Below are 144,179 nucleotides of genomic sequence, written 5' to 3'. Positions count from 1 at the left end.
ATACAAGTAACGCAACATGCACTACAAAAACAGGTCCACCCAATAAAATTACACGTCTTAGCACACTTAAAAAACACAATACTCCTTTTTCTCAGAAACAACTCACTCGTATTCAACCGAAACGCAACAACCTTAAAAGCACTACAGGCTCACAAAATACTGTAATGCCTCCACCAATAACCCAAGCAACCTCACAAATACAACCTCAAGAACAAAGAAACACCATAAATATAAGTAACGCAACATGCACTATAAAGACAGGTCCACCCAATAAAGTTACACGCCCTAGCACAGTTAAAAAACACATAACTCCTTCTTCACAGAAACACACCACATTATCACAAGCCACTCGTATTCGCAACGCAAAAACCTTAACAGAACTACATGCTCACAACATACTATATTATCTCCACCAAAAACCCAAGCAACCTCACAAATACGACCTCAGGAACAAATAAACACCATAAATACAATTAAAAAACACAAAACTCCTTCTTCACAGAAACACACCACGTTATCACAACCCACTCGTATTCAACCCAAACGCAAAGCCAAAGAAAAACTTACACAATAAACTCCATTTAATAAAATTACAGGAATTATTATAATGATTTTTTTTGTTTTGTTTTGTTTTCCTCTTTCCTGATAGCGTTGGCTATTGTGCCCATCAATAGGTATGTTGGTAAGTACGAATTACATACTATCCCTAGATGTCCAATGTACGTGTGTGATTTTTTCTTTTAAGGACCCTACATAACTTCACCAGACAGACACAGACACTAATCGTTACTTGATTTTAATCCGTGCGATTAGTTAACCAGGCTAGACCTGAGTTCTCACAAGAAACACCGACCATAATAATAATAATGTTTATTAGACCATTAGACCATGTAACATGATATTGATCAAGTCAGTGACATAGGTTGTGTAAAATATCACTAAATAATTTAAATAAAATTTAAATATAATATCTTTTTATCTTTGATTGATGTGGTTAAATGACAGTGCGGGTTTTCACATACTATAGATAACTGTATGGCTAAATGGCATTGTAACCACTAAAGAGTTTCGGAGGGTGGAGAAAACGCTCGCTTCGTCCACTTATTTTTGTAGCTCAATCTCTGATGGTACCAGTCCGCATGGAATTTCGTATTGAAGTTGACGCAATATTCCCTAGGGTTCTCAAAATCTCAATATGCCCATTTTTCGGCAGCAATTCCACCGCCCAAAATTTTATAAAAAAATTCCTGTTAAATAAATCCCATTAAAATACTAAACGGGCGAATATTACGCGATATAGAAAGCCCCCCTTACTCTCTTACGAGGTAAAACTATAAACACTACATTATTTATTGCCCTCATAAACTATAGCATTCTCGATCAAATACCTGTAAAAAAGGTAAGTAGTTTAATTGTTTAAATCGGTATCCATGCATCCCCTCTACCGATACATGTTACACTCTGATTAATACTTATTATTAATGCATACAATGCCATGCATCTTAATATGCAATTGCGTAAAACATTTGCAATAAACAAACTGATTAAGATATTTGTGCACTATTAATAGTTTATAACATAAATAAGTTATCATGACGGTAGTGGTTTAAATATTTATATTCAACTTGACTATTTTGTTATGACTAGTTTTACTTTGAAAACGTTAGCATATTAAAAGGGATTCCGGGCAAAATTTCGTCTGCGTCGCTAGATTGGTTTACGGCGAATCTCTTTCTCCCAAATTATTATTTATAATTGAACAATCGCTCCGAATCTTTAAATGTTCAATGTTGCTCTGCGTTATTAAATTAATCGATGGCGATGGACCCTGATCTAGGTCTCCATCCCTAATTTTCCACGCCTTCTAATATTCTAGTTTGTTGCATATAATGTCAGATTATGTAGCTTCATCGTGGTTCTACATACAGTGAGTTTGCGATAAATGTTGAGGGACCATTTGTTGGTAACTGTTAAAAAAGTATAGGTGAATGTTAATGTAAAAACAGCACAGTTGGAGAGCTCCATATGATATGCTTATATGGGTAGACTATCATGTAAATAATTTTGGAGGTCTTCGGCGTTATTGTGCCCTTCCAACATATTTGGGGTACAGTTGAACTCGGTTGGTATTACGCCAGATAAGGTAAAAATTTTGAAAGATGCAACTGTGAACATAAGTTTGTGTAGGACGTTTGACTATAGATGAAGACATCGATACACCATTTTAGACCCATGCGCAAAAAAATGGTTAGTATCTGTACCCATATTTTCCTCATTATGTACAGATATTTATAGTTGGACGAGGTACCAAATTCCACTTTGAGTAAAAGAGCTTCAAACTTGCGAACGGTGTGGGTAATATAGTGGCAAAAAGACGCTTCTATCTGCCCGCGAAGTGCAAATCAAAGACCGATATTTTTTCTTCCAAAAGAGAGTGACACTGGACCCAATTTTGAATTTGGGAATTCCCAGTTATGTTATTAACAATTCAATTCAATGTAATTCTTCCTGGAGAGCTTTAATGATATTATAATAGGTAATAATTCAATGAGCGGAATAACAAATTTATGTTGATTTCAGATTAAGCAGTTCAGGTGAGTATTTAGCCGGATAATGAATAAACAATTGAATCATAATGTTTTTTTTAAGTCGCACATATTTGGGAAAAACAGTAGAGCATTAGAAATCTTTTGGGAACATATTGGACCCCATAAGAGTTTTTCCAATGCGGAGGTTACAGCAAATCTGTTTTGTTCATTGATTGTTTATTTTTAAGAGCCTACAAGGAACGCCATAACTGATCGTAAACGTGCAACTCCTTCTGGTTTTGAAGTTAGTGATTTTTACAGATATTTTGCCATTTCATTTCCAAAATTCTCGCGAATTTTCGACGGAATCACCACTCGTGACCCCCATAAGTTATGGGCCATAACACACAATTTCTGTGTTTTCTCCCAAAATCCGTAAGAGCGGTTTGTTGTCCGTCACGATATCGAACTGTCGCCCATAGCAGAAATTATGAAATTTTCTTATTCCCACCAGGATCGCCACCGCTTCTTTGTCCAACTGACCTTAACGGCGTTCCCTTTGATTTAATGTTTTTGAATGGAAAGCAATCCTGTTCATCTATTTGACGGCAAATTGGGACGCGTCACAGGTAAGTACTAACTTTTTGTTGGCGTCATAATGTACTAAGAGTTGATCTGACGTTTTTCTACAAATTGGCATTTTAACTGGTTTTTTTTAGGAAATTTTCTTCTTCCACGCAATTCCCTCGGTGATATATTCTTCATACAAATTTTCAATTCTGTATTCATACATATTTTTAAAAGGAAAAATTAGAAATAAGAATTGCCAAGTGTTGAGAAATGAACGACCACGGGCATACCCAATGCAAATTTGAGAGGTGCGAATTATCCGGTAACGAAAGGGTGCGTAATATCCTGGGAGGCGCCAATTATATCCGCACCCATTCTATGGGATTTCTGCCCAAAAAAGAAGTAATTTATTCTCAAGTTTGCGGTGCCGTGACGTTCGTGGCCCATAAAAGTTTTGCAACAACTTCGTCACTATTAGCGCACCAAACTGAATTTACAAAGACTCATAATTGCACATAGATATCCCGCACAGATTGATTGGTCCGTGAAGAATAGACTCTTACTTCCTATGGGGACGTAAAATTGTATTTTAGTAGTCTGTAATTAGTGCCTAATTACGTATAAGAAACGTTAATTTATACAGTTCACAGCCCTGTCGATGGGAGTATTGTAATAATAATTTACCTAAATTTCATTTTAACTGTGCCTAATTATACCGGATGTTTGTTCATTCGCAGGAATCGGACACCTCTGTTTTAAATCGTGTCATTATTGGAAGCATTGCAGATGATTTCCACGTGCTCGCCCTGTTTCCTGATGTCATTTTAAACGTGGGTTTATTGAGCACGGAAAACGTTTCCAGGCAAAAACTATAGGTAATTAAGGTATTTTGTAACACTCGACTAAAAGTTCTTTTTGTACCAATTAGGCTAATTAGAGAGGCACTACTCGAATTTCCATGAAAGCACGTCGTTCAGTCTTTGTATCTATTTCATAAACAATCCGACCAATGGTATGGTATTATTTATAATTTTCCATTACCTGCCAAAACATAACATACTGCGTTGTTATTTTGCGGAGTTTTAGACTCTCTCATATATGCGGAATAGACATTGAACCGTAAATAGACGAAAGCCTTAAATTAGCAACGTTGTGGTCGTATTAATTATAATTAGCAGATAGCGTTGATTGAATCCGAAATAATTCTCGTTTGAAGATCAGCGTCATTACCTTAATTATTGTTTGTGGCTTCGCCCCCTTACAAAATTACGTTGATTAATTGCGACCCTTTATCTAAATTCGCACCACTCTGACCTTAGAGAAATCTGTTTCATTTAATTTTTGAACATTAATTACGCGCCATTGTCAATTTTCGATGTTGCTTTACGAAGTGGCGTTTATTTTACTACAGCGCATGAATGACATTTTAAAATAAATAAATAAGTTGAGTTCAACGACATCCGTTCCTTCTAAATGCCCGCATGGGACACTTTCTTAATAAGAGTCGATTATGAAATGAATGTGTGTCTCCAAGCTACATTTTAAATTCGAGATCAAATTATACTCCAAGCGCAAGGGTAAGAAGTATACAATTAGAGTTACACATTTTGTTGCTGAATGAGAAATTTGCAACGCGAAACTCCACTCCCCCTTTCCCACACACAAAGAAGATGGAGAACCGAGTCTCCATCAAACATGCATTTTTTAAATTTTGAGTGCTTTTTATTTTTTTATTAGCCAATTACTTATCATAGTGGGGGGGGGGGAGTTTTCTCTAAATTAACTGTAACTGATACATGTGTACCCACTTTTCGAATAGTGTAAAAAATTCAAAGGGCACATCCCTGATAAAAGATGTCATGTTTGTTGAGGTCGAAATGTTCAGTTGATGCTATACGGAGGGAAAAATCCTAATGGTCTCTCATACACAGCTGTGAGGGTGATCCCAAGCTCAGCTGCGTATCTGACTATCCGTAGTCTGAGTGTTTCCGGCCGGATGCCAACTCGAATGCTAAGTTCTTGAAAGTACGAGAATGGGCAGGATTATCCGGCGTTGAAGCATACTTTAGGCAGAGTTCTTTCCTTCTGATAGCTCCTACCTGTACTAGTGAGGTTTTAACTGGACTCGTTCTGTATGCTTCACAACCGTCCAGGAGTGGTTTATTCGCAGTATTATATATATAATAGCCAATATAATAGAATCATAATCAAGCTTGAACCGAAATAGACTGCAATATTTTCTTAATAATTTGGTGATACTTCCCCACTGCTTGTTGGCAAGAACTTTCAAAATACGCAATCGTTCCCGGCACTTCTTTTTCTGTTGTTCACTATGTATTCTCCATATGAGCTTCCCGTCAAACTTAAGTTCGGTGATTTTAATCGACTCCAGTTTCACTAGCGGTTATCTTTTTAAATATAGCTGGAGATTATTTTAGTCCACATTTGGCTGCCCAAGTTTGCGGGTCAGTCACAGCCTTCTGAACAATAGGGAAGGTGTACTCGGTATCCTCCCTCTTCTCGCAGAGGGGTTTTCAGAGTTTTGAGAACATGGTTGATAGTTACGATGAACCGAATGGTGCTGAGAACAGATCCCTGGGGTAGCCAATAGTACGGACAAGCTTCCATTGTTTCTCACTTCCATAAGTAGGCGGTTGAGGAAGTTCGCGATCATGATCTTGATTACTTTAGTGGTCCAGGTTGTTTCGTAGGCCGTTTCTATATCCAGAGAGACCAAGAAGAGGTGCGCGTGGTTAGCAAGGGCACTAATCACATCGGCTTCTATGTCGGTTAGGTAGATAGTTGTTGATGTGAAGCTGCGAGAACGGAATTGGTGGGTTGCTATTAGACCTTCCTTTTCTAGAGACTATCAGAGGCCCGGCAAACTATTTTTTTCCCAAACCTTACACGGATTACACGTAAGTGAGATTGAACGATTGCTTGAAGGTCGTGCTTGATCTTTATTCGGATCGGAATTACGGTGGTTGAATATTCTCAGTAAATATTCGAGGTACGAGTGGGGTAGATTCGTGATTAATGCATTCGGAATGCCATCGGGACCTGGACCGATGTTGCGGCCTTTAGAGATGGCGTGTAGCGGTTCCACAAAGGCGAAATAATCGTTGATAGTGGTTGATGCTGATCCTGGTGCTCCGTACGTGGATCAGTTTCGCTGTTAGGTTGATTCCGATGATCGCTAAAGCCACTTGAGTTTAAGGCAAATGTTTCTGTCAAACGGTCTTACTTTCTGGGTATTATCTATCAAATTGCCGGGCTGATCTTTTATGCTAGGTGAGGAAGACTAGGGGAAGACGTTTTCCGGATATGGGTCGGATTTTGTTCCAGACAGTGGCCGACGGCGTCATCTCATTGATTGTAAAAGTAAAGTTATTCCAACCGTCCCTCTTACTTTTTTTAACCGCACGACGAGCTACAGCTCTATTGGTTTAAGAGGATCTTATTTTCTTGACTAGGCTTTTTTTCGTAATCCCAGAATGCTTTTTTGGCGTCCTTAATAGCTGTTTTACACTCCGGGTTCCACCATGGTACGCATTTGCGTATCACCTTTCCAGAAGATTGGGGACTGATTCGTGGGCTGCTGCTGTGGTAACGTTAGAGAATCCCTCTCTAATATCATTAAGAGTCTGTTCCCGTTTGCAAGGGAGCTCCGGTATTTTTCCCAGTCCGCGTTCTTTATTATTCATTTTGGGGGGTAATTTGGTCTTTGTTCGTTAGCCTTTGTGTAGCTGAAAACTATGGGGTACTGTGGATCACAGCCGAAGTTTTCGTCGAAAACTGACCACATGAGTTCAATGGCAATGTTAGATGATGCAAAAGTGAGGTCGATGGAGCTTTACCGGTCTGATTTATCATCGAAGTGGGTGATTTGGTCTTGGTCGTTGTACCACTTTTCAACAAATTTTCCGCGTTGATCGCTGAAACAGGCCCCCATAACATATTATGGGCGCTAAAGTCACCACAGAGACTGAATGGTACAGGAAGCTGGTTTCTAATCTCGTCAAGGTCCTTTTCACGAAGTGGTTTGCTATTTAGGAGATATAGTCACCGGTTTGGCTGTTTGCACTCTTAGGGCCGCGACTTTTAAGGGCGTATTGAGGTTTATTTATTTTATGATCCATTTATCCTTGACTGCTACTCCTCCAGTAGCTCTGAGTGCATTCTGCCGGTTTTTGTATACTGCTTGGTACCCTCGGATTTTGGCACATATTCTTCTTTAAAATTTGTCTCGCAGTTTCCAGAAACTCTTTTTTGGCATAAAACCCGTTGATATTCCATTGTAGTGCATGTGTTATCCGGCGAATAATCCTAACTTAAAGGTACTGGAACAATTGTGGCAAAGTGTTCAACGTAAAATTCTTGTGTTTTCGTCGAGTTTAGGTCAGATATGAACTCTTCTAACGCCCTGTGGTCATTTGAGGTGTAGAACATTGGGAAGACTTGTCACTCAGAGCGTTTCCTGATTCGAGTAAACTGGTGCTTTTGTCTTCGGGTCTCCAGGTGGGTGTATAGGCTTCTGCGTCTCGGATGCACCTAGTTTGTGTTTAGGCTAGGGCTTCATCAATTTCTTCCATTGTAGCGTTCAAGCTTCTTGAACAAGCATGGGAATTCTTTAGGTGAACTGTTTATTACTTGTTCGATTGTACTAGGTAGGTCTTTGCGTCAGGTTTAGCTTTTTTTTGTCTTATCCGATCTACATTGGAGGATTTTGCAAAAAGTGTCTCTTGGGTCGGTAAAGAAGCTTGTGAGGATCCCTCTGATCGCGGTTGTTTATTGGAATAAGGGGGCGGACCGTTTAATGACTACTGGCTGGTAATCTAAATCGTTGCTATAACTGGTGTGCCTGGGTAGTGGGAGAAACGCAGGTTTTGTAACATTGCAAACGTACCTAGTCGTTTTTCTTATGTATAGAAGTGAGGTCGGAGAAGTGCATTTTTGGGGTGGTTGGACCTCAAATATATCAAATATTGTGATTGATATTAAAAATCGACACATATCAACCTTTAAATGACGCTAATACAAATAGGCTTTATTTGTTTGGACATGATTTTCAAATTTAGTCGTTTTCCATAAATGTACGACGTGTGGACGGACAAGACTAATTTAAGGGTCTTTTGACACTGAATATTTTAAATTTTGCAATTGATATTAAATCTATACTTATCATTCCTTAAATACTGCAAATAAATTGTAGTCATATTCTTAGGTATACAAAGGGGGAGCGCCAGTGCAATTTTTCGGTATTTAGACACTAATTATTTTAAACGTTGGAATTTGATATTATGTTATATCTATACATAGCAACCCTTAAATTTCGCCAATATAATTTATACACATAGGCTTCGTTTATGTAATTTCCAAGTTTAATAATTGTTCGTCTTAATTGAGTGTGGTAGAGAGGAGAGAAGAGATTGATATCTCGACACTGCATGTAGTTGCTTCTGCAGGTTATTTAAAGTATGTATCATGTTCATGTAAATGTTGATATGTAATATCGAGTACATATTTTCGTTAGAGAATAACCAGAATTACTTATTTTTATTTATATTTGAAATATTTGGTATGTTTGTTATTTTTCACACAGAAAAATAAGAATTAATAGTAGCTAAATATGTTTTTTTATTGTTATAAATGAAAATGAAGTCTACATTGGATTTATCTGTATATATGCATGTTTTTTCGTATTTTTTGAACTTCAATTGAAATATGCAGAATCTATGGGGGGCTGAATATTGCTAACTTCACACGAGTGTGTAGAACTATGATGGGTGTAAATAATTTCGATTTTGGATTATGGCGTGGTATTCATAATTCACCGCCATGTGACAGTCGAAAACTGTTAGTACCAAACACTTTCCGATATTAAAGATAATTGATTATTTCAAAATCCAGGTGTTGATACGCACTCAGTTCTTAAAATGTGACGATTCGGCATTTCTATCATGTAGACACCCACGAAGAGACTAAGTGGTTATTAATGTTATTAAATGTATAAATTTATGACCTCCAAAAAGTGTAAGTAATCCCCTGCACTGCCAATGTTTGCAATTCAGATTGCCAGCAACTGGTTAAGATGATCAGTGAATCCTCAAATTCCTCTTGGCCACCGAGTTGCTTTAGTGAAATACCTCGATGGCAAGTATTGATTTCCCAATGGTTGTATATAATTTGCGGAATAGAATTCCGGAAATCCTGGTAAAAACGATATTGTTTATTTTCCTAACGTAATTGATGCACACCTTTTGGATAACTAAGAGCAAGTTGATCTTGACATTCACAAATCTTCCGATTCGAAAGATTGCCCATCAAAATAATTTTTTTGTTAAATTGGGGTTTCTTTTCTTAGTAACGAAAACTGAACTGGCGTCGCGTTATCGGCGGACAGACAGACGTGGGATCCGCTAAAAAGCACGACATATATTGAATTTTCATCATAATTTGAGAGTTAGTTCATTTAAAATTCTCGCTCACAAATTCGTTATTCATAGATTTAGAAATTTTTATACTATGTTAAGGTTAATGTTTAATGATAGTGATATACATTTTTTGTTAAGGAAGCGCACGCGCTTTTAAATAGTATATAACTTCATTGTGTTTGGTGCTGTTTGTACAGTAGTGTTTCTGTTTAACACGTGTTATCTACCATTCAAGTGTCATATGGCGCCTTTCCTTTCATTCAGTACTACGTCAATTTCGATTACTCACGCCAGTGTTTACGTATCGTGTCAGACTACTAAACTTGTTAAATTTGAACTTCATTTCTAAGGGTAAGTGCTTCTGTATTTACAAGGGAAGAGGCGTCGAGTTCCTTTGGAACCTCACCCTTGGTCATTTGGAACGGAGATTTCGGCAATTCAAGACATAAGTTTAAGTGGCTCTTGGGCAGGACCATGCCAATTTTCCGACTAAGGTGCAATGAAAAACATGTTTACTTGCATACCAATGGTTAGGAGAAAAAATCACGTCCAAGTATTTTATAATTTATGTCCCCTTCCTGATCGTGTTAAAATTATTATGTACGTCGTTAATAAATTGCCAATTGCCGTAGCAATTAAAGCTAATAAGATATTGTTTTCCTCGTTATTTTTCGCTGTGGCTCAAGTGTCAACTCGATTATCGAGCCTATTAATTGAAGCTTCGAATTATTGTTGCATGACCTAGTAACATACTTACCTTTAAAATATTCGGAGACGAACGATATAAGTATTTGATGAACTGGTTGCCCTATGCCCTCCTAATAAGTTAAACATTCGAATTGAATGTTCTTTTTTCGTCTTATTCCTGATACGCCTTTGGACCGTAGGTACTTGCTCGCATGTTGATGGCATTGATAACTTGTACCATGTACCTACAGAAAATTTAATTATTTTTACATAATTTTTAAGTTGAAAAAATTGACAAAAATTCTGACGATAGTTTCTTCCTTTGTACTCCAGAAATCTGGTGCCATATCCTGTACTATCGAATTTTGCCATTTGTGGTGGAGCGCGTTATTTTGTTAATTTCAAATTAACGACAAGTTGCCTTCCTTGTGGAATGGGATGCGGTGCTATAAATCATGTTGCTAAGCCAAAGCCAAATATCTACTTGAAAAGTTGTCGCGCAGATGGTAAGATTTTTTTGAATAAATTACTCGTAAACCGCATGTTAAGCATTTCGTTACTCCAAAGTCGATGACAATTTTTTTAATTTTTTTAAATAGGTGATTGCATAATATAACAAAAATACGTACGCGTAGGTATAGTAACATAAATTGAGAGGTTCAATTTAGACAAAGATAAAAAAGTTTTGGATTCAAAGCAAAGCTCCGCCATTAGGGATAGGGGCGGATTATTATTTTTTTATATCGTTACCGTTGGGTAAATTAAGGGATTTTTCTATTAGACTAAGTTTCATGGAAATTGAACTGCAACCCTACGAATACCACAATATGTAGCAGGAGTGTATGCTCCTACAGTTTGGTCTAAAAATCAAATGGAGGAACAAGTGACCTGTCGGATATGATAACAGGCATGTATAAGCAATAACTACATTATATTAGTTTGGAGATCTAAATTCACGAGTGCAACATAACCAGATACGAAGAATCGAACACCCGGGTCAAACCAGTCCAGGATAAAAACCCCCAGACAAATTACTCCCGGTCAAAAACCCCTATCCATTAACACCTCCACAAAAATTACCGGCTGTTGTCCTGTACCCGAGCCTGTACCGGGTTTAAACATAAGGACATCATCATTGTACCTGGGAAAGGTATAACAATGAAGACAGAACCTGAGAATGGGCATGCAGCAACTAGCTGTCTAATATTTTTAATTTATTGTACATACAGTGTGTCCCCGGATGGACTGAACAAGAGGGAAAAAATGTTTAATTTTAACTTTACGCAAAAATGTCATTCTTTATAAAAATGTTTGCTTGCCTCAAAACCACCTATTCTGAAACAAAAATCTAGATATTCCTTTTAGCAGCTGAGAAAATTACAAAAAACGCAAAATCTAGAGCGGAAATTTTTCTAAGTTGCATGTTTTTGATTAGATCAGACTATCATTGTATCTTCCATTTTAGCATAATATTTTTGAACATTAAAGGTTGCCAATTGAACTTCTGCACAAACTCACAACATTTATGGGTTCGAATTTAATATCAAATAGTGATATTACAAAAATTCTGGATTATTTTTGCATTTCTATCGTAAAATTTTGCATAATATTTGTAAAGTATTACTTTAGATAGGAAAAATGATTCGCAAAATTAATGACAAAGAGGTTGTGTAACCGACAGTATTATTATGAGTAAGTTCCTATACCAAACAATCACACACCGAAGACTTGCAAGAAATTTGCAAGACAAGACAAGAAGTTGCAAGAAAGAAGACAAGACAAGAAAGGGCCATTTCTTGTCTTGTTTTGTCTTACGAGAATCACTACTTGAACCTGACGTGTAAAATACTCACATATAAGGTATTATTATTATAGTCGGTGTTTCTTGTGAAAACTCAGGTCTAGCCTGGTTAACTAATCGCACGGATTAAAATCAAGTAACGATTAGTGTTTGTGTCTGTACATGGTCTGTACGTCGCTCGTCTGGTGAAGTTATGTTTGGTCCTAAAAAAAAAAAATAATAAATAAATAAATAAACACACGCACATTGGAAATCTAGGGATCGTATGTAATTCATACTTATCAACATAGCTATTGATGGGCACAATAGCCAACGCTATCAGGAAAGAGGACAACAACAAAAATAATTATAATAATTCCTGTAAGATTAGCAATTTTATTAAATGGAGTTTATTGTGTAAGTGTTTCTTTGGCTTTGCGTTTGGATTGAATACGAGTGGGTTGTGATAACCTGGTGTGTTTCTGTGAAGAAGGAGTTTTGTGTTTTTTAACTGTGCTAGGCCGTGTAACTTTATTGGGTGGGCCTGTTTTTGTAGTGTCTTTATGTATTTGTTTTTTATAGTTGCGTGTATTAATGTAACATGAAACCCTCAGTCTCCGGGAAAATATCACATTCAGAAAACCAAGTGTGCGTTGCTATAAAATCAACACAATATTATTATTATTATTTGATACTGTAAATCAAACAATCTTGATCGAATGCTTGGAAAAAATCGGCATTATAAACAGGCAGTTGGATTGGTTTAAAAGTTATTTAAACAATTGAAAGTGTATAGTGAAAGTTGGCAACGTATTTAGTGAAGAACATACCGTCAAGTGTGGAGTACCACAAGGAAGCAACCTTGGCCCTATATTATTTTTAATCTACGTCAATGGCATTTTTAAAAACGTTAAATTAACTGAACTGTTTATGTATGCTGACGATGCCATATTAATGTACTCGCATTGCGACGCTAATACCTGCCAACGTGTGATACAGGAAGAATTAAATAAAGTCTGCAAATGGATGCATAATTATAAACTCTTCACCAATCCAGAAAAAACTAAAGCGATGTTATTCCACACTTCACATTTGCAAAAAGTAAGCAAACCAAGAATTATTATGCATACTTGTCATTGCAATTTCGGTCACAGCAAAGGTATGTTGTTGCAGTACCATAGAAATCGTGAACGATATTAAATATTTGGGACTAATAATTGACTCACCACTTACATACGATAAGCATATACAATATCTACACCCAAAGATAAAGAAAATATCAGGAAGCTTTTATTTATTGAGCAGATTTGCCAATAAAAAAACCATGGAAATAGTTTACAAAGCACTAATTGAATCACTTCTCAGATACGCAATATGCGTATGGGGATGTGCAGATCCATCCTACGTAAAAAAAACTCATCTCGCTCCAATTACGACTGCTTAAGATGATTCCTGGTAATAATCACATGCAAACACATGATTTGCTGCAATATACAAATACGTTAACATCAACCGGATTTTACATGTACCTTAATTTACTGAAGCACTTTGATGTCAACGAATTCAAAATACCCTTACCGCATTCGTAAGGAATCAGAAGAACCATGTACGCAGTGCCCTATTGCTACAACAAATATGGGAAAAGGACATTAGAATTTACCATACCAAGACTGTATAATTTCTTACCTAGAGATATCCTCAACGTTCAACAAATTGGAACCTTCAAAAAAGAAGTTAGAAAATGGCTCATACAAGGGACCTGAAATCAAATATAACCTATTCTTTGCTTTGATTACACTAAATGTTAATGTGTGAGACAAATATCTTTTGATCAATATTTTTGTGTAACATTCAATAATGTAAAAAAATGTATACTTACCTTACTATAAGGAACCAACCGATAAGTTTATCCTAAACTTGGTTGGACCTTTAACATTGGGAATTAATCATGAATAAACATTTCAAACAAACATTATTATTATTATTATTATTTGATTTTCTCGGTCTTGCCGGTTCTAATCCTAGTCAAACGGACTATTGTCAAGTCTGGCTAGTTATTTCTGAGGAAAGTTCTCGTGATGCTGCAGGTTCTGAGTATTATATGGTCGGTGTTTCTTGTGAGAACTCAGGTCTAGCCTGGTTAACTAATCGCACGGATTAAAATCAAGTAACGATTAGTGTCTGTGTCTGGTGAAGTTATGTAGGGTCCTTAAAAAAAAAACAAAAAATCACACACGTACATTGGACATCTAGGGATAGTATGTAATTCGTACTTACCAACATACCTATTGATGGGCACAATAGCCAACGCTATCGGGAAAGAGGAAAACAAAACAAAACAAAAAAAAATCATTATAATAATTCCTGTAATTTTATTAAATGGAGTTTATTGTGTAAGTGTTTCTTTGGCTTTGCGTTTGGGTTGAATACGAGTGGGTTGTGAAAATGTGGTGTGTTTCTGAGAAGAAAGAGTATTGTGTTTTTTAGCTGTGCTAGGCCGTGTGGGTGAGGGCGTCTTTGTAGTGCGTGTTGCGTTACTTGTATTTATTGCGTTTGTTTGTTCAGGAAGTTGTGTTTGTGTGGTTAGTTGAGTTAAGGGTGGAAATATTACAGTATGTTGTGTGTCATGTTGTGAGTCTAAAGTGCTGTTTAGGCTTTTGCGTTTGGGTTGAATACTAATGGGTCGTGATAATGTGGTTTGCTTCAGAGGTGAATCTCTGAATGTAGTATATGTTGTATCATTTGTTGTACTTGTTTGTTCGGTAAGTTGTATTTGTGTGTTTGTTTGGGTTAGAGGTGGAGATATTACATTATGTGGTGTACCGTGTTGTGAGCGAGTACTGTTGTTTACATGTATACGTTGTAGATCATTTGTGTATGTAGTATCTTGTGTTATGTTTAGAGATTTACGAACAATATGGCATGTGTTGATAATGACTGCTTTTTGTAAATGTTTGTATGTGTTTTTGTCTAAACCTAATAGTTGTAAATTGTGGTGTATTGTCTTTGGTATAACTCCAGTAGCACTAAGAATAATGGGAACTATAACAGTAGATTTCATTCTCCATTGCGTCTTAAGCTCGATAGCTATATCGGTGTATTTGCGGTGGTTTTCTGCATGTGTTTTAGTTAAGTTGTTAGTGTTGGGGATGGCAATGTCTATAATACAAATGGATTTTTGTGTTTTATCTATAAGTGTAATGTCTGGTCTATTGTTGTGGATAGTTTTGTCTGTGAGTAGTGTCCTGTCCCAATATAATTTGTATGTGTTGTTTTCGAGTATGATCTGTGGCGTGTATTTGTAGTATGGTGTCGTATCTGTTATGAGATTGTGTTTAAGTGCTAATTTTTGATGTATGATTTTAGCTACCTGATCGTGTCGATGTTTGTATTCAGTTTGTGCAAGTCGTGTGCATGCCGATATTATATGTTGGATTGTTTCTGATGTTTGTGAACAGAGTTATTATTATTATTATTATTATTATTATGGTCGGTGTTTCTTGTGAGAACTCAGGTCTAGCCTGGTTAACTAATCGCACGGATTAAAATCAAGTAACGATTAGTATCTGTGTCTGTGTCTGGTGCAGTGTTATGTAGGGTCCTTAAAAAAAAACACATTATTATTATTATTATCAACCTAGTGAAATATTGGAATAAAAGAAGCGCAAAAGCGGCCAATTAGCAACACACCTAAGACCACTGGTAATATTTTCTGATGATGCTTCACTAAGTCGATGTGCATTTAGAGAGACATTATAATTTTCCAATTTAGTCAGTTGACAAAGACGGCATTTTTGATTGCAAAGACGTCGCTAGGAAACTTCTGATAGCTGTGCGATTTGACTACTAGGGCAGCCTGCTCTAAAAAAATATGGGTAGTACTAAGTGGATCGAAAATCTTAGTTCATTAGTTACACCGTTAATTTTTACACACTGTCGTTTACTAGAAAGCGATTGAATTTAGCTAAATGGATTTTTGAATAATTTTTTTCCCTTTCCTCCTTTACCCTTTGTCGATCTATTTCAGTTTGCTACTGTACTGCACACCTCTGCTTCCATTTGATGGTGCTACATAGTAATCATTTTTGGCATAGTTTTTAGTTGTACAATATTTCATCTCATTCATTTCGGTGCCAAGACCTTGTCCCCTGCGTTTTCCTCTCACGCATCGGGAGGCAACGCACCCGCTAAGGCACATCGAGCGGCTGTTCCTCGAATCTATTGGACAATGGACGAACAGGGCATTGTTAAAAACATGGTTAAGTGAAGAAATGGGCTTCGACAACTTCCTCGAGATTGCATTTGGTACATGATCCAGTGTCCTTTTGGAGAAGCACACAAGTCGTCGACCTCTTACATTGGTAAAAAACGGTTATAGAGATTTTTGCTAGTGATCTTGGTGTTGGCATTGGATTTGACTTTGGTAAGTATATAGAGAGCAATGGTCAAATATATAAGACTGCCAACTGTACGGCATTTGTTCTGATCACGTGGGCGATTTTATTTGAAGACGCGGTCATTCTTCAAACAACGTAGTGAAAAAAATTCGGTTTTTCCTGAACCAATTTCTCGTATGCTGCACTCGTTCCCAAAATTCTCCGTATGCCTTTGGTTGGTTGCAGTTTAATAAAAGCAGCCGAATACGACCAAACACGTGGACGTGTGGTTTACGTGAAAAAATATTAAATTACCGAAGGTAATCGGATTGAATTTCTAATTTCAGTAAGGACAAAGCATTTATTTTCAGGTGTTTCTGCCTACACCCAACGTGTCAATTAACATGTTTTTTTCTTTATTCAAAGTTAAACAAAAAAATTGGATCATGTTCAACAATATATTTTTTTAATTTTCCCACGCAAGGAATTCGGCAAAAATGACAGATAAAGTTATATAATGTTAAAGCTGACAGCCAATAGCACGGTTTTACGCAACTTTCATTATTTAGGCGTGTAAAATTAACACAGTCATTTTAAACGAATTCAAGGCCAATTTTGCATGAATACAACGCCTAGTAGAAAAAATAAGCACCTCCGAATAACTCGTGCCCCGAAATTGCGAAGATAATGGTTTTACTTAAAGTGAAACAAAAATAGTTCAACAACCAACATGTTAGGGGCCCCTTTATATTTCGTTTTGCCTCGCGGCTTAAAATTCTAACTATGCGTCACTGACCCAGACTGATCTCTCATGTTCTAAAGAGTAAGAAAAAAACCTTACCATTAGACTGCTTTATTTATTTTACGTCACTTTTTTTGGCGTAATTAATCTTTCCCTTGTAGTAATTAGCGTTAGAGATAGAATTATTTTTTACAGAATTAAGTGAAGAATGTCACTACGTAAAAAGATGCCACGCCACGTTCCTTACTTGTCATAAATTATATAATCAATCTGCTAATTACATTTTTTGCTTCGATCGCTTCTAAAATATCAAGTCTTCTTATCTTACACGCCAGGTACACGTTCTTCGCTGTTTTAGTTTTACCAACAGAAGATGTTTTTTGAAAAATCATTTGGGCGACACACAGTTTGGAAAACCACGACGTTGTTAGGGGTACCCCAAGGCAAGGCCCTTGGTCCAAGTTTAATTCATATCTAGTACTTATATTCAAACTTCAGGATCTGTTACTAATACTTTCATAGTGAGTCATATGAAGGTGAGTGACTGGTGGGGTGAGCCCAGAGATTTGTGGGGTTTTTTTTAGTCATAAGGGGATTTTGTTTTGAAATTGAGTACTTATTTTCACAATATTGTAACAGTTCAGAAATGATCTATACAGGGTGGTGACTTGCGTAACGCATCATAGGGATTTCAATGTAAAATTCATAACATGCGATTATTGGCTCCCCAAATTATTTTAGAATAAAAATGTATTAAGGTTTTTTGTAGGAAAAATTTTTTTACGTCAATCAACCCTATTAGTTTTCAATTTTTTGCATAATAAAGGCGGAAAATTGGAAAATAAAACCCCCATATTTTTCGATAATCTGCGATGCCATGGAATTTTCTAAAACAAAAAAATATCCAGTTATCAATTAGCAGCAGTTCGAAATGGCTTTTATGATCGACTTGGTTACTGTATTGCAGTTAATGGTGACTTATTCGAACATTTATTGTAAATTGTTATATTAGGAAACCGTTTTTAGTAATTTGGTCTTTCTTTATGTGGAATTCGCTGTTCTAAATATAATACTTTTTGATAGAATTTGATTTGTTTAATAGCAGACATTCCATGGCATGACGGATATTGACGTAGTTTTTGTATGATAAAATTCCATGGCATCACCGATTATTGAAAAAGATGGGGGTTTTATTTTCCAATTTTCCGTCTTTATTATACAAAAAATTGAAAACTAATAGGGTTGATTGACGTAAAAAATTTTTTCCTACAAAAAACCTTAATACATTTTTGCTCTAAAATAATTTGGGGAGCCAATAATCGCATGTTATGAATTTTACATTGAAATCCCTTTGATGCGTTACGCAAGTCACCACCCTGTATATATCTAACACTTCAATAGTAGCTACTTATGCATCATTTGGTTATTCAAGATGCAAGTGTATGTTGCACAGCGTGCGTGAAGGTAGTAGCTGAACAATTGCCAGTAGTGTAGATGTTTTTTCTTTTTAATAATAATATCATTTATTAAGTTGTAAAGTAATACAAAATAATACAAAATTTTATACACACCGTGTTTATTTTTTTAGAAATAATTTTCAAACTTGGTCGTGTGAAGATAGTGGGGAAGGAATAAATCCAAATGAAGGATGTTTGGTCACCGATTCAGTCAAGTATTGCAATTGATATAAAGTATTATAAAAATAACAGCCCCTTCAATTTATAAGCCAACATTTTTTTTCATTTGTTTGGTGGATGGGCTTAGAATGCCATTTTGAAAGGTGACCTTAATGAAACCTGTGCGAGGATATAGAATACCAAATATTTTCGTTTTGTTACAGAGCCACGTTGTGTCGTAGGTAGGCTTTGTGTTCAGAGATTTCTTCCACTACACCTTTTCCACTTTTATTCGAGAAACTATAAAGTTAATTTGAGAAAGTATCAATTGTATTTGAGAATAGTAAAATGTATTTGAGAAAACAACAAATGTAGTTCAGAATAGTGATTTGTATTTGACAAGGCATCAAATGAATTTGAGAGTAGTAAATTGTATTCAAGAAATGGTAAAATGTATTTGAGAAGATATCAATTGAAAATGAGAAAAACAAAATCACATGCATAACATAGCCTGATGCTGCTGCTGCTGTAGCGGGACTACATACATACAGTAGCGGGATTATAAAAATTTGATTCTTAATATTACATTCTGAATTCTGAAATACAATTAACGACTTCTTAAAATTAAATGATACTTTCTCAAATCCAACTGACTATTCTCATCTACTTTGATGTTTTCTCAAATACAAGTAACAATTCTCAAATACAATTTACAACTTCTCGAATAAAAGTGGAAAAGGTGTAGATTGAACGAGTTAAGCAGTATTTAACATGTTGAACTTCCGATAGATTTATTTTTGTTGCATAGGTAATTTAAAAGAAATTTATAGAAAATAGAGAAAAAACTCTTAAGCCAGGCATTTAAACTTGTGTAAGCATTTCCACGTATTGTCGTCAGCAATACCTTCCATTTATGCAAATAATTGGCCATATGATTTTCCATAAAAAAATTTCATCGTTTAGGAGTAATAGTATTACTGACGATATTTCGGAACTGCACGCACACATTTAATGCCTGCCCCGCGAACTAATTTTAAATGGCCCGCACGCATATTCGTAAATTACAGACGAGTTACCCCTCCGGAAAACTCCGCAGTCCGCAGTATTTTTGGTACAACTGTAGTTTTCAAAAAAATGGAGAAGACAAAGAATCGAACCCGAGCCGCCCGGTTGCAAGCCGAGTTTCCTTGCTACTGGACCATTATGGCACATATTCAATCGTTATTAAAGTGAGTTCGCATTTCTAATTAGTTGCGGAGAAGGGTCCATTTCCGCACGTAGGCGGACGCGTGAAAAAGTTCTGCTTGCCGCGGAAAGTAAATACCTTGCGCGTGGTCACCTAATCGACTCCCCTGCCCCCACCGCGCTCATCGTTCGTTTTGTGACGCCGAGGAAAAAGACTCTGTTTCTCGAAGCCTATTGAATAGAGATTGCGTTTTAAAGTCCTAAAAGTACCTCAATAAAATAAGAATCGCAGTCATTGCCCCCCCCCCCCCGCCGAAAATGTCTAAAACTGCCGTTTGGCCTGGAGCAGCCCTGATCTAGGTCTGAGTCTAGGAGAAGATGAGTGGTATAATAATCAATGTATATCTCTGTCTCATACTACAAATTTGAAAACTAAACCATAGGCGTGTACAGGGTGTAGGGTTACAGCTTAGGTTGACACGAGGGGTGTAAATATTCCGACCAAAATCGACCTGTTTTTGAGTCTTTTCTAAAAACTATTTCTTTACGAGTGATTCAGTCTGCTTCGTTTTTGTTGTGCCACTCTCTATGTTACATCCTACAGAAGACAAAAGGTACGTTTTTCTGTTTGCAAAGATTGCAACACAAACAAAACAATGAAATGGAATATAAATGTCACGATGTAAAAATAAAGAAAGAGGTGCTCTTAATTGGTAAATATTGAATGCGATACAAGGGAAAAGAGTGACGTGTAACAAGAGCAAACTGAAAATGCATCGAAAAATATAGATAGAGGTTGAAACCCTGCAAAACATAACTGAGAATGAAAACATAGAAGCAAACTGAAAAAGTATATAGAAATCAATAAAGGAGTGTATGACTGATCGGGGCCACAAGAAAAAGTGCATGTACTGGTTCCGTGGGTAGTGCAGAAGAGCTATTGAAACGAGGAACAAAGCAAGGATTTAGATGATAACTAGAAATACCCAAGAAAATAAAAGAAGATATGAAGGCCGCAGCAAAGAAACAAAAAAGATCTGCAGAGAAAAAAGAGGAAGAGATTGGAAGATGAAACACAAAATTTGGAGGAAATCTTCATCAATAAGGACATTAGAAATTTTCATCAAGAAGCAAAAAAATGTAAAATAATCAAAAAGGCTAAACCTTTATACTGCAGAGACAAAGAATGCATCTGGTGAGCGACACAGAAGGAAGTCCGAGCAGAAGGGTGGAACACTTTAGAGAAATCCTAGGGAACAAACAACAATGAGGAAACAGGCATGGCCGAATACAAACGAGAAGGAATAGAAGATCAGGAAGAAGGCCGGATACAAGCACCCACAGAAGAGGAAATGAAGAATGAAATAAACTACTTGAAGAACACTAAGAGCTCAGGAGGGAACGGAGTGGTAGCAGAATTGCTGAAGCTTGGAGGCGACACTGCAGAAAAAGTTTTACAAATTAATAGAAAGGATACGGGATGCTAAGCAAATGCCAAAAAACGGGTCACAAGCAATACTGTGCCCAATGCATAAGAAAGGAGACGTAACTAGATGCGAGAATTATCGAGGAATCGCATTGCAACTGGTAGCTTACAAAGTGTTCGGTAACTGCGTACGAAGAAAACTTAATAGGGGCTGCAGTGTGGGTTCCGGATAAGCAGATCTGCAAGCGACCAAACTTTTGTGATCAATTAGCTAATAGCAAATAGCTAACATTTTCCCTTGCTTGTGATTATCTCTGGCCGTTCTTTTTTCAAAGTCAAAATCAAAAATCCATCATTTAGGGATTATTATTAAAACAAAGAGAAGCAGAAACAAAAACAAGGAACACCTCGTGGTCATTGTTCTTTTCGTAATTAGTCATGGGCAAATACGCCTTATCGTACCCGAGAAGTGTTTTGTTTTTAATTTTTAAGGGAAGTATACCATCCGGGGGAGAGATCGGATTACGCGAACAACGCGTTAGGCCGAATGTAAAATTTCTCTTAGTAAAGCAATTTATTTTCTAAATTAGAGCAGTTTAACGATGGCCGTCTTATCTAACTTGTTTATACGAAGCACGTGCTGACCAAGCAATACCAAGAAAGGTGCGTAATCACCGTCGTTGTGGAATTTATTGAATAAAAGAAATCAGTAGATGATAAGGCGTAAATTTGAATGTATTTGTCATAAGTTGAGCTGCGACCGCGTTAGTGGGTGGATTTTTTCGATTTTAGATAATTTTCGCGTTATTAATTAACCGTGAATTTAACTATCAATATTGTGCTTGGATTCGGTAGAAAAAGGTATGAAACTTTTACTTTTTGGAAATTTGAGGCAAATATTCGGGTTGACGTGGTACCTAGGTAAACCTAGCAAGCAAATTGTTTCGCATATGTACCTTTACATATTTTTAATTCATAATTAACAGACGCGTAGCGAAATTTATTAGTTGTCTATTCGCTAAACGTTGATCTGGAAACACAAAGAAATATTTTCAAAGGAAAAATTGTATGCGAGGTTAGTTGCACATCCAGAATGGTTTTGTAATTAGAATTTCCAAAGTGTTTGCTACAATTTTCTATTAGTGCATATTCACGTCTTAAATGGCTGCTGATTGGATTTCAATAAATAATACTTTAGACATTACATTGCATTACACATGTTTTCTATGACTCAACTTTCACATTATTATGAGAAAACAAAATTTGCAACAAACCTAAAACTTTTTTGATTCTATTTTGACGTGAGTGCATACTTTTTTGTCACTCTGTGCAAGTACTTTACACCAAGATTATGAAACCAAAGTTCATAGTTTCCGATTGAGTGCAAAATACAAAATCTGATTCTTTTATAATTTAACATTTTTTAAAATGTACGGGAGAGGTGTAATTTCTATAGTACTTCACATAGTTTCTTTAATTTTTGTTGGCAATTCTGGAAATGCGAATAAAAATGTAACTGCTCTACTTTTGAAACAACTAATTTTTTGATTTTTTAGCTGTTTCTGTTTGCGCATTTTAAGCAAATTTGAAAAAAATGAGCTCCTTGTTCGTCTTTCCGCCGACCCTTTACGACCACGTACCATCGACGACCACCTCTTACGATGGCAGAGAAACCAAATAGTCCTACTACTTTCAAATTCCTTTTCGGAAGAGCTACGTCCCAAATTACCTACCCCAAAATTCTTAACCCTGAAGGAGATTATGAAAAAGCCGAGGAAAAAACATTCTGATCTCAAAGAAATCTGGTATCTTTGGGTCTTTAAATATTAAAACAACGAATATAAAAAATGTCAACTGTAATTCTTGTCACAACCAAAAAATCGTAAGATTTATTCCTATATGTAGCCGTTTATGCTAAAATCTGTTTTCGAGCGTTAGTAGCTAGTTTAAGAAAATATATACTAAATAATTGTTTATCGAGGCAATGATCGAACGCGGTTTTTGAATTTTCTTTGGTCGCGGCTTTTTACTAATTTCACTGCAGAACAACTCATTTTTACCATGCGGCGTGGATCACACCCCCTTAGACCGTCGTACTATAGTCGTTTGTTTTTTAATAATAACTACTATCCTACGCATATATTTCACCCACTTTGATCACCGTGTGAGTACTTTTTTGTTTTCGAATAATTACTACATTTAAGTTTAAACCTCGATTTCATCCCCTTAGAGTCCTTACACCGTCGTGCGAGCCCGGGGGGGGGGGCACATGACTAACTTTTAATGAGAAAGAGCGATATTAATTCGTAAAAAAACAAGAAACTACGTACGTACATTACCCAAGACAAAATTTTCAAGGCCTAAAAAAAGATAGTTTAACAATATTAAAAAAAATGTGACGTTTACATTTTTGAAATAAAAAAAAATTCTCTATCAAATGACAAAAAGAAAAAATTCATTTCATAAGAAAAAACAAAGTTGAGGATATTAAAAACATCTTGTAGAAGGAAAAAAGTGGCTAGAATGTCATTTATTGCAAAAAAATTTTTTCACAACTTCAGTAAAAAATAAAAACGAGTTTGCAAAATTCCGGATATCTCCGAAAGTAGTCCGAATTTTTTCAGTTTCAAAACTGCATTTTGTTAGACATCAACTTGCCAAAATTAAACTACCTTCATATCTGTTACAGATCCCGAGATCCCCATGGTGGCCCTCGAATGTGAATCAGCCTGTATAAGAAAGAGCTTTACAGATTTTTATTTTATGCCCGTGTATATAATAATTTAGAGGTACTTTTAGCAGAGCGGTGCAGCAGCCGCGCTCGGGAAATCGTACCTTCTAGCGTGTCTACCGAGACCTTAGCAACATCACGCGACCAATTTTTTTTGGTTTCTTATGGCATCAACTTTTTCAATCAAAAATTTCATCTTTGTAGAAATAAGTTCAATAGAATAATTTTACGTGGGTGGTAGACTGGTGATAGCAACGCTTCCAGCTCTGTAGACTATTACCATACTACCGACGCGGTAGACTGCCGTTTTGTTTACTTGTACTATCAAAACAATAAAATGGCAGAATATCAGCCTTATAGAAATGAGTGCATAAAAAATGTCGCTGCCTCTCCGACTAAATGTTTGCTTCAAGATTTACCTTTAGTAGTGATTTGTGATCTGTCTTAACTAAAAATTGATGTCTCACCAGGTGAAATGGGCAAATTTGTGTGATCTCTATGACCTAAATTACAATGTAATATGTTCAATCTTTGGGGTAGTAATGCACAAAGGATTAATTACACAATTTCCTTCATTGAAAAAGTGGCGTATAAAATTTGTTGCTTGGGCTTTAAAAAAATGGAGTGAACACTTGTGGTCCCTCAAGCGAAACACCATAAACAGTTTTAGTGGTATTTGGTGTTTGTTGCAATGTTTTACTATTACGCTGGAAGATTAAAAATCCTGCGTTAATGGCGTAATTTCGACTGGTACCAATCGAGATTAACAGTAAAGATATTAAAGGGATCAATTTCGCTCTAAATGTTCTTATGAGATTGGAATTTTTATGCCGTTCAAGTGAGCGCATATATTGATCTTTAATGGTGCATGTGAAGAAAGCTTTGTTTTTTATGTTGCGTATCGGCAGATAGCTCTGCTCGAATACTAAACCGTTTAACGTATTTTATTATGGGGACGGTAGTAAAATTGTCCTTGGCAGTTACCTAAACTTTGATATAAAACTGACAAACGAACTTATATGTCAACAGAAACACTTTTAGTGTTACTGTGGCAGGTGTCCTCCTGCAGTTGTGTGAACGTTACAAGTCTGGATCGGGTGTCATTCAATTAGTATTGGTTGCTGGGAAAATCATCTACAAAAAGACCAGAACACATCACATCTTCAATCTTCGAAAAAGACAATTCTGTTTTCTTCAAAAAGTGGTACTTTCATTCGTTGCAGGTGAGTAGATAACCTTTATTTTTCGGCTTTTGAGATTGCGATATTCCATCGTATCAAAAAGTAATTTTGGGATCGGCGGTCATATTCAGAAGCTTCTTTAGTATTTAAGAGCAGATCATTCGTGACTTATTTGTTTTCAAGATGTTATTTTCTCCGCCATTTTGCCAGTTCCGAGAACGAAAAAATTTTTTTGTTAAATTTTTTTTTCTTCGGGCATAATTATGTCTCTCTTTTCTTTGTACGTTGCCAAAAATTAACAAAAATTGGTGTAGCCACGCAATGTTTTGCTCAGTTTCATAAAAGAAACGTGAAAAGAAAATTAAAGTTGGCGTTTGGGAATGGGATTGGTTCCGATGCAAAAGTATTAAAGTTTTTCGATTTTTAAAACGGTCCAAAGTATTTCGTTTGGCAGTTACCGACGCAGCTACGTTTCAAAAAGTATCACATTTGCGTGTCTTGTAGTTTTTTTCAAGCAACCATAATACATCGGAGGCATTGATTTGTTAGATTCGTAATTTAATTCTTGGGAATTAAATTTAAATAATTTTAAAAAAAATGCTATGCAGAAGGAAAGTTAGGTTAGAACAATTTGATAAGTAATAGCGGGGAAGGTGCAAATATGAATTAAACTATTCTCTAAATGAATTGTGAATTTCAATAAAGTACTAGATCGGTACGGAACTCGCTTTTCGCTCGTTCCGGCCGATCACGGCGTTTAATTAACAATCGCCGTTTTGTGTGGTTCACCGTTTGTCAATTTTTTGTTTTTTGCTTGATTGTTTTGATAATGTAGTTTGAACCGTGTTCTGTGTGGTTAGAATATTGTAAAAGGCGAAAAAAGCAGAAAGAAACTTGATACGGCTCAAAATGAACTAATATATTGATACTCTCTTTTTTAGTCAATCTCATCCTATAGGTTGGTAAAAATGCTTTGCATTTTAAATCTCCGCTAGAGTGAGTTTATTTCTCACAAATACCGCCGAAAATAAGAATGTTGCGTTTTGCGCACAACACGACTTTTTGCGTATGCGTTTTATTTGCTTTTATTTGATGGACTTACCATCCATTTCGCTCAAATTGCTTCATAAATAAGACAGTTGCGCTCTCCGCATGCGCAATACGAGTTTTGAAAAGCGCATTTCATTTGTTTTTGTTAGGACCCACAGAGTTGTACTCGTATATAGTAAATAGAGGAGCTGTACACAGGACCTGCGCGTTGCAAAATTAACTCCAACTACAGTGGTCACATACTTATATAGTTTTAAACGGCTAAGGCGTTGTGGCGCATTCGCGGTGCGTGAAATGCGTTTGTTTTGCTCGCACCTACGTTGTTTATTGGTCACTATATCTCCATCCGGTTAGTGCGCACCCTCGTCAACGGCCTGCGCAAGATCCAATTGGAGTGAATTTTATGCAACAACACTGTCTCTCTATTTATTATATACAACTCTGTGGAAGGACCTAACACCAAAGTTTCGTGCAAATTGCTCCGTAAATAAGTAAGTTGCGTTCTGCGCAACATACATGAAACCCTAATTTAGATGCTAAACAGTTTCACGCTTATATACAACCGTTCACACATTGCACGGCTTCGCTCCGCACATTGACACACAAAAGAAGACATCGCTCGACTTCGGCGGCTGCGCCGCCTCGCCTCACGCATGTACCCAAGTTGCCGTGGAATCTAAAATATGAACGAACACTTTAGGAGACCAATGTAAAAAATTTGCTGTGGCCAGCACAGATAACACCCGCACACCTGCACATGCGCGTTTCTGCCCGAAATCTTTTCAGATTTTCCTTTTAGGTCTAGGAATATGTGTACCAAATTTGTTTGAGTACAGACCGACCTCCAATGCAATACCTTCCTTACCAACGTAAATGTGCGGGTTGTGTCAAAGTGTCTATATACACATCTACAAAATTTGGGACAATTCGACGCAAAAGTTTCGCCATAATATTAATTTAACATTTTTGACACCTTACGCATGCGTGATTATGCCCAAAACCTTTTCAGCTCTTCCTCTTATGTCTGAGAATATGTGTATCAAATTTGGTTCCAATCGATTAAGCCGTTTCATCGGAAATGAGAGTACAGACGGACCGACAGACCGACATCATAGAGATTTTGTTTGATTCGGATACCTGGTGCTTCAAAACGTGTATTTTCGTAAAAAAAGTTGGGGGTCATTTTTTACCACAGTGCAATAACTCCCTTACTAACGTGCGGGTGGTAAAGACCGTATCGTCCTAACCCTCGGCGTCTCCCAATAAACGCCAAAATATGAACAAACTGGCTTCTGTATGCAATTGGGGGGCATAACACCCTAATGTAAATGGCACCCAGTCTCACGTTTGTATAGAACCGTTAACACATTGCTCGGCTTCGCCTTGCACATTAACACACAAATGATGATGTCACCGTTGGATTCTACAATATGGAATATTTTGGTTCTAGGTAAACTACTTTTTCCGTTCACATTACGCCAAAGTGTTATTAAGAAAAGTTGTTCAGAATGAAAAGTTATAGCGTTATGCAATCAATCAATTTTCAAAATGGTTGGCCATACTTTGATAAAATCCAGTATTGGTCAGTTTTTTGTGTGTACTGCATTTTATCAAAGTACGCCGATCATTCTGAAAATTTGCATAACGCCATAACCATATTCCCTTTGTCGGTATCCACTTCCGATGTCCAGTTCCCTTCCAATGCGCGTTTGAAGATTTGGATCTACCAACAGTAAGATCGTGTCGGGGGCTACCATATTCCCTTTGACGGTACCCACTTCCGATGTTCTGTTCACCCACAATTCGCGTTTGATGATTTGACTCCACCATCAGGAAGCTCGTGTCGGAGGCTATCACATTTCCTTTTTCGGTACATCTACTTATACTTATATTACACCCACATTTTGGTGGATTTCACTAAAAACCTTCCACAAGATAGTACTTAATTTTTGGGGTCACTTTTCGCCATAGGTATTGCAGTGGTATTTTAATTATGTGGAAATGTTGGCTTCCCTTTATGTATTTTATGTTTGTTGTAGAGAATGAATTCTGCATCTTTCCTGTCATTATTTCTAATTTTGCATGTCGGCAATGCGTACAAAAATCGGGATTTAAAATTTCATTGGCACAATTTGTTGTTCGTTAGGTAGGCCCGAACAAAATTGCGTGTAAATCGCTCCATAAATAAGAAAGTTGCGTTTTGCGCAGGCGCAGTGCGAATTTTGAAAAGTGCATTTTATTTGCTTTTGCTAGAGGGACCTAAAACCAAAATTGCGTGTAAATCGTTCCGTAAATAAGAAAGTTGCGTTTTGCGCAGGCGCAGTGCGAATTTTGAAAACTGCATTTTATTTGCTTTTGCTAGAGGGACCTAAAACCAAAATTGCGTGTAAATCGTTCCGTAAATAAGAAAGTTGCGTTTTGCGCAGGCGCAGTGCGAATTTGAAAACTGCATTTTATTTGCTTTTGCTAGAGGGACCTAAAACCAAAATTGCGTGTAAATCGTTCCGTAAATAAGAAAGTTGCGTTTTGCGCAGGCGCAGTGCGAATTTTTGAAAACTGCATTTTATTTGCTTTTGCTAGAGGGACCTAAAACCAAAATTGCGTGTAAATCGTTCCGTAAAATAAGAAAGTTGCGTTTTGCGCAGGCGCAGTGCGAATTTTGAAAACTGCATTTTATTTGCTTTTGCTAGAGGGACCTAAAACCAAAATTGCGTGTAAATTGTTCCGTAAATAAGAAAGTTGCGTTTTGCGCAGGCGCAGTGCGAATTTTGAAAAGTGCATTTTATTTGCTTTTGCTAGAGGGACCTAAAACCAAAATTGCGTGTAAATCGTTCCGTAAATAAGAAAGTTGCGTTTTGCGCAGGCGCAGTGCGAATTTTGAAAAGTGCATTTTATTTGCTTTTGCTAGAGGGACCTAAAACCAAAATTGCGTGTAAATCGTTCCGTAAATAAGAAAGTTGCGTTTTGCGCAGGCGCAGTGGGAATTTGGGAAAAGTGCATTTTAATTACCTGTGTTAGAGGGACCTAACACCAAAGTTTCGTGCAAATCGCTCTGTAAATAAGGAAGTTGCGTTTTGTACGTTATACGAGACCGTGCTGCCATCGTCCCGTCCCGGCCGAAATCGTAATCGCCGGTGGCCGGGCGTCCAAAAGCGTTTCGATTCGCGAAGACGCTAATACCGACGGTCGGGCGGCGCGCGACGCTCACGCGCAACGTCTTCGGCGATTGAGAAATTATTTTTCGTAATATAATTCTCTAAAAAAAAATTATTCCGACGCCGAGAAGCGAACGGCAAACTCGAACCGCAACTGACGTATGGGAGGTAAACTCGGATTCAGACGAGTGCACTTTTGACCCCCTAAAAGTGAATAGCGTTTTCCCGTAATTTCGGGACGGCGAGAGGACCGGACGGCCCTTCTAATTCGCCAATCTAAAAAAATTCCTGCGTTTCCTTCGCCCGCAAACCCACCGTAAAGTCCGCGAACGGGAAAATCTTTTCGGTGCCCTCCCCCGCGAACGGGGGGCCCGGGGACCGCCGTTCGGCACTCGAACGAAGGGCCGGTCCCTCCCGAGTCCCGAGCCGGAGCGGCGCGCGCGTTGCGCCGCGCCTTCCCCCCCTTCGCGAATTTAACGTGGACCCCTTGCGAAACGCGAAAATTTCGGGGGGGCGGAGGGGGGGGAAGGCCTAAAGTTCGAGGGCCGCCGCCGCCCGGGCCGCTATCGCGGCCCGGAGCCGCGGCCGCCACAAAATTTTTGGGAAATTTCATCAGGCCGTTTTGTAGAAATTCGACAAAATCGAGTTAACGGGTTGTTTTCTTTTTCTTATTTTATATAATAAATTAATTCCTGGTTGAGCGGGATTTGCCAAGGCATATTTCAAGAAGAGTACATAAATGTTTCTAGTTTTTTAATGTTTGCATTAAAGTGCTGCTAGAGATATTATGTTATCCCAACCTGCTACCAGCAAATTTCGAGTGATTCTGGTACTTCAGTAGCAATAATTTCCTTCAGATAGGCATTATTTATTTCAGCACATAAATCTATTATTTTATAAGTTACTAGCTGCCCGACCCAGCTTCGCACGGGTGTTTATAATTTTCGTATTCGTACTTACATGTTGGGATGAATGTGTATGATGTTGGTTACAGAAAAAATAATACCTTAAAATTTGGATTGAAACCCCTTTCACGAATTATATTTGCACCAAAAAATGATGTCATTTGGAATACACATCAGTTTAAATAACTGTTGAATATTCTGCAAGAAATGCTTCGATAGAGGGTTTTGTCCTGAAAGATGTAATGAATTCAGTGGGTTCAGGTGGCGTTGTAAGTTGCGGTAATTTGACCTATCTACTGGCACAATATAATCCTGCTGGTTCTAGTCGAAACCTCAAAAGCGGAAGGAATTCTGTGGAGTATTGGACTCGATCATCAACTTTTTGAAGATACTTGGGTTTACATTAGAACCTAGAACTGCCGTTTTCTTGTTCCCAAAAAATACTTTCTCATTGCCCCTTTTTGAGCAACGTTGGAAGATTCTTAATACAACGTTTTGTTTCGGAGAAATTATCACAAACTATACTTTTTTAAATGGCCCGTGGAGAACGTACACACTGTATTTAGTAGCACTTTTTATTACGAATACAACTATGTAGGTACGCCACACAAATAAAAAAAAGTTGGAAATTGTTGGTTTCAACAGGACGGTGCATCTACGCACATCTTAATCGTGCAAGTATACGTATCTAACATTTTTTCTATTTTCCAGGAATTAATAGGTATGCTCGCAAAGTGTGCGCGGGTGCTGTCTTGTAGAGTATAAAAAGTGTCAATGAGAAAGTGTCTTTTGTCTTTCTTGTTGTATATGTTCAAATAACACCAGCAAAAAATAAAAATAAAATCGGCAAGTTTCGGTTCGGAAGTAATCGGATTTTTTTTGTTTTCTCTAAAGCACGATAATAATGGTTTAATTGCACATCTTTTCTCTAATTTGACCATAATCGTAGCTTCTACAGTTTCGATCTCCATGATAGACATCCTTATCTTGGACACTCTTTCCAAGCGAGAGAAAGCCCGTACTTAAATTACTTCTTAAACCTTTGGTAAATTTAATCCCCTTATGGCTTAATTGTATGTTGGGTCGTCCTCAGAGGCACAGGTTAGAATGAAACCTTGTCCTTTTTATAAATAGAATTTGCGGACATGGCTATTCTTTGCTTTCATTTTTAAGAAAAGAGTTTCCTATTTGCTTGCCTTAGAGCGTAGAGAAATAAGTGGACAGACAGGCGGACTGATGATGATCATTGAAATCGTAATAGAAAACAAACTACTAAATCCACCTTTCAATCTAAAACATTTTTTAATTAATATCACCGTATTTGTGAGTTCTTATGGATAGTTAACAAATCAATTTTGAACAAATGCTCGGCGAACTTCACGTCAATTTGACAAGTAAAAGCTGAAAAATTATAATGTGATCAAAAAACAAGGTCGCTACGATTCTTTAAAGGGAATGGGGAATTATTCGGAAAAAAATTAACAAAAGGGCAACAACCAAAAAATCAAAAACTGAATAGCTTAACTGCAGAGGTTAACAATGATTTCGAAACAACTAAAAATTACTGTTTAAAACAGAGTTAGTTATTTACACCGTAAAAGTGGGACACCCTCTACATTCAAAAATAATTTCTATAGATGTGCAACCATATAGTTCACATTTTCACAAAAGGTTTTTAGCGTATATTCCTCAAAAGTGAAAATTTATCTTCGCAAAAAAGTAGTAGTTATTTATTATACAAGACTATAAAGGGGTGTTTCTCCCTTTATTGTCGTGTATAATATAATACTATTTTATAGCAGAATCCATAGAAACCATTATAAAACTTCAGAAAATTTTGTTATTTAATTTAATTTAGACATCCAAAATAGCAAGCTTAGATTTCCATGGAAACAATAATATTTTCTAGTCCGAACTTTATTTTATTTCGTGCTCCACGTCTCATTTTTAATAAAAATGACTGATGTAATTGGAATGCACAATGATGTGTTACACTTTATGTACCCTTGCGGTTAAAGTGATCACTTTTATCTACCCTTACCGTTTAAGAGACTCATTCAAATCTATGAAAATGGTTTCAAAATGTGATTTTGCGCATCCGCAGTGTCAGAAATTTGGTTTAACTCGTGTACAAATGCTAACTTCTTTTTTTATGAAGATATTTAAATGAAACGGCGAATCACTGCGAATATAAGTAAAATTAAAGATATTTTAGTATTGTTTTGCGCATGCCAATTTCCTTATTAAAAATATGTATAGGCACTTGGAATAAACGTAAAACGAATACCAGTTTCAAAATTTGATCAATACCAACTTTCTTAATTATGAAGCATTTAAATGATCATATGTACTCGTATATACACTGGGAATAAAAGTAAAACTAATACCGGTTTCAAAATCACTTTTTACGCATGCGCAATGGCAAATTTCTTTATATTTGTGTACTCTCCACTATTTAGGTACTTACAAGAACGACCGTGTTTTTTTTAAAAAGGAGAATTTTTATTAAAGTATCCCCTCTGGGAGTACGTAGTAAAATAAGTTTTATTATATATACATTGACAATGTATTTGTTGATACTCTACTATATGAAAAACTGAGACTTCGACAATAGGCGGTTCATTTGAAAGAGAATGCGGTAATGGTCTCGTGCTTACCTGTATTTTTTCTGGGTTCTAGGAGGAAAATACTTCTTGTATAGTGACTAGGAACCAATTGCCATTACCGGCGCCAACTATCTTGGTGTGGAACAAACGTGGTATACTCATGGGGTTCAATTTTTCTACTGAGCATATTTAATATGTATGTAAGGTGTTCAAAGTGGAAGTGGACACTAATCCACTATTGCGAACTAGTTATGGCTCGATTACGCCTGATGGATCCAATTTTCTTTTATTAAATGCTCTTTTCTTAAATAAGGGCGGTTAATAGTATAATATTGAGATTCAGATTAGATCTGTTTGTGGCGGTGTTTGTCATTCAGCAAGATACATTTAATTTGGATTTGCGAAATAACCAACAGGAACTCAGTTGGTGCCGTTGAAAAGTTCATAAATATTGATTGAATTAGAATTTTTGGGATTGGCCAAATGTAAGCAAAACGTCGAAAGCGTCAGGACTATTACTGAAAGTGTTTGGGGGTAATTATTCTTTATTAAAGAAGAGAATAATCAATTTCTTTTCTGTTCAGGGTTTAGTAGGATATTTATTTCCGAGCTAATCTGGGGATCTTCATTCTTCAATCGACCTGTCTTGTTATACGCTGTTTTAATTTCCCATTCAAATTTCCCACACTTTTAGTGAAGTCTAAAACCGGACTAAAACTGCAAAAATTTTTTGGGAAAAACATGCCGATGTGCTTTTCTGTTTCTTCCAGATGCAGTGCTTTTAGAATAGTACATTCGCGTCCTAAGCAATACCGAAAGAGCTTTCATTATGCGGTGCAGCTTTCACGATTAAAGTTCGTATTGGATCTCTTTCTTTCAACATTCAGTTAAAAAAAATTTCTCTTTCTTTTCAACTTGACGAATGTGCGTTATGTTATATAAAATATGCTGGGAAGCGTATAATTGGCGAAAGCGGGAGATTAAGCACAGAAAAACAGGTGGAAATAACTACCCTTAAAAGCGGTCGTATCATTGACACAATTTGATAACATTGGTCGCGATAGTATCGATCTGTAGAAATCGTTAGCTTTTTGGAAGTTACTGCAGTGTTCCAAACCTTGACTCTTTTGCAAAATGGGTCAACGTATGCATTATTTTCGTTTTACTTGGTGGCGTAGTTATGAAAATCGAAACAGGAAACGGATTATGAGTTAATTGGCCGTTACGCTTCCCCAACCTTGTGTATTTGACTTCGCGTATATTGAGAGAGTTTAATTGATCTGGTTAATGTAAAGTCGTATACGATTGTTTACGGATTTCGGCCGCGGAATGACGCAAATATAATACTTTTTGTATACTAAACCAGTTCAGCACCATCCATTGTAAGTAAAGTCTTAGAAGAACGATGACTGTCAACTACTATTATAGTAATAATTATTTATAGTCGCTACCTTTGAATATAGACTACGTCGCTACTACATGGATTTATTTATTTTCTACGCCTATATTTTTATAAGATCGATATTCGCGAATCTTTACAATGTAAGGTCAGCGTACTCGTTTTCGGGTTTTTGCATTGTGTGGCATGGCACGACGTGGAGAACGGCTAAATGCCAACGTATAATTTTATACTTTAATAGTAAAATAGTACAAACTTCTCGTGGACCAGGATATAACCGACTAACGGATAAGCGTATAGTCGCATTTACACATTCTTTTTGTACTTTAACATGTTTAGAGAATGGATTCAATAATTAACTTTTGTTTCAGATGATGTCCGATGACGGTACAGAAGAATTGAAGCAAGTTTCTTCGTCCCTCCTATAATTACCATGTTCAGATTGATGAAAGGACGTCTTAATACCTGTTCATTGCGGTGTGGTCTTCCGTGGCATAATTTTGGAACGTACCTTGTTCGGGCCTCCGATAAAAGGCCCATGTTTGACTATCATCGCCACTAATGGCCACGGCCGGTTTCTTCGCAGCCCTACAGCGGCGCTACTTCTGGTATTCGTACTGCATTCGCAAACCAAAGGGCGCTGGCTGTAGTTGGATAGTATTAGGTTGGGCTATACTAATTATCTTCTTCGGATTAACTACGGGTATTGTTGGACAAAAACGGTTTCGGCAGGATACGAAATTGGAGAATGATCACGAGGTAGAAGAAAAAAGTAAGTGATCTTATACATTATACCTTTTGACTTGAGTCAATCCCCTAATTTACTTTCTCGTATTGAAATATTTTTAAATGCTCGGTTCGGGTCCGGACACGTTGTTCCTCCTACTCATGGGGGATCCTATAAGTTTTTCGACGTGATGAGACTTACTTGGCATTCCAGTATTACACCGATTAAAAGTAAGCAATTGTTCTATGATTGTGGCAATTAGAAAGCTGGGATTGAAATATTTTTTGAGGCGTTTTAGTGTGTCGACGAGTTTTTTTTTTCCATAAAAATGTAAATAATGCCGGCTCGTGTGGCGCAGTTGAGTTGAAGCTTGACTGCGCTACTAAGGGCCCCTGGTTCGAATCCGGATTCGAGCATGGTATTTGCAAATGTACAATGGATTGGGTTGGTAGAGCACCCCTTGGCTGAAAACTCGCCCGCTCAAAAATAAAGACCAAATAAAATAACATCAGTTCAATTGTACGCGGACCACTCTCCAAAGAGCATCTTGATTTGAATCAGTAACTTAGGACCGTCGTTATTAAATTTAGATTTTTGTTCAAGGCACGCTTGTCCAGAAATCGGTTTATTTAACCCTCAAAGGTTCTTTGAAAAAAAATAGTAGTAATAATAATTTTTGATGTGATAAGGTTAGTTTTGCAACAGTGTAGCTGTGAGCTTAATTAATTTATTGAGTTGTGAAGAATATCATATTGTTATGACATGGAGTTGTTCGTCGTAACACGTAGGAATGGTCCATTTTCTAAGAGTGTTGGTTTTCGGTGTAGGAAATCAGAAAGTTAGTGTATTACGAGACTGATAACTAGGGATATTAAATCGTAACTCGCTGTGAAACTGTTTGTTTTCTAACTATACTTTAACCTCCCACCGGCCAACGTGATCTTAAAACGCAATCCACCCTATAAATCTCTAATGGAACAACTTTGCCTTAAAAGAGTCGTGTGGGGTTTCTAATAAATTTCTAATAAAAAACCAAATACAATTTCTTATACTACCTCAACTTTACCCTCGACAAAAGCCAAAAGGTATTCCACGCAACTGTGTAACCTTTTCCTTGATTTTTTACTAAATTACGCTGGGTGCGGTTTCTAATAGAACTCGATCGAAAATGTGCGAAAAAACCTTTAATCTACTCTACATTAATCAATCATAAAACACAATCTACCCCATTCCCTAATGAAACAAATTTGCCTTGATAGGGGCCATCTTTTACGTTACGCGCGGTTTCTAATAAATCGACTTTTCGACAAAAACGCAAATAGATACGTCCCTTAATCGACTCTGCTCTTAATCGTAAAAGGCAATCTACCCCTAATCGTGTAACTTTGACATTCATTTACAAAGTTTTGTGTGGTTTTCCATAATTATAAGAGGGGCAGAAGGGTGAAAATGCGCCCGTCGCTGCAGAGTCGAAATTTTCGAATTTCATTTTCATTTTTGATACTTTCTCTAATTAGCAACTATTAAATGTAAGTTGGCACCCCTGAGTCGGCCCCCCAATTTGCTACATTTCCAAAATTGTGTACCGATTTGTGCGCCAATCCACAAATTTTGTGCGTTTTAGATTCGCCTTCCCTTAGACGATGTTCAGGTTCATTTCTCGATTCTTTTTAAAAACTGGCGCCCGTAATTGTTGTTAATTTTGGGCTTCCCATCCTTTGTAAACTTTTCGACACAGTAACGACCAAAATTGTTCGATTGGCCGAACTTTTGGAACAATTGGTGAGTTATCTTTAATCCGTCGTAATTGACGTTATTCTGTTCCAATCATTCGCGAGTTCTCCTGCTACTGCTACCTTTCATTTCTGAACGCGATAGCTCAAAATATTCTTAACCATCAATGCAACATCCAGGAATTCTTTCGAGTTGTGCCCGAGTGTATTTGGGATACTTCCTTCTTTTTTGAAAATGCACGCCATTTCTGGACAAAGTCTACGGTTTTGTACGACACTTTAAAACGACCACCTAGCTTTCAACTAGAAATTTCAATTCCGTCTTGAGCGCTTTCTACCAGTTTTTTAAACGCTGTTTTGTGGTAAAAAGTGAGGTCTTCCAGGTTTCGCCAAATTAATGCATCGTCACATTCTCGTAACATTTTGATCTCAAAACAAGTTCACGATTTCACTTTAAGGTAAACGTCCAACTAAGCTATAAATATTCTTGCGAATTTCAAGTTTGTACGATATTTTGAACTTACTGATTGAAACAATTTGACGTTTCTTGCACTTTTTGTGTACCTGCATGGTAACTAAACAAGAGATCAAAATCGAGCAAACTTTTTCTCAAAACTGATGTTCCATACGTTACTATAGTTTTGTACTGGTTTTGTGCGCTAATACTAAGGTTTTGTGTGCCTTTCGTTTCGGAGTACCCCTTACAATCGGATCTACTTGAAGCCTATGTCATACTTTTGTGCATATTTTGTGTTGATTTCTGCGCCAATTCTCCAGTTTTGTGCGCCTTTCGTTTCGGGGAAAGTCGAAATTATCTGTTGGTGATCCAACTAGTGCAAAATACTTCCGTAATGAAGATATAAATGGATGGAATGCTGTATAATACGTCAAGGCAATGAGAAATCGGGTACAAATAATAAAATAAAGAATTGGAATAAGTAAGGTTACGTGTTTGGAGGTTAAGGCAATCAATAATTGAAAACAAAAGTGAAGTTGGAGTTGGTGTGGGGATTATTGATGAGCACAAAACCATTACATAGGGTTCAAAGTATTCCGAGAATAGACATGAGGGATGCTGCATTAAGATGGCACCTCTTGTAGACATTTTAAAGTTCTCCAACACGGAAGGCGCATAGTATTGGCACACAAATCAGCACAAAACAATGTTGTTTGTGTCATGTAGATACGAGCAAGAGTGTGTAGCATTAAGGTGGACCCCCAACTGAATATCTTGATTTTCTCTGAAACGGAAGGCGCCCAAATCAGAACAAAATAGGCACAATGACAGGTTTCAAGTCACTTCGATTGTGAGGGGTGTTGCGTTAAGTGTATTGGTGCACAAATCAGCACAAAGCCATAGCATTAGTGTCTTGTGGATACGTGAACAATGGTTTTCTAGTATTAAGTTGGATCCCCAATGGAAAATTTTGATTTTCTCGTAAACAAGAAGCGTACAACATTTGGAGATTGGCGGATAAGATAGCATAAAATGATCACAATATTTTGACGATGCAACAAATTTGGTTGCCGATTCAGGGGTGCTAACTTAATCCAGGCATTAAATATTGTCCCAGTCCGCCGAAAGTGTAATTTTGACTTTTGTCAAACCATGCTTGGCTTTAGATGTGCTTTTCATTGCGGTCAATTGTTGAAAATAGAGGCTAAGATCAAATACAATTTGGTAATTTACCATTCCTTCTTCTTCAACAAAGATCAATACTCCACCGCTCCATCTAATTTTTGATACTTATCGAGAGAAGTACAGTTCCGTACCCTACTCTACCTTGAACCCTGACTATAATGGTAAAATGTAATCCATCCCAACTCCCCCATGGAACAATTTTTTCGTGAAATTATCGAATTTTATATTACATTCTAACAATTTATGTTGAGAAACAAACTTTAGATATCCTTAATTAACTTGTCTTAACCCCCGATGGCGATCGTAAAATGTAATCAATCTCTACCTTTTGAACTGTAACTTTGGCTCTCATTCTCCAAATTAAAATTTGCGCAGCTTCTAATAGGAAACAATTTTTCGTGATGAGATCCAAAATGTTGGAGGAAATCTTAAATACAATTCCCTAATTTATTTTACGCTCGATTTTACGTTAACCACTGACAACGGTAATACAACACAATTCTCGTCCCCTAATGAAACAATGTTGTCTGTAAGGTGTTACCTTTAACCTACATTGCTCAGTTTCTTAAAAACGATTTTTGTTGAGACACAAAATTTTACGCAAAACCCAGAGAAGAACAACCCTTAATCGTCAACCGACCGCGATCATAAAGCGTTAATCCACCCGTAACCCTAAAGATGTAACGTTAACTTTCATTTACAGAAATCGATTTTTGATATTTAGGGACAAATACTAGACGAAAACCAAATTTTTCAAACTACCCTCCCTTATCCCTCGAGATTATAAACGCGAACAACTTTGGGTTTCTTCTTTTGCATTGCACGTGGTCCATTTCTGTTGAGACAAAAATTCCTTATTCTACCGTACCTTAACCCCCAAACTGCGCTCATAAAAATTAATTCACCCCTATCCCTATCGGCGTAACAGTGTCTTCCATTTACCAAATTAAGCTTTGTGCTTGTAATGTTTCAGATCTAAAACTTAGGAGAAAACTCAAATGCACTTTCTAAATTTATTTTACATTAACCTATGACAATAATCATAAATTACAATGTACTCGACCCCCTAATAATATAATTCTTTTCTTGAAAGTGTCATATTTTACATTGCGAGCAGTTTTAAATAACACGATTTTTGCCGAGACAACATTTAGACCTAATAACAATTGTAAATCACGCGCGGTTTCTAATAAATATTGACATTTCGTGAGAGAGAAGAAAAACGCAAATTAATCGACTTAACCCCCAATTCTCTTTCTCTTAAGACTGTGGCAGTTCTCCATTCTTCCCGATCTTCAGCCAACCTTTTCAGTGCCAAGTGCCTAACCTGGGTCTTCCCCTAACATTAGTACCTTCCACAGCACCTTCCAGTGATGTTTTTAGCACACCTTCGTGTCTTAGAGAGTCTAACTTCTCCAACCCTCCTCAATACCTCTTCATTCTCATTTTGTCCACCGAGGGAATCTTTAACATTCTTCGTTAACATCGCATTTCTAGTGCCTCTACCCTTTTTTTGTCAGTCGTCCCAAGTGTCGCAAGTCTTCCATACAACAAAACGCTCCATATAAATGTTTTTATCACATGTTTATAAGGTGCAAGTCAATATTGTTGGAGGTAAACAGTTTCCTTTCGCCCATTTCCTCCGAGTCCACTTCTCATTCCCTTTCCGGCTCTTTTCCACTAAACCCCCCTCCTCCATACAGAATTTCTATATACTTATCTTCATAAAAAATTGAATCATCATCATCCTTTAAGCCATTGCATTTTGTCCTGCTTTTTCCAAAAAACTGCTTATTGTTTTGTATGCCGTCTCGAATTTTCTCTCCTTCATTAATACATCGACTTCCTTACAACGGTCTTCCCAATACTGCCTGCAAAATTCCACCAGTCGATCTCCTCTTTCATTCTTTCTCCAAGCCCAAAAGGTCACACTACAATGCAATCTTTCCCTTCTCCCACTGCCGCATTCTAGGCTCTCATTATAATGAAATGGTCTTCTCCATTAACATTACGAATAACCTCATTTATCTCATCATAAATCTTTTCCACCTCCCATGTTGTATGCTGTAGTATCTATACCGACTGGTATGTATGACCCGTCCACTCAATTGGACATAACCGGTAACTCTTTGTCGCATATCTTTACTTAGCACCATTCCCACACCACTTGTACCCGGCCTCCTCTCAATGCAGCCCGTGTGAATTACTCGATAATCACCCTTCCAGAAGTCACCATTGTCTGGCCACCCCATTTCACTTATTCCTAGCAGGTCAATCTTTATTCTTGTCATTTCCAAAATTAGACTTTTTAAAGCTTTCCACATTGCAGTAAGGTTCGTACATTCCAAGTAGCTCTTTCCTCTTGCTCCAAATTGGGGGATGGTTACTCCGGAAATTTTACAAAAGCACGCCTCGTAGTAGACATTTGGAAAACTGCCTCTTCTTGGGAAATCCTAGGACTTTAATGCGGTAGTTTACCCGTTGGTTCTTATGCCGTTGGTCTTTGAGGACTCGTCCGCTTTTAGGGTACCTTTTTCTAACCTCAAGGGCAATAGTAAAGTGCTCTACCTATCCGCTCATCCGCCCGATACAATAGGCCGTTGGCACTTGATGGAGGGGTGACTTCTTATACTGAAAGTCCCTCCCTCGCCTGTAGCTAGTTAAAACTTATAAAAGGTAATCTACCCCTATCCCTGATCATGCAACTTTGATCTTCATTTACAAAATTTAACTTTGTGCGGTTTCTAGCAAAAAAACTAAAATTTAGGCGAAAACCGAATATATTTCCCTCTAGACAACAATCACCAAATCCAATCCACGCCATCCCTTAATAAAAACCTTACCTTGAATATCTAATGCTTGTGCTTCATAGTTTACATTGCGCACAATTTCTAATAAAAATCATTTCTTATTCATTTTAGCGCATTTTTCAAAAGGACAATGAACGTTATTATTATATTATTATTATTATAGTCCTCCAGTTTAAGTTTTTTTTGTTGTGGTTTCTTTCTTATATGGTGTACCACAGCCCCGAGACCAGAACGACAAAAGATTTTTTGGATTAGTCAATTCCTTCCGAGTAATTACTGATTCTGTGCCGGGAAAAGGCGCTTTCGTCATTTGCGAGTGACCATGTTTTTAACTTGTTATGTCGCAGCTCAGTTTTTCAGACTCTCGGTAACAATTATTAAGGAAGCGGTTTTTACACTCTGATTTCAAGCTGTAACTTTTTAGCGCATTTTTTAAGAATTAAAAAAATGAAACTAGTTTTATCCTTCATGGTACTCCTCGTGGTACTCTTATGAAAGGTCTCAACGAAAGGAATTAATTTATACCAACCATAGCTCTCCTCCTCGACCTTTTATCGTGATCGGGTAGATTCCCTTATACCTCAAGAACGGATTGTCGGAAGAGGGTACTCACAAAGGGCGATTGAGACGTCTGGAAGAAATATATCCATTGGTGATGTTAAAACAAAAGCTATTTCGGTTAAAAAAATGCGCTTTATCTGCAGAAGACTTGTGCACAATTTATACTTGTTTTACTTGACATCAGTGGCGGGTCAAAATCTACATTAACGTCTCTTCAAATGCACCGCGTTGGATTAAATTTTAGCGGAAATGTCACAGCTCTCTCAGACGATGGTGTCAAAACTGAGACACTCACAAAGGGGCAAAAAATATGATATAGAAATCATTTTCTAGTTTGGATCTGCTGAGAGGACTCTGCTGAATTACCAAAAATAAACTCTATACTAGCTATCAGGAAAAATGCTAAAAGTTGAAGATTCTGCTACAGACAAATGAAAAAAAGCGTATTCGTATGGATGGTGTTTACAAACGGCAGTCAAAAATATGACTGAAATGTCTATTAATATAATGAACGGATTTGCGGATCTAATAATTTAAATTTTACTTATTGCATATTGTACTTTTAATACTTACTTTACATTAATCAGCATATCAATGAGCCAGAGCTTAATTTTAAATTTAAATTAAATCATCGGATACTATAAATCTAAATTTATTACCTTAATTCAAGCTGTTTTTGAATATCACTTTTTCCTATTTTGTAAAGGAAGGGTACTTGGTTTTTGGGCTTCTCTTAGAGTTTTTGAAGTCAATACCGCCAACTTTTTTTTCATTTTTAAGGTTTGTTCATTGTGCTCTTTAAAAACCTGTAACTCAAAGATTATGCAATTTTACAACTGTACAATCAAGATTCCATAAAGTGAAGATGGTATCTAATATCGGCTGAAATTTAAATACCACATCGTAAAAAGTGTCAAAAAATAACGAAAATTTTAGAACTGAAGTGAGTTACCTACAGGTTTTGATGTATCTGACATCGTTTCAGGATTAAGGATTCTTGTATTCGAAAATACCCACACCCTCATCCTCATTTCGTGTTAACCTCAATTTCCTAAATTCTTAGACGTGCGTAGGTTGCGAATCCTTTTAAGTTTGAAAGTTAAAAATTGTCGGATGCGAATCGTGAACTTCTTCAGAAAAATTTCAGGATAGTATCATATTCCAAAATATTAAATTTGAGATTCTCCTAGGAAGGAAGGGAATGGTCCACCACTGCCCTGCTTGTTTCGGTCAAACAGGCTCCTTGGTATAGATCAAGTTAGGGAGTAGGTACAAGTTGTAAGGGATGCACGCTGTGCGGACAAAGGGAGAGTAACTGAAACTCTGGGTAAGAGTGTTTTACGTATGAGAGGGTAAGAATAGGATGGTGGTTGGGCATTCCCCTAGTTCAAAACAAGGTGCCACATTTTTGCCAGAACAGCTTCCTAGCTCCAACCAAATATAAAAAAAAGGTTTTTTTTTACAGTCTTACATCCTTTATGTCTAATGTAGACTGCCGAAAGTCGCGCCCCTTTGTTATTAAACACTAAATTGTTCAAATTCACACAGGAAGATTTTTGTTGGCCTCTTACAGAATTCAATGTAATTTGGATGTTATCTTAAACATTTATCCCTCGATTATTACTTACTTAAACCAAACAGTTCTTCCTTAGTACCTACATATCCAATCTAGTTCTTTCTTTAACATACATCTTTCCTCTCCAACTCTACTTAATGCTTCTACATTACTTATCTTAATCAGTCCATTTGATGTTCATCATTCTTCTCCATATCCACATTTCAAAAGCTTCCACCTTGTCCTGATCTCTTTTCATTGCTGTCCACTTTTCACTACCGCACGTTAGCACACCCCATACAAAACAATTTACCAATTTCTTTCTTAACTCTTACTCAGGCTCTTACTTCATTTTCCAACCTTGTATTATCTCTGTACCTAAATACTCATATCTTTTCACTTGCTCTATCCCCCATCATTACTGTACATCCTCCTGCACTCCCACTTTCATAACTTTTGTTTTGTTCTTATGAATTCTTAGGTCATATGCTCTGTTTTTATTTCACTTTTCTAACAATATCTCGAAGTTCTTTTTCACTCTCAGCAAATACAATCATGTCATCCGCAAATCGTATATCCGATCTACCATATTTTCCCCTTTTCCGACATATTTTCCGCCATATCTTTTACATAAAATTAAAGAGACTTGGCGATAAACAAGCATCCCTGTCTAACTCCTCTTCCAATATGAAACCAATTCGCCTTTTTACTGCCAACCCTGATTTTCGCTTTTTGTTTCATATATGTTTCGTATTCGCCGTTCCCTTTAGTACTTCTAACAGGTTCTCCCACTTTACCCAATCGAATGCCAATGTCAACAAAAGCTGCACACAAGGCCATCCTTCATTTCTTTTATGGCTGCCATTACTTCCGTTGATAGAACGCTTTTTCCACTGTCAGCTGTGCTGGTTTTTTTTTGATTGATATAATTCCTCCATATATTCTTTCCATCTTCCCAATACTTCGTTTGCTTCTGTCAACAACTTGCCATCTTTATTTTCTCTTTCTATTCCCGTCACAGTTTCACATTTTTTCTCCCTATCTAGCGTATTCTTCTCTTTATTATACAGGGTGACAATTTGAAAACTTACCACCCCCCATATCTTAGTAAATAAACGAGATATTTAAAAAAATCAAAATCCGTTTCGGTAATTCGGAGGGGGAATCAAAATGACATACTTGGCGACGCACCCCCTCCAACCCCCTGCGCCACAGCCACCACAACTTTTAAATCTTAAATAGTGACCCCCCATGTGTGATACGTCGTTGGAAAGCTCTGAAAAAATGCTTTCCAACCATACCAAATAGCATTACATTTAGGTTAGTAATTATCGTGCAAATAAAAAAATAAACATGGAAAATCGTATTTAACTTGAACTTCCAAAGCCGACTCGACAGCAACTCATTTTTGATCGCCAGTTATAATCTATTCTCAAACTCTTGTCGAACCTTTCCAATGTTAGTTTTGCAATATTTCGACATTCTTGAATTATTCTCTGTCTTAGTTCGTCCATGTTCGCCGGTTGCGTTTTAAATACGACAGATTTCAAATGTATCATATTAGTTTATTTTTTGATTTGCACGATAATTACTAACCTAAATGTAATGCTATTTGGTATGGTTGGAAAGCATTTTTTCAGAGCTTTCCATCGACGTATCACACATGGGGGGTCACTATTTAAGATTTAAAAGTTGAGGTGGCTGGGGCGCAGGGGGTGTGAGGGGGTGCGTCGCCAACTATGTCATTGTGATTCCCCCTCCGAATTACTGAAACGGATTTTGATTTTTTTAAATATCTCGTTTATTTACTAAGATATGGGGGGTGGTAAGTTTTCAAATTGTCACCCTGTATACCAAATCATCTCTACCTAATTTCTCCTGTTCTTCGATTTCCCTACATTCATTGTCAAACCATGCTGTTCTTGCTTTATCCGAGTCTTTTCTTAATTCAGTGTTAAGCGTTCTGTACAATCTTTTTCCTTCGTCTGTCCTTAAATGTTTAGCGTTCCCTCTGTGCTTCATTTTATTTATCTTATTTGTTGTTACTCAACGTTTCTTTATTCTTGGCCCTTTGCTGAAACCGATGCATGATAATACCATCTACATTTTAAGCAGCATAGTATAGAGCCTTCCTTCGCTGATACGGTACTACTATTTGCGAACATTCCGCTCGACTGTCCGTACGTACGAGGGTTAAAATCCGAGTTAAAATCTCATCACGTTAACACGCAAGGTGAAAGAAAACATCTGTCAGAAAAAACCTCCATTTCTGTAAAGATATTTTTAAATCTGCATAATTTTAATTAAATTGCGTATAAATGAGCATAAGGTTCAACCGAACGGTTTCTGAAATAATTAAAAATGTTACAATGACAAATTTTCGTTTTGTTCCCCTTTCTACATCAATTTCAGATAGTGATATAAGTAAAAGTTGCTCTCATTTTTAGCGCATTTTTCCAAATTTATTTGTAAAAATTATCCTCGTTTGAGATCGAAGGGACTTCAGCGCATTTTTGTGTGGCAGATCAGTATTCTATTAGCCACTTTCGACTCAACCATCAATAACAGATCTTGTCGAAGGCTACTACATTCACTAACCGCTTTCCACTTTCCGCGTGCACCCGCAATTCGCTTTTAAAGATTTGACTCCACCATCAGTAAGATCGTGTCGGGGGCTACCACATTCCCTTTGACGGTACCCCCTTCCGACGTCCCGTTTACCCGCAATTCGTGTTTGAAGATTTGACTCCACCATCAGGAAGATCGTGTCGGGGGCTACCGCATTCCCTTTGACGGTACCCACTTCCGACGTTCGGTTCACCCGCAATTCGCGTTTGAAGATTTGACTCCACCATCAGGAATATCGTGTCGGGGGCTACCACATTTCCTTTGACGGTACCCCCTTCCGACGTCCCGTTCACCCGCAATTCGCGATTGAAGATTTGACTCCACCATCAGTGAGATCGTGTCCCGGGCTACCACATTCCCTTTTACGGTACCCACTTCCGACGTCCCGTTCACCCGCAATTCGCGTTTGAAGATTTGACTCCACCATCAGGAAGATCGCGTCGGGGGCTACCACATTCCCTTTGACGGTACCTCCTTCCGACGTCCCGTTCACCAGCAATTCGCGTTTGAAGATTTGACTCCACCATCAGGAAAATCGTGTCGGGGGCTACCACATTTCCTTTGACGGTACCCCCTTCCGACGTCCCGTTCCCCCGCAATTCGCGTTTGAAGATTTGACTCCACCATCAGGAAGATCGTGTCGGGGGCTACCACATTCCCGTTGACGGTACCCCCTTCCGACGTCCCGTTCACTCGCAATTCGCGTTTGAAGATTTGACTCCACCATCAGTGAGATCGTGTCGCGGGCTACCACATTCTCTTTTACGTTACCCACTTCCGACGTCCCGTTCACTCGCAATTCACTTCTATTGGCGACACGAGAAAGAGAGACAGCGATTCGAGATTCACGAAACGTTAAACCGCGTGAGTTCGCAACGGAAGGTAAAAGGCGCCTGACTACTTCTCGAAGACGCGCGCGCGCGCCTCGCAAAAGGTCGTTAATTTCGCCCCTATGACAAAAAACAAAATTCCGCCACGCAGGAGTTGTGCGCGTTTACAACATCTTTCCGACGACACCAATTTGAAAAGAATCGAACCAAAACTGTAGTAGAAGATAGGAAAAAACTGAAAAACCTTCACGTTAGTATACTACGCTCGAGGATGACGCCCAGATGTCGCCAACCCCACATCATGTAGCCATGTCTCTAAGGTTGACAAATTTCACGGCCCTGTAGATACACGTACACCCGTTGCCTTTCTACAAGAGTTCTTCTACGCGCCCACATTTGCTGCCAGCCAGCCAGCCAGCCAAAGTGAGATGCGCTAAAAAGTAGCTTTTAATCTCACTTTGGCTGGCTGGCTGGCTGGCTGGCAGCAAATGTGGGCGCGTAGAAGAACTCTTGTAGAAAGGCGAAATTAACGACCTTTTGCGTCTTCGAGAAGTAGTCAACTTCGGGCGCCTTGTACCTTCCGTTGCGAACTCACGCGGTTTAACGTTTCGTAAATCTCGAATCGCTGTCTCTCTTTCTCGTGTCGCCAATAGAAGTGAATTGCGAGTGAACGGGACGTCGGAAGTGGGTACCGTCAAAGGGAATGTGGTAGCCCGCGACACGATCTTACTGATGGTGTAGTCAAATTTTCAACCGCGAATGGCGGGTGAACGATACGTAGGAAGTGGGTACCGCCAAAGGGAATGTGGTAGCCCCCGACACGATCTTCCTGATGGTGGAGTCAAATATTCAAACGCGAATTGCGTTACCAATGGATAGTATAATTGAAATATCTCACCAATAAACTTGGAGATCCTTATATAATTAAGGGATGCAAATTTTCAAGAGTATTGATGAAACAAATGCAGGATAGACGATTGTTAAATCAAAAGTGACCGGAAAAGAAGATAAAGGGTAAAGGAATGTTATCACAAGGACAAGGACAATACTGGATTTTAAAATGTAAATACTGAATCTGTACTCTATTTTAACAGGCAACCAACCATACATACGGAAGAAACATAGGGAACGAAACAAACTGTTATAAGTCAAAACTTTAAAAGCGAATTGCGGGTGCACGGGGAAAGTGGGAAGCGGTTAGTGAATGTAGTAGCCTTCGACAAGATCTGTTATTGATGGTTGAGTCGAAAGTGGCTAATAGAATACTGATCTGCCACACAAAAATGCGCTGAAGTCCCTTCGATCTCAAACGAGGACTTTGATAATTTTTTAAATGCAGAATCTCTTGTTAAACAGAAGAGATGGGGTTTACATTTAAAACAAAGTTTTTGCATTTTCAGAACTGCCAAATTGAATATCTGAATCCTAGTTCTACCTCGAGTTATTCAGGTAAGGCCTATACTATACTCTAAATATATTTTCCAAAGATTTCCAAAAAAAAACAGTATGTATAGTGCAAAAACCGTTCGATTTAAGTTTATGATCTCTTATATCTAATACCAAAATAAATAACAAGTAGATCAACCCTTTCAAAATAACAAGTGCGGGCCTACTTCCTCGGTAACACGGAGAGGGATAACATTGAAAATATGTATTCTAGCTAAACTCACTAATACTTCCGATGCTTTACTTAGCATCCCTCACGATCGTGACCAGAGCGCAACTTAACTGCCTTAACACGATCTCTTAAGACCCTTGCATCCGTCTGCGGAATCGCGCATACTTGACCAGCCAGCCAGCTTGTCACATTTATTAAATGGTATCAAATAGGGGTTGCGTTGACATTTACTTTTTCATTATTAAGCACCACCATAAAATATCGATCTTCTACTAAATTTAAAAATTCAGAGCATCAAGACTACAAGCAGGGATCCTGACCGAAACCACGCAGAACATTCGGGGAAGATGTACCTATTAATATAATTAAAGATGGACCACGCTTTACGCTTCCTCTTCAAGTGCCTGCAAAAACCAGAAGATATTTTGACATACACAAATGCTTCAAAACTCTTACGAAGTGTACCCTGAAAACACCACAGCGATTTCCTTCTCGTAATTCCAACGCCTGAGTGTCATTATAGTCTAGGATGATAACTGCGTCTATGATGTATGATCCCTGGACATCGTATATAGGGTAGTATGCACTATACGAGTAATATACAAACCATTGTTGCTGTTTATGTGTCGGTAATATATGTGTAATGTTCATACGCATGGCGGGCACCCAGACAGGAGCACAATTTACCTAGGCCCACCCTCGGGTACGTGACGTTTTGAAACATTTTTTGTACCTTTATGGAGTGGATGAAATTTTTATTAAAAGCGGCTCCAATGGTAGCCGATTGACGGCAAAAATTTGTTTGAAGCGTAGCGGGCGAGAAATTCGGTAAAGCGCATTATAAAGGTTCTAACGGCAAATCTTGAGACAGTTTGGTGACAAGTGTTTTTAGGGTAATTGGGCCCTGCTGAATCCGATTTTACCTGTCACCACCTCGAATTTTGGCTGCTAAGGCCTCAAATCAAGATGGCGGCCAAAATGGCGACTAAAACTCACTTTAACATTTTTTTTTAGTTGAAAACAAAAATATTATGATGATTTTTATGTAGCACCTACGTTTTGCCACTTAGTACTAGTTTATGAAAAAAATTTGAGATGGCGGCTGAAATAGAGCTCCAAATTCCGCGTGTTGTAGTATTCTTGATTTATTCAACCTTAAGTGAGCAAAAGAATTATAATTTGTTTACAAAGTGCCTGCTTAAGTCAAAGAAATACAAAAACTTTACTTACAGTTTTTCAAAATTGGCGAACAAGATGGCGCTTAGTTTGACTCTTTGTATGCGATATACAGGTGGTATTAAAATCATTATTTTTCGTTTAATTTCATATTATTTATTGCCGTATACAAACTCTGTACCTATAATAAAATAAATCGAAAACAAAACTTCAAAAAATAGAAATGAGCAAAAACATTAGGCTTTATTCCGATTCGTCACTCGAATCCGAAGATTGCACAAGCTGAGTTTCTTCGCTTTCATTGTTGGTGCAAACGCTAATACATTGCACTTCTGGTGCACAGCATGCGTTTGCCTTTCGAATTTACAGTTCTCCGGCACTTGTACTCTTTCTGGCAACCACAATGTACCAAACTGTGGCATGCTTTTGACAAGGCACACCCACAGTTTCAATAATAATTCAATAATAAACAATATTTCGAACTTGGTATATAATAATTGAACCTAGCATGTAGCCAGCAGATTCGCGCTATCGGTAATTTTGCGCGCGTTGCGTCGTCGCCGCGATGGAAGTCCTAAATTATGGCTGCGTTTCAAACGCTGTATAAAGAATATTTGGCGTTCTATTTGTAAAACTAAAAAAACTTTATAAGGATCTTATAACTATTAATGCCTCCCTAACGCACTCAAAAAGATTTCGATAATTGCTATTAAAATATCATCAAAAGTCATAACATATTTTTTTATACGATAGTAATAAATAATGAAACGTATGTACTAGATAAAAATCATGATAATATCTTTGGTTACTACAACAACAAATTTTAAACTGAGTTTTAGTCGCCATTTTGGGCGCCATATTGATTTGAGACCTTAGCAGCCGGAATTCGAGGTGGTGACAGGCAAAATCGCATTCAGCAGGGCCCAATTACCCTAAAAACACTTGTCACCAAAATGTCTCAAGATTTGCCGTTAGAAGTTAAGATCTCAAAATTCTCGCCCGGACTATTAGTAATAAGTGTTCCCCACGAAGAAGCTCGAGTTTCAATACTTGGCGCGCTTAATGTGGATACAGCAGGTGTATCATTCAGAAAGTACAAAGAGTGGAATGGAAGAGGAAATTAGTATACTTATACAAAGGGCTGAAACGGATATTGAAACGTGGGCTGGAAGTGTGTGTGTTTAAATGTGAAATAGATACTGATAGAAATGAGTCGGCGATGAATGAATACGAAGTTGAGAAGGTTAAAGTGATCGATATACACTAGGGAAGTGTGATGAGATTGGATGGGAAACGTGGGAGGATGGATCGTTTCACGATGCTTTTGTCTATAAAAAATTGGCTAGAAGTTGACATACTACTAATAACAGTGTAATTTTGAAATTTAATCTAAAACCAATAGCTGATGCCTAGTGGTACCAACGTTTTATTTAGTTGGTCACACGCTAATACAAAAGAAATCATTGCCTGCACCCTGTTCTGATTTTTGATAATCTACTTGGGAAAATTTTTATGCTTATGAGTCGTAATCCTTGTACAGCACTCAATTATAGTCATCGCGCAGATTGTCGATAGCCGAAAATGGAAAGCTAAGCGTTACTAAACAACAGAAAACCGTTTTTGCAACTACTGAACGATCGATCATTTGATAGCCAATGAGAAATTACGTTGACACCTGAATTAAATCTGCTCGATTACGGTTTTTCGTTACGTTTTGGCGGCGCAATTCTTTTTTTGGTATTTCGTAACACCCGTCGAATTACGCACCCTTGAGGTACCTACACCAAAATGCATCTCTACTACCAACTCATTCAAATTGCCTGCAGACGTACCTACCGTGAATGGTTGTAATGATCTTTCTCGAATTTCGGTGTCGCCGTTACTCTGATACTTTTGTAGCGTATTTTTTCCTGAATGGACTCTTATTACGACGTTAATTTAGTTCTTAAAATAGAAAATCAATTGGCAACTCAACTTTCGGGGTAACGTATTTAGGGTACAAACAGATAAGCAAATAGCTTAATCTTGTATCGATTGTAAGTATGGAAAATGGTGAAATATCGCGTACACTATTTAATGAGTTATTAAATGCATACACCTTGAAATCGAGGACACATCGCGTATATCAAAATAATCTATCTATTACTGTTTACATTCTTATATCGATACTTTCTCTCTGTCGTTAGATCTCGGCCTTAATTAACGAGTGCAGCAGCAATTGCAAGGTATATTCGATTATAGCGTATCAGGTGACCGCGGCATGATTAATGAATGAAATTTTCGTTTACATAATTTTTGCACGAAGGATATGAATAAATTTGCAAATGTTATTAGGTGTCCTTAATTATCTTTTAAATTAATTACTCTCTACCAGTCCGCCTATTGCTACCAAGAATTTAAAATATCTATACCACGATAATGAATAGATGAACCGTTAACTAAAAATATGACGATAATCATAATGTTTATTTAATACAGATTACAAACGATATTCGTTTTTTTGTACGAATGAAGGAGGTATCAAGGAGAAATATTTGTTTGTAAACATTGCGAGATAATATTTAAACACTTCTGCTTTTGATTTTGCAGCAATCTGTATAACATTTTATAAAAAAAAAATGGTATCCATTCATTACCCATTACCCCAGTGCCTTCTAGAATTCCCAGACGTGCCAATTTCAATGATCGGGTGGCCAATTACGAAAGAAATATGTGGTAGTTAATGATGTAAAGATGTAATTGTAATATTGCTTAACATATTGCCCAACAGGAAGATATAGGGTAAACGCGCAAAACCTAAATAACTGATATTAATTCTATAGTAGTAATCGCTAAGAGACAAACATTGCAACCATCTATAATTTTTAAGAAAATTGGCTCCGATCGGTATGTTTTAAAGGTCCCACAAGTAACTCTCTAACTACTAGAACAACCTATCCCTCTTTCGAATGAATATAACTTTTCTGCTACATTACAATCATCTATTGCAAGGGTTGTAACCTTTGTAAATACATCAAACATTTTTGCTCTCTCTGATTATATTTTCAAGCATTCTCAAATTGGATACGTAAATACGCCTTTTTGAATTTGCGTGATTTTTAAGAAATCTCGCCGTTTATTTACAGCGAGGGTTGTAACTATTGTGGCAAAGCAATTTTTTTGTTTCCTTAATTGATTATATTTTAAAAAATAACAAATTAAGCTATTGTTTTTTTTATTAAAGTTCGGTCATGCTTTATAATTATTTTCAGGGTTGTAATTAGTATAACTGTCTTGTAGTTCATCCGTCGTGTTACCTTTTCTAACTGCACATAAAAATGTAATCCCTTGCGATTTTACAATTAACCTAATTTTTATGAAAATTCAACTTCAACTAATTTTAGAACAGGGGGCTTTTCACGGGAATAGTGCTGCATCAGAACACTTATTTACGTTATAAATCACCGTTACCAAGATATCAACAAGAAACCATACCGAAAGGCGATTTCAAGTACTTATTTGGAATTAGTGGAGGATTCCTTAAAGATATAATAATCATTTATATTGAATGATATAAATGAAATAGGTATAGTGCGCTGTCTACCCTTTTTAACGGGTCTTAGAATAAGGAGATTGGTTTAGAACTTACCCAGATAATACTACATTCATTATAATAAATAGGAAATAATCAGAAACCGTCTCGACAAAACAATATTCATGTTACACGTTAACTGGAAATCCGTCTTCCATAAATTCTTGAAGGACTGATGGCGGCAATTTCTTCATGTCCTCAACCATAGACAGGAACTCATCTAGAGCAGAAGTGATCACAGGCAAAAAACAACGCTCCGAGACCCTGTAAGCATTTAATTTAAGTCGAAAGATGCTTTACCAACGAAACCTCACAAACGATAACAAAAACGTTTGAACTTTCACGTACGAAGACTTTATTTACTGGTGGGCTTCTTCTAGAAGTATTTCAAGCGCTTACGTAAGTCACATGGTGGGCATATGTTGCTTTCGTGACATGTCAGAAATCCTTTTGCTGTTCCACAGGACACCAAGTCTCCTTCTACGGCAACCTCAGTCCATCCGGATCTTCGAAGTAAATCTATGTTTTCTTTGTGGCATTCTCCTAACATTACTTATCGCGGGGACCACTGGAACTTTTTCATTATTGCGTAAATAGGCTGATCACCGGCAATAACCAGCATAACATTATATTATATTTGTTAGTAGTCCAGTTTATGGCTATCCTCCCCCCTATTTCCATTGATCTTTCTTGCGATTATCCTCATCAAACAGTCTCGCCTCAAAATATGGCCTAGCCATACTCCTTTCCGTCTTCGCACTGATCTTAAAAAACCTCATTCCCTCATTCTTCACTCTTTCTGTCCACTTTACTTGTTCTATTTTCCGCCATAGCCACATTGTGGTCTGTGTCAACAGCTTGTCTTGCGTCTCATCAAATCCAATAAGCTTTTCGCCTCTTTCATTTCTCCTCCCCAATCCAAAGTCATCTATTACTTTTCCTTGTCTCTATTTTCTCACTACACTGTTAAAATTTCCCATCAATGTATAGGGTTTAGCTATCCTTAATCATTTTCCTTCTAAGCATGTTCAATTTAATCTTATATTTTTTCACATTTTTTCTTCGGCGTCTGATGTTGGTAGGTACTTGAATTAAAGGGTATCTACCTGTCAACTTTTAATCGCTATTACTCGCTCATTTTCTGGTACCTATTATTTTTGCAGTGTTTTGCTTTCTTTTTGAACAAAATTGCAACTCCTGCTTCTTTTTTCTGCTCTCCTTCATAAACCCTTTGCCATTTTGCAATTAATTTACATTAGAATCGTTTGTTGCCAGAGTTGTAAACCTATAACTGCAAATGAGGATAAAACACGTAGCAGTTTTGAATGATTTTACTGTTCTGCGAGAGTTTTGTGTTTTTGTTTCCCTGACTTGAGTGTGGAAGCACAAATGTAGATAATTTGAATGAAAATTGGCACTTACAGGGTCATAATCTATTAAGGAGTTATAACTTTGATACAGTAAATAGTTGCAATCATGTCTTTGTGGTACGCCAATATTTTTTTATATTTTCTTTTTCTAACAATTTCAAGTAGTGGAAGTCTCTTTGGTACGTCTACAGGGTGGGTTCGTACAGCAGCTTGGAAATCCTGGACAGTTCATAGAAATTAAATTAACCTTAACATTTTATTACAGTTAAAGGTGCATTTTTTAAGATACCTACTCCATTAATGCAAAAGAGTATGAAATTCACTCAAAGCTTTCCTCCATATGGGAATTAGTCCTGAACGGTTTCATTGTCCATGCTCCAATTGAGATCCGTTTTTTAAACCAAATTTATTACTGCTGTTAGGTAGTGAGGTATAACCCCTATTCTTCCGAAGTGCGTAAGCCACTAACGTGTGCTAAACTGCAAGCAATTTTAAGATTTGTGGTCAAGGTAAAGTTAATCCTAACTAAAGCGTTGTATCGTTTAATTTTATTGATCTATCGGGGGAATTGCGCAAAAGTACCTACGCACTTTCTTAGTGACCTTGCAATAGATAGTTTCATGTATACAAAATATGTATTATGGAAAAAATGAAATATAGTTTCGATTTCATCAGTAATTGACGTATCTGAAACGTATATTTAACATCCTACTCATGTAGGAAAATAGAGATGCCGCAATATCTCTAAATCTGTTCTAGTTAGTAAGGCATATGATTTGCTAATGAAGTATATTATGATTATAAATGTGGAGTTAATGAATTTGTTGACCACGTCAATGAATTCATTAGAATTTCGTTACAAAATGCATTACAACTTATAATAAATGTACGTGAATAGCATCCATTAGAGCGCAGCTTCGAAAAAGAGTTGCATTACTTCCATTCTAGGAGAGAACGTGTAATTTCGGATGTTCGGATCACATTTGTATAACGTAATGGGTTTTTGCAATATGTTCTGCCTCGGATTAAATTACGACATCTATCTATAGAGTGAAAGTGAAAGACTTAACAAATTAACAACGTCAATATGACAATATCAAGTAATTTTAAACAAAAATATATCCTACGTGAATTTATTATGTGAACTTAGGTCAAAATTTACGAAATCGGAAGGAGCATATACTCAAAAATCTACGCAAAATCGATAGTTTTTTCAGTTTCCTTTCGCAGGTCATGGAGAATAATAGGGCTAAAATGGTCAAGAAAAGTCTTGGTCTTGTGCACAGCGCCTTCGTGTATCTATCTGTTTGTCTGTACACGATAAAACTATCCTTCTAGTCCTAGGCCGCTATCGATTTTTGATTTCAGTGGTATGGTAATAATAGAAGTTGGCGCGCGCGTTTTGAATTCTATAGGACAGTTTGCAATTATGGATGCATTTTGTGTGCTTTAAAAAGTTGACAATTTCGGTTAAGTCAAGAGCTAGAACCTAATAATCACAGGCAACGCCGTTTACAGAATTTGCGGCTGATCCTACTTTTGGTAAAAAATCATCTTCAGTGATGACGCTTGGTTAACAAGAAAAATTGCCGGATTTGGAGCGACGAAAATCCGCGGGAGATTCACCAGGTGCCTCTACACCCCGAAAAAGTCACTGTTTGGTGTGAATTTTCATCCGGCGGTATTATCGGCCCTTATTTCTTTGAAGCTGCGCTCACTGTCAATGGCGACACGATAATAACAATTTTTTGTGGCCCAGGATAGATGGTACGGATCTCACAAACGTGGTCCAACAGGACGACGGCGCCACTTGCCATACAGCATTGGAAACATTAAATTTATTGAAAGAGAAGTTACAGGACTTCGTCATCTCCCGTGGTGGCAACATCAACTGGCCACTGAGTATGTTCCACGAAGAAAACTTCACAGCCACTTCCTACATCTGCCAATAGTATAACAACATAGCCCGTATCCCTTGTGCTTTCAACTTATCATGCCCTGGAAAAACTCACAAAGACTAATCCAAAACGTCATTTAGAAGAAGCCAAACTAATTCTGTCTCAATCTAAAGAAACACGAATAGCAAAGCTCCAAAACTGTAGGAAACACATCCGAACTATCCGCAGGATTCCGAAAGGTGCTAGACACTCGGCAGCTGTTCCTCTTACTTACGACCTTCTGCAGTGGCACCTAAATTACGTTTATAGTTACACGTAAGTTTTCAGCAAGTTTTCGTAACACTGTTGTCTTACGGAATAGACACTAATAGTTCAGTAAGTGTGAATTTTTTCGGTATCTATTATCGCAGTGGACAAGCATGGATAGAGAACTTTTCACGGGCGAATTTAGATAGGTCGAAATCTAGTAAGTTGCATCTGTCTTTATATCCTTGAAAATGTGAGCGTTTTTAGGTTTAGCCCGGGAGTTTTCCGACTTTTAGAAATAATTGGAACATGGTCGTTTTTAGCGCATTTTTGAAAAAAAAATACGCTATTATATTCGTTTTGGTTGGCTGGCTGGCTGTTCTGAGATTTAGCCACTTGCAATAGCTAGAGATTTCAAAATTTCACTAAAAGCTGTAGTGTAGATGTGCAGGCTCTAGTCTGTTTTGAATTAGATTACTCGTGAGATCGATAATTTTAAACTTTGCTAATATAATGCTGATTTGATGCGCTTTCATCATGCATATGCCGATTTACAACTTGTTTGGATTAAAGGCTTCCTCAAATTTGGTTTGATATGCGAGCTAAAGGGGATATGAGGAATTAGCTCGATTGGTTTCATTTGCAAATCGTGGGAAATTTTCTCATTACAGCGAAGCATCTGCACAACTGCTACTAACTAAATAGCTAAATGATGCGATTTAATTTACGTCCATGAAATGAACAATTTCTTTAGTTGCACGACACAGTAATGGCGACCAAAATCGATAAATCGTTCCAAATTAAACACATATTTGCAACAATCACAATTTGTTGTGCATATAAATAAAACAATGACGGACATAAAATATAATTACGAGAATAGCGGGTTTGTCATTCTCTGTTTACATTTAATTTCTAATCAGGGACTACGAAATGTAGTTTACAAACACAAAGTAACTTTAAATTTGAATCCTTGATGCTATTTTTGCACTTTAAAATGTCACTTTAAAACTAACATTAACCTCGATGAGTATAGCCAGAAAAATTTCACTCGATCATTTCAAAAGGATTACCTACCTATGGATCCTTAATTTTACGCGACACCTCGGCTTCCTAAATTAGCACCTCGGTTGCTACTTGCTATACCTATGTCCGGCCTCTACGAGTTATGGACGTCAAGAAACGTGCAGAAATCGAGTTACCGCCTACTGTGGGCAGATGGTCAAAACTTGACTTGACGGTAAGTTTGCCGCGCGTTTAAACAATTAATTTTGTCAGGTAAATTGAAAGTGGCCAATGTTATTGCACTCGCGCCGATTGGCAAATCATCGTACTATTTTAGTCTATTGGATTCCTTTAAATTTGACTCATATGTTGATTTCGATTTCTATTGGAGGTGTGTGCATCAACTTTATTTTTGGTAGCAATTCGACGCTTCAGCTGAATTTGAGAGTATGTAGTAGGGGAACGTAAGTTTTTAGATTCATGGTCAAATATGCAATATTTTTTCTTATTTTAGTTGTCATTAAATCAAGGATTCGCTTGGTCGCAGTCTAGAAAACTCAATTCCTCTCGGCGAACACCGATCATTTCTTCATTGAAGCTGTTTTGATTATCATTATCAAACACACTTTCACTGTGGCGTGCCAAATGCTGATTCTAAAGACAAGCCGCATCTATCAACTACCACGATACAACGACATGGCCAACGCATGTTTGTCACATTTTCTCATCTTTCACTCAATCTTTTTAATATTACCTAATTTTCCACATTTGGAAATCCTGTTGATTTATGATTGAGTTCATAATATGGACACGCGATTCCAAATTGAGTTCTGATATTTTGAAAATTTATGTTGTAGAATGTAGCTGAATCAATAATAGCTATGATGGCGATGATGAGATGATTTTTTTTTTGTTTTTACCTCATTCCGTAAAAATCCAATATGGCGTCCATAGGAAATAAGAAAGTAGTAGCCGCCTAGGTAGCTTCTACATCTATAGTCAGAAGCATCTATTGGACGTTGGTGATCCACTACTCAAAATTGAGTGAGTGAACCAATTGGATAGTAAACAACTCTAAACCTCGCTCTAAACCTTCCCCATGAATAATTTAATTTAACATGTATAAGCATATGCTCCGTTTTATTCATATGGCCCATCGGCTCGACGGCTTTTATTGAAATTTTGGATATGTATATTAGACATACGAAGCGAAAAATAACGGGCCGGGTTAAATTTTGGAGGGTCTCAACTGCATCGAACCTTTTTTTAAATAGCAACCAAACATTTCGAGTGGTAATGTTGCTTGACAATAAATGAAAAGTAATAAACACAAACAAAAGTAAAAAAAATCGGGGAAAGTCGCAACAACGTGAAGCCCGAGCCGCATTATCTACAAGAGAACGTATAAACAAATTATCGACCATCGCGAACTAATTAGAATTATTAATTTAATAAAGGGCAAATTTCGTTTTTGTCCGAGTATAACACAGATATGGAATAGTGAGTTATGTATGATTCTTTTGAAGCAAGTATTTTTGCCTAGAAAAGATATCAGTTTTAGAGGATGATTTATTGGGGTTTAACTGCAGCTGTATAAGCGGGACGAATTGGGGTGCAGGTTCATTTCTTTTGAGAGCCGCGGTAAACTTTTCGACTACCAGTTTCGTAATGTTATATTTGAATATATACACGGTGTCTCATTTACCTTGAGAAAGTAGATTATTGCGGAAACTAGCAACGATATAAAAAATTCAATAATTTAATGATGCTATGCAAGTATGCACATTGTCACATGTTTCTTTAACAGTCAAGGTGTGTAAGTGTTTGAAATCGATGTACTTTTTAAGGAATCTTATTCTTCATCGGAAAGTAATAAACTTTTGTGGCAAACTTTTTCCCCTAAACTTAGGTCCATTTTTTGAAGACACTCTTTCAAAAGCGCGATTTTTTGTCGAGCTAGTTGTGAATTTGGCACATTTTTTTAATAATCGCTGCAAAAAGAAGGGAGAGAAGTATTTTGAGAGAGAAAGAAGTAGTCACTTCTGTCGGCACTCGCCAAGTGCCACTTTCGAATTTCGAGTGAATGTAGTGGGAACGAATACATCCAAACTGGGGGTGTTTGGAGATTAATTATATCAAATATTGCGATTGATGGTAAATCTACCACATCAACCCTTAAATTACGCCAATAAAATAGGATCTTTAATCTTGGCGAGTGAACGTATTGGGAACCAATTCTGTCAATCATTGCGATTATAAGTAAATCACAAACATGAACCCTTATATAATGCCATTGAATTTATACACATAGTTTTTACTTTTCATTTAATTTAATTCATTCATTTAATAATAAGTTGGTGGTTTTTCTTAAGTGCCCTAATAGAACAGCTTTAAAGTATCAACTTTTGATTTGTGCGGTTTCTAATGGAAATGGATTTTTAATATGTGGGAGACACAACGGAAGATAATTCCTTAATTTACCCTACCTTAGTCGCCCACAATGATCATAAAACGTAATCCACCCACTTTTGCTTTGTGCATTAATAAAAGAAAATGATTTTTGATATTCTTTAAACATGAATTGCAATTTCTTAATTTACCCTATTTTAGCCACCGACCACGATCATAAAAACGTAATAATCCACGTAAATGTCCAATGGAACTACGTTGTCTCGAAAATATCAAATTTTACTTTGCGCGATTTTTTATAAATCGATTTTCAATAGTGAGAGTTGAGACCCACAATTTTTTCAAAAACGAATTGCAGTTTCTTAATCTTCTGAAAACGTTAATAAAACGTAATCTACCCGAACCACTGGAATAACTTGAAGGTTGCGCTTTTTCCGGTTTCTAATGATTATTTGATATTGAGAAACAAAATTCCATAAAAACGACGTACCATCGATTAAAGCAAAACTATGATGAACGAAGAAACCGACCTATTTCAAAAACCAGAAAAATGTAAATCGCTCACACCAGAGCCATGTTTAAAAGATATTCATAGCTAACAAGGCGATGCCATCAAAACAAAAATAATTAAGCACCAATAAAACGCTAATTTTATGTCTCAATTTAAAATTTAGTTACATTTTTAGCACGTTTTGTGTGAGACAGTCCTGCAACGGTCAGCAGTACAAATAGTTTATAATTAGTTGGCCATAAATTAATGTTAATTTATATGCCTCAATAAAAAATTGATTGCGTATTTTTTTTTTAATAATGCAAGTTACCGTAGTGCATGAAATGTCAATAAAGTTTATGGCGGAAACTAAACTTCGTTTGCTTTCGTCACCCGCACATGACATGCTGTTGAAATATTTTTGATTTCACGGCCGAACTATAGGTGACCGAAATAGAAAATAAATCTTATTCCTTAAACACGATTTTAGGAAAACGGGAATCGTAGACATTTCCAAAAAAAAATGTGTTATCGCCGACCCGAAATACCTAAATACGTTAAAATCAGTTTTGATCCTTGCAACATCGTCTATGGGTATCTAAGCGAATGTATCCAAGTTTGTTCCTTACAAATGTTAGAAAATTCGAAATAGAAGGTGGAAATTTCCACTGTTTCACCAAAGTGTAATTCAAAATTTGCATTTAAATGGCGCCAAAATTAACATTTTTTAAATAAATAAAATAAAACCCGCTGAATTAAAATAAACTTAAACAGTTTCGATAGTTTTGAGGTGTTGGGATTAGTTTTTTTTTTACTTTGGCGAGATGAAGAAACGATGTTGGATCTGGTTGTGTGCCGATGAAGGAGAAAAGGCAGGATCAAAGCCGCCCTAAAGTCTGCCTCTGAAATTCCTTGGCCTCGGACACTTTAGCAACCGTTCTGCGTGGTTTACGTACATGTTTCAAGGAGGACACCCGCAGAAATGTTTTTTGGCAGTTCTCTACGCATCCCCGGTGAATTTATTGTTTTTCAGAAAGTTCCATCATCCGGCCCCAAAGACTTTGTAGCTAACCTACGAGCCCTTTTCAAAACCATTCGCCCTATGCCAGCAGCGAAACATACCTCACATCCCCCATTCGTTTTCATAGATCTTGCCATCTGCGAATACGGTTTTCACCGCATTGATGGTATAAGGACATCTTTGGTATAACCATACTCAAAAGTATTGATGACCTCATGAAAAAAACCCTTCTTTTTCTGAGGCCACATGTTTTCGCTTGCCAAAATCGTTATTTTTGCACCGAGATAGTTGGGAAATAAGATCAAGAGCATTATCACAATGTCCAAGACATTAATTTGATATGGGATCGACGTTGCAGGGTCGTTAAAAAATTGATGGTAATACTGAGGATCCTTCGGTATTGCATTGCATCAGTGTTGAACTGGCTTTGGTTATCAATGAGCCAAGTTCAGTTTTTATGCAGTGGTGAAATTGAAAAATGAATCACATTGTTGTGTCGAATTATAATAAATCCTGAATTTAAATAATATAGCAAGTATGGTATAAGCACAACCCTCTTATTCTTAAAGTATCGATGGTAGCCCCACACGACATATGGTTTTTGTTTCACTGTAATTTCTTTTTTGACTTAAAGAACCTATTCCTATTCACATTCGATTACGGTCAAAGCGAAAGTGCATAAGCCTCTGAATGTTTGTACCGTTATCTACCTTTCGTCGTAAAATTTTCGTCAGTATATCCTCTATGCAAATTATGCCACATAAATTTCTAATTATCGTATAGTGTTCGATTTCGAATGCCCGATTTTATTTGAGAAAAATTTGGATTCTAAAACTGCTATAGAATTGAATGTGTTGCTTGCAAACTGCGGGTCAACAGCATTCCTAGCCACCGCCACTGCTGCATTGGCCTAGTTGAGGTCTGTGACCGGTTCTGCAGTTCTTCAATTTTGTTAGGCTAGACTTGTCTAGAAAGGTATTTTGTAGACAGTGTGACAGGAAAGGTTTCGTTTTCGACCACAAACGCGATAATATTAGTCAGCCTCCTTGCGCGATCCGAGGTATGTAGGTACCTAATTGCATGACATTGTAGTCAGCTTTCAATTCGAACGGTCTCCCAGATTCCCAATGGCCGATAGCACGATCGGTATGTAAAGTGGACCGTTATATAGGTAATAGCCGCACATTAACTGATTCTTCCCTTCGATATGTAGCCTATATCGTGTGGAACTTGAACGATTTTTAGACGTACCACTATTTTTTTCCAATTAAGCGATCGGAATTTAAACAATTTCCTTATAGCCGATCTGCAGGTTGAGCAACTGGCATTCCAAAAATGCGTCATGGTATTGAAGATCACGAAAGGTCTGTTAGTAACCGACTTATGTACCTGCCTTTCTAATAAGGTTACAATATCCGGGGGTTCCAAATTTTGAAATCGTTACAGAAGAAATGAAATGCATCGTCCTGACCAGTTCAGAAGTTTGAATTTCTTTCTGCGAGCCCACGAATACGTTTTGTCCATTTATAAATGTTGCCTCCAGGCTTTTAAATAGTCGGAATTTTCTACCCATTTACTATTACTACTACTACTACTACCTATAGTAGTATATTAATTAGTATATTCTTCAACTTTATGAGTTTATTGTAACATATTCATTTTTTAAGGCTGGTATTAAAAGGAGATTTCTACTTTTTTCAAATTCACTTACTTTTAATAAGAATTTGCTAACAATTTCTATTTCTATTGCAAAATTTATTAATGTCTAGGTTTTTTGATCCTGTGACTTCTAGACTCCTTTCGGTTCATTTTGTGCGTATTGGTCCAGACCTATAGGGTAATTTGTTTTCTGAGCCTGGTGCTTAATATTTTTGTCTGTCGCTTTCTGAAGGGGCCAAAAATATAATCGCCCTTTGATTTGTTTTGAAGCCCAGAGAAGTCTCAAGAATCCGTTTGGATGTTCCCCAATCTATCTGGAATCTCTTGTATATTCACGGGTTTGAATTGTGCTTTGGGTTTCTAATATCATCCCTTCTTTCCACGCTGCTGAAGCTCGGGTTTCTTGTGAGAAACAAGATGATCTCAGTGAAATTTTTTCCTTTTCGATCGATGTAAGACAAACATATATTCTATGAATTTTAGAGGCAGGACTATAGGCCTTGGCTATATTTTTTGGTAGTTCTTCCACTGCTCCTTTTAATATAATCAATGTGGCAGGTCTTCAGGCTATAATCTTTCAGAAATATTAATCGATCTAAGACAAGTCGATTTTTTATGATCCGTGGTACAATAATAAGACTGTACAGTAGATCATTAAAAGGCAAATCAAATTTATTTTTCGGTTAATCACATGAAGTTCGGAGTTTTGTTTGATAATAGTGGTCAGCCTAATAAAATGTAATTGATTTGTTGTTATCAATTGCGTCGTTGAACTAAGAATGTGTAAAGAAGATAAACTGTCATTAGTCACATAATTGCGCTTTGTTCTACTCACTATCACCACGGTCTTCATATTCTTAGAAATCTGTTTGAAAACCACATCTTTTTTGAAACCGTGCAAATCTTGAATTTTCACAATCTTACAACGCTATCTAGAGAACAGTTTTTATCAAAACTTTTATTCGAAACGATTTTAGAACAATTGATTTTCAAAATCAATTACACAAAAAAGTGTACATGTATTGCGGAACTTCTATGATTTTCTTTTGAAGATTAGCGATTTCTATCTGCTTCATAGAAATCAAGGGATTTCTGGAAAACTAGAAACACTGGCACTCTTGTGGCCGTAACAAAAATTGTTGTAAAACTACAATAACGTTCTTAAAAATTGTATCAAAGGCACCTTACAAGAAACGTGATTTCAAAACCTGCTCTCTTTAGAACGCTCCCCACAAATCGTTAAGGAATCTCTTTGGAAAAGATGCGTTGAACGCCCAAAAAGGGTTGGGCGGATAAGTACTCTGACTTTCATGCATTTCTTTTTCTTTACATTCTCCGTCTTATTTTTTTCTGTTTCCCTCTTGAAAAACCTTCTTTCTTGGTTTATCAACTGCATGCACTAGTACTTCGTTCATTTTTGTCCTCATTATACTTTTGGAAAAACTCATCCACTGAAACTTACCCCGAAACATCCGTTCATGAAAGCTCGAGGAAATGAATTTTCTTCAATCGTAAGGATAATTGACGTAGACCAGGTCATTTGTGCTAAAAAAAATGGCTGCCGCTCTAATTTGATTGAACGAGCCCAGTGAATTTATGCTAGATGTTTATAGCCTTTAAATTGTTATTTTCAGCTTCTACTTGACTCTGTTTGGGGGTAACTTGCCCCAAAGTCTTTGAGCACAAAAAAAATGGACTATTGCAAACACTTTACCTATACCCTTTTCTAAAAACACTATGTACCGGAAAGTGTCATCAAGGTAAACGTATAGTGCAACATTCCTTGTGGTTTTTGATCTTTACTTTTTACCGCATTTCTACAAAAATAAAAAATGCGCGGTTGACCACTTCGTCCGTCCCTGCGGCTGTGTCGCTACTAGATCTTTCTTTTTTCTCTCTCTCTTGTTCGATATGGTGTATAAGAAAGGAATTGTTTTCATGTTCATGCATGTACCATAATTTTACGCGTAGAAGGTTAAGAGCTCGTAAGCGTAATTCAATTCGATCTTGTCCTTATTTATAATCAAAGTGCTATTCAGCAAATTCCACAAACATTTTGCCGCGCTCTTCGCATTGCCACAAATTAGAAAAAAAGATTCTGCAATCTCCCGTGTAAAAGTGAAATTGCGATATAGAAAACTGTTGGCAAAGTCAGATAATATTTACATTCATTTTTGTGCCCCTAAAATTGAAGTTAATCAATGTGAAAGGTTTATTAAAAGGATTTCCTAAGCATTTAAACAAATTTCAGGAACAAACCTTTAAAAGCTAGTGCTCGTTTCTTTTGACAACCCAAATTTTGTACTGACCGGAAAGATCAACAACCGAAATCTGCAATTCAATCGACCATCATCAAAGATCTATTAGTGGAGTTATTCAGCCCGTCGGGTTTTTAAGAATGCATCAAAGAAATCACCTGTTAACTTCCTCAGAGTTCAACAGGATTCAACCAACCCCGTAGTTCTAAGAACTCCAAGTTTCCACATCAACGAAAGAATTTTGTCCAGCAAAAGTTCGTTATAAAACTGTATGATTTTTGTAAATACTATTAGCATTCAAACTGTAAATGAGAGATCGTAAAGTTGTTGAGCATGCTGTAAATTATTCTGTATCTATTTCCTAAAGAAACCTCCGAATTGTGACCAATTTTTTCAGACTTGTTTTATCTTGCTTTAATTTGGATCTGTCCTCACTTGCGCCAATATCCATTCAACAAACGCGCGATCTCGTAGCTACGAGGCGTCAATAACCCTAATCCCTATTAGTAAACCTTTTACTTATAAATCCTACACGCATTTTCATTTTGATCCTTGATTACCTAAAACTCACAGACATGAAACTTGCTTTTATCATGTAGACGTGTTAGAAAAATAGATGGCGCATGCGTAGACTCAACTTTATGTGCTGATTTTTCTAAAAATTTCCTATAGAAGCAAATTGAAAGCACGTTTGAAAAAATAAAAATAACTTATTTGTTGACCATATCTTATGAAATGTTCACTGAAGATGCTCTTACAAAAGCGAATTGAAAACCCGGCACAGAAAATTTGCGTAGAGTGGCAGGTACATTTTTTTGAAATTTTCACAGAAGGCGCTTTTCAAGGGCTCTAACAGTTTTTATATTTATTGGAAAATTTATCAAATTTCTGGGGGATTTCACTTATTTTTTTGTGACTTTTTGTGCTTGTGACTACCTCATCGGTTTTTCCGTTACCCACTGATTGAATTACCTGTAGAAAGATCAATATGATGATTTGTTTTCTGAGATTGGACCTTTATAAGTAGAGGTATTGGGGACCGTGGTAAAATATTTCGGCAGTTGGTCCGGGCTAAATTTTGGCAATTGGCCCGAGGGGGGCTTTGGTAGTGGGCCCAAGGTATTTCGGAGGTTGGCACGGGGGTATTTCGGAGGTTGGCCCGGGGGTATTTCGGAGGTTGGCCCGGGGGTATTTCGGAGGTCCGTCATCTTGGACCCATCTAGGATGCTGGACACAAAATCTTGGATACTGGACCCACCATCTTGGATGCTGGAACCGCCATCTTGGATGCTGGAACCGCCATCTTGGATGCTGGAATCGCCATCTGGGATATTGGAACCCGACACTTTGACGTCATCGGTGATTGCTAAGTTTTTAGCGCATTTTTTAAGAAAGAAAAAAATGTGCTATTGTTTGCGCTTTGTCCGTCCGTCCGTCCGGACCCACCTCTACCGTTTTGAACTACTTCTAGGGGAATGGTCCTAGAGTCCTGAAATTTTTTGCAGTAGGTAACCTATACCTTCCAGACGGCAGACGGCCATTAAATTTTGCTGTGTAAAAGGCCCCCCCCCCCCCCACAAATTATTTCCTGCGATGCTGTTTTTGATAGTAAAACGTGCATAACTTTTACATACGACAACCAATCGGTCTCAGATTTTGCATACGCAGCCTTTAGTGGTGCCAAGTTAAACTTTAGAAAATGGTGGAGGGGGGGACATATGTTCTACCCTTCATGGTATTCTAATGGAAGGTTTCATCGAAATAAATTGGTTTGTACAAACTATAACTTTCCCGTGCGACTCTTTTTCGAGATCAGTGAGCGAAGGGGGCCTGAGGGGGGGGGGGGGGGGGTTAAAAATTAATTAATCTCTCATTATTATTGTATTCCAATTAAAGGTCTCAACGAAAGGAATGGTTTTTTACCAACTACTGCCCTTCTCTCTGTCCTCTTATCAAAGTAATGGGTGGAGGGGGAGAGAGAGGGGGGGGGTGGAACTAGTTTTATCCTTCATGGTACTCTAATGAAAGTGCTCGACGAAAGGAATTAATTTCTACCAACCATAGCCCTCCTCCTCGACGTCTTATCGTGATCGGGTATATTCCCTTATACCTCGAGCACGGATTGTCGGAAGAGGGTACTCACTAAGGGCGATTAAGACGTCTGCAAGAAATATATTCATGGGTGATGTCAAAACAAAAGCTATTTCGGTTAAAAAAAATGCCCTTTATCTGCACAATAGTTGTGCACAGTTTATATTTGTTTATTGGTGTTGGGATTCGAACCCACGATACCTAAAAAAGAAATGAACTTTTGGGTTGTGCCCAGTCATTGGATTTCTTTCGAAGGTACAAAAAAATCAAATGGCTCCAGAGTCATTTTGGGCCTTGCAAAAATTTTCCTGAAATTCCATGGGTTTGAATTGTGGTTCGAGATTAAATATAACTTTTTATTAAAACAGCCTGTGTGCTAAAAGCGATGGCGAGTATTTGTCGCACTACCTTTATTCGTACCAAAAATGAATATATTTAATTTGCTCACCTTACTTTGGCTCAAAATAAATGTTTTAGCACATTTTCCCACAAAATTAGAAACATTTTACTTATCGTTGTAAAAATTGCGATCAAACTGAACGTATCGTTGCTTAGGGCTTTTGTGTACGGCATCCTCTATTGGAATTTAAGCGATGATGTGTGTAGAACAGCAATATTTCACATAATTCGTGTCCAAACACTCCTATTTTGAATTTATTCGTTCACTCTAAACCGTCAAGTTTGAAAATTATTTCTAAAAACTTAAAGCATATGTGTACAAATTGTATTGCCGTTATTAAAGAGATGATGATGATAATTAGTGCCCGAACATCTCTAAATGGGATTTGTCCATTAATAATGCATATTAATAGTTATTGCAAAATGCAAAATCTATTTCTGGTTGGCGGGTGGAAAACGTTTTCTTGTGGTAATAGTAGGTACGATAAACTGTGACGTTCTTTTATCGGGCCATGTCTTAATCTGCTTTTTACTGGAAAGTGCTATTAATTTTAATGCTCCAATATTTTACTCCCGTTTTGTGGGATATTAGAACACTTTCGCGTTTGACTTTTACCACAATACCGCGAAACAATTAGAAGCAGTTAACGTTTGCAAAACCTGAATGTAATTGAGTGATTAAGTCGTTTTATTACAACTTACGTTGTTCCTGAAAGCAGTTAACTGCGTTATTTAAACTACCCACTTTTAGTAGGTAGTTAAATTTCAAAATTATAAATTTCTGTTAGCGCGATTGATTGTTAATTATTTTTTTTTTGTTTCAGTTTGCAAACGCAGCGTGGATATTCGCAACACAATCGGACAATTTGATGTGCTTCGAGGTTGTTCCGTTGTGGAAGGATTTGTCCAAATTTTACTATTTGACAACGTAAACGAGTCGCTCTTTTCGAATATAACTTTTCCAGAATTGAGGGAGATTACAGACTACTTGATGTTGTATCGGGTGAATGGACTGCGAAGTATAGGACACTTGTTTCCAAATCTGGCGGTGATCAGGGGGCAGAAAACATTTTTTGGATATTCGTTCGTAGTGTTTGAAATGTCCAGTTTACAAGAGATTGGTTTATATTCGTTGACCGACATCACTCATGGACTTATTCGTATAGATAAAAATCCATCCCTGTGTTTTGTAAATTCTATTGACTGGGAACTTATCGCGTACGAGAAAGGCGATCACTTTATTGCAAGTATTAAACCAGACAATGAATGTCCTATTTGTCCTGGTGACGATAAAGATGAAGAAGGAAGTCATTTAAATATAAGTGCTTGCCCTCGTGTTGTGCGCAAGTTAGGTGTTACGGAAGGAAGGCATTTGTGCTGGAATAGACAGCATTGTCAAAAAGTGTGTCCGAGCCATTGTCACTCATGTAATGATAAAGGGGAGTGTTGTGATTCTAAATGTTTAGGTGGATGCAGTAATGGTGCTTGCGATGTATGTCGTAATTTTACAGTGGAAGTTGGTCGCAGGCGGCAATGTAGGGATCAATGTCCATCCAATCTGTATGAGGTAATGAAGTAGCTTTCAAAAGGATTAAACACATGGGTATTGTTGCAGTTTCTTGGAAGGAGGTGTATTAAAGAAGAGGAGTGCAAATCTCTAAAACGACCGATGGATCTGCATGGGAGAATTCAATATCAGTATCCTTACAAAATTTATCGAAGTGCGTGCGTGCTTAACTGTCCAACAAATTACATGGATGACCACGATAACCACAGATGTGTACCATGTGAAGGTAAGATGTGTTCATTTAGACAGAACATGTAGAGATTCGTATTTTATAGGTAGATGCAAGAAAGAATGTCCCAGTACAAATGTAGATAGTCTCGCATCTGCTCAACAACTCAGGGGTTGTACACATATTAAGGGTTCCCTCGAAATTCAAATACGTGGCGGGAGTAAGTGTATTGCAACAACATTCCCCCTTTTTTACCCAATGATTTTAGGACATATAGTTAATGAATTAGAAGAAAATTTAAACATGATTGAAGAAATTGACGGATATCTCAAGATTGTTCGCTCATTTCCACTTGTCTCCTTAAACTTCCTCAAAAGTTTAAAAGTTATTCATGGCAACAATTTAGACAGTCAAAAGTATTGTTACACGATCCGTCTGCGACATCCGATTACACTTTTTTTTCAGATACGTGTTTGTGGTGCTTGATAATCAAAATCTCCAAGACTTGTGGAGCTGGGAAAATCGTACGCTAAAAATTGGAAATGGAAAGTTATTTTTCCACTTTAACCCCAAACTGTGTTACTCAAAGATTGAAACCTTAAGACTAAAGGCCAACTTAGCTGAATTTAGCGAACTAGAAGTGGCTCCCAATTCTAACGGAGACAAAATAGCTTGTGAGTAATAGTAAATATTAGAAAAAAATGTTGGTTATCATGCTTTACATATTTCTTTCCTTCCATTAGTTTGGTTTTAATTACTCCAGATGCGTTTGTTGTTTTTTAAAACTTTATTAAGGATAGATCTGGAGTTGACACATCCACCTTTAACTACATAAATTAAATTAGCAATTCATTAGCATATCATGAATTTTATTAACCACATTGCAAAACATCTTCGTTGTTTACGGGTAAACAGGCCTCTAATTTTGTAACGGTCAGAGCTAGAGGAACGCTGCCGTGGCTCAGAGAGCAGCGTTGTATGAGTCCCTGACTTTTTTTCTTTTTCGGGTCAGACGGACGGATGAAGGTATGTGGGTATCAATTTGTTTAAAAGTGCTAAAGATTCTCCGCGAATGACGCCCTGGCTTGAATTTTTCGATGTTCGAGTACATTCATTGTGGAAGAACAAGAAGAGTTAGGGAAAAATTTAAACCTTGGTTGAGTTGGTGAGCAGCGAGGGTGCTGAAAGAGATTTTCTTTTTTTTAATTTCCTCAATCACAAATTGTTTTTATGGGATTCGACGACCAAAGTTAGTTTGGAGGTCGATCGGAAACGTGAATTAGGGGTGTAGACGCGAGACGCATTTTGCCTGAGAGGACGCAAGTGACATCTGCTGGGTACACTTTTTGATGAGAACGCAGCAGACAAATTCGAATATCTTTCTTTTGAAGCCTTTGGAGTTGTAGGTTAAAAACGAGCTTCGCGAGATAGTCACACGCGAATGGGTTCCTTGCTTCTCCTGAACCCTAAAATTAATCGAGAGAAATTGTATTTTTGTCCCCTTTCGAGAAATATTCGCGAATCGTGTAGGTCACGCCTCCTCCTCCAAATTTGGGCAAAATTCCAACTTGGGTGGTGGGTTGAAGCTTTTTTTATAGATACCATTTGCAAACCATATACGCATTTCGAGGGTCGTTCATAGTAGCGTGAATTGCGTAAGTACCTTCTTCTATTTTGCACCCGAACTGTGGACGTTCTCATGTGGCAGTCTTAATTCCCTGCCGAAATAGACTAGGAAAAATCGTTCCGATTATTAACGAGCTAATAATTTTGCGATGTTTGTCCGTCTGTCTGTTACCACGCTTCTCGAAAATGATTGTCTCGATCTCTTTTCAGTTTTTGATGAAACCATATACAACGCCTTCTTTATCTTTTTTTGCTGTATACATTTAATGTGTGCCTCTTATTTTTAAAATTCGTCAACTACTTGGTTATTCATGATTTACTTGAAAGAGCCATGATTCATTTTGGAATTTCAGAAGGTTAAGGACTTATAACGTTAATTGGTGGACTGAAGATTTCTCTTTTGATACCTAATTTTTATTGTAGTTGATACTTCTACCTTTGCTCTAAGTAGGTGAGCAAGCAATAGAAGGGGCCTCCTTACATTGTTTGTCTCGTATTCAGGGGGACATAACCTGTCATTCTGTTTCAAACAACTGTTGAATTTGGATTACTGTTTTCCAAGTGGCATGATTTAGGTTTTGAGAGAGGAATTTTTTGGCATTCTTCATTTTTTGCAAATTTCAAGGGCATTTTTTTATTTTGTGTTTTATTATGTGCAGGTAATGTAGCCAATATGTCAGTGAGCATAACAATAATTAATAGCAGAGCTGTTATTTTGGAATGGTTGCCCTTTCATATGGACGATCACCGGAAACTATTGGGTTACGTGGTATACAGTATTGAAGCGCCATACAAAAATATTACTTTGTACGATGGAAGGGATGCGTGCGGAGGGGATGGGTATGTAAACCAAATTTTTGCAGTCGCTGACGTTTAAATTTTTTCAGATGGCGCGTTGATGACGTCGGTAATCAGGAAGACAATAATTCCCCTTTACATCATCTGTTGGCACAATTGAAGCCATATACACAATATGCATTTTATGTTAAGACCTACACAATTGCAACAGAGAGAAATGGAGCACAAAGTACTATTTATTATTTTCGGACACACCCAGATGGTAAGTTATTTATACGACCATAATAATCTGATCAAGATGAGGGGAGTGTTAGGTTTGTAAGAAAATCACCCTTGATTCTCAATATTAACGCATTAATCACTATTACTAATGACCTTGCTACATCTTTCTTATACATAAATGATCCATGGAGATCATAGTATTACAAGAAAATGTACATTAGATCTACAATTTCTACTGTAACAATGCAAGGCCGATAAGATCTAGAAAATTTGAAAAATTAACACAGGCATTTAATTTTTAGTGCCTTCCAAACCCTTAAATTTGCAAATCAATACAAATAGTAGTAGTTCCTTGTATATAACATGGCAACCGCCCTTGAATCCACACGGAAATGTAACATATTACCTAGTTAGTGGACAGCAACATAGGGATATGAACAACGAAGAATTGCTCAATAATCGAAATTATTGTCACGATCGTAAGTATCACCGACTCTCATAGCAAACAAACTAAATTGCACTCTTTAAGCGCCAACCCCTTCGAAACAAACTCTGTTGTTACCACCCTTAACGATAACGACACCAAAGTCTAACAAAAATGACACTTGCCAATGTGACGAAGATATGAAACCGGGCGGACCGAAAATTAAAGAGGAAAAGGATATCATATCGCAAATTAATTTCGAAAACGAGCTTCACAATCAAGTGTATATTAAAAAGTAACGCGCCATTCACTTTAGTATTTTAAACGAAGTAATGAATTTACTTTTGCAGGGATGTCTCTTCGTCTGAGAGAAGAAAGCGTGAAATTATCGGTTATGAAGATCAAAATTTAAATTTTCCAACCAACATCGATGAGCCGATAACCTCTGTGAATAATTCAATTCAAAATGTGACGGAGAATGGTAATTTTGGACAGACATTGGAGTAGATTGTTCATTTTTGAATTTTTAGGTACAGATATTTGGGTATCGTTTAACTTTCCCGTCTATGGCACAACAGAATTATATTTAACTAAGCTACACCATTTCACCGTTTATAACATCCATGTGCAGGCCTGTCGGGAGAAGGAAGGTCCGTCCGATAAAAAGGAGAGCTGTAGTGATATTTCTATTGTTACGGCTCGTACTCAGAAGAAAGGTATGTACTTTCTCACTCAATCGCTTTTTTCCTTAGTTAGAGATATTGATTTGAAAATCGGTTAGCGTACGTTAATTTGTGTATTTTGGGCCCTGACGTCAACAGCGAAACCACACATGTTTTGGCTTTTGCTGGCCCTGGCTGCATAGAGTGGTTAGTAGATACCCGCGTGCAGACTTTTTGTACTCTTTTACTGTAGGAATATATGATAGAATTTATTTTCCCTGTGGCAACGCGCCGCATGCACATCTGGCAGCAAACTAAAACATGCTGCACCCTCATTGGTCAAAACGGTCAGTCGATGAGAGCGTAGCGTCAAGAAACAACCAGCTCTTTGCTTGCAGAACCAAGTCGCCTTGCCGGCGCTGTGGCATTGCGCCGCATAGGACGCAGACATTAGGACGCGGACATTAGAACGCAAGCATCATCCTTGCAATGCAGAGATTAGGTCGCAGTTAGGACAATAAAAGGTATAATCAAATTAAACCGATATTTACTTATTTAATCGGTGTATGCGCCCTAACGTCTAGTCCTAGCCTAGGACCTGTGTCCTAATGTCCGCGTCCCATTGCCCGCGCCCCAATATCTGCGTCCCAATGTCCGCGTCCTAATGTTTGCGTCCTAATGTCCGCGTCCAAGTGTCTGCGTCCTAATGCCCGCGTCCTAATGTTTGCGGCCCAATGACGGCGTCGTATTGTCTGCGTCCTAATGTCCGGTGACCTAATGCCTGGTCACTCTCCTTGCCAGCTCAACCTCGCGCCACGCTCCATCAGCCAGAAGACCCGCGCTCACTCGGACAATAGCGCTCGCCGCGTGCATTTCGGCTACCATTTTGTACATATTATAAATATACTCCATATAACGCAACGGCATTTTATTTATGGTCGCCCGCTAAATCCCCCATAGTACATGTAGGATATAAAAAATGCTTCATATCTCATACAAAGCCCTCATAGGGGAAAAAATTTGGATGCCGTATTATCGAGCGTCTACTTTGATAATTTCTGTTTTATCGTCCTTGCGATCACAAACGACTGACTGACACTGACGCGATTCAAAGCTTAATAATTGTACTTTTTCTAGCTGGTGCAGACAATGTGACAAATGTCCGTGTGACCAATCAAAGTTTAAATATGGTGACACTGGCGTGGAAGGAACCGGTTAATCCCAACGGCCTAATTTTGACGTATCAAATTGAATACAAAAGAATGGACGTCGAAAATGTAAGTATATATCGAATATCGATCAATTACTTACCAATTGATTTTCGCGCAGCTAAAACCTACCTTGGAGTGTATTACGAGGAAACAATTTTTAAACCAAAAAATGATGTATACCCTAAATAAGCTAAGTCCAGGAAACTACAGCTTGCGATTGGTGGCTATATCGCAAGCGGGAAGCGGGGATTATTCATCGTATATCAATTTTCTCATTGAGGAAACTAGTAATATAACTTCAGTACAAATATTTCTATATGTTTTTGCGGCAGTCGCAGTGGTACTTTAGTTGAGTTGGCAATTTTTTGTTTGTACTATTCAAGTTTGGTTTCAGGCGTTGGTGATGGGATTTTTGGGGTTGTATATATTTAGAAGAATATTCGGACCTCCAGTTCCAAGTATTAAATTAATTGCGTCAGTTAATCCCGAATATGTTAGCACCGTGTATATACCCGACGATTGGGAGGTCTCCAGGAAGAAGATCGAATTGATCAAAGAGCTTGGACAGGGGAGCTTTGGAATGGTCTATGAGGGCCTGGCGCGCGACATCAGTGGTATCCCCGAGATGAAGTGCGCTGTCAAAACTGTTAATGAACATGCCACTAATAGGTAAGTTGCATTTTAGCTCCCGAAATATCAAAGCTAAACGAATGTGTGGTCATAAAAGATTTCAAACCATTGATTTTTTCGACCTTGAATATTTTGCAATAATATAAAATGATTATGAAATTTCATGGATTTAATTTTAGGGCTGTGAAATGGAATCAATTTTATGCACAGTTAGGTATATTGTTTATTACCTACATTTTATGACTATGTTACATTGTTACACTTCACTAAAACTGGTTTTTAAGAAAAAATTAATGTGTGACAGCACTGCAGAAACATAAAGAGACAGCTGACCGGAGAAGTAGCACTAAGGATTCATGAAACATGGTTCTTTAATAGGAAACCAAAACAGATCGTTTTTTTTTAAATTTAAATGCATGTGAGCAAGTGCCTTTTGTAATCATGGATCTATTTGTGAAGATAAATATCCCATGTTGGGAGGGAGTAGTTTGATGTTGGGAGGGAGTAGTTCTGTTCAATGCAAGATGCATTTCATGTAACAATTGAGTTAAAACCCCCCTAATTCGACACCGCTGAATCCAAAAATGCCGTTTGCCAACTCGAAATTCCAACGAGATGGCGTTCAAAAGAGCGCCAAATTTAAGTGTTTTTCTATTTCGGTCATATGTATGTGATTCAAGTGAATATTAATTTGATGCATGAAAACATCGTTAAATGGCCATATTTTAACGAAAATTCACCAAAATTCAAAAAGTTAGGTGGACATGCTGTGCTGTTTGAGGGGATTGAGACCCCGTTTAAATCCTTTAAAACATTTGTATTTAGGATATGTCTTTAGAAGATTAAATGGACATTAATACTTTCTTTATACATCATCCTCACTTGTGCCATTCATGCACTTTACATTTGCACAACTTTGTGCAAGGGACTTAAGGTTCTTTCTTGCACCCACACTGCTTAGTGTTGCAGAGTCTTTTGCAGCCACAAACAGTAAACTCAGCGTGAGACTTCTTATAGTGTTTTTATTCAATTAAAAAAAATAGATAATTCACTTTTATTTTTTCTCCTCTACATTGAAAACACATAAACAAAGTGCTGGTGAGGCAGGTTTATTTTTAAAAGGTGATGAATAACGGTTACGTTTTTTAAAAATAAAATGCCACTTGTCCCTTGAAAAGGATTTTGAATGCCTACGATGGGGAATGTTTTTTTAGACACTAATTTTAAAGGGCACCTGTGATTTTAAAGTTGTAAACCACAAAATGGTCAAGAAATAGTTGAATGTATGGGTTTACTAACATAGGTCATAGTCATAGTATGGGGAAGATTTGTTTTTGGCTTGGGGTCTTTCCTCAGGACAAACGATGTTAAAAAAGAATATTCTTGGACATCAAGATCATATGGTTTGAGATCATGTTTTCTAACACCTAAATTTGGATGTATGTCTTATCATTTTTAATAATTACATTAGGGAGAGAATAGAGTTCTTGAACGAAGCTTCCGTCATGAAGGCATTCGACACTGCTCATGTAGTAAGACTCCTCGGTGTCGTATCACAAGGTCAACCTACCTTAGTTATAATGGAACTGATGGCGAATGGAGATTTGAAATCGTATCTTCGATCGCACAGGCCGGATGCGGATACCTACACGGGCAGACAGCCGCCTTCGTTAAAGCGTATATTACAGATGGCGATAGAGATCGCCGACGGTATGGCGTATTTGGCAGCTAAGAAATTTGTCCATCGAGATTTGGCGGCTCGTAACTGTATGGTGGCCGAAGATCTTACGGTGAAAATTGGTGATTTTGGGATGACACGTGATATATATGAGACTGATTATTATCGTAAGGGAACCAAAGGACTATTGCCAGTACGGTGGATGGCACCGGAGAGTTTAAAAGATGGCGTCTTCACTAGTAGCAGTGATGTATGGAGTTACGGAGTTGTCCTTTGGGAAATGGCTACGTTGGCATCTCAACCCTACCAAGGTTTGTCGAACGATCAAGTGCTGCGCTACGTTATCGATGGCGGCGTGATGGAATGCCCCGAGAACTGTCCTGACAAGTTGTATAGCCTAATGAGATATTGTTGGCAACACAAACCAGTGGCGAGGCCAACATTTCTTGAGATGGCCGGACAGCTAGTGGATGACGCTTCTCCAACTTTCACACAGATTTCATTCTATCACAGTGCCGCTGGTATTGAAGCTCGAAATTCATATACCGCTTCAATGATGTCTCAGGATGATCCGGCCACACCTTTAAAAATGGTAAGAGACTTAGATGAAGATTTTTCGCTTGGCAGCTCCGAAGGGGAGTCTGAATTGGAAATTGGTACAGACACGCGCATCGATTTTCCCGCATTTCCTACTTCAAAAGATGGTTCTATAGCTGCGAATGGTTACGTAAGCGGGCATCCTACAAATGGTACAGCTACGACAACGCAATGCTAATCACATATCACGTCCTATTACAGTATTTTTGCCACAGATCTGACGATCTCAGCGACAGACATTGCTACCACTTGTTTAGTTGTAATTAATAATAGTGTTTAATTTACCAAAGATAGTGATATTGATTGTGGTTGCTGACAGGGCCTTTCACCCCACCCAAGAAATAGTGTTCATTAGCCATTTAAGAACAATAAACAATAGTGCCGGTTTACTGACTTGACTTGTTTTCTCAACAAGCAGCTTTCTTGATAAAAACGAAATTCTATATTACCCGCGATATTCTAGTTAATAAAAGTATTTGTACGATTTGTTGATATGTGATGTTTTGAAAATAGTACGATGTGAAACCATTTGCCTTAATGTATAAATTATTCTATACTGGTACATGTTTCCTCCAAAAATATGTTATTAATGTTCAGTTTCTGGACAAATAGTTTTTCAGCGCATTATAGCCTGAGCCTGCCTGCGTTCCTGTCTACCATATAGGTAGTAAGCATAAAAGTTTTAGTTTATTAGTGTACCTATTATCGCTATTTATATTTCATTATATTTTGTAACACGTGAAAAATGTACATTTCTGAACTATTAATTTTATACAAAATAAATACTATAGGAAATTTTCTTAAATATTTAAATTAATAATCCCTTGAAACCCGTCTCCTGATGATGATCCAGCACGGGTAGGTTTTCGTGAATCGTCTTTTCAACGTTAATCCGACTCAAAATCTCTTGAACTCTACTTCTTAGGGGCGATTCGATAGCGTCCATTATTTGAAACCTTAGTAAATTCGGAATTACGTTCACAGCAAACTCTATAATATAATCGAGTGTTCCAGCACCATCGCATCGCACCTGAATGTTGCCTAGTTCGAGTTGTAAGTCATTCAGTTGAGGTGAGTTCCTTGTGTCCATCGACTGACTTACTTCAAATCCCACCTAAAAGTATGCTCGATCAGTAAACGCTATCCAACCTTTAAATATGCTTTGTGTACGAAAAGGAATTCGAAATCTCACTTCCACCTGCTCCTAAAGAAATGCTTCAAATTTAAAAGCTAACTATAAAGCCTGTTCATAACCTATTATAGAATTTTAGATCACGGTTACCGGCATTGTAACTGTTACATAATTTTTAGTAACTAGTTACAGTTACAGATTTGGTTGTAGTAACTAGTTACAGATACAGTTACCTTCACAGAGTATCTAGATACTTTTCAGTTATACAAATTATTTATTTTATTATTCCATTCAAAATTTTAATGAGACAAATTTTATTTTTTTAATGTAATTTTTAGACGTCTATATAAGAATTATTTTTTTAAGCATTGATAAAATGTCAAAGTTTGCGTCTCATAATATGTTCCACTTAGGAGTTAGCAGCTGCCCCCGGTACTAAAAAGTCGTTCAACCACTGAAGATGATCGCAGAATTGTGTTGTAAATTTTGAACATCTCTAATACACTGCTAAACTTTACCCGAGCCTTTAGATCCATTGTCTTATATTTTAAATATGGCAGAAACTGCTTGGTACAAACTGATGAAGACACTCTTCTCCACTAGTGGAGTACCTATATATTTCTATTAGATTTTGGTGGAGCTGGAGGAAGGGTTACATAGGATACTAAAAAAAATTTGCTGTGGCTAGCACAGATACTATTCACACCTGCTCATGCACAATTTTGTCCTTTTATGTCTAAGAATATGTGTACCAAATTTGGTTTAAAGCCGTTTAGCCGGACAAGAGTACAGACAGACAGGCCGATCGACATGATTGTGATTTTGTTTGATTCGGATTCCTGTTGCTTCAAAACGTGTATTCCCGTCAAAAAGGTGGGGGGTTATTTCTTACCCCAATGCACAATACCTCCCTTAGATTGTTGCATTGATTATACACACAAAATCAATGATTGTTGTTACTTAGAAATAAAAAAAATAGTTTTCTTCGGCTCACCGAAATATACAGAGTGTTGTACAATTGTTCATTTGGGATATTCAATAAGGCTGTTTCACCAATTTAAAAAAAAATTTATACAACTTCTGGTTATCCCCGCACTTAAAACCTACGCAAAATTGGTATAAGAGATCATAAACCTATAATTGAACAATTTTCTAATTATTATTTTTTTTTCGAAATTTTAGAATTTTGTACGCCTGTAGAAAGTAAATTCTTAACGAACTGAACCCATTATTTTTAGTATTTGTGTTGAAAATACTTTATTTTTTTAAATGTGGCAACCTTTTTTTTTGTTGTATAACACCGGTCTACAGCATTTTTGCGCATGGGATATCTTGCGAAAAAAATGCAAAAAACCAAAAAAATAAAAATACATATAAAATCTTACTTAAATAGGAATGATTTATTAAAAGGTAACGTTCCTACATTTATAATTTGTTTGTCTTACAGTCTAAATGTTTAAAAATGGAACAGTTTTGCTGTTTCTTCCATCATGCTTCCAGCGTACTGGCCTTGGTACCGTGCTTAAATTCCATTATGTCTTGATGAAAGTGTTGTCCTTGTGATTCCGAATAAGCTCCCATATTATCCTTTAAATTGATCTAAATGCAAATGTAACCTGTGCATCTTTAAAGACATTCTATACCCGATGATGCAAAACCAAATCCTGTCAGCTCGTCATAATTTTTAGCCCTACGGTTTCCCAGGAAACACTGAACGGGAAAACGTGAACTCAGGATTTTTTTTCCTCTTTGCTAAGTAACCGCGGGAAAATATCACACTCCATATTTCTTTTTATTTGAGAGAAAACAAAGATTCCAGCTTTAATTTTCGCCCCTGAAAGCTTTCAATCAAATCGCTATAACTTTTGTAAAAGCAAATACCTACTTTCGATGTCCAGTCGCACTTTTTATTTATTTTTGCTTATTATAGTCAGAATATCCACTCGTTCGTTGAGACGCTACTAGTTCTTAAGAGCTATTGTTCTACTTTTTTCGCTATTTGGTTCATTATGGTGTCGAGGTACCAAGGAAGGAATTTTTTCTACGTTTATTACTAAAAAAGTTATTGTAAAAAAACCAAAAGACCTTTTTTTACATGTTCCATAACTTTACACTTAATTTTGTATTGCTCTCTGTCGTCTGTCTGTTGGTCTGTCCGTCTGTACCTTTGTCTGTCTGTCCATCTATCTGTCCGTGTGAACGATAACTTTGTTTAGAAATGTCCGATCGCTTTGACATCTCCGTTAGTTATGAACTGAATTGCATGTAATTCAATATGGGCATAGCTTTAGCCATATAATGCGCAATGACAAAACTTAAGTCGAATCGATTCCACATTCACAGTGCCCTTTTCGCATCTCGACCATTTATAAACCGAACTGCAAACTTATTTGAATGAAATTTGATACATAGGCACTTGGAATAAATGAAAATCGGACGCCAGTTTTAAAATTTGGTTTTGCGCATGCGCAGTGCCAACTTTTTAATTTATGGAAGAATTTATACGAAATTTGATACATAGGCACTTGGAATAAAGGAAAATCTAACGCCAGTTTCAAAATTTGGTTTTGCTCATGCGTAGTGCCAACTTTTTTTATTTATGGAAGCATTTAAATGAAATTTGATACATAGGTGCTTGGAATAAAGAAAAATGTTATTTTGCGCATGCGCAGTGCCAACTTTTTTATCTATGGAAGCATTTAAATGAAATTTGATACATAGGCGCTTGGAACAAAGGAAAATCTAACGTTAGTTTCAAAATTTAGAATTGTGCATGCGCAGTTCCAACTGTTTTATTTAGAAAAGCATTGAAATGAAATTCTTCTTATAAAGTGAAATTGAAGCAGCACCTCAAAAATGGATTGCACATTTGCAACGCTATCATCTTTCATATTTGTGGCCGGATTTTTACGATTTTAACAGAAGATGCATCTTACAAATGGGAAATGAATGCAAGTGGAAATGCGCTTTTTGTAAATCGTTTACGATTACTTTTTAACTTGTTAAGGCATATATTCAAATGTTGAAGCCATTAACCCTATGTACGGCATTTCATTAAATGTAAAATGACGTAAATAAGTAATAGAGGGGTTCTATGATATGAAAATATGAATTTAGTATTCATTATTTCCGCGCGTAAACAAACCATTTGTTAAATGAAAAATCCAATACAACTGAATACCGAACGATCTTCGAGATCTTTGCACATACGTCATTTTTAAAACATACCTTAAGGGATTGATTCTGTCTCGCCAGATCAGTATAGTTTGTAAAACAATTTTTTTAAATCGGTATTAGTTTTACTTTTATTCGAGGTCCGTATATACAAAATTTCATTTACATATAGGCAGATAACAAAATTGGGATTGGGCAAATACAAAAGTTGAGTTGCGCATGCGCAATTTTTTTAATCGGCATAGTAACCTGAGGTTTAAGGAATATTTACTAACACAGAAAACCGGACATCTCAATCTCAATCATTTTACTTTCCATTTAGACTACATATAAGGGTATAGGAACGTCACAAAATAAATAAATAAGTAGATAACAAACAAACAAATACGTGCAATAGCGGAAGACTGAAGTACATGGAGCGTCTTATGAATTGGCGAGATATTCTTTAATACTGTAAAATGGGTGGTCAATGAGGAACTTTTTTAGATATCTTTTAAATGGGTGAAGAGAGGTCAGATTCTTGGCTTCTTGTGGAAGACGGTTGAATAGCTTTATCATCGTATATTTTGGTGATTCTTCAAATAGCGTTGTGTTGTGCGGAGGTACAGTGGGGTTGTTGTGGTAGCGGTTTTTCATGCCCTGGTTGATATCCTCGTTTGTAGTGAAAGCCGATTTATTCTCAAACATATATATTAAACAATTATATATGTATAGGGAATAAATGGACATATGTCTTTGTAACAAGAATTGTGTAAAACCCTTTTTTGCAAGTTTGAGCAGTTTTTGGACTGTAACTTTTTGGTCCGTTAGTGTACGTAGCCGAAAAACAATAGCGACCTTTCTTATATCCTGCAGAAAATATTATGTATCAATTTTCAAAGCGATCGGACGTCTCTACACAAAGTTATCGTGCACACGGACAGCCCGACGGACAACAGACAGCAATACAAAATTATAAACGATCTCGAGGATCATTAATAAATAATGATGAAACGTTAATGAAGTACACAGCAATATTCAATGACAGCAAACAATTATTTGCGTTTAAGTTTATGTGTTTTGTAAATTTTGTTCTTTGTACTTTTCATAGGTAAATAGGTCGCTGTGTGTACCCAACAGTTGCTATGTGTTTACGCGCGGAAAAAATGGATGCTCGTATTATAAAACCACTCTTTTACTTATTTGAATTTGAAATTTAATAAAATGCCGTACGTCAAAATTTGAATTAAACTTTAACAAGTTAAAAAGTAATCGTAAACGATTTACATAAAGCGCATTTCCACTTGCATTCATTTCCCATTTGTAAGATGAAACTTCTGTTAAAATCGTAAAAATCCGGCCACAAATATGAAAGATAACGTTGCACATGAGCAATCCATTTTTGACATGCTATTTCAATTTCAGTTTATAAGAAGGATTTCATTTCAATGCTTTTCTAAATAAGAAAGTTGGAACTGCGCATGCGCAAACCTAAATTTTGAAACTAATGTTAGATTTTCCTTTGTTCCAAGCGCCAAAGTATCAAATTTCACTTAAATGCTTCCATAGATAAAAAAAGTTGGCACTGCGCATGGGCCAAATAAATTCTTTAAACTGGCGCTAGATTTTCCTTTATTCCAAGCACCTATGTATCAAATTTCATTTAAATGCTTCCATAAATAAAAAAGTTGACACTGCGCATGCGCAAAACCAAATTTTAAACCTGGCATTAGATTTTCCTATATTCCAAGTGCCTATGTATCACATTTCATTTAAATTCTTCCATAAATAAAAAAGTTGGCACTGCACATGCGCAAAACTAAATTTTGAAACTGGCGTTAGATTTTCCTTTATTCCAAGTGCCTATGTATCAAATTTCATTCAAATACTTTTATAAGAAAAAAAGTTTGTAATTCGGTTTATAAATGGTCGAGATGCGAAAAGGGCACTGTGAATTTTGAATCGATTCGACTCAACTTTTGGCATTGCGTATTATATGGCTAAGGCTATGCCCATATTGAATTTCATGCAATTCAGTTCATAAGTAACGGAGATAAAAGCGATCGGACATTTCTAAACAAAATTATCGTTCACACGGACAGATAGAGGACAGACAGGCAAAGGAACAGACGAAGAGACCAACAGACAGACGACAGACAACAATACAAAATTATAAATGATCTCTAGGATGGTTAATAAACGGCAAAAGTATAAAATTATGGAACATGTAAAAAACGGTTTGTTGGTTTTTTTACAGCAACTTTTTTAGCAATAAACGCAGAAAAAATTCCTTTCTTGGTGCAAGCCTCGACACCATAACGAACCAAATAGCGAAAAAAGTAGAACCATTGAATTTATAACTATCATTCAATGGTAGAACAATAGCTCTTAAGATAAAGAACTAGTAGCAGTAGCGTCGCAAAACGAGCGGACGGACCGCCGGACGGACGGACGGACGGACAAAGTGGCCACAATAGCGCATTTTTTTTATTGTTGTGGAAATGCGCTAAAAATGTATAAAAATGCGATATGGTGTGCGCAAGTGTGCGTTTGCATTGTGTACCCTGCTATGTAGGCAACTCGTCATACTCGATGTTGCGATAAAGCGGCCATGTTTATATGCCATTGTGTATATATAAAACATGAACGCTCAAAAACTTTTTGATGGAGCAGTCATATTACCACTTGAGCGAATATCTCGAAAGATGATTTTATTGTTTATTGTTCATTGTATGCTCTTAACATTATAATTTATGTAAAATTGACACATTGTTACGTACGTATGAGGCGCCATTTGTGTCAAAATAAAACCTGCGAAATATATGTAGATAATTCAGATGTATAACATTTTTAGGCAGATATGCATCAAATTTGGTTAGATATGGACAGATTTCTTTCATAGCTATATTAAATCTATTTATTAATATATATATATATACATATATATACAAAAGGAAGCAGGAAACATATATATATAATTAAATAAAACGTAATATAAAGTCGCGTTCGTCAAGTGGCCGCATGGTGGCGCACATTGACGTAAGGCAACGTACATCGGTGATCATATGACACACCCATTTCATTTTATGTTGTCAGCTGTCATACACAAATATCCTACCACCTTGTACTTGTTAAAAACAACACAAAGTGTAGTGTAGTAATATAAAGGTAACAGATACAACACGACGTACGCGTCCTTTAGTTCACGGAGCGCCACTATACGGCCGCTCTAGGAACTTGACTTTATATAATATTCTAGTTTCAACTTTATATATATACCACTGCTGTTTCTTATATGTATAATCAATTATATGTTTAAATATACAAAGAAAATTTACATATATCTAATGGAATTTTATACATATCTGCTTAAATGTTTTATATTTCTCAAATATTGATATATATTTCACAGGTTTTATTTTGACACAAATGGCGCCTCATACGTACGCTCTGTTCTTATACAAGTATATGGAATGTATTTCGTGACAAATAATAAATATGATATGATATGAACCGGAGGACCAGGAAAACATGAACTCAAGAAGAACAATTATTCATTTAAACGCTATTTATTTTTAGGCCGATAATGCCGTTTCCTATATGTGTGGTAAAAACTTAACCTCAAATAGTTGTTTACTTTAGTCATCATTAAAGTGAACGTTTCTTTGTAATTCTTCTTGCTCTTACAACCTTAAAATACAGAAATGGGATTTCAATTGAAAGTTTCATTCAAGGAATCGTCGCAAAAAATGGAACTTATCGCTCTGGTCCAGCCGATCGATTGGAAGGCAGGTGGTTCTCGACCCATGAGAGGAGAAAACGGTTTGGGATGTAAAACTAGGTCTTGGCATTACATTATCAGAGTGAGAGTCTTGGTACGTAATTAAAATATAAATTATAATTGTTGTCGCACTTACTTAACAATTTTTAGGGTCACGTTTCGAATTGCAATTGAAGGTAAAGCGAATCCATTACGAGAAGTGTCACAAGAACCTTAAGGCAAATACTAACAGAATGTTCTCTTGAAAAGCGAACACATTCTGGAAGACTGTTTAAATTTGCTTATAAATCCGTAGCAGATAATCAGCATGACATCTCATTCATCACAAAATGCAAACGAACATTAGTACATTGTGGAGTATCACTTGTTAAACGATTGCTATGTTTGCTTATCTGCTGTATAAGTTAGGTATGCTTCTTGAGAGATGTATTTATTTTCTTAAATATAAATTTTATATCATTCTAAGAGGTTTGAATTTGATAGAAAGACAGGTCTAGGTAATTAAGTCTTCAATGTTAGTTATTAGTTTCAATATTTTCAAAAACCGTTTAAAAATGGCCTAAATGGATACCAAGTTTGTTAAGAAATGCTGCATTGAAAAGAATGCTTAATGATTAAGTTGGTCAACCAGTCTTAATAGTTGATAGTTGAAAAGGGTGTATTTTTTAATAAAATTTTCTTCATTTAAGAAATTGTTCAATGAGCAACTAAAGTGCATTTCAGATGTGCGTGCAGTAAAGGAATGTGTATATTGCGAAATATTTCAAATAGCAATAAGGGTTTGAAAGGGTCTCCTAGTCCCTAGAGCTGGGTTGCTGGCTAATAATGGCAAGGTTCTTCACAAAATTGTGGATTGTGGAGGGCACGTCCATGTCTAAACCATGAATAGTACAATTTCTCTTGTCTCTAGGGCACGTTGGGCAGGTCTACTGTTTTTTATAGTTGTGAATAGTGCAAACTTTGGATTTGAGTGTGTTTCGCGCGTTTTACTGGTGGAAGAAGTAATCTTTCAAAATTGTATCTTAAATCTAATACCAGCAAGAGAGGGCGCTAAGATTACACCATTGTGTAAAATAAAATGCAGCGTCGGATTCGAGTCATTTCTTAGCTAAGAAGATATTTACCTTTAAATATTCCACGGAGAAGGATGCTGTCCCTGCCCGGCTCATTACACCCCCAACGACTCCAACTTCCCAGTGCGTCGTGCCTTTTAGTTGTTGCGTCCCAACTTCAACGCTCAAGTATAACGAATGGTTTCGGACCTCAAACGTCATATTTCCAACCCTGTGGAAGGTCGAAAGGCCTGTTAACCAAGTGTGGGTCATATCTAGAGTGAATAAAGTAGCGGTGTAGTTGTAGTCATCTAGCATGAACGGGTCATAGTTTAATTCTCGTACTTTGCTGCGCGCCTCAGACAACAGTTTGTCAAATGGCGATATTGAGTTGGGAAATTTCAATGGTATTTGGTGAACTTGCTTGTTTACGTCATTTCGCATATTAGTGTTCACTTCGCTCAATATAAAAGGCTTAATTGAGTCGAATATAAAGGTCCCAACGGAGTTAATAACCCCTTGGAAGACACTAGCGAAAAATCCCAGTCGCTCAAAGTTCATGGCAATGTTTTTAAATGTAATGTCCATGTTCATATCTTGGGCTTCCAATCTACCTTCGTCGTCAACTTCCAGCTTTGCTATAGCTTCTACGTAAACATCACTTAATTGAACTGTAAATGGACCTTGAGATCTTGACAACCACGTGCTCAGCGTGTAGTTTCCCAAAACGTTCAAGACGTCGATTCGCAGTGCTGCGGTAACTTGCATCTTTGCTAAATCAGCAGTAACGTGATCGATACGAAACTTGGGTAATCCATATAATTTAACATTTTCGAAATTCATTCGTCCAACCGAAAATGAATGGGTAAGTGGAGGAATATCGAGCGGTTCTGGAATCGGAACCCCCGGGATACCAATTGGGTCTTCCTGTTTGTAGTGTTCGATAATCTCCCGCACAAATTCGCTAATTTTCTTTTCGCCCAACTGGAAAGTGTCTATGTTTTCACCATCCGCATCTATTAATTATAATGGGTTGATTGAAATGGAAACTTAACGTTTACATACCTTCAGCAAGTGCGCATACGGATAATGCATTGTATAAATACATCAACAAACCGACGCGTATTAACCAAGACATATTTCAATGAGACCGTCAATGCGTTACAGTAACTACTAAATTACAGCGCTTCGCTATTTATTCGGTGTGTCAAAGTTTATAGTTTCGTCAATAATTAATCTTATCAACAATGACCTATAACTTTGTGTTTTTAGACAGAGTTGCACTCTGTATCTAAATCATTCATAATAACAGTAATAATTGTATAACGAGGGTGATTACACTAATCCGGTCAGTACTCCTCTGTCTCGTTGACTGTTGTCCAAACAAATGATGCTCTGTGCTGTAATTCATTTTTTATGATGTTCTTTTCTCGCAAATTAGTTTTTTTATTTTTTAAATACATAGGCCTCTAGGATTTGGACCATCGAGACAACTGTACATTCAAAGTTCCAAGCGAGATCGGAAGAGCAAATTTGGTTTTGTCCACCGGAGGCACTTGGTTTTACCGGTACACCCAACGGGATGGGAGATTCAATAATAATCAATGATAATAATCATAGCCTTCTTTCACATATAAGTATACACGTAAAGAAAACAACATATGAATTACATGTACAATACAATAAAATTATAACTGTATGTAATAGTAACGGGCGATCAAAAATGAGTTGCTGTCGAGTCGCCCATGTAAACAAAAGTTCCAAAGGTGACTCGACAGCAACTCATTTTTGATCGCACAGTACGTGTGCGGTATATTCGGCCCCAAAATAATCGCCATCGGAATATGCGTTCGGCCGTTCGGGTAAAATTTGCCCCCAGAAGATTTGGCTTCAAGAAAACTCACCTCCATAGTTTTTTCTCCCAGAAAATTTGCACCCCGCAGTTCCATCGATTTTATTGCAGTTAATCAATTTTTATAAATATTTCGGAGCCTCATTTTCTGGAGGCGAACTTAACTGTGGGAATATTCCGATGGAGATTGTACCTATCTGGGCAAATCTTCCTACAATCGGAAGTCTTATTATACACCTAAAATACAATATAAGTAGGTACAACAACCACAAAGAGACCTTTATGGGGAAGTTCTGTATACTATCAACCCACTACATCTAGGTACTATGTATGTTAAACGTGCTTAGGCGGAACAATTGAATAAGTTATAAAATAATTACTTATTCAATTACCTACTGATTGAGAATATTTTTAATTAACGCAACCACCGTCAAACTTTCCCGAATCTGAATTTTTCTCTGAGCGAGTTCCTGGCGAAGGAGTATTTCGCGGGAGAATTTTTCGGAAAAAATATCCCGGGGGCGGGTTTTGTTCGGCGCGAATATTCCGGGGGAGAATTTACCTGGCCGAATTTGCCAGGGTGGATCTTCCTACTGGCTACAACTACATTGTGGTGCACGGTAAGTAGGAACATAGGGATTTAACCCTGTATATTAGGTAGTGTAAAAAGCCAAAGTTAAGAAAATAAGGTCTTGTCGACGGCTACCACAACGCTTCCCGGTACCCACTTCCGACGTCCGGTTTATCCGCAATTCGCATTTGAAGTTTTGAGTTTACCATCAGTAAGATTTTGTCGGGGGCTATTGCATTCTCTTTGTCGGTATCCACTTCCGACGTCCCGTTTACCCGCAAATTTTGGTGGATTCTGTTAAAAACTCTTAACAAAATAGTACTCAATTTTTGGGGCACTTCTCATAGCTCGATCTTCTATTGGCGACACGATAAAGAGAGACCGCTCTAAGTAACTTTTGTCGACTACCCCTTGAAGACGCGCACCTTGCAAAATGTGATTAATTTCGCCCCTACGAAAAAAAAGAAAATTCCGTTACGCAAGACTACGCGTTTACAAGACCTTTCCGACGACACCAATTTGAAAACAATCGGCCCAGAACTATAGAAAAAGATAGAAAAAAACTGAAAAATCACCACGTTAACTCGGGGATGCCCCCAGATGTCCCCGAACCAACATAATGTAGCCCCGTCCCTATATAGTTGTTAATTACACAGCCCCTGTAGTACTAGTATACATACTCCTCGTCTCTCTACAAGCTTTCTTCTACGGGTCCACATTTGTTGCCAGCCAGCCAGCCGGTCAACGTGAGATTAAAAGCTACCTTTTTACAAATAGATTTGCAAAAATCCGCTAAAGATAAACGGAGCAACATCGGATTTCATTTTAATAAATCAACATTTGCGGTTGTGCAGAAAGCTTTTAGTGAAAATTTGAAGTCTCTAGCTATTGTAGTTACTGAGATCTCACCCGGAAAGTCGGCCAGCCAGCCGAATATAATAGTGTATTTTTTTCAAAAATGCCCTAAAAATTCTATGGTCCAGCCTACTGGAGATTCTACGTATAATTGTATAAAAAGCATACCTCATGGTGGTGGAAAAACCAGCTTTGGAAATAAATTGGTCTTTTGAACCTTGAAAACGAATTGAACATGTTACTTACTTCTCCTATTGAGTCTAGTCCGAAAGATTATTTTTTTCAATTGTCTCAGCATCAAAATACGAGGACAGTTTGATAAGTCAGTGACTTTCTGAATTTCCCACGCAACGCTGCTTCCGTCGACTGTCAGTCTACAATTTTGGGCAAGCTACGCCCTTTAATTTGTGTTCGACAGCTTGTGAACCCGAAAACCTCGTGAATTTTAACAAAAAATTGATGAAAATGAATTTCGTGTGGTGATTAGCGGGCGCCACGCCAGAAATAATCGATAAACTCCACCGAATGTGGAATGATATTAATGGACGATCAGAGAACAAAAGTGCGTAATGTGACTGAGGCTGTAGGTAGAAACGATCGCATTTGGCAAAGAAAAAAAGTCTGTTGCATCAGGGTAGTCGCCTTGGCAAAATCCAGAAATTGGACTACGAACTGCTATCCCATCCAGCATATTCGCTAGATTTATCCCCTCTGACTATTTCCTATTTTCAAACCTAAAAAAATGAAGGGGATGTAAAAGATTTGTGTCATCACTGAAAAAAAAACACCTAATTTGAGGGACTTGAGAAAACCTATCATGTATTTGGAAGGAATAAAAAATTAGAAAAACGGTGGACTAAATGTATCGAGCTAAAAGGAGACTATGTTGAGAACTAAAACTCTTATGTGTCGAAAAAAATATCTTTAATTGAAAAAGTTACTGACTTTTCAAACTGCCCTTGTATAATATACTGTTTCAAACCAATACGAAAGGCCAAAACAGACGGATGGACACAAAGTCTAAATTACCAAAATTTGTCTACTCTCGTTAAGAGCTAAATTTGTTCACCCAAATTTGAGATGCGAAACGTCCGTAACACATTCTTGAAAGAATTTCTGTTAAAAAGACCATATACTGCAGGTGGCCAAGAATCTACGTGCCTCAGAATGTAAAGTTGGCCGACCCTGCTTTACATATGGATCACCACTATAGACCATAGAAAGATGTGGAGCAGAGTCAAACACAAAATGAAGAAAGAAAGCAGAAGAGTACTGGAGGTGGAGGAAGAATCAGACATAAGCACAAGCAACCAAGGGGAGGAGCCATAAAGAGAGGTAGAGAGAGGATAAAAACAAGAAAGGGAGAAACAGGAAGGAAGGAAGGAAACGAGACCAAAGGATGGCGGCATCGGAAACTAATGGAATTACCAGGAAGCAGAGTTTCCTCTAATGCAGATATTCCAGTGGCCAAGCTGTGGCCGTACCCTTTCGAGTCGGACAACACCCAGTTAGCCGCCCTCCACAACCTCGCCAATCCACAAAATCCACCACATTGTTTGGCATAAGTCGCCACCCAGCTAGGGAATGCAATCCCGCAGTAAAATTTCGATCCCTCAACTGCGGGATCGTGATATGTTAATCCCGCGGGATCTCGGTATTTGTGGGATCCCGCAAAATTTTAAATGGATTGGGAAATAAGAAATTTTGTGTGGTTAACGGAATATTCTCCAACAAAACACAAAGCACATCGTATTTCCCGGAAAGAATGCATCACATTCACTTTAGTTTCTTATTGTCGGTGACTAATCTTTTATAGCGCCTTTATGCTTATCTGTTTCTAGAATATTCACTACAATATTTCCATATAGCCACTTTTACTACAAAAGTTTGTATAAACAACAGACGAGTTCAAAAAATATTGTACAGGAATAACGGTATCTACGTTTAAAATAGGAGCAAAATATAAGCCAGATTTTCGCACTCATGGCTGTTTAACAAAGTCACACATTTAAGTTAGTGCGTAATTATTGCATGAACCGCAACAACAAAAAAGTACGAAATAATCAAAATCAGGGAATTGCGAATGTATGGTAAATGGGAAAGTCAATGTCCTTACGATTTAAGGACGACGTGTAAGTATTTGGACTTTTCGGTTACGCGTTTTATTAATGAATTTTAAACTCTTACCCGTGGCTGTGCTCGATAAATTTCACAATCCCGCAAATCCCGCGGGATCTCGCTCCATTTCCGTACGGGATTCGTCCCGCAAAAATGCTGCGGAATCCCGGTATTTCGGGATCCCGCGATCCTGGTATTGCATTTCCTACACCCAGCGCAATTGCAACAAAAGTAGTGAAGATGCATCCCTACCAGGGACACATCCCCACGACAGTTGACTAAATTCTGGGAGAGGCGGCTACGCCAGGCATATGCCAAAGTATCAAGTATCAATATAATTGGAAAATCAGCCAGCATACTCCGGTTCCCCCCGCATAGCTCTTTTTGTGCTGGATTGTACCCCGTTTGATGAGTCAAAACTACTGAGTGAGGGAATTTTTAATTTGGTACTGCGCGGAGATCTTCCCAAATCCTAGGAAATTCGTTGAAATGCATGGAAACAAAACTGCACTTGCAGTTTTCTCACAGCTCTTAAGCACTTTCAGACGCCATCCCCTTTGAGGCTTTAACAAAAACGCCGTACCTTATATCCGCTATGCCAAATAAATAAAACTAATGTGATTATTATTTTGTAAACAAATTAAATACCATACGAGTTTCGCTCGGTTATCGCTTTGCTGGACTAACAGATTCATCACCTGAGATCAACATTTCACGGGTGAGATAAGATTTGTATTGTGCAATTGAATGGTAACTTTCTTAATTTAGTTGACTGTTATTTTTCAAGGCGTGTAGTGACTTTGCGAATTTCTTGAATTTTACATACCAGAGGGATGGTGCCATCCGATCCAATCTGAAGCGTAAGTCGTTTTTAAATAAACCTTCGTCTATCTTAAGAGTTGTTGAGAATACTTTAGCAAAATCGAATTTCATATTGGATTCTTTTAATCTCCAAACGTCATAGAGAAATAGCGCTAGAAAAGTCTAATCAAAATCCATTCGTAATAGCAAAACTATTGCATTTCACCATAAAGAGTGCCTTTCAATGAGGAGAATCTCCTTTGAAGCGGTTTTATTTACCTTCTAATATATTTTTGATTGGAAACGAATGGTGATTTTTAATTTACCTCTTTAATTTGCTCGCTTCAGCTTTAGTAAAAAATAATATTACGACGGCATTTTCTAATCCGCGTGCGTAAACTATGGAGCTGTTCAACGGCGCATAAATCAAATCCTAGGACTGAGCTTGTAAAATGTCTAAACCCTCAATTCGTGATGTAAAGTTCATTAAATGTAACCTACTTTAAGGTTTTGATGAGGCTGAGGGATATCATCTAAGTGAAGGGGTAGTATTTCGGTGGTTAATGTTTTGAAATATATTTTCATAGTTGAGAGGGGTTACATTTCGCACGTTAAAATTTGCAATATTTTTCGGATCCGTACGTACTTTACCTTCTGCAATTGTGAATGTACGATGTTTTATCGTAATCGTCTCTCTTTTGAAATAGAAGTGCAATGTATAGCAGATCGTTAGATTTGTTAGTGTCCAGAAAATGTGTAAACGCTAAATTCATGTATGAAGATGAAATTCAATTATCGAGACAGAACAGAGTTATAAGACCATTACGGAGTACTTATACGTAAGACGTGTGACGTATAAGGTAAATTTCGATTTGCAGGGCCACATCAATTTGTTTTTATTTTTTTGTCGTTAATCTTTAGACTTTCTACTTTTTTGCGTATGAGAGTACTTTGTGAAATATTTCTTAATAACTACCGTTTCATCCAGCGTTTCAGTCCGCGGATCCCTAAAAAATCAAGAACAATTTCAAGGACCCCCTCAATAAAAAAAAAGAATAAATTTCGGACAATTTATTTTAGTACTGAAAAAAGTACATTTTTATAAAAATTAAAAATACGGTTTCAATGTGAAGGTTGGTGCTGCTTTTTTTGCAAATGTCTATAAATACGACGGCGGACCCCCGTACACATACTCGCGGACCCCCAGGACCACAGGTTAAGAAACATTGGTTTAATCCATTTTGATTTTGTTTAAAATCAACTGGAACGAGCATGGAAAATGGCAAAGGGTTTGAAAGAGAAGGGAACAGTTTGGAGGCCTTTTGAAAGAAAAGTACTACCTACATAAGAAACAAATTTATCCTTCCTGCTCACATGTGTCAGTGCCTTTTTTGAAATGCAAATCTATTTTTGCTGCGTATAGGAACACAAATTGGAAAATGTATATTTTTGTAGGTTAACAGTAATATCGTTGAGTGAAGGATTTATTTACTCAATGGTATTATTATGTTTATCATCACCCAAGGAATAATTCATTAAATTTCCAGTGACCTAGGAATTCGTTTCCTGTGTTTCTTACAAGTTTATTTAATCATCAAGAACATTCAGTCAAGGTTACCTAAATTTCGGGCCAACGTCAGCACCAAATATTTACTCATCGACATCGTGTGCTGTGAAAACAATCTAAAAAGTCCTACGGGAAGGTATGCACAAAGGGAAACATTTAATTAGATTTCTCTTTTACTCACCCTCGGTTCTGATTTGAAAATATATCTCTAAAATGGCACTTGGGAATCGGTCAGGGCCGTAGCCAGATTAGTTACTAAGAGCGGGCAGGCGAAATATTAATAGTTTGCTGTGTTCTGCTGAAACAATTCGTTTTTAGCGCAATCCACGAAAGAAGTCATACTTCACATTTCCGTCCGTCTGCGTGTCGTTTCGTACAATAGTTCAGTCCCTAGACCTCGTATCGACTATCAAAATTAACTTTGGAATTCATCACGTGTTATAGCTCTAAATTGGTCATAATTATTATTTATTCACCAATTTGTTGGGAAAAAGATCAAACGTGTTTGTTCGATAACCAAGAAATGATACGTCATGTCTATTTTTGGTGACCAAAATATTTTTATCCAAAGGATGTCAAAATCGTTATTTATGCATCGATTTTCTTGGGAAATTCAATGTCGCAATGCCCAAGAAGTGGTCCATGTGTATTTTTGTTCACAAAAAATGTCAAAATCGTTATTTATGTAGATTTTCTTGGGAAGAAGAACTTGTATCGACTTCTGGTTTTCGCTATAACAAAGCTTATGGTTCCAGATGGACAACTATCAAGAATTAATGTTAGTAGTTAGTATATTATTGCCCAATATCGATTTAAATCCTTATTTATGCACCAATTTTTGTGTGAAAAAGACCAAACTCGATTGCTCGATGCCCAAGAAATGTGTGTATTGTATCGACTTAAAAAGTCATTTGTAGATCTCTCCTCGGATCTCCCTTATGGTAAAAAAGATAATAAAATGATAATAATACAGGGTGAGTTTTTTTTCATTGACACCAAGGGGGTCTCGTAAACCGTACGAGATGCAAAGTCGCTTAAATGGGCAAGGTTACGCACACTTTCATGCTGATTAATTTTCCCTTTCAAAGTTTCTTGTAGCTCTACAAATCGCGAAATTCAGGGCAAAAAACCGAAAAATGTCGTTTTCGAAGAAAAAGCGCTGGCACTATTAAATAATAGAAAACTATTAAATCCATCTTTCAACCTAAAACATCTTCTTAATTAATATTAATTAATTAATATTAATGGTTGAAGTTTTTATCTCTTGTTCTGTTAATTTTTTAAAGAAATTTTGATAATTTATGAGCATGTTACATTGCAAATTTTAAGCAAATTTTAAGAGCGGGCAAAGTGGGTCCCAAGAGCGAGCAGACCGCTCTTGCCCCCCTCTGGCTACGGCCATGGAATCGGTATTAAATTTCATTTTGAAATAAAACTCGCGATGTATAGTAATTAGTTATTTAGGATCGTTTCTGGCTTCAAAGTTTGTAAAACATCAAGTGGGGGGATACAGCCCCCCCCCTCCCCCGTTTGTTCAAATTGTTCTTATCTAATGTTAACACGCTTATAACAACAACAAATAATGAGGAGGCTGGGATCATGGACGTACTCCTTCGGCCTAACAGAAATATAATGATAGGATAGGACGGACAAATGTGGATATGCGTACTGTAATTCGGATCCTGAAGTTGATTCGTTATTGTAACAGGTTGAAAAGGAAACCTCTCCTATGAAAATAGGAACCATTAGGTATACTAATAAAAAATTAAGCTTTTCCGAACGTTTAATTATTTTACTGCCTTCCTCCCTAGGACCTTAACTTAGCATTTTGGGCGCATGTGATTCTTTCTTATAACCTTTACAATATAAGTTGTTCCATATTTATTTTTTCTCTTGTCTCCTCGTTCTCAATTTTTTGTTGCTGGACACATGCGATGTGTGACCATTTTATTTATTTTCATAGTGTTGATCAACATCTTCAAATTGTATTTATTTTGTTTCTAACGCATCCTATACAATTCAAAATATTGACTATTATTATTTGAGCCAAAACCCCCAACGTAATTTAAGGTATCAGTTGTTATTCACTTCATAAAATATATGAACTTAAATCATATCTTACAATTTTACCCCTCACAACCCTATAAAAATCCTGACATTTTACTACTAGCTCTTTGATACTCCGATTTTTCTAAACGCCAGTCTCTTTTACTTTGTTTAAACATTTCTCGTAATTTCGCAATTTTTTTCATTTTACCACAATCCCATATTTTCACCGTAATCGTCTTATATCCCTATCAATAATCCTGCATTACTCTATTTTCTTGTACAAAATCCCATTCCGTTATTAGTTTTCATTGGTCTCAGTAATATATGATATCTCCTGGTTAATGAAATTGTAACATCCCTCCCATAATCTCCATTGCTTCATTTTTTTACACCTGATGGTCAAGTTTTCCCGCTTTTTCTTGGTTAACACGAACCGAATTACTTTCGCCATTGAATGCTTTCGCGTAGTACAAATTTTCCCGCGCGAATTGCGGGCTAGGGTTCCTCACCCTTTTCTGATTCTAATGTAAGATTTAGTGCGTACCTAATGTTACTTTCACTGCTAATTCCAGAAGTGCGGTAGATTTGGTCAAACTAAGGTCACAGCAATATCAATCAAAAACGGAAGAATTATAAAAATATTATTTAGTAGTTTTTTGCAATTATGGGGTTAGTACAATAATTTGGCACAATTGTCGCAGCACACAAATTTTTAAAAATATTACATAGGGAGGTATATTTATATAACAAATTGATAAATATAAGTTAATGTAAAATTAAAGCTTCGCTTTTAATCAAATTAAATATTATTAATATTATTGAAAATAAATTATTATTAATTTAAACTATAGTAAAGTTGATGATGGCACTATGAATCAGTCCAAAACTGGTTTATCCTCTAGCCAAGGTCGAAAGATTGGAAGAGTCGAGGGATAGTGTGTGCCAGATTTGTAGGACGCCCCATTCTCTTCTGTTCTTAAAGGATATGTTGCCAACATGATGGGTAACTGAAGCTTTACCTCCTTATCCAAGCTTTTCGGTTCGATAATAAACTAAAATAGGAATATTCGACAATGAAAACTGGCAAGAATATGCTTACATAAACATCATATTGGATTTTGATTAAATGGCATCCCCGCAAGTTTGTAGGCGGCAAAGGTGGCACGTACAGTTGTTCGTTGGTCCATTCGTCCGACTCTCCGGGTCTTATTTTTCCTCTCGTCAGACAAGCTAATTCTCGACGTTCCGATTGTACTACTTTTCCTCTCGCCATATACTGAATAGTTTCTGTAAGAGCCGCTCGAGTACTTTTTACCGTTACGTTACTTCTGTTTTGAACACTCGCCGAAATACCTGAAATTCGAAATGAATTCTTAAAGAAAAATTGTATTAGACTACCTATGCTTTCACCGGGGACGTATCCGCCTCTGTCCAAAGTAACTCTACATACTACAGGTCCAGAACCAACGCAGCTAACACCGAGCTTGTGTTCGATTTCGCATCGAAACGGTTGCTAAAAGTAGGAAACATAAGTGCATTCCAATTTTGGATTCTTTCCATGGAACTGCGATGTTATCTTTCAACCAAGTGGTCATTCATACTGCAAGAGTAATCGTCATAGTTTGACAAGGAGCTGCAGAAGTTTGAACTGAACGCTCACCAAGAATTAGCCCTGGGGATGAATTTAATTTTGTTTTTAAGTGGCAGAATATCCTTCTTTCATCCTAGCATCGATGTTTTTGTGAACCTACACAGGACTTTTCTTTTCCACGTTTTCAAATCTTTCGTGCTTGACCACATGTACCCCCATTCGTAAATCAAACCTAGTAGTAGTAGTGCCTTTTCGTTTCAATTGACTGATTACTTTTGGTATAATAATAAATGCTGTCAGTTATTTTCTAATAAACAACGTTCAATTTGAATTAAACATCCCCTATTATATAACAAAAAGGACTTTATAGTGGAATAGGGCTGTGAAAGTCAATACTTTTTAACTATGTTAAGGTCAGATAATTTTACGATGAGCTAAAGTTTAATCTTAATGGTGTGTAACAACGCATACTAAAATTGAGTAAAAATATTAAGACGGTTTTAAGGTTTTAATTTGCATTTAATAATGTATTTACCAGTCTACCCTATTGATTTGCATATTTACCAGCAGTAGATGCGACATACTTGCGAAATAATTCACCACAAAGAGATTAAAATCACTCATCATGTTACGAAGTTTGAATTTCATTACGCCAGGTATTAAATAATCGCTAAATTTGTTATCAAACGAACCTCTGGTTTTTCACGATCACGCTTACTTGAAAAATGGAAATGTTGAAGCACACAGAGTGCATGGTTTCTAAAAGGGCAACATATTGCATGGGTCGTATGCTGAAGTTTGCGTTGATTTAGGGCTCAAACTTAGAGCATTGTTTTCTACTAAGAAATGAAACAGTTTTTTTTAGTAAAATCCTCAATAGTGACAGAGATGCTTCCAAAACAAGTTCGTCTTTTAAAATATTTTAGGCTGACCACCAAAAACATGAAAAACCCCTAAAGAGCATCCAAAAAAGCGGCAGAGCACCTCGGTGTGACCCTACGGAGTCATTGGGTCATTACTTGTGGGGATAGGTCAACTGTGCAAAGTTTCAACCGAATGGGTTCAAGCGTTTGGCAGGGACAGAGAAACATCCTATACATCCTATTTTGAAATAACATTTTTTCGGATCCCTTCAAAAAATCCGGCTAAAAAATAAAAACATCAAAAGATCTAGAATTTGCGTATCTCCTCCCCAAAGACTGGTATGCAAAAAACGTTTATTTTTAATTTCGAAGGCACCCTTGATTTTTTGAAACTAAAATTTGGTCACAAATTAGTTTCCAACCAAGCAGGGCTGATCCCCAGAAGCTGAAAGTTCAATTGGAGTTTTGGTGTCATTTACCCAGAGCCGATCAAACAAACCGGGGGACTTATCAGATGCAAACTAATTTTTCGGGTATACAAAAAAATTAATAGTTTTGAATTCGAATTTAGACAAAACATGTTCAGAATTAATCCCTAGTAAATGCCCATTAAGTTAGCCCCCTCAGTAAATCCAATTTTTTTTCTAAACCATTTCAGAATTAGGTGCTAATTGGGTACCAATAACAAAAATCTAAAAAAAAACGTCCAGTAAATTCCTCACGGTAAATTTGGGCTTCACCTCCAGAATATTATTCGTCGCCATAGCTAAATTAATGAGGCATATCACTGAAATAGATAGTTATCCCAAATGCAATTCTTCTTTTTCCTACGCGCTTTTTAGAGCCACTTTAATTACAAGTCGTGTTTTCTTCTGGAAGTGAGCTTTCGGGAAAATTCCTGGAGGCGAGCTTTCGTGAAGCACTTAATTTAGTCGGATTTAATTCGGCAGATCCATGAAGAAATAAGCGCTACTGCATAAAAAATAAAAAAGTTGGCTAATTTACTACAAAACCGAAATTACAATGAAAACTGAATAATTCTTATGCACAAATTTTCAAAAATTTATTCGCATTAGTCATTGGAGATCAAACCACATGGCGTGATTGATGAACATGACACTTTGGGCTAAAACTCTTTGTGATCGTGGATTTACTTACCGACAATATGGATGGCTCCAGATTTAGGTCTATGGGATTCATTACAATAAACACCTGTTGATTTTTGTGCGTCAACCCGTTTGGCTCCTTCAGGGCCGCTTTGCAGTAATATTGCACCCACCCGTGTTTGCCCAAAAACGTAGACGGCAGTCCTAGGGGAAGTCCTAACTTGAACGGAAAACTGTGAATGCCCGGAGAGAGCACCGATCCATTTTGACCTAAAATAAGATTTCTGAATTTAGTGCGTAACCCGAAGCGGTGAAATTTATTGGTAGATTCTAACGAACTTTCATTTTTAAAGGAGAACGGTTAAATGAGTAATCTGATAATTATAATCGAAAATAGCTTAAAATGTAAATCGAACTAATGACCTCAATAATAGTATCGCATTCGAAATAACAGTTTGAAATTTGCATTTAGTGACAATCGATTTTTAAAATTTTGTAGAGTAATAGAAGTCAAAACTTTGTTGAGATTTTCACTTCTGGAACACTTTGCAAAAGAATACATAGTCGCTGAAAAAGTACCGAGAGTCTAGTAGCACACCCAATTTGATGGCCCTTTAAAGCTGTTCTCTGTCTTCTGGTTCATGGAAAAGTTGATTTTGCTACATTTTGCTCGTTGCCATGAAAGTCCATTGCCCACATTGTTTTATTGGTTTGCTGTTTCACTTAGCAACAAAATTTTGAACTCAGAAATTGGCTGTTCAAATTATGTTCCGTTCTCTAATATTCTGTTTATATTTGTGTGCGATTGCTTCCCCATTAAATAATTAATCAGGTGCTCAGCCCCACCTAGAACGTGGTCTTGTCCCCACTAGAAATTATGGTTGATGGTTCCTTTACAAAATGTACAGAGGAAGTCCCACCTAGAAAGATACCAGCCACCCCTGCTACACCATTCTGGCTACGGGCTTGAATAGTGCATAAATCCCGCTTTTCTCTTAAATGAGGACCAATCAACAAACCAAAAAAGTCCAACCTCAAAGCTATCTCAAAAACCAAAAGTTACTAGATACGGACGCAGGACCCAAAAAGAAGTTAATTAAAATATGTATCGTGTCCATTGGAAAGGGGGTAATGTGGGGAATGTAGTGTTAGCGTAGACGGTACAACTGAATATCGAGGTAAACGCTGCACTTTTTGACAAAAGCATGAAACTCGGTACACGTGTTCATTAGGTCCAAATAAAACTTTTGGCCCGCAGCACCCACCGAAATTTTCGGGGGTGGGTTCAAAATTTGAACACTTTTGTTCCTACAGCGAGGCGCAGGGGTTAAAACGCCTGTGACTCGCGGCCTAATCGTACCGCCCGCCGTCAGATGTACTTTGGGGGCTGCCTCGGCGACTTCAGGACACGTCCACGCACTGCGTCGCGATCGAACGCGTTTCACGGTATCGTTGCGATATCCACATTTCCAGGGGCACGAGTCGGACGGAACTAGCTCGCTGCGAGATGTTACTTGTCGTAGAGTGAGCTCCAGACTGACTGATGGAAGTACAGATTTCCCAACAAGCGATTACGGGAAGGCATTAATGGAAGCATAGGCGGCATACCCCGTCAAAGAACATGCCCGCTTCCGAATTTTAATGAAATGCCCATCTCTTTCGTCTTTCCTTGTCATTCAATAGTTGGTGCAATCCGGGGAAATAAGGGAAAAGGGCCTAACTATGAGTCGCATCTGTTTTTGAATACAAAATCAGCATCAGCAACCACAAATTATATGGAAACGACACCAAGAACGGCAAAATCCTCCAAGTATGGAATTTCCAAATTTTGAACAAATTAATTATTGAACAATTAACGACCTATTTACACACCAGAAACTGTTTTAACTTCAATATAACATTTCTAGCGTGTAGTGCACGTCCAAATTAGCTGGAATCGACATCCGAAACATCACGCAGGGTTAAAACTATCAAATTCAAGATGTAACCATTATTTTGAAAATAATCCAAATTTGGGGCCTAAGGGTCAGATATGCAACTTTTTTAATGCGGCCATTGGCACCAGCGACCCTAAATCATTAAAAAACGACCCCTAAAATGCCGAAATTCGTCAATTTTTACAGGTTTAAAACCTTGAACAGCCTTTTGAACAAAAGTGTTCAAATTTTGAACCCACACGAAAATTTCGGTGGGTGTTGCGGGCCAAAAGTTTTATTTGGACCTAATGAACACGTGTACCGAGTTTCACGCTTTTGTCACAAAATGCAACGAAAAAATTTGTACCGCCTACGCTATGTGCTTTGTGAGGGTTGTTTAGCAACTGAAAGTAATAACAAGAATTTTAATTTTCATGTATTGTCAAATTTACAAACTTCTCCTAAATTGTTTAGTAAGGTAAAATATTAGTGTATCCCTTTACTAAAGTTGTATCATCAGCAAATATAATTACACTCAGGGTTACATTTCAGCAGGTCATTAATGGAGATGAGAAACAGGATTGGTCCAAGAACTGAGCCCTGTGGAACTCCTTGACTGATCGGTAACAAGCTTGACTCGGAATTGTTAAACACAACGTATTGCAGTCTTACAGTAAGGTATGATCTTATTATTTTTTTGACTTTTTACGCTGAATCCATAGTACCGTAATTTGGTAAGTAAGGTACCAGCTTCAACCCCATAACCACAGCCGCTCCATCCCTAAATTTTGAATTGTAACGTATCCCTTTGCGATGCTCTTTAGAAATACATTGGCACATTTGGACTGCTCATTCATAATATATTTAACAAAAATGAGTAATTATAAATTCTTTTAGTAATTGAAATAAAAAATTTCAATTTACAGATACAGTTAGTAATTAAATTGAGTGTGTTGTTCAACCTGTAGTATTTTACGAATAGAACAAGTAGTTACTAGGTTACAATAATTTCAGAATGTTTACTATTTTTTAGATACGTAAGTAAATTAACCTTTCGACGAGCTCTGAAGGTGCACAAATTCTATCCTTATTAGGTGCAGATCGAGAGTATCTTCGAAGAATATTTTCCAAGACCAAATGTTTTCCATCACAGATAATACGTCATAATTTAAAACTTATAGGGGAGACGGAGGTTACGGTGTTCGATCTCATAGAAACGCCATTTTTTGATATCTCTAATAGAAACAAGTAAAAAGGTTTTTCCCCTACGGCGAGTAAGTTTAGCACATTTTCCATGCATTGATCAGTACGTCCCCTGTATCTTAAATAGTTAGTGGTCATTCTGGACCGTTCTAAACTTCAAATTGGTCAAATTGATTTCGTGTCCATGGATCCAGTTTTTTGACCATACGACATGAAGCTATAGCTTTATGGACCCAGGGTAAATTCAATTTTGAATCTTTTACAAGAGTGAGTTACATGCGAATTAAATAGTCAACGTGTAAAATTTGTCGCAAATTACTATTTTGTAAGTGATTTACCTTTGCCACAAGTAAATACCTAGTTATGTATGTACTATAAGTACATGGAGTAAATAGATAAAATTTATTTATTTATTTTTATGCCACTGAATTTACTGTGAATGTAAAACAAACGAGGTAAAAGATTGCATTCCCTTCAGGTAGGAGGTTTGCTTAAGGGTGACTTATCTTTGAGGGGGTAAATAGTTCGAAGACCAGTTCTCGTGAGGGAATTTACGTGGAGGCGAACGTTTTGAGGGCAAATATTCCGGTGGTGGCGATGCAAAATTTGGTTTCTTGAAAATTACTTTGTGTTTCGAAATTGTTGCTGAACCTTTAATAAAAGCATTGTATTGAGGTGTATATACAACGATAAAAGCCATCAAAGGCCACGTGACTGTCAAAATATAAGTAGATAATTCAACATTAACTTAAGCCTTACCAGGTTCTCCAAGTAATCGCATTCGAAAATCTATATAATTCTCCCTATCATACAGCCTTTCCTGTCGAGGGGTGCGAATACGAACTACCCCCTCACCAACAACGTGGAAATGTAAACCTGAAAACAAGAAATCATTATATTATTTCTAACTAAATAATTTGTGTTGCTAGTAGGCGTGTAGTTTTCGCAATTACCTAATAAATGTCATTATATCGTTACAAAAATAGAATCGATTTTCAGGTTGGTTATACTAGCATAGTAATTAGTTACATAATTTTTAAGCCTGATGTGATATTTGTCGTAATTTAAAGAAGCGTCGGATTGCGCGTCCTAATAAGCAATTAAACTAACTAAATGCGCCAATTATATGAAAGGAAATAATATAAGAGGAAAACCGATAGTTAGCGGTCATTATATTCTTTTATTTTCTTTGTTGCTAGAGATGACGATGCTCATCTAGTATTCTTACCGAGTGCGGGTGTATCATCCTGCAGTTCGATAAGGACTCTGCCCGATAGGAACTGTCCCGGGAAATATAATAAAGACGTATTGTCGAACAGGATCAAAAACTTCAATAACTTTCGAGGCATGATTAAAATTACACGTCCATTTAACTGTCTTCGTTACACCCAATACACAACACTACCATATTCAGCCATGGCCGCAAACTTTCTCTCTTCCTTGAACGGGTTAAGTGAGGGGGGACTACTGCTACTTACCTACGTGCTTACCTGTCGGTACGGTGGCTTTACAAAAAACAACTGTGGTCATATGGCAGCCTAACGTAGGTCATGTTAATTAGCAACGTTACGAGCATGGAGAAATACTGAAATGGCGGCAGACGCGGCGATTTTATGGGAAATGATAATGTAATGGCAGACAAATTCATTTCATTTGGATAATTCACGAAGTACATAAGGATTTCTTGATATTCCCTTTTGTTAGTTTACAAGAGTAAGAGTTGTGTCAAGGGAAATGCAGTAACGTAGGTACCTAACGTAGGGACCCTGCTTTTTATTCTAATCAAAATCGATTCGATATATATGGCGTCATAGATACAAGGTTAATACAAGTTAAAATTGTGACAGAAACGCTGAAACGTATTTAAATACGGTATAAAATTTAGAAACATTTAAATACCAAAAATGTTCTTTCCCCCATCCCAACACTAACAAATTCGAAGAGTAGAAATTATATACCTACGAGTTAATATTTCGAGGAACACTTCATATTACTTTTTGGCAACCAGTCTTTTTGAGTCCGAAGATGCCTATTGTCAAAGCGAAATCTCGATCGGAAGTGAGATATTTAAAATGGCGGCCAATTTGGCGAGTTTCTTTAAAAATTGGGCACTATTATAGCTCCCCCCAGTGACATAGAAACGTGACACGTTTCCCGGGGGAGAGAATCTGACTTTCGTCATTTCCAGACCAGAAAGTAAAATAAAAATCGGCTGGACTTAATTTAACAGGAAAGAAATGAACTCTCTGATCCTGATAAGGATCGAATTTTCCTAAGAATGTGCATTTCTCTCAATTTCATGCAGGCGATTGGAGAACATATGTCAGACAGTGGCCTCGCAGACTTATGGTTAGCAATTGGATTGCTCGCTGACGGGTCCGTGGCAAAAGCTCTTGATTGAAAAGCTTATGGAAAGGGAATGAGAGCACACAACCTTTTGGAGACTTCTGCATCAATTCTTCCTGGAGTTTCTACATGAACATGAAGATTTCCTAGAAACGGCGAATTTGTGTATAAAGCTTGCTTATGTTCACAAGAGGAATACGAGGGGAAATCTACCATGGAGCTCTATCAGATATGCTGTCTTACTTAGCTTTATATGGCCATTGAAACTATTTCCAATCACTCTCCGTCTACATTGTACACATGCATCAGTTTCCGTCTGAAGTCGAAGCTGACTTTCGTTCAGGTGACTCTGCAGCTTTGACCAAAAAGATGTTTTGTCAAGTTGATCCTGATCATGCTCAGGAATGGGCTGTTGGTACTTGTAAAGTCAGTTCTGGTGGGATTCTTAGCGCAGGACGCCAGAACACTACAGTGTTGGTCCATCTCTCTTGAAGTGATATTTCGGAGAAAACATATGCTATGTTCAAAGAGGCACCACAGAGGGTATGTCCAAAAGAAGCGACACGGTTAAGAAGAAACAGGGATATTCAAGATGAAGATGTAATCATGCGGGTTATGGAAACATAAATCTTGGACATGTAAATGCATCGTCTACACCAAAGATAATAGAAGGTTTTGAGGAGGCAGACACATTGATTTAAGAAAAATTCAAAAATCATGGGCTCTGTAAAGTCCCTACTTCATTAGCTTTCATGAGCGGGGCGCTAAGGTAAGGAATAAAGGCTCCATTAGTAAAGCAGATTCTAAAAAAGCACAGTGTACATCAAGTGCACTTTCCAGCCCACAACTTAACTCAATTCTAATTATTAATGGAATAGCTTTTGTGTAGTCGATGGGCCGTCCAAACTTAGGCTAGACATTGGGCAAGTATGCTGACTGCTTGATTAAAAGAATATTGACTTATGAATCTAATTTCCAAGAAATTTATGAAGTGTTATTTCGGGTAGCGGTCTCTCTGCTCTTGTACACGGTACCACCACTCATGACGCTGAATAATGCAAAATAAAGAGAGGTGTATGAATTACCTCAGTGTGCCACACTTGCGCTAGTCTTATGGAGTTTTCTTACGAAAATCACGATCGAGTGCAGTTATTTTAAAACGCAAGGTGTATTTTCGTATTGACATTCGCAATACATTTAAATACTTATAACAGGTAAACTGTTGAAAACATATGGACCCATCGAGGAGTTTTCTAAACAAAAATTATGTCACGCATTCGGCCTTGAAGTTTTAATCTCACCACGTGACACTTCTCTTTGTTTATTTATTTATTTAGCTAACGATTACATTGGGTAATTTTTGCTGTTAGAATCGCTACTGTGCTTTTTCTTGAAGATATTAGGAAGCACACTTTTAGAGCTCCTGGGTTTGCGTGTACGTCCATGCGGAAACAAACCGAATAAAAATTAAGGCACACAAAAATATGCTCGTGCTACCTTTTCCCTATAAATAAAAAATCGTTAAATCGACGAAAAATTTCTGAGGTAACAAATCCTCCATAAAGCAAGAAATATAGCTGTTTAAGGGACAGTAAATGTAAATGTCAATTTAGAATTAATTAAGACCCACGGCGAGGTAGTCTTTCGGAAACCTACTGTGTCGGTAGTAGATTAATAAATTCGTAATATCCAAAAAGCTTACATATTTTCGTCGAAAATGTTCAAGGCAAATTTTGGTGTGTTCGTAACACACAGATTAACCTTCTATTAACATACGTACAGCCCTACGTTTAATTTTACATGGAAAACTTAATTTGAAAGCAATGTTTAATGTAATTAATAGCGTACAGTCCTGTGTTAATGACAAGGATAACATTAAACGATTCATACAGTGTTACAGTTTACAAAAGCACTTTTTATAATTAATAATATTCAACTAAATAGATTGTAATTTTTTAAGTGACAGCGATCCTTAAAAATTTAAGGAATTTCATTTCTCCGACGATATTCCCGTAATTTTTTTAAGATCGCCCCTTTCACCTCTAAGGTCCGTTCAAGACATAATTTCCATAATGTAATTAGTCTCAATGAGTGTTAATTGTGATTAGTTTTTTTACTGAAGGGGGAGTAAATTTAAACGTAAATAGAAATTTATAGGTATCCTCGAGTTTTACTATTTTTGTTTTCTACTTTTCTCAGTTATACTTTCTTTACCTGTTGAAATAAGCTTTGTTGATTGAAACCGCGGAACCGAGTCATATTCTCTCGGCGGAAATAGAGGTTGTTCTATCATTGACAATATGTTATAATTTTGGACGCCACCTTCTCTAAGATGGGAGATGTCAATAGTATAGTATTTGTGAGGGATTTCATATTGTAACGGAAACGCTCCAGACGTGACGTCGCCTTTGGCGCTCTGGAATTTTCTAGGCGCGCGATAGTGGGAATGTTTGCGACGTATCTGGTAATTACGCGAGTGTTCTAGACTTACATTGCTTGCGTGTATAAATGGTTGCGGACCGAACATCGCAGGCAGTTTATTACCGAACGAGATCGAGTACGGACGAAACATTGAGCGTGAAAATCTGATATAAATTGCGAAGTGTGTAATATAAATAGTTGATATAAATTGTACAGTTTTTATAGTGTTTTAGTTTTGTTTAATAAATATTGATATAAATCGAACCCGAATTTATAAATCACGTTACAATATTTAACTTCCACTATTTCCCCGTATCCGCCTATTCTTTAGATATGGAAACGCAATCAGTTGTAGGGAGCAGCAGAACTGTAATGTCGTTCAGGAGAACGAAGAAAAGGTTTTTAGTGACCGGGGGTGGAATTTGTCGTGTGTGATCCAAATTGGCGAGAATAGAAGAACACATGCGTCCGGTGGTCAAATATGAAATAAGAACGTGAATATCCTAAAATGATGGAAATTATGTCTACTTTTATAAAATCACCGCTAGGAGGCACCAAACAGAAAAACGGAATTTTCTCTGAAATTTGAAGTGGAATGATCGTAAAAATTGTCAATTTTGGAAAATGAAATATCAAGATTCTTGACCAAGCTTTTGAAGTAGATCATTACATTTCCTCTTTTTTCACGAAAAAGAAAAAATATAAGGATTATTACCAAATTTCCCTTATTTTTACACCGCTTTTGGTACATGAATTAATGTCTAGAGGAAATTCCGTTTCCCTGTCTTAGAGTGCGTATTTCGGCCCAACCGTAGGGAACCAAAAGAATTCCATAACTTTCTCTTAGTCGAATATTTTATTCGAGCCGCAGTTGGGTCTCGGCTACGGCACTAAGGGTCCCTGGTTGGAGCCCGGGTTCGGGCAAGGCTATTTGTAATCGTGGGTTGGGTTGGCAGAGCAATCTTGACTGAAACTCCGCCCACTCGAAAATAAAAGCTAAATAAGTACACAAACTCCTGACCAATAATATTGCATCCAAAGGCCGGAATGCAGGAATTCACCCTTAAAAGAATAAATAAGTAAAGGAGAATGTGAATTATGGTACACCTTCTTCCTATTGTTTGAAGTGTTGTCTAGTTCTTCAGCAAGTGATGATCCCAGTCCGCTGTTCTGTCTTTGTGTGATAAAGGCACGACAGTCCAGGAGAATATGATGTACTGTTACTGGTGTCTGACAGGTGGGGCAGAATTGACCTACAATGTAGCTCGACTGTGGCCCAGGCGGAAGCGATTCGAGGTGACCTCCTCAGATGTCGTGTCCAGGGCCGGACATCGGGTTTTATCGGCCAGAGCTTTGCAGTGGTAGCGGTCCATGAAAGTTCTCACCAATGATACAATTTCTGCCTGAACATGATCTTGGCATCACCAGTGTGTACTATGGTGCTAGGACTGTTTATCGCATCTTTGGCGGCAAGATCAACGTTAACATTGCTTTTTATGCCACACTGAGACGGCGTCCTGGTGAAGTGAAGCGTCTTCTCGGTCTACTGGAACTTCTGAAAAAAAAATTAAAGCAGGATCGAAATGGTCAAGGGCTGCGGAGATGGCATACAGTTCAGTCGTGAGGACGCTGCTATTATTCTTCATTCGTGTTTACTCCCTTAGAGGTGGATTCCTCTACGTGTATGTCCTGACAAGCCTGATTTAATTGTTCCCGTTAGCAGGTATCTTTTGTTTTCACGGAGGTTTAGGGTATTAAGAAGTGATTTAAAAACATAAATATTATAAATTGTAAAACGGCATCAAATTGATCGCCCTTACCCTCACCCTACAAGAGTCAGTGTAGATAGGAGTGTAGTGTTTCAGTCATAATGTGTTGCTATACATATTCATGAGACACCCATACTGCATTATTAAAATGCATCCGTAATTAATCTGCATTTGAACTTTTAACTACTTACTTGTCGAGTTATAACCGAAGTAAAAACCGGCATCAAAGGCTGCAATTACCTAATGATTTTGTATGGATCCTTTCATTTGTTCCTTTCATGTTATCAAAGTTTTAATACTCGATTCAACATATTAAAACAGGGGAGCGTAGAAATGTGAATGTTTTTTATGCTGCTCGTTTGACGTGCTTTATTTATTTACTCTCCATCGTAAACGTAAATTGCTTTTACCCCTTGCTTTCGCTTATAATACAGGGTGACCTATCAGTGCTAAAAATAAAATATTGGGAATTATGCTGTTCAAACAATTAGAGTTTCGAAAATAAAATTAGATAGTAAGCAAACCAGAATGTTTATCAAGTATGTAAATTATCGGATCTACATCCAACTGAAATTCACTCGTGTTCTTTTCTTAAGAATAATTTCTAACAAACTAACAAATTTTCAAATAACACCTTCTGGGTACAAAATAGAAAACTTTAACTTGAGTACCCTTACTGGGTCGTAATTTGGGCTCAATTAATCACATAACCAACCATTTACAGGAAAACGAATTTATTTGACATAAAACAATTAAGTAAGCTCAATGACAAAACCGGGACTCAGGGTCAGAATAACACATCACGCAACAAGCGATTGATAATTAATTAAAGCAAAGCGTCAATAGTCCAAAATCACCAGTCATCACTCCGATTCTCATAAAAACAGACGCACACACAGATACGCAATGATGATACTTCGGCACTTCACTTCTTCAATTGCACTTCGATTTAAGTGACACTGACTTCCTCGTAAACTTCACAATTAAAAAATACCTACTGTCTCTTCAAAAAGGGTCGATAACGACTGGGTGTTTTGCAAACCAATACGCTCCAATATGGCGACGTTTCAACGTTCAAAATTTACGTTTTCCATTAAGAAAAGCCCGAATTAAAGTCTGGTAAACTTAATCTTTTTACACGTACTTTAGATTTACAATTAAATAAACAAAATAAATACTAACAATTCGGATACAAAACAAGATCGTTCGAAATCAAACAACATGATCGGAATTGCGCCTAATCCCAATTTATCACCATATTTAAGGTTAATAAAAATTGAAATTAGACATACCGGGTGACCCGTAATTACTGCAGGTATCGAAGTCAAATCAAACGTCCGCCTCTCATCTCTTATTTTGCTTCTCAATTTTTCGCCTCAAATGTACTGCTTACAAGCCGAACATTAAGGATATGCCTCTAAAATCTCTAAAATCAATTCAATTTCGGCGGCTTAAATATTTAAATATTGATGGCGTCAACCCAACACTAGAACATAGCTTCAGCTTCGTCTACTGCACCGCCTCTCCTCCCTACCTTACAAACTTTTGATGTTTCTTTGGATTTCTTTACCATTATAAAAAATTTAAGGAAATATTGATTTGATCCAACAAGAAAACATAGTTTCGGCTTTGACGGCTGTGCCGCCTCGCCTCGCTGCATTACATACTCTTGAGTAGTATATAAATATTTATGGGATCATTTGACCTAACACGAAGACATAGCGTCTTGTGACGGAGCATATTGTGACGGATGATATTAGTCCCGTGAAAAACATACAGTCATACCGAGCGATAAGAAATATTTACTTCAAAAATGTTGTGTGAAGTCCAGGTAGATTTATAAAAATCAATAAAAAATAAGCCACAACCTAAACCATAGGTTGTAAAAAGACAGAATTCAACATGAATTCTATTAATTCTACAAAAATTCCATGAATTCCAAAATAATTCTATGAATTCCATAAGAATTCCATGAATTGTAAGATGTTGGGCCACAGAATTTCATAGTGGTTTACCCCTCGCGAGGCAGTGAACTTTTAGAAGGTTCTGGTTTAATTGCATCCGCGAAACACAAATGAAGCGGAAGGGGGGGTGTTAAAATTGCATCCGACAAACAAATGAAGCAAGGATGGGGGGTTTAGGAGCATACCGTACTTAGTACATTAAAAATCAAATCTTTACTAGTTACTAGCCCATTTTTGTAACTATACACCTAGAAGTGTTAATATACTAATAAGTTCCCTTTGCAGGTTAAGGTTCAAGATACAATAGTATATTGAAAGACAAGTGTTACAATGCGACCTATTGTAATACGACTATCTTGTGGCACGAGTGGCGACGCGAAGCGTAGCCACGAGTGTCCGCAAGATAGAAGTATTACAATAAAGCAGCATTGTAACACGCGTTTTTCATACTATTTTTTCTATTTCGGTGCTTTAATTTAATTAAAAAAATCATTATCAGAAACTATAGGGAACATTAGAACTAACGTGTTTTATGTTGGGAACACTTTTTATGCCGTTAATTTTTAGGTTGGCAGCTTAGTAAGACTGACATTTTGAAGTTCAAACATAGAAGTATGTACCTATTATACTTGTACTGTAACTGCCAACTTAAGAGATGCAGATGAGTTACCAAAAAAAAAAACGACTATAATCACTGTCTTTGTACAACTGTTTTCGGCCGAAGCCGAATATCATCATTGTGACACCGAAATAGAAAAAAGGATTTGTGTTCAAATTTCCGTTCTATACCACTCAGATTATTAAGCGACAGAGCAAAGGGATGCCAGCTTTATAGGGGAAACGATGGTGTCCGTCTGTACGCATGTCCGTGAACATGCTAACTGTCAAACGCTTGTACCGATTCGATTGAAACTTTGCACAGTTGACCTATATGCCACAAGTAATGAGCCTATTGCAAATGGGTCAAATCCAATGACTCCTTGGGTTCACGCCTCTCTGTCTCTGCCAAACGTTCGAACCTATTCGGTTCAAACTTTGCACAGTTGACCTCTATGCCACATGTAACAAGTCTACTGAAAATGGGTCAAATCCAATGACCTTGTAAGGTCACGCTGCTCTGTTTCTGGCAAACGCTTGAACCTATTTTCCCTATGTCTACTTTTAAATGACAAAATCTCTTTTGAAGGGCGCCTAATTTTATGCAACCAAAATAACTCATGCGCACGCATACTGCTCTGACATTCTGGATTTTGCAATTGCTTTGCCTTAGCGCATTCCAAACGCTTAATGCAAACGATGTGATAAATTTTATGCTCCTTTTAAAACTTCACTGTTTCAGCAAAAGTTTAACGCACCGAATTTATCTTTTTCTGTCAATAGCCTTGCTTTTTTAATTGGTTGGTTGGTAGGTAGGAAGAGATTTTGCCATTTAAAAGTAGAGATAGGGAAAACAATAGACGCATATCCCTATATCTACTTCTTAATGAATATCACTGTATATCTTTATGTGACCCCTAACATATTTACATGTGACGATACACTAAAATCTAGACAACGAATACTGTTTTATCAACTGAGCAGCAGGACTCCTGAGGCGTACGTGGTCGACATTTAGTCAACTTCTGATTCCAGACTTTTCTGGTGAAAGGACGATTAACATTTGTCGATACAGGAGTAGAGTTTCGAGATTTCAAACTTGACTATGACTCGTTAAACGAGATAAGGGAAACATTATCGATACGAGCACTCAGGGTGGTGGAAGCCCCAGAGATTAGCCACCCCTGTCCACTTAATTTGGTGTCAAATATATAGCTTGAAGTAGGAAAGAGAATCAATTCTGCTGAACATTCTCAACGGCAATCGTTTTGTCTTCCCGCACGAGATAAGAAGGAGTGCTTGAGTACGTATGATCAACTAATAATTATCATACACATTGTTCGCATCCTGTATTGTTTCGGAAACATTCTATGAATCGAGAAGCTATTTGCAAATTTTGTGAAATCCTCTTAGCAGTTGGGATTTAAGTTCTATTTGAACGTATACAACAAAAGTAGACTTACACCTTTACTCTTATAAAAACATTATTTTTTCGTTAGAGTTATAATTTGCTGCACTTCACTGTTCTTCGAATTAACAACTCAAAGTCATACTCCAAAAGTGATATCTCTGAATCCATTCTTCACCTTCATCTGTTAGTTAACCTTACACCTATACAGAAAAAACGGCTGCAAGGCAGGAAAACCTTACCCTATTACCCCAAACAATAAAATAAATTCTCTGGAATCCTGGAACTCTGCCACTGTTGGTCGGGAAAACGTGAATGCTTTTCTAAATGCTCTGAACTATTCTCTATTATTAGAAAAACATGTGTCCAAATGAGTTTTACGTTTTCTTCATAGTAAGTTCGTTTGTTTTACCGATACGCTCTACAATTTAGCAGGAATCGAATTTACAAATCAAAACAAACCGACTTTGGTTTGGTTCGAGGTTCGGTCGTTAGTATTTTTTTTAGTTCGGCCGCAATTCAGTTCGGCAAAAAATCTCCCGGTTCAGTTCGTCGTCGTCAGAGCTGTCACAAATCGTTTAAAAAACGATTTAAATCAAAGATCAAAGAAGCATTCCATTTTAACAAATGATTTAAATCAAAGATACTTTTGTAAGAACCATATTTTAGGGTAGTCCTTAATAACGAAAAAGTAAAATGTCAACGCAACCCCTATTTGATAAATGTGGCAAGCTGACTGGTCAAGTATGCGCGATTCTGCACATATGGGTGCAAGGGTCTTAAGGGATCGTGTTAACTGTTAAGGCAGTTAAGTTGCGTACGCGCTCTGGTCACGATCGTATAAGGGATGCTAGGTAGAGCATCGGACGTTAGTGAGTTTGGTGTAATAGCTCTTTATTGTGAGTGTCTCCCACGCGTAGGTGGTGAGTGTCTCCCACGTGTAGGTGGTGAGTGTCTCCCACGTGTAGGTGGTGAGTGTGTTGTGCAGGCCATCGTGCTGGTCGTGCTTTGTTGTTGGGCTATGGTAAAACCCCTGGCAGATATCCGGATATATTCCTAGGCTTTTAGAGTGCATTATGTGCATGTGCCTATGACGCGGTCCCGCGGGTAGCTCCCGTTGATTATACCGCTGAGTGATCTACTCGCTCGAGTAGATCATGGTGTCGACCCAATACGAAACATAAAGGCCTCATTGTTAACACAAACAGTTCGGGGGTGAGCTCGACCTGGATGTCGTTCCCAGGTAGGGCAATGAGTGACATAGATCGACGTTACTGATCTATTGGCCGAGGGTCCTAGTCAGAGGGCCAAGGCGGGATGTGTATCCTAAATAATACACGTGCGCGCGGCGTAACCCTTTCCCAAATAGGTATGAGCTCCATCTTAACCCTTCAGGAAACCATCTCCAACGACACATTCAACCCCAATCACCAACCGGAGTGTTCGGAAGTTCCAGGAGAGCTTAGTGACAGTTCGGGGCTAACGCCCCCCGGTGAGTTACCTAATTGATTAGCGAGGATCGCGGTTAAGCAGTCGCGATGTTTGTTTACATGACCCTTTGGTGCGGAAGACGACCAGTCAGACTGAATGCTGCCATGCCAACCCCTTACGCGTAGATTACAGAGGGACGTTTCTAATGAAAGGTGAGTTTACAGTAGATTTGTCGCATCTTAATAATGAGTTCTGACCAACAATTAGCTCCAATTTAATTAGCGATTTCCCTTGTTGATATATAATAGGCCCCCCCCCCCCATTACACTTTTGTCAATAAGAAAGTATTTAGATAATAAATCATTTTGTGATTTAAATATTTTTTGTGATTTAAATCTTTTTAGAAAGTATTTAAGATACTTTCGATGTATTTAATTCATTCAAAAAGGTTTAAATCTAATTTTGTTAATTTAAATCACGTATAACGATTTAAATCATGTAATGATGTAATGATTTAAATCTTTTCCGATGATTTAAACGTTTTATGACAAAAGGTTTGTAAAGGATTTACATTCAATAAAACTGATTGGTCTGATGATCTTGCTCGAAACCCTCAACATCATTCATCAATATACCTACCATTTCTACCGTATTTTATTGTTATTATTTATTAAATTAAAATATGTACCTATTTTTTTGCGAAAGAAATTTTAAAAAACCAAGACATCGTCAATCTCAGTATACTCGATTTTGTAATAAATACGTATAAACGTCTACCGAAATAAAACCCGGATTAATTAGCTTAGTCAGGTTGAAACAAATCAAGAGAATTTGTTAGTATGTATTAACTAAATCGTCTCTAAAAGATTTAAATCACTGGGAAACGATTTAAATCTTTTCGAAAGTATTTAAATCTTTTTAAAAGATTTAAATCATATTTTTAAGTTCAAAATCAAAGATAATTTTCATGAAGATTTAAATCTTAAATCAAAAATCATTTTCCGTAAAAAGATTTAAGATCAAATGAGTTAAATCGAAAAAAGTATTTAAATCATAAAAAAGATTTAAATCTTATTAAAAGTGACAGCTCTGGTCGTCGTGCATCACTTTAAAGGACTTAAACCCTCAGTCAAGCGCGTGACTATTTAGAATAACTTACGACAAATTATTATATTATTGTAATCCCAAAAGGTACCTTGTAAATTTAGTTGCGACACGAGAGAGACTCTTACTGTTAAAACATTAACACGCTCCCTTCAATAACTAGACAAAACAGTAGATGGATGCTTTCTTAGCCTGTACGAGGTAAGTAATTAAATCTACAATAAATACACCTAATTTAATATACGTAACGATTAATTTACAATATTTGTGTGATCTCATCATAAGTCTTGCAATAATAATGAAGCTTCAAATTACAAGGAGCACAATTAACTATTAACAGTGTTTGTGCAACCAAATTGAGCCGCTGTAAAATAGCAAGCAAATTATGACGCCATTATAAATTGAAATAAAAACGTAGGTTTAATTAAGCTAATGAATTAAAATGTGTACAATAAATAAGTGGGTAATTAAATATACGTAACCGTTATCACGCACATAAGAAGGTGTTTGGAACTTTTCGAGGGGATCAAAAATTTAGCGAGGCCGGCAAGTGAAACAACCAACTAACTTGTACTCACAAGAGTATATTTACACAAGTTCTTCGTTTAGTTTTAGCACGAAGCTCACGTATTTTTTAGTTAAGCGGTATTAATAGATAAGACCGCGTCTCGTCAACTTTGATAATGTTTTAATAATGAGGGCGAACTATAGGTAGTCTCGAAAAAATGAATTGGTTAGTACATAAAAATATTGAACGTTTTATTATTTGGTATGCCTTTAATGTAAGTAAACACGAACTGGCAACAGTTTATGTGTGCCTACAACTGTGATATTGGTCATAGTTGATTACATACTTCCAGAACGATTGTGGGTACTCATAGAGGAAAAGTGGGTGGTCTGGAAGCGACAAAAAATAAATCCAAATCTCGAAGTGTCAGCCTAGCCTCAACTTACTACATTATACGAAAAGCAAAAGTGGGCGAGTGCTTCCCAAGAACTTTCGCACTAAATTGTAGTTTTTCATTGTAGTAAGACCTACAAACAATTGAATTTTTCTTTTACTCGCGACCCCCCTACTTACTGTTCTATAGCATATTAAGTGAAAGTTTGTGTATAAAAGATAGTCCCCCCAAACTCTTTTTGAGCCCTCTCATAAAATTCCCTCCGATTATGTACTTGTGGGTCAAAGTAATGGACTAAACCTCGAGTATATGAAATTTGCTTAACTTCCATACGCCAATTTGTTTGACCTTACGAAGACATTCACTTCTCTTCCAACTGGTAAGCGAATTTTGCCATTTCCTTGACAAATCTGGCAAATGGATTAAGTTTTGGATAGTTATTGGTTGAAAATCTCATCGTACACCATAATATCATTATACAGGGTAATAGATTTAAAACTTTCAGGTGACATTTTTTTCTATAGATTTTGATAGCTTTCGCTAAAAACCTGGCATAAAATAGTACTCAATGCTTAGGAACTTTTAATAGCTCGAGTTTCTATACGAGCAGAACAAATTTAATAAGAAATTTATCTGGAGGGTGGTTTACAACAGCCATCGTTACCTTACAGTGATGAGTGAATTAATTAAAACGCTTGGTTCTTCCCCCAAATTTGAATTTGTACCTACCCAAATATTTCTCCCGAACTTCGAATTTGTTGACTTAAAATCCACGAACCGCGCACGCAGTTACCCCAAAAAATGCATTTTCGCGATTACATACCATGTTCTGTTGTAAATGACCTTATTGCCAGGAATTCGCGATTTGGAAAAGAATTTAAACCGTCGATTGTATTTGTTATCGATATAGCATCGTTGGTATGTACATACAGGACTTTGAAACTATTGTCTTACCTTTCCTGCTCCCTTTTATTAATGTGATAGAAAGAAAAACGTTTACTATTTGTTTATTACGCCTATCCCGCCCCTTTGCACACGTGAACAGTGTCTGCATTTATAGCAAACCGAACACGATGATTGATTCAGATTAAACTTAAATTTGCTCCGATACGTAACAAACTATCACCATGTCTTTTTTTGCAATTCTTCTAAATAGTGGTGCGACTAGTGAGGGAGTTGATATACTGGATAACACCACAGAAGGTAGATATTAAGTTTAGATTTCATTATATTTAATATTTTTGAATAAAGGTCCATGGATTGAAGTTGCTCAGCAAGTTGAGGATACCGCGTTATACGTTATACTCTTTTGGAACGTACTGTGTCTGCTTACAGTTATTCTTTCTGTCCTACTTTATTTTTACATCATCCATCCAAAACCGGTTTATATTAAAAATGACAAGAAAGCTCCTGTGGACAGCAAGAAGTAAGTATAAACTCTTTCATAGCAATACATAACATATTTGTTTTAGAGACCAGAGGAAAATAAAAAACATTTTAAAAATTGGCGAACAACCGGATATATACGTTGTGCATCTTTCAGGTCCACTAAGGTATTTCTTTCTGATTTTACGTATGTTGAGCCTAACCCTTATTTTTAGTGACAAGAAAAATGGGTGAATTTGATATCTGATGAAGAACTACTAGTCGTGGCCCGTGGGTTAGTTATAGATACATCGTAGCCGTAGTAATTTTTATTGGGTATAATCTATTTTAAACTGTTTTCAAAGTGTAACTGATATAATCAATAAATGTAGTTTCATTACTGGCGATAATGATTGTGAGGATGTGTTAGATTTCAATGCCTATTTATACAAGGCTCAGTATTACGGACGTCGATAAAATGCGATAACATACCTCCATTATCTACCAGTAATTAAACCGTAAATTCTTTGCCATTTTACTTTTTTTAATCTCAGATCTTTATCCTGAAATCTGAAATCCTTAAAATTTCAGTTGTGCGGACTATGGACCACAAAATATCCTCCGAACTTGTAAACAAACAGTAAATCCTTACACCTGCATCTCAGCATCATTCAACATTACACACTTGTCCATTTTAATGAAATAGTGTAAACAAGTTAGTTCGAAAAACACGGAATAGAAGAAAAAATGTATAAAGTTTTAAAATTTTGGCTATGAACTGTCAGTAGGGACCCAAATACAGATTCGAAGAGTTCCTACTTCCCCGGTGGGAGCTTCATCCCCTTTCGCCTAAAAAACCATCCCCAATCGTTACCTCGCGATCTTTTTCGGCGTTCGTAAACCACAACTTCTACGCAAAAATGTTATAGGAATTTTTATATTCTCCGTTAAATTCTCTATAAAAATGTTCCTTTTTGTTTTTTGCGCATCTTCCACCCAACGCTCGTAAATGACATTGGGAAGTAAGCACAGTTTTCAGCGCGAAGAGAAAAAATGAGCCCAGCGTCGTATTATTATAACAATGTTAATCTGAGCAAAGAAATGCATAGAATCAAAATTAAAAAGCAGTTTTGTTCTCTACAATGCTAACTGTAGTTTTTGATGGATACAGCGAGAATGAGGAAAGAACAAAGAGTAGTGAACGTCAGCAAAAGCTCCTAAAACGGATATCTGCAGAAATAATTTATTTTCGATAAAGACAGCCAATTTGTGATTCGCATAAGAATTTGATGAGTATGCTTGCCAATAAACAGCGTTTCATTGGTTAACTGACTAGTACCATAGAATCAGCAAGTATTTCGACATTCGCTGCTATCGATGATGCCGACTTGCTAATTGTTCAGACTGCGATCCATGCAGCCAACAATTATGAAAAACCTGTTATTGGGAAATATATTGATTTGCTAACACTCCTTATCGCTTTTGCTCCATCGGACTTCTGCCTTTTTTTGGGAAAAGAAAATCGCAGACTATAAACTTAATAAATTCAAGAAAGGATTTACAGGGAGTGGTTTTTTGATCAAATTTCTACGTGGCGAGGAAAAACTTTAACTACAACTGAATGGGGCTGGATTAAAAACATTCTAACGCGAGTGGTTATGACTGTTCAATTTATCAACTTATATCCTGCGGCTGTAAAAAGGGGTGTAGAAAGCGATGTAGCTGTGTAAAAGTTGGTTTGCGCTGCTCTAATTGTCATGGGCAAAGTTGTTTTAATTCGATCAAGGAGGGCGATTCTGCAGAGGAAATTGGATAAATAGATATATTTTAGTAGTGGAATCGGCCTAGGGAAACCACGTAAAAAAACGCGCCGAGAGCTTTACCTCAAAGGTGGCGTGGAAACGGGCTCAAACTGCATAAATATCTATTTTTATACGCACCTTGTAGAAAAACACTGCTCTTTAATTTCGACTCTATACATGTTTTTGCTCAGACTAATACTTTTCGAAATAATCGCGGAAAAGTATGCTTACTTCCCAAGGTCATTTACGAGCGTTGGGTGGAAGATACGCAAAAAACAATAAGGAATATTTTTAATTTAATGGGGAAGTTACGGTTTACGAGCAAAACGCTGAGGTCACGATTGGGGGTGGTTTTTTGCGCGAAAGGGGATGAAGCTCCCACCGGAGAGGTGGGAACTTTTCGGATATGTGTTTGGGTCCCTATTGAGAGTTCATAACCAAAATTTCAAAACTTTGTAAACTTTTCCTTTTAAAAGAGCTAATTTTCCTACACTAAAATTTACTAGAGCATTAAACATGTTCTTGTTTCGAGCATCAAGTAATGGTGTTATGTTTACCAGTAGAGGTATTTTCATTGTTGGCGTGGATTAAATTCATGTATGAGAAGATGTGGTTTGAATCACTGGACAAGTTATCACATTTACAGGTGGGCGACTCGGCTTAGCCAATTTTATTAAGGTGAGCGGGGAATATATTCACAATTGTAGTTCAGTATGCTAGGGAAATGGTCAGATCCCATTCTATCTGATGAAACGGACCACAACATTTGGCCTGCGTTGCCATTTCTTTTTTGATTTTGAATTGTTGCAAGTAAGAAGGACGCTCTTTGGAAATTGTAAAATGATCGATATGATTGACAGTAAAAACAAAAAATTAGATTCTGTACACCAGGCATGGGCAACCTTTTTTTACCAAGGGGCCCAAATACAATTTTTTATATGCGCCACGGGCCACAGTTGAAAATCCAAATAAAAAGTATGTTTAAAGAAATCAATAATTATCTATTTCGTTTTGACCTATTTTCTGCTTTCGTAAATATTATTAAAAAAAAACAATAAGTACTCTTGAAAGTTGATACGATTGGCATACAAAACTTACCAGACGTGGATAATAAATCTCCAAATTTTCATTTATTTGTTTTATTTTTTGCAATATATGGGTTAAAAATGTTGCTTAACCCCAAACACGTGTCGGTTTATTGCCCCACCCAGTATACATCGCAAGGAAAATTCTGGAAAATACCTGGCGATATCTCTGAAACAAGAAAAGTGTCTTCAAAGAGGCTTTCAAACGTTCGGAAGCCTCGGATCGCGTCCACTAGATGCTGCACGTGTAACATAATCATATTAATTAATTAATTCGAATTTTTAATGTAACCTGGCGGGCCGTATGAAGTATTAAGTATGAATTATGTTAGCGGTCCGGACAAAACTTATGTATATATTAAAAGAAGTTGTGTAGATCCAGTGGCGTGCGATATTTCCTGTTTTAGAGTACTACTCATATCACAGATAGAAACACACACTTTTAATGCTGATTTTTTTTGTTTAAATATTTATAGTTACTGGTCATGTCCAATTGCTCTGTTAATTTATCGATTGGCCTTGCCCAGTTCCATTAGATTTCAGTTTGTCAAATGCAGGAAAACAGATATTTATTTAATAATTTCAATTGCAACATAATGATCGTTTATTAAAGTCGCCTGAGTTTATTTTACAAATGAAAATCAAATTGATTGTGTATTAATATCATCACTTAAACAAAAATCGCTTTCATTAGAGTCATTTTCGCCTAAATCAATAATTAATCAAATATCAAGAACATGTTCTGATTTCATACACGGGGATTCCACTTTTTTTAGAATATTCGCATGGTGATTGTAGGACACTTGAACAATATTGACGAAATTTTGTTTCTGCTAACTTTTTAATATCGTGGAGCTTGAAGGTTTAATATCAGCCCAAATTCTTTCAATGGAATTCAATTCGGGATGATATAGCGGAAGTCGTACAACTGAATATCCAGAATCAACGGTATACTTTTTTCAGACTGAGAACTGTATTACTATAGTCAACTCCAGTTTGGTCATCTTTTTCGTATAGGGAATATCTTTGTCATCCAACCATCGTTGCATTTCTTCTATGGCTTTCTCTATTTGTGTGCTATACGCTATGTCTATAAGAAGATAGCGTTTAGAAACCCCTGAATTTTTTTTTGGTTTTTGAAATATTTTGAAAAAATGGTGGTTAAATGGTGTGCATATATTATTAGACGGATTCCTTGAGGACAACGTTCCCATAAAAACGAATTAGTACCAATACTTTTAGAGGAAACCCCGATCAATTTCTAAACAGTTCGTAGTTATTCAAAGGCATTTTACAGGTCATACAAGTTGATTGTAATCATATTATGTAGCATCCAAATCTCTGCCGCTTAGTTAATTAATAACATGGCGCAGTGCAATGAACGCCCCAATGATTTTTTCTTTCTCAAAAAGTGTCGCGAATTTCTTTCAAGAATAAAAATTCTCCTAGCATAACATTTTATCTTTGCCAAATCTTGTCGGAAGCAGGATGGATAACTTTAAATAGAAATTCGATGAGAAAACTGTTTAATGCCATTCCTTTATAACTTTTAAAAGTTTTAAACTTTTTACTACACCGAGTGTACACCTAGTTACTTATTTATCCCGAAATACATAAAATAAACTAGGTAGTTACTTTGAATCTCTATACGATTACTTAAACTGGAACGCAATGCTTCGCTTTTTCTGCGGTTCTCCCAATACAGCTTATTTTTCATAACATTAAGTACAAGCAGTCAATTACACGGTCATTATGCACGACTGATGGAAAACTCGGAATTATTTATTTTTTGGGGCTGTATTTATCACATACTTTATACTAGGTAAAACCTGTATAAAAGCACAAGTACATTTAAAACTCGAAACTCAATAAATTCTGCGTTTGTAAATTTTAAATTTACTGCCCTGCATTACTACAGTCGAAGCTCTAGTATTCAAACAAGTTGTAAATTCTATTCTGCATTTTCTAATTAACATATGCAAAACCGTGTACCAATTTTCTCTTTTTCTATTTATAACCACGAAGCTTAACTTGCTTGCTACAATCAAGTAAAATCCAAGAATGACAATTTTATTGATCCTTAGAGTTCAATAAAACTAGCATGTCAGGGTGTTTTACAGTTTTCAGCATTGCTTATTTTGTTTATTGCCATTGTTGATGTGAATCAATTTAAAAGGCGCATTACTGTAGACAATGTTACACATTTCATCATGACGGAAAGGAAAATGCATGTAAATGATAATTTCTGAGATACAGCGGTTGCTCTAGCATTCGGTTCATCTCCAGCTGCAATCATTTTTCTTCTGGTAATCAGGAAACAATAATGGCATAAACAAGCTACGTTACAGGCCGTTTTCAATTCTTAGAACTCTTTCTATATTGTTTTGCTCTTGTGACTTCTCTTTAGCTAATATCTACTTTCAGAGACGAGACACAGATTCATTTTGATTTAGTCCGCCGATTGCGTCATTATGTATAAACGCTGCAAGTAATCTTGGTTTTTGATTCGTTGGATGTAGTGGTCAGTCAGTTATCATATATTATAGCTCGGCCTGAGGATGACCATACCTGGTCAAAATCGATAGCCACAGAAAATATAAAAAAAGTGCCAAAAAAACGTCTATCAAATATCTATTTCTTGGTTTTTAAATTTATTAGATGAGACATTAACTGTAGAAAACTCAGGCAGCCATCGGTTTGCCTCTCTCTCAAACCGTGCCTTACTTTTTGACTTTTTAAACCCGCATTAAAAAAATGCATTCCTTTGTTGAATTGTCCACTCTGGAATTCAAGATACTATCATTTGCCAAACGCTTACTTATAATGTATTGAGTACCATGTTGCATGATATCTCGGCCCATCTGTCTGCATGTTCTTTCATCCATATCTGCATAAAGCGATCTATCAGTGTTTTTTTAATTTAATTTTATTATTATATTCACTTACCTTAATTGGGACAATTTGATTACAACTGCGAATTAGGAATGATATCATTCTCTGGATCGTGAGAAGACGAATCAGCAGAATTCAGCAATTCCAATTGGTTCGTTTATAAAACATGGTTGACAATTTTACCACAAGTCGTGTTGAAAGGGGGGATAATTAAACAAGGAGATAGTAGACAAAAATTCTTGAGTTCAGATTAATAGTTTTTCCGGTGTTACGTTCCGAACAAAGAAAAAGATCTCGGCAGTCATCCGGGAAACTTCCAGAAAAGTTTTCAATAGGAAAATACCCAGGAATAACCATGTAGCTTTGTCGCTAAATAAAACTGTCTACGCAGAGAAAATACGGATTATAACGAATCTAAAAGGGAATAATAAACAGTTAACATCGAATAAAACGCTTTACTTAGGGAGACACACGGTCAAGGACAAACGAATTATGCGTGCCAGAATATTTTCGTTATTGAAAATAGTTATTAAGTTCCGGTGTTGATTTACGTATACACTGCCCCAACAAAGGATATTGCATTATGTCGTAAGAGTCTGTGAATTTATCACAGAATTTTTTGTTAAAAAACTTGCGTTTGTTAAACATTAATTAAGTAAAGTAGGCGAGCGGGCGTATTGGAAGTTTCTCCATTTAAGGATAAATATCAAATAACGCTAAGGTATTGTCTTCTATTGTCCAAAATCGGTTCACAGGCTTCAGCAAGAACTGGCTCAATGGGAGTTGATTTCATTGCACTCAAACAAACTATTATCTTTAATAAACTATTATTAGCTGACCATACAATACGCACCCATAGTCCAAAATTGATCGCAAATAAGCTCTATAAAAAATCAAGGCAATTTTAAAATCAGCCCCCCACCGGGTTTTCACGATCATTTTTAAGAAGTTCAGTCTTTTATTGGAGTGCTTGCTTGTAACGGCTAACCCCAAGGATTAACGTAAGAAAAAATTTCATCTTGAGGGTACCGACCCACAATTAGTGGAAGAAAAAGTTATCCGACGGGGAACTATTAAGTTTAGGGTAGTTCAGAAAATCGTGACCACGGAAATTAATCTATTAAATTTGAATACATAGAAAAATTAGTAAATGTAAATTAGAATTCTCTCATTATTTGAATTCTCACCAATATATCTATGGTCACTTTGCAGGTAATTTTGCAAGCAAGTTTGAGGTCAATTTTCAGAGAAATTAAGAAAGGAGACATTTTCCAGTAAGCAGGTCCCAGTAAACAAATTCATGTTACCCAGAGGTCATTTTAAATTCTTGAAAGAAATTCAAATTAATATAATAAATTCGGTAATTTTTTTCTTCAACGAAGGAATGGTCAACCCTTTTAATTGCAATAAGTCTATTGCAATAGTTTTATTGAAATTTTTTGGCTGAAATTTATAAAATTGTTACTCGAGTTCGTAGATGCTTTGTCTTAGATCCATTCTACTCGGTTCAAGTGAATAAAATGTTTGTCAAAATTTGAAGGTTTTATGGGTATAAGCCACTGAACAAAAATGTGTACTCTAGAATTCCAAAAGTGCAACAGATTTGCAAAAAAATTTCATCAGATTCCCAAAATACTTCCAAAACTGCAAAATAATTCCATTGAATTGCAAAAAATTCTATTAACTTAATTAAAGAATTCCAGTGACTTTCTAAAAGAATTCCAATGAACCATTGAGAATTTTAAGTGGATATTAATGTTGTCAATATAAAGCTGTTAAAAATAATTGATGATGCTTTTTTGTATAACGTTTAAGTAGAAGTCAAGGGAAAAGCGACGGGAAAAGTTTGCTTTCATGATTTTCACAATCAGCGGAGCAATAATTTAGTTAATTTTAGTCGTGGCATCTTTGGGCGAGTACTGAATATATCTATATCGCAACTGAGAACAAATCAGCAACTATGCTTCAGATTCAAAGACCTACAAACTAAAAAAAATTTAAAGTGCCAACAGAAGTTACTTTTTGTTTCTTTCTCACACTCTTTTGGAGCGATGTATTATAGAAATAAGTCGATGAGAAAGAGGATATGAATTTAGTCCCGTGCAAAACACACAGTCATACCGAGCGCTAAGGAATACTCCCTTCGAAAAATCAATAAAAAAAGTAAGCGACAACCTAAACCATAGCTTATAAAAAGATTAAACGAATTTCATGCATTTCAAAATCGCTTCATCAATTCCAAAATAATTTAATTAATTCCACAGTGGTTTGCTTATAAAATCTTCATTCCCATGTGCAAGTTTTGTTAAATACTTTCACCTTAGGTGAAATGTGCGCTATAAAATTTTGAGTTTGTTCATTTTGTGTTTTTGTTTTAGATAGGATTGTGTGTTTTAACCCAAAAAGGCTGACTAGGCGAATGTTATCTGGTGTCTCGACTATTTAAGCATAATGTTTGGTGCCAGAAGCCTTTTTGATCTTCTGGCTGAAGATTCTGACATGTTTGTATGTCAACAGAGTACCACGAGCCAGCGACATGAGTCGCCAAATACAAAACACGAATTATAAATTAAAATTAAAATTTTTTGCACTTTTTAGGTAAGCTTTTGATTCAGTAAGAGACGGAGAAATGCGTCCTGCAGAGCCATTAAATGCTAAACTCTAATAAAAATAATTGTTTCCAAGACAAGGGGTGCTGTGCAATGGAAGTTGAAAACTTTTCTCAAATTAAAGGTGCAGAAACCTGGAGAATGAACGCTTAAGGGTGCCTTCAGACAGTGGACCATGAGCGATCACATACTTTGCAATGCGATGACTTCTCTCTCTAAACTTGACCACTTAGACAACTATTTTATGTGATGCGATGTGTTTCTATGCTGCTTCTGGCAATGGTTTGAAATTCAAGCAAGTTTGATTTGATCGCCAGCCATTGCACAAATCGCAAGTGAAATAAATGGACACTGATTTTGAATTTTCCCCAATTGGGTTTCTTAAAAATCCTTTTATTCTAAGAAATGTTTAAGGACACTGTGGGATTACCGAGGAGTCTCCGAGAAACTTTCTAGAGAAAGTGTTGCTATTTCCATATTATGATTATTAGTTTTGTAGGTATTTTATAAAAACGGATTTAGATCGCTTTTACACGGGGGTACAATGATACTTTTTGATAATCCCGCCACTGCTCTGAAAACACTTTTCCGAAAAAGTACCTCATTGCGAAAGAGGTTGCAGAATGTCCAATACAATTCCCGAAAGTATCTCACTTTTCTAAAAATTTTAGTAATTAAGATTAACTCGTTACATTTTATTGTACCAACGAATTTAATTTCATTTTAGGCCCCATTTATTCATTATTCTGTCTGATACCGAGCGTTCAATTTCGTTCGGCTCAAAAACTGATGTACTGTTCACTTTGCGAAATTTATTGATGGATTAAATTGGATGAACGTCACTAAAACGTAGTAGAGCTACTTATCTGTTGACAGGGTGTATGTTCGTAAATAAAAACAACCAGCAGTTGATTAGATTCTAAGCAGACAAGTTCAGTTAACAAGAAATCACGTTTTTTCAAACTACATATACTTCACGTGCATTGTTCTTCCTGCTGTGTAAACGCTTATACTATTTGCCGTAACGTGTATAGCATACTAACCAGCAACACTCAACAACTTTAAAATGAAAATAAAAGAATCCCCAAAAGTTAGCTAACTTGAAAACTACACTTTATTAATGAAATGAGTGTTTTTCTCCACATTTACTCTGTTGCTTTTGAAATAATAATAAACGCCGAAGTGCATGTTGTGTGGCAATTGAAACAGAAATTTTGCAGTTTTTCATGTAACTAGATAAATGATTTATGCATAAGGAACATTTGCACTTTATGGAAAAGTAATTATACCTATCAAATATTTGCATAAAAATAGCTTTCGAAAATAAAAAAAAATCCGCTGAAACAACAATTTAACGCGCCCACGAGAACCATTCTTGTTGTTAAATTACATATTTAACGAATTCCAGAATAAAATCTGTATGGATTCGCGATGAATATAAACACAACTTGGCTTGTGACTTATGCGCTACAATACAAAATCAATGGCCACACGAAGACTGATTAATCGCGTTTCGACAGCGAGGCTGTCATCATTGACGAACCAAAGTCAAAATTAATGACTGCCCCGTCTTATATGCAGGATGAATCAAATTAACCTTCCGTAGGGAGCTGATAGTGCCCAAATGGGCGAGATTAGATTAAATTGTATGTTATTGTAGTACAAGACTGATACTAAAGTCGTGTGTATGTCGACATGTTTTTTTTTAATTGAACGTATCTTTTTAATGCCCCTAATAATAGAATCCTTTTCATGTGTAATGTCCTTTTCCAGAAATTCCGGTGCTTGTAGGTTCGCCTAAAAATGTATATAATATCTTAAAAGATACCAGTTGGGTTGTTTTACATTTAAAAAAGAACCTTACTTGGTGTTTGGATCTTTCAACTGGAAATATGTAGTAAGTTGTGGCTTCATTATTGACATTTGCTTGGAGATGTTCAACAGGCAGAACTATTTCCAAATAATAACCACAGCAAAATCATCGCTAATGTTCTCAATTGAATCTTTAAACTTAAATTATACCGGCTGATTATTCCAAAACCGAACATAGGGATTTAACATGGGAGAAGGTTTTTTTTTTGCAGATTGTTGCTCCCTATGTTAACTTAGAGGGTCTATAATGATACCAATCAAAAGAAGATTTTTTTACGAATTCGTTAATTTTCAGTTGTATTTTATCAAAAATTCGACAACAAATCCAATGAGCAAAACCATGTTAACCTATGACTCAATTGCACATTTTCTCGAGAATTGAAACAGCTTCATATACAGACAGAATGGGACGCTCATTAAACTGCACGGAAAACCAATTTTCATACTATGGTAATTATATCCGCTGTAAACGTGTTTTATGGTAAATACCTACATTTTCTTCAGTCATGGCTTAACATCATTTTGCTAATTGGATTTATTGTCGCTTTTGATAAAATAAGGAAAGGTACAACTGAAAATTAACTAATTCGTATATCATTAGAAGTTAACATGGGGAGCAACAACAGCAGTTCTCTTCATGGCCAAAACTCCACCTGAGCCCGACATAACTCTTGTCAAACTCAAGATATGCACAAACTAAGAGGGATTCTTTTCCTTCATGCATTCTCAGATTGTGACTCCACATCGGCAGCATTTAGAAAGAGTAAGGTGGTCTTGTGTAAAATGTATCAAAAGCATGCCGACATCCGTGAAGCAGCAGCTGTCTTTTCAAACCTCCCCTCCACCCATGAAGAAGTGGAGAAACACGGTGCCAAGTCTTTCTTGAGGTGGTACTCAGCAAAGCAGAAGGAGTCGTCTCTTAACAGCTATCGCCATGAATGCTTCCTGAAATCTGGGTACCCAATGAAGCCAGATATTTCGTCTCTCCCACCATTCGACGGAACAGCACGCAGCTTTCGAGTGTACCAGTGCCAGCAGTGTCGGGACGACCAATGGGGTCGGGAAAGAGATCACAACAACCACCTGGTACCAGTCCTCACAACCGATCCAGCTGCACGTGAAGAAATACTCATCTGTATTTTCTGAAGATGCACGACAATCTGCAGTTCTACGAGATAGGGGTTCAAAAAGGGCTTGTTTGTAATGGGATACCCCTCCAGGAAGAGGAAGAACGCGAAGAAGACATAGACGATGTCGAAATCGTGGATGTTTTACCTCCATCTGAACCGGAAGACGCTCCAATCAAGGAAGAACAGCCCGCTCCATCCCGCCCGAAGAGACTCAAAAGGTCCACGCCCACTGCTCATGACAGCGATAAATCCATGATGTCCATTATTTGAACCTAAACTTTCTTTGCTAATATTCTATTACGTAAAATTTTATCACGCAATAATTATTAAACTAGATTTTTTCCTGGATATATTACCCACTAGGATGGTTATTTATTGTCCTTATATCATAAATAGAAGTTAAAATAGAAAATAGCAAGAGTGTAGGTGAGAAATCATTCAAATCGTTTGATATAAAAAATATCAGGAAATTTTAAAAATGCTGTAATTTTTGGCCGGTTAACGATAAGTTGGGAAGGAGCTATATATTGTCAGAAAGGAATTTTTTCTCAGATTTTCTCAGATCATCGGTTCACAAGATATAAAGGAATGTTTGATGAAAAACGTGAGGTAAAAACCATTTCCGACTTTCCGGAGCTTATATTTCGGAAACGGTTGGGAATTTCGAAAAAGTGTGTATAACCTATACAACCTTTGCGCCCCTCCCCCCGGGAAGGCTCCAGTGGGAATCCTGATGACTTTGAGTATGGTTACGTCCTAAGGGATCCGAACAAGGTTCTGTAGTCAAACATTCCGCTTCCAAAAAAGAAATAATAAAAATGTTTTAATTCATCTGAGCAATTTATGTGAAATACTGTAGGCTACACAAAACATATATGAGTTTTCAAAACACTTCTGTCATACTTTTTAATAAATTACCTGTAAGTATAATAAAATTATCAATCCTAAGCCTTAGGAAAATTCTTAAATCTGTATTAATTAAACATGCCTTTTATAGCGTAGCAGAATTTGAAAATTAAGAAGATTTAGATTTCAACAATATTGTGTGACTTCTGCAAATGTATATTTTTTTGTTACAAGTATGCAGTCAATATATATTATTATTATTATTGTCGGTGTTTCTTGTGAGAACTCAGGTCTAGCCTGGTTAACTAATCGCACGGATTAAAATCAAGTAACGATTAGTGTCTGTGTCTGGTCTGGTGAAGTTTTGTAGGGTTCTAAAGAAAAATAAAAAATATAAAATAAATATTCACACACTCACATTGGAAATCTAGGGATAGTATGTATTCTACTTACCACATTTATTTATTATTTTTTATTATTATTATTATTATTATTATTATTATTATTATTATAGCACAAGAAAACAATAGAAAATATTTTAGCAACTTTAAAGAGAAGAGAGAAGACATTTCGAAACATTTTTATTATCGCGGAGCCAATACGTTACCTTAGTTACAAAAAAAGCTATTTATCATGTCAAAAACATTGTATAGGTATCTTAAAACTGTTTTTCCAGTTTTTGGTGTTTTTTTAGAAATTTTTCTATTGGAATAATATTTATTATTTGTGATTACTAAAATATAAGCCCTTAGAAAAATTTTGCTACCTGGTGCAGCTCTGTATGATGAAAAAAAAAAGATTTTTCATCCCCTTGAAAGAGGTTTTTTTTTTAAATCGTGAAATCTTAGAAGCGGCTCAACTTTACGGGCCTCCTTTTTTATCATAATCCAAATTTCAAATCTCCACGACTTTTTTTTGCAAAAATAAGAATAGAAAACGAAAAAAACAGTTTATCTCGGTTTTCTCGGAAAATTTGAGGTTATGTGAAATTAGTGCAGATACAAAAATTATTCATTTTTTTACCCTCTATAACTTTTAAATTGAACATTTTCGCTTACAATTAATAGTTTATCAGTACCCATATATTTCTCTTATATATATGTCAGTACCTACCTATCCCAATCTGCAGTAACTGTTTCTTGATCTTCAAGTGAAATTATTGATTGCTGACTTAATTACAGTGATATTTACGCAACAATTGTGTTATATTTTTAATTAGGTGTAGTTTCACGAAAGTTTTGAATTGAAGCTGTGATTTTGAATATAAATTTATACTTACTCAAAGTTTGAAGCGCAACTTTTTTACATTACAGTGTATAGATGATTATAAATAAGATGATATTCTTGCTTTGTCAACTCCTGTCTTGCTCCTTAGTTAGTTCCCGCCGACGTTGTGCAGCGCCGCCACTTGCTACACTCAAATCGTTTATTTATCGCCCGCCAAGATACAGACTTTATTTACAAAAAATATGATTTCATTTTTTGGGGGAATTTTTAGAAGTAACTTATTTAAAAAACTGTCGGTTTACTTTTTCCATAATCGTCTTGATCGGGAGTAAAAAAATAAAACAGATTAGTGCAATAATCGGTGCAAAACATCTAATATTTAAACAATTGATATTCAGTTGTTATAGGTAAACTTTTTGAAAAAAATAGTCCGAACATTTTGTAGATAAAGGTTTAAATTTATAAAACAGTTCTTAAAATAATTTTTTAAGAGATTATATAGCGGGTGCTCTTATGGAAATTTACATTGGGTGCAGTCGTACAGAAGACTCTTGAGATTTAATAATAATAATAATAGTTTTATTTAGTTAACCCTCAGAAAAAACAATAACAAAATTAAAAACAAACCACATTCGAAACAAAAATTTCAACCAAAGATCTTAGAAACTAAAATTTAAACTGAAAATGCTAAAGGTAACTAAATGGGTCAAAGTTCAGGCACAGGCGAGAATTCACCTGATTCTGTTTTTGATCTAAACTGAACGGAATAGGAAGGAGCGTTGAGGAATTTGGTGCTGGCTAGAATGGAGAGAGGTTGGACTATCTGTTCAGGTCCGTGGATTCGCAACTCCACAAAGGTGGAAAAGCAAACCCCATTATTTGATCAACCACCTAAAAATCATTTTTAATAAAGTAGCACCATACTAAATTTGTGTTTTTTTACAAAATGGAAGAATTCCGTCTCTCCGTCTTGTGCTCAACGAGAAGTCTCCACTCTTGGCGTTATCTTGCCACATACAATTGCAGCATGCGTGTGATTATTATGCACATTTCAATCGCTATGTCGTTATTAAAAAATTCATTGCATTTATATTGCAGCCGATCGGAGAAACTCTTTAATGTGAAAACATAAATCCATTGCTGGCGTCAAGCGAATTTCGTCGTGTTCTCTGAAAATTCCACAACGAAATCTGCACAACCTCCCTGTTAATAATGTTTTAGAATTAATAAATTATAAAAAATGAATGTTTTCTTTACAATTCACAAGTTAATTCAAAAGGAAGGATTAATTAATTCACAAGAACACACCTAACACCTTTGATTATATCATTTACGAGAGTGGGCGGTTAAGTGAAAAACTTGTATTAGACATAACAGGAATATCCAATTAAAACCGCATGATTACTTGTTTACTTATTTCAACGTTGTTTGTTTTTATTTTCTTTTGTCAAAACACGATCTATAATGCTCTTAACTCAATACCGCACAAAATGTGGTTTGGTTAAGTCCCGATTAATTTTGTTGAGATACACGAGCCAAGTAGTTTTCTTTCATTATTTCTTACACATCCAGATATCTCGGCTTTCTAAAATTCGTTTGATTGGTCTTTCAGAAAGAAATTATTTTATAATTACAATCGAAAGGATTTACTACGTAAGACGCTATAAATTAACTTGCCGCAATTATAGAGATAACATATCTTAAAATTAATAACATGAATTACTAATTTCTGGCATGCTCTACCCGGATCTTGCACTTTTTTTGTTTTATTTCATAAAAATCAATTGGAAAGTTATCGCCATTTCGTTTCCAATTGCCAAACTGTCTTACTAACTAGTCTTTCGGCATCATTAAAGGTTTGTAACTGTGTTTATCGTAGTCATCTTAGTTATAGTCACCGTTTAGGCGTTATGGTCCAAGCATATTTGTTGTACTGTTTTAAAAAAAGATCCTCGTAAGGGGTTTGAAATTCGGTCTTTTCTGTTTCAATATTGAAAAATTCGTCGGGATTTGTGAAATACTATGCGATCATAAATGAGTTGCTGTCGAGTCACCTTTGGAATTTTTGTTTACATGGGAAATCGTACTTTATCTTGAACTTCCAAAGACGACTCGACAGCACCTCATTTTGGATCGCCCGTTATACGTTGTATATCTTTAATGGTGCCCATGGCTCTTCTGCTAGCCAACGCACCCCACTCCACTGCGACTGGTCGTTCTCTATACCATGTACGTGTTTTTTAGACTGGTTCCTGCTTACGAGATCCGCAGATACTAAACAACCGTTGACATTGCTCAAGACTTCAGACCGGATGCCACCAGACTTTCTAAGCGACGATATAGACACGAAGGTTAAAATGTTGACTTGGCCCTTTTGTGTGGGTCTCAATATAGGCCCTCCTACGCTCGCAGCGCGGGTTCGAGGCTCTGCCACTTTCCCGTAAAGAGGCGTCCAGTCATATGGCGTCAGAAGCTAGCCAAAGAGAAAGTTCAGTCTCACGTTCAACCACGTCGGGGGCGATGAAGATGAGCCGTTTGGATATGCTAGAGCGAAATCTAACGGAGATGAAAAGATTGCTCGAAAATTTTCTGGCTAAATTGAATACGCCGGAGTCCGACTGGGAGGAGGAAGAGGAGTATTCTGACTATGACTTGGGAAAATATTCAACATCTGCCGATTTGAGCAAGATTCCAGAGATAGGAGCTAAGGGGGATGCTCCTTGGGTTCCACCAAGTCTTGCCCAAGACGAAGAGCTAGAGCTAAATTTTTACCCTACACGAAGGAACCAGAACCTTTGATTGCGGCCTCGAAAGCCCATATTGCCGAGCAAGGAGCGCAATGTTTAAGACTAGGACAACAGTCTTTTTCGAAAGAAAGGTATGCGGGCATTCAGAAAAGGTTCCATACGCCCCAGTGTTTTGTGCATTACCACATTTATGTCTTCTTCTTCTCAGAGGAATCTCTGTCTGAGCTATTTAAACAACATGGACAGTTTTTTCTAGCATCCCGATCTAGAGAACAGTGCGGGTACAAGCCACTCAACCGCAACCCATAGGGGATTTTCGAGGCCCTTTGGACGGAGCACCTCTTATCGGCCTCGAGCCGCAACCAAAACGACTCCGGCGAGAAGTACAATATGATGATATTTCTGACGTACGGCACGATAATAGTAGTTAGATATTGTTTAAACAATAGTGTAATAGTGTGAATATGCGTAAAATTGACAATTACGAAATTCTCATTTTCCCTTCATCAAAAGGAGTACTTGCAGGATAATTATTATTTTTGCAATTAATTACCGTTACTCAGGAAATATGAAAGTGTGAAACCATATAGGAAAGTGAATACAAATGTATCATCACATTTTTCTCATAGAGGTCGTCAGTCGCCTTCCTGAGAATTAGTACAATAACCGGAACAACGACACGTTGCATTTAGTTGTGAGAATGAGAATGTAGCCATTTTGCCCATTTTGAACTTCTTTCCAACCCCATTCAGTCAATGGTGATAGAACAGTGTCAAGGACGTGCGTGTCCTCTGCGTTTGGTGGTAGAGATTCTAGATCTTTTACCTCGACGAACAAAGCGTGACGCTACGTGTAGAATGATCCTAGTATCCGCTTCCTCGTGAGAAGGTTTTAGGGAGGAAATCTGTGTCGTCTGGCGGTTTGAGAAAATCTTTTTTCTTCACTAAAACCTCCAGCAATCACCAGGACGCTGTCAAATGAGGCATCTTCAAGGTGATGGGACAAGAACTCAATCAGATTGGTTTTGTTTTCCTCTAAAGAAAGAAAATTCTTCCAAATCTGAGGTAATAATCAAGCAATCGATGTCGGCTTTTAGTTTTAGCAAGCACAAACTTGTCTCCACTTCTTAGGTTTCCATCTTCTTGGAAGCATTCTTAGTTGTAACCGGCTTATTCTTTGATACAGACTCGTGGTTTTCCGGACACTTCGGATGGAATGAGGCGCGTGGACATGAACTCAAGAATTTGTTCCACGTACATTTAGAAGGGAGTCTTGAATATCGTCGGTTGCAATGTCGCAGGCGAGAATCTTCATCTGAGAAAACGTTGAACCCCCTCAAGGTACTCAATATTTTCTCTTCCTCTAAACTGTCACGGCGCTTCCTGCTTCGGTAGATCGATCGCTCTTTGAAGGAGTCGTCTGTGGCGATTCCATACCTCGCATAGGTTGAATTTGTGATCTGATTCTGCCAATGACATAATTGAAGAGAAGACTGGTTTTACGTTATTCCTACTAGTCTACCAGCCGTTTTACACTCCTGTGCATGATCTGGATCGATTTGGCAATATCTCCCGTGGATTCTCTGAATGCCGAAACCTCCTTTCTTGAAGGCGCTTTCAACTTCTTCGGGTAGTGGATGCATTTCAGCAACGTACACACACGTACTTCGTGTGATCATACCTGGCCTTGAGAGAAATCATTTGATTTCAGGTACAGTTTAATTTATATACATTTAATATTGTTATGTTGTTGTTTGTTTAATTCATATCATAGTCTATTTACATTTTATTTTTACATTTAATATGTTTAATTGTTTAATCTAGATTATAATCTATTTACATTTTATCTTTATACATTTATAATATGTTGTAATTATTCCAATGTTATACCACAAAAGTGGTTCAATAAACGATCTCCCCCCCCCTCTCTCTAAGTATTAATTTTTTCTAGGTTTGGATTTAAATCCTATAAGACACTTTGATGACCTGTTACACGTTAGGTGCTTGGTATTGAGTCTGCTTGAAGTGGACGAAGTTACGACCGAGGCGACCTGAACCAGACTTCTTTCTGGTCCTCACCAAGCATCTACTCTACTAAATGATAAAGTAAACGCGAAATCAAATGACAAAATAGAAATACTTTCACGAACCATTTTATGGGGATTGAACTATAGACGTAGGTAAATGCATAATTAAAATTAAATAGATAAATAGAAAAGACAAATGAAGTCGCATTTCATAATGATAATGGAAGCTTAACTAATTGTAACTGTAACAATATTAAAATGAGTTCCTTCCATCTAACGCAGTGCTGCATTAAAGCCCAGCTTAATGCATTTATCTGATGCCTCGTTTGCGTTTTTAAATTATGCGGAAAGATTATTATTAAACTTTTCCGCTACTTTAAACAACGAATGAAAAAGGTCTTGCTGAATTTTTATTCAATTTAATGTCTCACTTCGTTTAAATTATTCAAACAATACTACTTTGCTATTTCCATTATTAGCTAAAAGACGAACAACCTTTGTTCGATATGTAAATAGTGGCTCAACTCTGTGCCACCACATCTGCTTTTATAAGTAAAATTCTAAACTACGATACCTGTCCATATCGCTGAAGTGAGATTGAAGCTTTCCGCGTAGTAGTTCATCCACAGTGCTAAATAGAACACGTAAAGCTAAACGTTTTGTTAGAGCATGGTATTTATCTGCAGTTAGCTTGTTAGAAGAAGAAGAACAGCCTTACTTTTCATTCTGCATTCAACATTTTATTTTTTCACTACTACACTTTTTACTACCCCTAAATGCTAAATATTTGGAAGAATATTTTTAACAAAGAAAATTGAGTAATCACCCTATATGTATATTTGAGAAGTTATTAAAGTAATCCTAAACTCGAGTACGTTACGAAACTATCCGTTTCGGATCAGAGTACGTATTGTAATGGTACACCTGATCTCGAGGTTTGATATAGTGTCGGTTTTCCTGATTGAGTGGCAACGTCAGTTGTAGGGTTTGTCTATATCGCCCTAGAAGGACCGCTGGCATTCTCTGTAGATATCCAGTTGATTATGTTACAAACGGAATAAGCTTACGTGCGTCGGGAGCCATTGTTACATTGTAGCATTGAATTTGAATAGCGGATTTAGAAAATAAAAATAATTAAACTAGAAAAGTAATTATTTCTTCGAAAGGCTATAAATTGTGTTATTCTCACAGTAAAAAAGGGTATATAGAGTGTAGAAAGACAAGAATGACAGGGTACCCTGTTCGACGGCAATCGTGTGCTGAATAATAATGAAATGGACTAACAGAAGCTGCCTCTGCCTTAGCATCGCCGAGATGTAAGTACTGGCCGGTGTTTGACGTAGATACGTCGTTAAATGCGGACACAATTTTATAAGCAATTTATAGGTATGGGATTTGATATTGATTAATATAATCTAAATGACCAGGGTGAAATACAAGGATGACCGACTTGCAGACGCCTTTCTGACATTTAAATGTCATTTAATGACACAGAATTTACATAGCTATCGATAATTCATAAAGCGTTTACTTTAAGGAGCCGTTTCATAATTTTCATTTTCATTACGTAGCAAAACTGGGAAAGTTGGGCAGATGAGGTGGTGACGTCATCGCAGCGCCATATAAGTTAGTAATATTTAGTACCATTTTCGAGTTAGAATAATGTAATGCATCAACGCCTGAGAGCTATCCGTATTATTAAAATACCGAGGAAGGAAACAACTCGCAATACAATTAATTTAGAAGAATAACGATGTCCTATGGTGTAAACTGAATTTGTGTTCGTCAACAGCACTCAACGTGGCCGTTTATTAAGGGATTCCTCGTGTAACGGGATCAAAGATGTTATTGGTACAGAGAGATTATCTGGACGATAACGTGAGATTATCGCATTATCGGAATTGCTATTGATGCGTCGATAACTTAATTATGTATTGCATATAGTCCCACAGCGGTAGCAGCGACGGCTGCGGTAAGTCACGATTTCCATTACTCGTTGTATACACTGGCGTCGGCACACACTCGTGCTCAGGCATCCGGGATGGGTCGTGGGGACGTGCTCTTCTCCCGCTACCGACAGCGCGTGGCTATCACCATATTTCCCGCATGTTTGCTGGTTAACCGAACGATTACGACTCTCTTCAAACGCATTTTATGGATGTGTATGCAGAGGAGAATAAAACTGCTTTATAGCAAGAAAATTGTTATTTTTATAACAGGAAAATCGCTGGTAATTCACGTTGGAATCCACCCCCGTTCGTATAACGGCCTATTTTTAACAATTATAGTAGGTGCATACAAAACCAACCTTTAGATAAAACGCCAATCTCCGTTTCGAGTATGAACATAACATTTTCTATTCAACATTTATGCCTCCTCTGTCATAGAATTGCTAGTTTTCTGTGATCGTAAACTTTACGGTATTTCTTCTTTATATGATTACTCCTCTATAAAGGACTCCGTTACAAATTTATTTATACGAAAGAACGACGAGGTGCGGAGGACTAAGGGATTAAATGTGGTCTGGCGATGTGCGATAGAAGGTTGTTGAGTTATGGGCTCTAGGTGGAGGCACGGTGTCCCGGCAATAGTCTTTGATTGTTATTTGAACGACCCTCCTTTTCCGCGTATGTGCGTCAGTCAACAGTGACTCCCTTTAATAACCCTCGACGGAGTGTATTACGCTTAAGCTATTCATCACGAGGTGTTAAGGACGTTTATCGTTGTTTCTGTTTCATCTTACGTTCATTACTCCAGCCGCAGTATATTAAGTATCTCCGTCGACCGCATTGTTGAGCACCCCGTGTGACGCGACGCCGGATTTCGACTATGGCCGGTGTAGCGTCTCTTCACTATTTTGTCAATGTACCCAATGGTAAGTTATTAATTTAATGTCGCGGTAAACGCGTTTTACTTTGCAAATTGTTGACGTATAAACGCATCGGGTGCGAGTATAATGAAACAGTAACCACGACCCTATAACTTTGTTTTCCGTTTGGCCGAGCCTTGTGATCTGGACTGAGAATACTCCAGCGTTGTATGCTCTTGATGAAATTGCATTCCAGTGCAGATTTCCGTAAGAGAACATCCCTTCAGGCAAAAGCCTCCAGCTGTGTAAGATCAACAGTTACTTCGTTCTATATCACATTTGTTTCAGTGTTTGGAGGCGTGGAGTAGCGGACACCGCTCCTATAGGCTCGACGTCCGGATCGCGTCGGTCGACGCGGTCCTACGGGTATAGGCATGCGGTGCTACCGTCTCAGTTTCTGATCGGGTTTCCAAACGTTGTGACGTACTAAAGCTTCACAGAAAACACGCGTCTTTTACGGGAACGTTTTACAAATCATTCTTCTTAAGCTGAATCATAAACTATTTAAAAGGTACGTTATATGTTTCCAAGTTATTTCAAACGGGAAGCACTACTACCAAGTAATTAAAACTTGCATAGATGCTCTTTATCAACTATCATACCAATGCGCACTTTGCAACTCTTTAACAGGTACATATTAAATAAACACTCTCAAACTTGTCCATTTCTCTTCTAGAGGTTTGGGAAGTCGAAAATAAATAGCTGTAATTAATTTCAGTCGCGCGTATGTACAAACACACGTTAAGTTAAGGAATATTTATCCATGCAAAATCGAAAAGCTTTCATCTGACGGAAACTTTAAAAAAAATCTACATTGGATGAAATGAGCGTAGTTCGTTAATTTTCTTTGCACTTATGCAGATTACGGTATTTCAGAGCTCGGCCGGAATGGGAATACTGGGCGGTTTAGAGCATTATGTACATGAAACGTACAGGTAGGCGGTAGGTATTCATTTAGAGAAACGAGTGAGTTTGGTTAGATTAAAGGCAATTTTGCTTAGAAAGCGGTGGGTCTGTTTCTACTTCAAATCGTATGTTGTAGCCGGACGTTTGATTTGTATCCGCCGTCCAGCTACCGTCGCTAATTTTATTGCTACATAAGCTATCCTCGGCCCGGAACTCTAGAGTGCTCCGATAGAGTTTTAAATACTAGAGTCGCGGAAACCCGTACCGATATCAAATAAATTTCGCTAGCACTTACCTGAAAATTACAAAACCGTAATGATGAATAATGTTTTAATTATGCATTCGGGGGTTTCCAGAATTTAAGCAAAAATTTGTGATCAGTAATCGTTGTAACTAAGCGTAAATCAACATTTTTATAGTCACGGCTTTTATTAAAGCCATTAGTTTCTGCTCGCGGTGCGCGGGCCTTGTAGCGTGATATGCGCGCGTAAGCGTTCACCTTATAAAAGCTTTATCTGTTTTCTTGAAGGTGAATGTAAGTGAATGGCATTATCGCGCTTTGCAACGCACAATCGCTGAAACATTAATAGGACGACAGCTCGCGGCCGTTACGGCGGGGCATCATGAATGACAAATGTCCTCTAATTCCCGCGCGATAGTGCCTTTACTCTTTTATTTTTAAACGTGTTATTAAAACGCGACCCGATCCTATCCCAGGATCCACGTCCCCTTGGAAGATATGCGATCAACACGTAAAAATTCTTTGGATATTTGGGGCGGATCAAATATTAATTTCCTGAGCAAGTCTTCGTTTCCGTTTCCTAGAGGTGTAACACAAACGCTCTCTGTAATTTACATGCAATCTGGCACCGATTCCGCCGACATATCGACGGTATAACTGACATCTCGTCCAATTTATGTCGGTTCGGCTCATCGATGTTGCTTATTTAGTGGATGAAAGTGTAAATGTACTTTCTCATTAGGGGAGGCCGGCTGAAATTGAGAGAACGTTTCGATGCCAGTTGGCGCCCACTTTCTGCGTTAGAAAACATCTGCGAGGGCTGTTAGTGGTAGCTCCGAGGAAGCTATTACGGTGGACACGCTTTGGTTTCAAGTGAAGAACCCACAAAAACTTCCCGCATACACGCGTTTTTACGCGTTTCTATACATAGCGGTGCGTGTAACCTGTCCCAGTTGTATTTTAATAACTGTTTACTTTCACAATAAGTTATGCGTAGATATATTCTTAACGGAGACAGTGTAACAAAAGGCCCCATTTGTGCCAAAGTCAGACAGAGCAAATGCGTATTGTGATCTATTATTGTGTAAAGTTCCCGGTCGGTCAGCAGCCGTTTCATTAATCACCAATGATATTAATTTCGGTCATTCATCACTGTTCTCTCCTCTCTTACCGTTTGCAACGCATCTACGCGCATGTTGTGACTAGTTAAACTAAACCATAGGTTTTTATCTCGCGAATTGGTGCTAATGATGGAATGATTGACCGGCTGCGTGACAGCGGTCTGCCACTGACAGCAATCATTTTCCGAGTGCTAATGAAGAGTTTTTCCCTGACGAATCCAAACTCTCATAGCTCATTGCTGGCGACGGATGATCTGATGGGACACGTTATTGCTGCTGACAGCTTCCACGGGGTCATTTATAAACACAAGGTCAATTAGATTTGCATGGCATCGCCCCCGCATGCTAATATCGGCCGCTAATTATTCTTCGGCGGGCGGTAAGTATTGACGGAGCAGCTGCTTGTTTTTATTCGCGTACCGATGGGATTGTAGCGGGCCGCGCAGTCACACCTTCTCCATGTTCCGCAGTATACATTCCCTGCACGCCGCTCCGAAATTACAAATGGATGCCATTTAATTACATTGTCTTGGCAAGTAGTTATAAAAGGAACGGACCGGGAGTTAGTTAGTAAGAAAACGGCGGATCTCTTTGCAACCCGTAATCAGTCTGATTTAAGAAGTTATGCGCGGTTCCTGTTGTCGCCTTGTAATCCAAATTCAAGACGTTTTTATCCTTAGCGATTAATCGAAGTTGTGCGTTTAAGGATATAAGCTATTCTCACTAATGGGAAGTTCTGCCCTCGCGCTGATGAGATTAGCGGTCATCTGCAGACGCACACTGCACTGCGACCACGGATTATGCTGCCATGCCGTGCTCGATAATACCAACAAACGAATCACGGATTGAAGTGATATATCAGTCTTATAAAGCAAAGTAAACCGCTTGCTTCCGCTCAAAGCTCCTTTTCAATTCTTACAGTTTTACGGGATATATGAAAATGAGGTAGAGCTAACCTTTCCGAAAAAATACCCCCACGAAAATTGTTGATGGGCCACAATTTGGAATTGCATAATAACGGATGGTTTAATTAAACGTTATGTTGATTTACGTCCCAAACTTAATGTTGTAGTAATGGGAACGTTAACGGTTTTATTAAAATTAAAATTGCATCGGGGACAGGACGTCTAGAATTTTTATTAAAGCGCGATTTAGGAAAATACAGGTGAGCTTGTGGTCGGAGGAGGGCTCGGCGTCGCCTTCTTCTCGTTCTGTCTTTTATAAATAGGCATTCATATGAGCAGACGGCACTACGGAGCAGAGGCAATCTTAGCGGTCCCATGTAGACTCAGGTGCACAGTTCAACTTAAAAACGAATGAATATAAACGATTGAATACAATCGATAAATAGTATTGCTTTATACGTTGTCTTTGGAGGCATCAATACTGTATATCGCGCTCGCAAAGCGGAGCGGCCCATGTTCGACTCGCGAACAAAAGAGCTAAAGAGCCGACCGGGTCTCTTGGGACCGACTTGATGAGCGCCTCCCGCGCAGCTTTTAACTACTCGAGGTCCCTTTCCACGCGGTTACTTTTGGATAACAATACACTCTTGACTTATAAATGTCACTGAAGGGGTTGCGAGAATTGATGTCTACGAACAGAGAATTAATTTTAGTCCCCTGTTCGAAAATTTGTTGGGTATCGCTCGGGATTTGCAAGTCGGGCCGGGACCGCTTCTGCTCGCCGCCACATAATCAAGGTCGACGATTAGAGAGATCAGCATGCACCCGTGTTATTAGTATCCGTAAAACAATTCCCTATAAAACCCTGTTCGTAATTTTTAATCTAATGCTTAGGAAAAACGCGATGATTTTTTTGTGCCGGTTAAGACTCCTCATTCGTTCTTTGATTTACATTTATAGTAAATGAGAACCATATCCGGTAACTCATTAAAAGCGAAATGCACTACCGCAATGACGGCTTTTGAGCGAGCGTAAATTATGATATGTTAATTACAATAAAAGTTTGTATCGAACTCATTACATTTCATTCCGTTTAATTGTCAATGATCCGAGATGCCACAATAGTTTTAAAACATGATCAAAGTATTCAAATCTGCTCTCACTAACGCAACTGCAAACGATTTTGATATTTAGCATGGACAAAACGTTTACGTTACCTCTTTAATTAGAAATAATGGCGTTTGTTGAATAAATTTTTTTTCTCTCACATCCTACTCCAACACCCATCAAAATTGTTGCCCACTACTACTTTAAAGTTAGCCATAGGAATAC

At 37.2% G+C, this 144,179-nt stretch overlaps 4 protein-coding genes and 1 long non-coding RNA gene across 7 annotated transcripts; 3 read left to right on the top strand and 2 right to left on the bottom strand.

The window, feature by feature from the left end:
* Window positions 1-25,082: 25,082 nt before the first annotated feature.
* On the top strand, window positions 25,083-78,186 carry LOC116165466 (insulin-like receptor). The gene is made up of 17 exons (XM_031479928.1): window positions 25,083-25,298; window positions 34,743-35,143; window positions 68,893-69,635; window positions 69,684-69,861; window positions 69,911-70,024; window positions 70,073-70,220; window positions 70,270-70,478; window positions 72,090-72,270; window positions 72,318-72,490; window positions 72,753-72,929; window positions 72,980-73,169; window positions 73,225-73,355; window positions 73,405-73,590; window positions 74,674-74,813; window positions 74,866-75,087; window positions 75,142-75,416; window positions 76,849-78,186. Exons 2-17 carry the CDS (start codon window positions 34,933-34,935, stop codon window positions 77,828-77,830), a joined length of 4,260 nt encoding a protein of 1,419 aa, XP_031335788.1. The 5' UTR covers window positions 25,083-25,298; window positions 34,743-34,932; the 3' UTR covers window positions 77,831-78,186.
* A 168-nt stretch (window positions 78,187-78,354) lies between these two features.
* Window positions 78,355-87,995, bottom strand: LOC116165468. Its single transcript, XM_031479929.1, has 3 exons — window positions 87,836-87,995; window positions 86,843-87,786; window positions 78,355-78,766 (listed from the first exon to the last, which is right to left on the bottom strand). The coding sequence occupies exons 1-3, from the start codon at window positions 87,906-87,908 to the stop codon at window positions 78,461-78,463; spliced, it is 1,323 nt and encodes a 440-aa protein (XP_031335789.1). The 5' UTR covers window positions 87,909-87,995; the 3' UTR covers window positions 78,355-78,460.
* LOC116165471 lies at window positions 84,861-86,179 on the top strand. The gene is made up of 2 exons (XR_004144157.1): window positions 84,861-85,812; window positions 85,869-86,179. It is a non-coding gene; the product is annotated as an uncharacterized LOC116165471 (long non-coding RNA).
* A 9,215-nt stretch (window positions 87,996-97,210) lies between the features above and the next one.
* Window positions 97,211-104,769, bottom strand: LOC116165469 (arrestin domain-containing protein 4). 2 transcript variants are annotated; one of them, XM_031479931.1, is made up of 7 exons: window positions 104,753-104,769; window positions 104,491-104,701; window positions 104,022-104,138; window positions 100,196-100,413; window positions 97,982-98,096; window positions 97,683-97,936; window positions 97,211-97,635 (listed from the first exon to the last, which is right to left on the bottom strand). In XM_031479931.1, exons 2-7 carry the CDS (start codon window positions 104,609-104,611, stop codon window positions 97,459-97,461), a joined length of 1,002 nt encoding a protein of 333 aa, XP_031335791.1. In that variant the 5' UTR covers window positions 104,612-104,701; window positions 104,753-104,769; the 3' UTR covers window positions 97,211-97,458. The 2 variants fall into 2 exon arrangements, with proteins under 2 accessions (XP_031335791.1, XP_031335790.1); XM_031479930.1 differs by lacking the exon at window positions 104,753-104,769 and having other exon boundaries at window positions 104,491-104,738.
* An 11,678-nt stretch (window positions 104,770-116,447) lies between these two features.
* Window positions 116,448-119,046, top strand: LOC116165470. Of its 2 annotated transcripts, XM_031479934.1 has the most exons (5): window positions 116,448-116,503; window positions 118,361-118,407; window positions 118,456-118,630; window positions 118,677-118,757; window positions 118,806-119,046. In XM_031479934.1, the coding sequence occupies exons 1-5, from the start codon at window positions 116,478-116,480 to the stop codon at window positions 118,822-118,824; spliced, it is 348 nt and encodes a 115-aa protein (XP_031335794.1). In that variant the 5' UTR covers window positions 116,448-116,477; the 3' UTR covers window positions 118,825-119,046. The 2 variants fall into 2 exon arrangements, with proteins under 2 accessions (XP_031335794.1, XP_031335793.1); XM_031479933.1 differs by lacking the exon at window positions 116,448-116,503 and having other exon boundaries at window positions 118,287-118,407.
* Window positions 119,047-144,179: the final 25,133 nt, after the last annotated feature.

This window comes from Photinus pyralis, unplaced genomic scaffold (genome assembly GCF_008802855.1).
Source record: "Photinus pyralis isolate 1611_PpyrPB1 unplaced genomic scaffold, Ppyr1.3 Ppyr1.4_LG3a, whole genome shotgun sequence".
NCBI classification, from domain to species: domain Eukaryota; kingdom Metazoa; phylum Arthropoda; class Insecta; order Coleoptera; family Lampyridae; genus Photinus; species Photinus pyralis.
The sequence above is the reverse complement of the archived record's forward strand: the minus strand, read 5'-3'. Positions and strand labels throughout refer to the sequence as shown.

Excerpts from the sequence above, each read along its gene's own strand:
- LOC116165466 (XM_031479928.1), top strand. The coding sequence starts at position 34,933 with ATGGCCACGGCCGGTTTCTTCGCAGCCCTACAGCGGCGCTACTTCTGG. Across the intron at positions 73,591-74,673 it reads GGCTCGTACTCAGAAGAAAG|CTGGTGCAGACAATGTGACA; the intron begins GTATGTACTTTC and ends TACTTTTTCTAG. Across the intron at positions 75,088-75,141 it reads TTTTTGCGGCAGTCGCAGTG|GCGTTGGTGATGGGATTTTT; the intron begins GTACTTTAGTTG and ends GTTTGGTTTCAG.
- LOC116165468 (XM_031479929.1), bottom strand. The coding sequence starts at position 87,908 with ATGTCTTGGTTAATACGCGTCGGTTTGTTGATGTATTTATACAATGCA. Across the intron at positions 87,787-87,835 it reads CGTATGCGCACTTGCTGAAG|ATGCGGATGGTGAAAACATA; the intron begins GTATGTAAACGT and ends TATAATTAATAG. Across the intron at positions 78,767-86,842 it reads TCTCCGTGGAATATTTAAAG|GTGGGATTTGAAGTAAGTCA; the intron begins GTAAATATCTTC and ends GCATACTTTTAG.
- LOC116165469 (XM_031479931.1), bottom strand. The coding sequence starts at position 104,611 with ATGCCTCGAAAGTTATTGAAGTTTTTGATCCTGTTCGACAATACGTCT. Across the intron at positions 100,414-104,021 it reads GCGATTACTTGGAGAACCTG|GTCAAAATGGATCGGTGCTC; the intron begins GTAAGGCTTAAG and ends ATCTTATTTTAG. Across the intron at positions 97,636-97,682 it reads AAATCCAATATGATGTTTAT|TTTATTATCGAACCGAAAAG; the intron begins GTAAGCATATTC and ends TTCCTATTTTAG.
- LOC116165470 (XM_031479933.1), top strand. The coding sequence starts at position 118,332 with ATGTCTTTTTTTGCAATTCTTCTAAATAGTGGTGCGACTAGTGAGGGA. Across the intron at positions 118,408-118,455 it reads ACTGGATAACACCACAGAAG|GTCCATGGATTGAAGTTGCT; the intron begins GTAGATATTAAG and ends TTTTGAATAAAG. Across the intron at positions 118,631-118,676 it reads GCTCCTGTGGACAGCAAGAA|AGACCAGAGGAAAATAAAAA; the intron begins GTAAGTATAAAC and ends TATTTGTTTTAG.